Raw genomic sequence first — 144179 nt, forward strand, 5'->3', positions numbered from 1 at the left:
GTCTGTGTGAGTGTGTGGGTGGTTGTGGGTGTCTGTGTGAGTGAGTGGGTGGAGTGTGTGGGTGGTTGTGGGTTTCTGTGTGGGTGGAGTGAGTGTGTGGGTGTCTCTGTGTGTGTGGGTGGTTGTGGGTGTCTGTGTGAGTGGGTGGAGTGAATGTGTATGTGGTTGTGGGTGTCTGTGTGGGTGAGTGGGTGGAGTGAGTGTGTGAGTGGGTGGAGTGAGTGTGTGGGTGGTTGTGGGTGTCTGTGTGGGTGGAGTGAGTGTGTGGGTGGTTGTGGGTGTCTGTGTGAGTGGGTGGAGTGAATGTGTGGGTGGTTGTGGGCAGAGCCGGCCCTAGACCTTTGGGGACTCTAAGCAAAATTTGGTTGGAGGCCCCTTTGATGTATGATTTTTTTCACCCACTAGCTAGCAGTGCCTTTAAGGGGCCCTTTGCTGGCCACGGGGCCCTTTGCAATTGCAAGGGTCGCTTAGTGGCTGGGCCGGCTCTGGTTGTGGGTGTCTGTGTGGGTGAAGTGAGTGGGTGTCTGTGTGGGTGAGTGGGTGGAGTGAGTGTGTGGGTGGTTGTGGGTGTCTGTGTAGGTGGAGTGAGTGTGTGGCTGTCTCTGTGTGTGAGGGTGGAGTGAGTGTGTGGGTGGTTGTGGGTGTCTGTGTGAGTGTGTGGGTGGTTGTGGGTGTCTGTGTGAGTGAGTGGGTGGAGTGAGTGTGTGGGTGGTTGTGGGTTTCTGTGTGGGTGGAGTGAGTGTGTGAGTGGGTGGAGTGAGTGTGTGGGTGGTTGTGGGTGTCTGTGTGGGTGGAGTGAGTGTGTGGGTGGTTGTGGGTGTCTGTGTGAGTGGGTGGAGTGAATGTGTGGGTGGTTGTGGGCAGAGCCGGCCCTAGACCTTTGGGGGCTCTAAGCAAAATTTGGTTGGAGGCCCCTTTGATGTATGATTTTTTTCACCCACTAGCTAGCAGTGACTTTAGGGGGCCCTTTGCTGGCCACGGGGCCCTTTGCAATTGCAAGGGTCGCTTAGTGGCTGGGCCGGCTCTGGTTGTGGGTGTCTGTGTGGGTGAGTGGGTGGAGTGAGTGTGTGGGTGGTTGTGGGTGTCTGTGTAGGTGGAGTGAGTGTGTGGCTGTCTCTGTGTGTGTGGGTGGAGTGAGTGTGTGGGTGGTTGTGGGTGTCTGTGTGAGTGGGTGGAGTGAATGTGTGGGTGGTTGTCTGTGAGTGAGTGGGTGGTGTAAGTGGGCGTGGTGAAGGTGAAAGTGGGCGGAACGGAAAAGGGGCGGAGTGAAGTGGAAGATGGCCGCGTCGAGCAGTGGGGATGCGATCATCAAGTCTCTCTTCGAGTGCCCGTCCTGGTGAGGCGACTGCGCCATCGCGACCCCCCTCCCCGGGCCCCGCGGGCTGCACTCGGCCTCGGCCTCCGAGGAGCCGCGAGGCTCCCGCGGTCCCCGGCGCTTCTCGCCCGTTGGCTTCGCTTCGGGCACCCGCCACCTCGCCTAGATGAAGCCTCGGGGCGCGGGCCATGCATGCTCGAACACTTAAATGAGCGAGTATTCGTGGTTGTTTATAGAATGTGTACATTTATAGCTTTACTCAATTTGCGCAATGGACAGGAACGCGCTCAAGTGAGCGTGTGCCGTGCATTTTCAGAGTGGGCATCCTGAGGATGAACTGGGCCCTGTCATGGGAATGTAGAATTTCCTCCTCTGGCTCAGCGCTGCTGCATGGGAGGGGAGCGCGGCCACGCTCGCTTGAGCAGCAGGACGCTCCGACTCGACGAAGAGCCGTAGTGGTGTGCATGGTGCCACACGCGGCACGCAGGGCCGGTGCGGAGGAGTAGGCCAAGATACATTTCAATGGGCTCTAGTGGATAGCCTTCCGCCAGCAGTAGCTTGAGCAAGCAATTGCAGGGCTGCGCCGTATGTTGATTTGAAGCTTTCGTGGCTACAGGAATCCATCCTCTGGTTCTTTCGGTAAAGTCACGTAGGTAGACAATATAATAGATCACGACGTTTCGATCGCAACGCAAATGGCGTGATAAGAATGTGGAATTTGTCTCGCAAGGTTTGGACTCTGCAGCGCACTGATTAAATTCCACGTTCATATGGCGGAGACCAGCCTCCATAGGACGACTGTTGTAATCAAAGGTAGTACAGTGGTGTACTTGTTTTATCTACCATCGGGAAAGATTGAGCCATTGCCGACTGACCTTCGGGAACGTGTGATGTGTATAGCCCTATACTTAACGGCGTGGTAGGGGTGGTGTATGTATACAGTACATTGTGGGAGGTGGTGTATGTATACAGTACATTATGGGAGGTGGTGGAAATTGCCAGCCTGGAAGGTGTTGTCGTTAAAGTGCAGCAAGTGCTCAGCGTGAGGAATTCTTCCTGCATGAAAGATTCGCAAGGTGAACCATGTGCTCGTCTCAGTGCCTGCGTGTGTGTGCATTGCATTGCACACGTTACCGATGTTTCCTCATTAAAGCGGTCATTGGTGTTAAACAGTCAAATCTATCTGTAGTTTACGACTCGGCCCATCATCTTCTTTCGAGTCAATAAATTGGGCGCCACTTTTGTTGAAAGTTAATAGTGGGTAAGATTTACATTCACAACACGCCGCCCCATGCTTGTTTTTTTACCGAAAGAACCAAGAAGATGAATCCCTGCAGTCACGAAAGCTTTAAATCGAAAAAGTAGGGAGACTAGTTAAGATGCTAAAATACATTTGACCGCTGTATTTGTTGAAGTAATTGCCCTTATGTTGTGGTAAAATGTTGCGCATACACTCAACCTTGTGTCTTCCCCACAGGGCTGGAAAGCCGCCACCCGGGCTGCATCTCGATGTGATTAAAGGCGACAAAATGATTGAGGTGCGATGGTTGTCGTTGTGTTGCTGTTAACAGCTGCAAATCACGCGCTCTGTGAATGCATTCTGCTTCCTCCTGCCCTTTACCAAATTGAATTGTTCCCACACTAATTTTGACCATTGTAAATATTCTATAATTGACGTGACAAGGGGTTTCAAATTCTCAGTAATCTATTGCTTACACATGCACTGAAGAATGAATGACGATTGGATGTCAATGTTAAGGTGATTCTCTAGAATTTATAGGGGTGATATATTTTTTCACAGTATTTTCTCAGATTTAATTTGGCATATGAAGTTTTTAATGCTCACATTGTCATCAATAATTTAACCTGTACATTTCGATTTAAAGCTTTCGTGACTGCAGGGATTCATCTTATTGGTTCTTTCGGTAAAATCACGTAGAAGGGATGTAATAAAATACTAAAAATAAAACATAATAAAATAATTCTCACGACGTTTCGGCCACAACGCAAGCAGCCGTCCTCAGGTGAAGAATGAAACACCACCAAGCTTGGAGCGTATATTTAAGCTGGGTTGGAGGGGGGGAAGAAGAGCGCCTTGACAAAATAATTTGCATATCAAGAGGAATTTAGCATATGTATGGGAAATGCGTAGGAGGTGGGCCGGGGGTTTTCAAAGTCATATTATGCCCATGCATTATGCAGGATTAGCAGCATCAAAGGGAGGGGATGGGGGTAGCATTAATATACGCTCCAAGCTTGGTGGTGTTTCATTCTTCACCTGAGGATGGCTGCTTGCGTTGTAGCCGAAACGTCGTGAGAGTTATTTTATTATGTTTTATTTTTATTATTTTATTACTTCCCTTCTACGTGACTTACCGAAAGAACCAAGAAGATTAACCTGTACATTTTCTTTGTTTCCTTTCTTATCTATAGATGAATCTGTGTATGACTATTTTGTGATACAATTTGGATTTATATAGCATCTAAATGCTACCAAGTCGGAAGGCAGTGGACGGTCTTCAGCCTGTACTTGCACAGAAGTTAACAGAATAGATGGCATAGGGAAGGGAATTCGAGATTATGGAGAGTAAACTTTCCATGAAAGAAGGTTGATATTTGGCTTCAACAAAAGCTGGAATTGAGAGTTTGTGGGGGGAGATTAAAGTGAGATGATAGGCAATATTGAAGTGAATCTATGACTTATTTGGAGTTAATTGAGGGATCGGAGTAATATGGTAATGTTGCGTGGGGGTGTGGATCATATATCTGACATTTTGTATCATGGAATTTAGAGGTCAAACGATTTGGGGAGGCTGTCGAGGATAATATTTGAGTGTTAATATTGAATGTCGATCTTGTCATGTTTAGAAACTGATAATTGATGAGAAGAAATATTACCTGTTTGGACGGAATCAAGACCTGTGCGATTTCCCCATTGACCACCAATCATGCTCACGTGTCCATGCTGCCCTCGTCTACCACAAACACCTCAAGAGGGTTTTTATCATCGACCTCAATAGCAGTGAGTTGTTTGTTGCATGCTGTGATACACATGGAAATATAGTGAATTCCGTTATCCTGGGTACACTGTCGAGCTGATAACCGTCAGCGTATAATATGGAAATGATGTGATCAATTACGCATTGTCTGACAAAGTTCAAGTTTATTTGTGTAGAACCAGGTGAGATCGCAAGAGACCAGGATAGTCTTATTTTCAAGAATGACCTGTCACCAAAATTACCAAAGCAAACCAATATAGATTACACAAATGAAGCAAATAGAACTCATAGCAAACACCTGTCACGTGATAAAGAAAATATGGCATTAAATAATAAAATGCCTGTTGTGTAAGTCGGCTTTTACATGTTATTTTTAGATTGATTCTAGTACAATTTTATCTAAGAAACGTTAAACATATAGGGTGCCTATTGAACAGATAACGCTCGTGTACCTCGTCACTGTGGCAGCACATGGCTCGTTCCTGGGCCAGATCCGTCTAGAGCCTCACAAGCCACAGCAGGTTCCCGTGGACACCACTCTCACCTTCGGTGCCTCCACACGCACCTACACGCTGCGCGAGCGCCCTCAGACCTTGCCCGGTGGTGCCACGGGCAAGGGGGAGGAGAAGAATGAAGAGGAGGAGATGAAGGGTGGACTGCTTGGCCTCCCGGAGGAGGAGACAGAGCTAGATGTGAGTGAGGTTCCCACTTAACCCGTGTCATCATCAACATCAGCCATTTGTCACAAAATCACCATCCTTCACTGGTCCTGCTGTGTGACTAGCCAACTCCTGCTCATGAATTGACCTCACAACTCTACATCAAATGTGGTTGCCCTCTCGGGCGTCACTAATCTTGTCCATCAGCCGTCCTTGTTTCGAGCGATGTGTCCTGCCTACACCCAACAATTTCCCTTCATCTTAACTTACTGATCATATCTGATTTGCGTTTGTATGTTGGTTCATCTGCTCTTCTGTCTCTCAGTGCAATTTTGAGGAGGGTATCTCCATGTTCGTGCACTTTCCAACTTATGGTCTATTTTTGTTGTCGGTGTTCGTGTTTTTAATTAATGTCAGCAGGTCGCATACACCGATTACAAAAATAATTAAGCAAACTGGGATGCGAGATATATACAGGCAACTAAGAAGTCACGTACAAAAAGTTTACTAAAGTGGGAAATAGGCATTATGGGGAACTTGGGGGAGGGGTGTACGGTGGTGCTCGGTGGTTCTCGCTGGTGGACGTAGACTGGTGATTCAAGCTAATTGTGGTTGATGTCAAGAGCTTGAAGCAATAATTGTGGCTGCTGGTGTGCAAATACTGTAATTCTGAACTCTACAGTAGCAGGGTGTTGGGGATATTTTGCAAGGGGGGGGGGGGGTGCATTGCTTTTTGCATTATAGGAAGTGGACAGCTGTGCTGCTGAGGCTGGAGGGTAACAACATGGTATCAGATTCCAGCCTGCATTGTCAACCTTTTTGTGCATGCAGAGTTAATGTGCAACTAAGTAACGGTGACTTATACATTTGATATGTAATGTTTTAATGCTTGGCAACATAAGACTCATCTTTAATAGGCATGCAACAATCGACCACCATCTGTCATTTTACGTCACGATTGGGATCTTGATTCGGTTCAAGAATATTGATTTTCATCTTGATTGTACAATCATGTTTGTGGTGCTTATCATTTGTTCTGTCTCATACAGTGTCATTTATTATCTTAGCATCAATGTTAAAACATCAGAAATGTATATGCAACATAATGCATAAATAATAATAAAAAAATGCATGGTTACACGAACCAATCCATATATATTGAGCGTATGAAACAATTATAGTCGATCGATCTTTACACGGCTACTTAATGTCCAATGCAGGGGAGTACTGAGCTTTCATGATTCACTTCGTACGAGGTTTTGGAATTGTCTTTTGATTGGAAAATGTGTATGTTGTGTGCAATCAGAACCTTACGGACTTCAATACCGCGCATAATAAACGCATAGCAACGCTCACCATTGAGGAGGGGAACCTGGACCTGCCTAGGCCGAAGCGTAGGCGGAGGAGCTTCCACGTGAGCTTTAGCGAGGACGAGGAGGTCATCAATCCAGGTACGCGAGTCCACTCGCTCACGCCTGTGATCTGAGCTCTCCCTGCGGCTGCAGACGCAATCGTGTGAACGTGTCTAGCTACAAACGCGTGCGGTTTACAACGGTTAAAAAACACAATTTGAAAGGCAAACTCTTCAGTGATATGTCGGTTTGGAAATCTATATGTATTCGCATTACAGCCTCTCTGACTAAAATCACCCAGTTGACCACCGTGTGTGCAAAGGACAGGTATAATGTGAGCAGCAGAGGGCAGTGCACCAAAATCCATTGTTCTGATCTCCCCTCCACTTTCAACCCGCACTGACCAGTGTGGTAAAGTATGGTCAAACTTCACTAACGGCATGCAACACGAATGCGTATGCCCTCATCCAACGCTGGATTTGACATTTTGGTCAGGGGTAGATTAACCTTTCACGCCTCTGGAGTTGTTACAATTAATACCAATGCATTCCATGCATAGACCTACCCCTTAACTTCAATAGTGTGATGTGTTTTTTCTGAAGCATAATAACAGATATGTAAACTGAAGGCATTATTTGTTTTCCAAAGTTTTACTATATGAGTTTTGTTTGTGATTGTGAAAGGTGCTTTTTGATTTTTTTTCAGAGGACATTGACCCGTCCGTTGGCCGTTTCCGTAACATGATTCAGACGGCCGTTGTCCCACTGAAGGTGCTGTGTATCGCCTACATGACTTCCCACACTGAGATCAGCAAGACAAACACCATTTTCAAGTGGATTGCTTTTGCCGCCTACATAATATTAACCTTTTAATAATATCTATAACCATTATAGTTATTTATCCATTGGTCTTATTAAGTAGAATTTTTTGGATGTTCCTGCATTGGAATGAGTATCCAAATCCATATTTTGTATGTAGGAGAATAATGGAGTTGCCAGAGACAATCTAAGTATACAAGCAGTTGACACTACAACAACTTTACAGATTGGTGAGTGACCAATTTTCTATGCTGCTATCTAATGGCTGCCTCACAGCCCAACAAATTGAAAATCTTCATGATAGGCACTTTAAACCTCACCCCTGATTAGCACGGTTGACTACATATGGTGCGAAAGAAGTTCAACATACATTTAATAACCGGGATCAAAGAGTAGTCGAACACTGAAATAGATATATCAGTTTGTAAGGAGTGTGAAACAGTTTTTGACGGGATTTATAATGAGCCAACCAACTTTTAGCCCTAACCCCGAAGTAGCTAGTCAACCAGTCATTAGTTTTAGCCCTCCAACTGACCATAACCCAACTCCTAACCCCATCTCCAGTGCTTTGCTCATCATTTCACTTTGTCAGCTTTCCAGTGTGGGCATGAAGAGCACAGCCACCACGTGTGGCGTGCCCATGTGCCCTCGTGCACGGGTCGATAAGTCCCGTTCCCCTGTGTGTTTGGCTTGGGCAGAGGAAGCAGGATGGGCCCGGCACGCCGACCAGCCCCGGCGACAGCTCGTCCAAGCGGCTGCACGGCTTCCCGTTCTCCTCGGGGCTCTACTCGGGAATTCCAGGCGGGGAGTCGGGGATGCCCCCAACTTCGCCCAGTGCCCTGGGACCGGGTGCTGGGGCCACCGCGCTCATTGGGGGGTTGCCCCTGCCCTTACCCAATCCGGCACCCGACGTTGAGGTGTTTCCCGAGCAGGACCCTGCACCGAATCTTAATTCGGCTTCCGCGGCGGCCGCTGCGGCTGCGGCTGCTGCCGCTACCGCCGCAGCGGCGGCACCGGAACCCGGACCCACTCTGCCGCGCAAGAAGAAGTATGCCAAGGAGGCGTGGCCCGGCAAGAAGCCTACACCCTCCCTGCTCATCTGATGCCCACATTCCCACACGTGTTGATAAGAAAAACGCGGCCCTCTCGCTGGAACCCCCAATTTTACATACAAGCCATTTCCAGAGGCGTTTTAACTTCCATGTATCTGCTTTTGTTCACAGTTCAGTACGGTAGGCTTTCTGCAGAACTGTTGCTGGTTGGCTGTGACATTGTTACATTTAAAATGCCTATGTTGTAAGACTTGTCAGCTGGAGGATCATTGTTGGACTAATATTGATGCTCCTCTGGCAAGTTGTGATGGGTTGGTGTTAAGAGGAAATATATATTATGGAAGCAAAGACGTTCCGTGTGGGAGGTGTCAATCCCAGTTCTTCATGGTTATCACGATCAGTGGTTCCCAACCTTTCTGGATCTGCAGCTACTTCAACCCTCAACATTTTTCTGGACCTCCACGCACCAGTAAGATTTTTAAAATGTCAGCTACGAAATGATATCTCCCAACAATTCTGCTGAGCACTTCCCACGTCATTGTGACCATGGGTTGGGAACCACTGCTCTCGTGCATGCTGGCATTTGCAGGTGTGTGTAGTATTACATTGGAAATACGTGCAAAGCTGAAGCACTCAAGACCAAGAGGGATGCATATTTTAGAGTTCTCATACTTTAGGACTAGGCTTGAATGGTGGCACCTTCCACATGAAATGGGAAGACAACTTGATTGGTGTAATTACATCAGTTTGTACTTGATGCTGTGTATGGTTTTGGTCATAGCTATGAGTGGATATTGCGATTCATATTTTTGATGGTCATCCCAGCACGATGTTTAATAAATGTTAGGACAGAGGTTGCGTTGTCGCCCCGGTGTTCGGTTTACTGTCCTGTTTGAACAGATCAGAGTTGTACTTTTGTGTGTAATTGGCTGCAATGTAAACCTGTTGGCAGTGGTAGCTGTTAAACTTATTTAACAATAATTTTACATTAATTTTTTCCCAGTTTCTTTTGATGAATGTATATTGTGCCCTAAATGTGATGTGTACATTAGGTTGTAACCGAACGTCATCAGTACAGTGATGCCTGCTGGTAAAAATTGGCATCGTTTGTCATATCAGTGCTCAAGTCGGCAACAGACCATACACAAGTGAGGCCACTACTCTATTCTGTGTATTGTCCACGTAAAAGAAAATTTGCAGAGCGAGAATGGATTTGCCATGGCCTATTGTAGACAACAGTGGTATTGTCTGCAGCTTGTAGTTGACACCAAGTGTGGACGATGGTGGGCGTCAAGGTGCAGTTGAAGTGGCACTGCGAACGGGGGCATACCTGCTTCTGGAGTTGTCCAAGTAAGAGCTGTAACGAGCTGTACCAAAAAGGTGCCTATTTTGTATAAATGATGGTGGCACAGATTTTCTACCAAAATAAAAACAAAAAAGCATTTGGTCTGTGATGCATTTGTGTATACAGTCGTGAAAGCAATGATAACGAAAATATTGATGTTTGGCCTTTTTGCAATTTCATAGCTTGGGAGAAAAACCTAAAACTGGAAATCAATTTTGGCATTTAGCGGGAAACTAAATTTAAAACGAGCGGTACTTTTGAGACCTCCATCTGCACATCTGACCCTAACCTAGTTCTTTTTAAAACCCTCATGCCTTCACATCCCAGCTCCACTGCTGTGACCACATCACCACAAAACTCCATGCACTCTCTAATTTCCCTCAACTCCCCTTCGGCAACCAACGCCTTGAGTCAACCTTCGCTAATTGGGAGTTGCTCATTCTCTGCTACCCCTGGTCTGGGAACTCGTTCTCCCAACAATCTGTGCTGTGGAATCCCTGCACCTGTTCAAGTCCAGATTCGATATCTTTATATTTTCCTCCTGTGACTGCCTATATCTTGATAACATGACCACGGTTTTGTATCGTGGGCATATTGCCTGTGATTGTATATAGGTGCTATATAAATCCACATTGTATTATACTGTAATAAGTTTCACTGTTTTAAATTAACTCAATTGGTTAACCCTCAGTCACATTAATATGTGAGGATCCAGATTTAAAATGTGTTATAATAATACGTTGCAGCCCTTTGTAAATTCACTACTAGACGGATACCTCCCCATGCCTTGTTAGTCCATATTGACAAATTCACGCTGGTCAAGGAGGGTGCTCAGCAATAACCCAGCGGCATATTGGAGCTGGGTCTGCCCTGGTCCATAACACGAAAGCAGTTGTCCAGTAACTGCACGCGGCACACCACACCCAGCATCCCTCGCTCCGTGTGGCTGCTACTGTACAGGAGTCACGTGCCACCCACTGCACTCGACCAGCGACAGAAAATATTGAGTGAGAAACATGAACCCCGAGCTGCAGAGCCCTCCTCCTCGTGTTAGCCGAGGCTGGGAATTGAACCCCGCGGACCATAGCCCAGCGCGCTAACCACAGCGCCACCACTCCAATGTTTGTGTGGAGGGATAAAACATTTGGTGGGCGGCGATACCCTCATCGATATTGCGGTGGGGGCGAGCGATAGTGCGTGTCGGTGTTCCTGTGGTAAACACCGAATCAAGCACCCCCTCAACACTACCACTAACACCACGCCACCACTACCACCACCACAACGCCACTACCACCACCACCACAACGCATGCCGGACCCCTTCGCCGCCGCTTCGCGATGACGCGGCGCCCGACCTCTGGCTGCCATTTTGCAGTGACGAGAGACGAGGCCGCAGCAGCAGCAGCTCCACCACCACCACCATCACTACTATCACCATCACCACCACCGTCGTCGTATTCTCTCGCTCGTCAGAGACCTTGCTTTGCAGTTGCTTCCCCAGCGAGGAGACACAGAGACAACCAAAGCTACGATGTCAAGTCTCTGGATTGGCGACGTAGGTACCAGGGAATGTCTCGCAGACGCACGGGGATGGATTTGTCGATGCGGCGGTGGGACTTGTGGGGGTTGCGGGCGGTGATTTGAGTCGTCGCTGGCTCGCTGCAGGATGGCGATGGTGGTGGTTGTGGTTCGTCGCGGGCCCTGGGGGCGCGAGTCTGCGGCTGTAACCGAATTTGCAGCCGCCGCCGCGTGAAGCGCGCTGCACTGAAACATGTGCGGAGAGGCCGGGTCAGGCGATGGGGCAGGGAGACAAAGGCGGTTGCGGATGAGGAGGGGACGAGGTCCTCGCTACTCTGTGTACGCGTGGACTGGAGACCAGTGAGGACCTCGGGGTGGGCGACACGAGAGGCCGGGTCCCCCCGGGGAGCAGCAGCAGCGAGCAGCAGCAGCACATGGGCTGGGGGGGGGGGGCTCGGCCTTTGGCGACCCTTTGTGGGGTTCGATTCCGCCTCTTGCGGCAACGCGCTCAGCGCACCGGGTCCGATCCACATCGCAGGTTGGGGACCAGGTCCCGATGAGGCGTTTATCGATCCCGGGCAACCCTGTGAATCACGCACCCTTGCCGCACGATGCTGCCAGCAGCAGCAGCACGGGTTGGTGAGAACCACCAGGGCCCTCTCGGCGGCTCCAGCGGCCCCCCACCGCTCGGTTCACCACCGGCGCCCCCCGCGGGCTGCTGCTGCTGCTGCTCCCCATGCAGAGAAGCGTCTGGGCGACCCGCACTCATTGAAGGGAGATTTGGCTTGTGCCAGGACAGGGCTTGGTAATCGAGTTGGTGTAGAATCAAAGTGTCACGTCAGGTGAACGTGGACTCGCGCCGTCTCATTGACAGCTACGAGTCCATTGATGGAAATTCCACGTTCCTGTTGTGGGGCTGTATCCAAGGGATGGCTCCTGTTGGCTTGCCACAAAGTGGCACCAACGCGACTTGTTTATCTGAGGAACCCAGGGACTGTCCACATTGAAACAGCCCTCGCCCCCCACTATAACCGTGTGTGAAGTAAATGGTAATCCCTTCCTCGGGACTAGAAGTCTTACATTTACAACGATTATAGTTACATTATTACTAGAAAATATATAAAGCCAACATTTGGGCCCCAAAAAATGATAGCGTGGAGTTTAGGTTCACCCGGGTTCAGGGTTAGTCCACGGTTCTGCATCGCTCCAATTGGTGCTAAACGCCGTGCGGTGCGACAGACACGGACCATGTCCAACTTGTCAATGTAGCGATTGGAAACAGGAACGTTCTGCGGAAGCGAGACCAGCCCGTACAATGACGACTCGCGCAGCGCTCGTACGGATTTCTGAAATTTAAAACTCGACAGCCAATCAGCGAGAGCCACCGGGCCACGTGACCCGCTCGGCACATGTGGCTGGCGGCCATGTGAAGATGTTGAAGTGAGCCTCGTGGGGTCAGGAGATTTGGCCACCCCTGGTGGTATAAACTCTCGCTCGTCTTCTTGCGTACCTCTCTCGATACAATGCATATGTAGAGTACATGGGTGTAAGACAACCTACCACGCTCAAATCAGTGCGGTTTGTGTGAAGAAAGTTGTGTCATTTGGTTGGTAAAACACCTTCCTGAAGCATATCCATCTTAAAACCAAGTAAAATTTACAGTCGTGGGTTCATTAAACTGTCTGTTACCCACCGTTGATTTGCTACCTGTCATTCCTTTATACATTTTCTCCAGGCACTTTGGTTGCCTTCCACATGACACTAAACTATATTTAAGAATACAAAAATGATTGTCTTGATCGTAGATAATATAAGTAACAATAAATAACACTGTAACAAGTATTTGTTACCTATTTTCAATGAGAAAGCGGTTGAATTTGTGTCTTTTCGCTCACAAAGTCAGAAAACAACAACATATGAATCAAAATGAACAAGTATTTATACTAAAGTAATACACAAATGGAGAATATAAGTACCAACATAAATAGACGGTCTCCTACCTATATCTGTCCCTCTACATAAAGTATTTTCTACACTTGGTTCATAATTAAGTGGCCAAACATCCCAATGCAGTGATGTCCTCAGAGAGTGTGGAGATCACTCTGGTATTGGGAGATAAATGGTATTATACGACACATTTCTGCGGCTTGTAGTTGTAAGCCCAGTGATGCTGTATGCCAGACACATCAGCTTGGTGTGTGTGTACGATGGGATGTTTAACGGGGGATGTGTTCTTCATTGTTGGCTCTTCCAGGTCGCCTCCAAGAGTGATCGGATGTCTCCGAGTACGACATGTCCATGTACACTCGTGCCTTTTGTCTCCCGCATGCTGAGCCCAGCTGGACCCAGCCATGGACCAGAGTTTCGTGGCACGAGCATTCGCCTCTGTGGGCGAAAATGTTACGGGCGTCAAAATCATCCGGAACCGGCTGACCGGGTAGGAAAGGGCCCTTTGACCTCATTGCCCATGAACTGCAAACACCAAACGTGAAGAGTGTGCTGATGTAAATATATTCTTATGCCCACTATACAGTAAAACCTTGAATTGCGAGCATAATTCGTTCCGGAAACGTGTTCGTAATCCAAAGCACTCGTATATCAAAGCGAATTTCCCCATAAGAAATAATGGAAACTCAGATGATTCGTTCCACAACCCCAAAATACTGTATTCATATAAAGATGATTATACAAAAGACCTTTTTATATTTTTATTATTTAAATTAAATATAAAGTAATCAAATTAACTAATTAAATGTAATCGTGGCTGGTGTGAGGGAGACGAGAGAGGAGAGGAGGGTTATTGTGTAGGACGACTTTCACTTGCAGTACAGTTACTAAAGAACAGTCACTACACTTGGACACAAAATAAATGTTTTACGCACACACACACGTGGTCACAACACTATAGTAAACAGTATACGCTCGCACGGATGTTGACTATACGAGTGAGGCACGCCGACTGAGACCGAGCATGGGAAACGATTACCCACAATCCCGCAGCGAGAGAGAGAAGAACCATTCGCTCAGTTGTGATCACGTGACGCTCGGCAGAAAAAGCGTATACTGTACGTACTACAGTACTCGTATTGCAAGACCTCGCTCGTTTATCAAATTAATATTCATGTAAAAATTTTGCTCGTCTTGCAAAACACTCGCAGACCAAGTTACTCGCAATCTAAGGTTTTACTGTATATGTATTTAGTCACGTGTTGTTTTTTTATTCATGTAAGTTCTACTTGCCTTATATGATACTGTTACCCTAATGCTAATGGAATGTAACAGAATAGACGAGACAGTAACAAGACTAAACGTCTTGAATCATATTAATCTGAAATATAATATTTTATAGAATTGCATTATGGGTGAATCATTTATGTTGAATTCGACTATTTTGTCAGTTATTGTTCTAAGTGTCTGAGCCCTTGGAATTTCAACTGAATCATAAGAATTCTAAGGTAAGGATTAGGATAGGGTCAGGGTCGGGCAGGTATAAGAGACTGATTGGCTCGTTATGGCTTAGGGTTATACGGTGAGTAGGGAGAGTGCCTAATGTGGTTAAGGGACAGATGTTTGGTTAGGAACAAATCTCAATAGGCTCGTTCGGTAGAAAACTTGATTTGAAGCTTTCGTGACTGCAGGAATTACTCGTTGGTTCTTTCGGTAAAGTCACGTAGAAAGAAAATAATTTATTTTAAATAAAAATTAAAATTTCTACGTGACTATTTTCTTTCTACGTGAATTTACCGAAAGAACCGAAGAGTAGTTTGGTAGAGTTAAGACTAGTGCTTGGTTTGCAAGGTTTCTCTATCCGTTCAGAGTTGCCAATTAAGGCCTTTTGACTCAACTGTTGGTTTCATCCAATAAAAGTTGCACAATCAACTCTTCAGGGTCATGACCACTGTATATTCCAAATCATACTAAAGCTAACGTGTATTTTCCATGTTTAGTCAACGTATTCAGATGGTAGTGCCAACTGATTTAATTCATCAAGTCAGATTAAATTGTCTGCCTGCACAAAACGATTGGCCGCTCTTGAGTTACAAATTCCTATAATAGCGCTTCATAACATGCCCCCTAATAATACATAAAGATACACGGCTGCTTTATGATCAGAAATATTATTTAGACTCATCAGTTTAAAAATCTTGTTTTCAAAGTAAAACTCTGAACCAGTTTCATCAGCAGGGTGTAGATTGCTAATGAACTCATTCTGGTAATGAAACCAAAGATGTCAAAACCAGACTACGATTCTGACAAAATCAGAATTAGAAAGCCAAATCATTGCAGAGTTTGATTGCTGAAACAAAAGCTGATTGAAAACATTGATGTGGGTGTTTTTTGCTGATGGACCTAATTGTTAATTGTATTTATAAATCTATTATCCACAATTCACCAAATTAATATTACCCATTAATTGTTTGCTGCTGGAATGTCTAATAGTTTCTACCATAAAGTTTGAAAAGCTCATTCAATAACTGGTATAATATAAGCTTTTATTATTTTGTTATGTTTTGTCTCGGTTACATTACTGATTTGATATTTTAAACTAAAGTTCTCATATTTTATATATTCCAAGTGTTGGACATTTATATACACTTTTAGTTGTGATCTAGTACATATTTATTAATGTAATTTTTTGAAAATGTAAATTAAGATGATTATCATTATCACACTTTATAAAGGAAAGCTTAACTTTGTCTTAATTGACAAACAGACAATGTTTGCTTTATATATTTATCTCCACATGAAAATAACAGTGTTACTCATTAGGGACGAGAAGGAGGGGAGGGAAGAGGAAGAGAATGGGCAATGGAGAAGAAGTAAGCTTTGAGAGAGAAACGAAAGGAGGTTGAGGGAGACTGCTTAATGTACAGGGGAAGAACTTGTGCAACAATCATTGAATACGCTACCGCAGTTGCATGTCACAGATTACCACACTCAAGTTTTTGAGCAGCGCTGCGGTAGCATTGGATGAGGATCAATGGGCGTGCAAGACATCGCGAACGAGCCGGCGGAGGCGGTAGTTTACGCAGTGCGGGTGTTGGTGGCTGCACGACAGGCGCTAATTAACGGTGGTGTTTGTCGCAGAGCGCCGGCAGGGTACGGTTTCGTCGAGTTCCTGGATCAGTCCACGGCCGAGCGTTGCCTCCACAGTCTCAATGGACAGCCCATTCCCGGCGCGGCGCACGTGAGTTCCGGCTGCCCCCACCGCCACAGCACACGACCCCTCTACTACACAGATGCCCACTACACCTCGCAACTGCACCTTTCCACCACGTCATGCTTAGCCATCCAGTCTCCCTACGACGTTGAAGATGCCACGGCGGCGAGTTGTTAACTACCTCGCCTGGTGTACAGGAAGTCGTGGGTTCGGTCCCGACCCTGATGCATGTATATTTGGAGTTTGCATGTTCTCCCTGTGGTTGCATGGATTTTTCTTCGGGTCTTCCAGTTTTTCCCTCCACATTTAAACACGTGCGTTTAGAGTATTTGGCTGCTATGTATTTCCAGGTGATGACAAGCCACTTTGTTTAGCTACCATTTGTGGCCAGGTCGCTTCTGAAAAATAAACAAATAGCTCAGTGGGCCTTACCTACAAAAACTTAAAAAAGTTAAAACAGTATTTACCCACCCATCAACACTATGTCTAACATTCCTGGCTGCATGTGCAGGAGCACACCATGGTACTTGATGAGCAGTGCCACGAAGTACATCTTTGCAGTATCAACCACTGCTTATAAACACTACCCTAGGTGCTTGTGCCTGGATTAGTTGTTTCACTTGAATTACAAAAAACCTCTCGTGATACCCATTCAACAATTGTTCATTTGGCAATTGGAAGTGAATGATGTGGTAAGATTTTCAGTTGAGTCGATTACAATGTAATTTTACTTTTATTTGCCATGTTAAGACACTGGTAGGGAGCATTCAAGTTGGCCATCTAAGTAGTGATAGTTAATGTTTTGGACCAGGCCTCTTGAATGTTGCACCTTACTGTGTCCCAGTGGTCCAAGTTTAAAAAATTAGCTGGAACCTCCTGCAAAAGTCTTGAGACTTCAGTGAGGCTTTCCAAGGTAATGAAGCATAATAATATAAAACATTCTTAACAAATAACTAAAATATTAAGTCTCAGTTTTGGTATAATTTTATATTTTGCATCATTTCACCTATTTACGTGTTCAATCCTTAATTGTCTTTGCATTTTGGGATTTTTTTGCCTTTCATTTTCATCCTGAGAAGAGAATGCTCTTACACGGCTCTCACCTTGTAACAAATGAAGGATGTGATTGTGGTTACTCAGTCATTCTCACGCAGGCAGCTCACAACCAATGAGGTACAGATGTGCGAGCCCCTAGAGACAAAGGATAAACACCCACGACGAACGCTCAGTGTCCCCCGCACGAGATCTCTCTGGAACTCTATAAACCCAATGCCTGCGCCTTGAGTGGATTACTAATGCCACGAGGACTTTGTTATATACAAGGCGTGTGCAGATCAATGGTAGCCTGTGGCAGAGCCATATGCAAATTCATATGAATAACTTGACTCAGCTGACCTCACCCAGGGGTTTGTGGTTGAGCTCGGAGTTGTACCCGCAAGGCTACCACAACCTCGATGCTTGCGCGTGCTGTCCAGCCGATGACGTTTTAATTTCCTTGCTTTCCCCCAAGCATTGGTCACTCGTTTTATTGCCGCCATTACGAGTAGGCATGTGACACGTCGTCCTGCCACTCTTGAACATCGGTTCAATCTGATGTTGAAGAGTGGCAGGACATTTGGGGGCTTTGTTTGTCAGCACGATAGACGATGTGTAGATATACACCGTTCCGCTTTGTTGGTTCGCTCCTGATTTTACCTATTCCCTGTCTCTTGACGTCACCCTGCTACCCTCCTCCTATTTTACTTTTCACTTTGTTCTGTCTCCTATTTTACCTCTTGTTTCACCACTTTTGCATTTTCTCAATCTAGAACGCAGCATAGGAACGCTGCGGTATTATGCGTACTGCCAAGTGTCGGTTACTTGACAACTCTCGACTCTGGTACTCAGATTGTAAATGTTGCGGATTTGCTCTCCAACACAATGGTGTGCTGTACTAGTAACGAATTGGCACGTTCTGTTTACGTGACAAATCTTACTAATTTGCTGTGTCGGGTGGTGGCGGGCTTAACAACACATTTATATTTATGTGATTTCACCCAAAAAACCTATATTACGGACTCTGGTTCTGTTTTCCTCTGTACTCTTGTTAAAAACCACAAATAAAAGAAAGTTAAAAATAATTACGAAAAAAGCAAGAGACTCGTAGTATCCTATACCTTATTTAATTATTTATCACATAATTTTGCCATCTCATTTGTATTGTTTTTCATTGTATATATCCTGTTTCTCATTTGCTACATCAGAATAAATGTAAATTGAATGTAATTTCCATTGTGCATAATAATGATGAATAGTGAATTCTCATGAGTGTGATTCTATGCGTGTAGCCTGAGTGTCATCAATGAACTGATGTGTCATTGCATGCCTTGTAAATTGAGTTTTGGATGAATGGTGGCAGAACAAATGCGTGTTTTGACTTTGCAGCACAAACTCTTCAAGCTGAATTACGCGAACCACAACAGGACACCGGTGAACGACGGGGCTAGGTAAGTGCAGCCTCAGGCTCTTCACCTAACTCCCACAATCGTGATGTGAGCACTTTACATTCGAGGCAGCGAGGTGTTGGTGGATCGCACAGATATTGTGTAACTCTCTTCCCGTGGGTATCGGGGTGCCATCACTTGGCTTTCCACGAGAATGTGATTTAGCAAAGTGTGGACTTATGTCCATCTGTTCTAACTCCCTGTGGGTGTGGACGTGCCATACCCTAGCTTGCCAGGAGAAGGTGCTATAGCAAATGTGGATTCCACCTATTGTTTCTATTCTCGCGTATGGCAATACGTTCAGGAGCTAAATACCACTGCCGAGGTCTGATAACCACACGATGGTTCAGGAAAGAGTGTTTGTAGTTTTGATAAACCTAAGAGTAGTTTTGATATTCCTACATTGTAGAAGCACTAAATACAGTTATTTACTATATGGCTCGTAATTTGGTTTGCATGGCCACGATCACACTGTGGCTTGTCTTTAATTCACCATTAATGCACATTGGGCTGTTGATGTTCTGATGGAGTTGATGGTTAAACTGACGTCTTTGAGGAGGAATGTAAAAGCCAGGGAGTGTGGTAGTTGGGTTTGCAATAAGGTGTTTATTCTGGATGTTGGCATTGTTCCACTTTGTTCGCCAGAATTCTTTAGGATCTTGGTGAGATTCTAGGAAGGTGACAGCATGATCCCAGAAGGGAAAATGGGACTTTCAATGGCACCGAAAAAACCTAAGAATATACTTTCAACGGCAACTAGGTATATTTTTGAGATCTTGGTTAATGATGGGTAGGTTGTTGTCGTTGACAACAAAACTTACAAACTCCCTTGCAGTTTGCATGTCTCTGTGGATATTTGGTGGCAGAATGTTCAACAGAAGAGCAAGCCAAGGGGATTGTTATCGGTTCAAGTGTTCCAGTTATAATTCGTATTGCGTTATTTAACTGTGCAACTTGCACAGTTGTGTATGTTTTACGGGTCTCCCTTGATTTCTCTTTGCTTTATTGTTGTATCTTATTTTATTAATTGCTTTAGTCATTTTGTGACCCGGGTCACTCTTCCAAAGCAGACTCTCCTGATTTATTACTTTCTCACCTGGTTAAACAAAATCAACTTGGAATATTGTGTGTATATGTGTGTGTGTTGGCAGGAGTTACTGGGCACAGAGACCCACAACCATGGCTCCTCGGTCAGACGGATTTACGCCTCGCCCCCAAGGGTACGCTCGTTCACCACCTTTTTGTTTTATTTCAGGCTGGGATAATTGTAAGTATTGTAATAGTAATTCATGGGCAGTGACAGGGCCGAGTGTTAGCATATTCTCCGCTCGTTCAGAATCAGAATCTTTATTTCGACTGCAGGAGGAGGAATCCTATGAACGACGACACTCTGTCTCACAGATGTCCGGTGTGGGCGGTTCAGTGGGCGTGTGACACGTCGTGTGCAAAATTAGAGAAGCAGGTAAGCAAGTCACTAAATATCAATACATAAACAAGTCTTATTTATCAAGCTTTAGCAATGCAGCAAAAACAACAACAAACCAGTCCAAGACCACTCGAAGACAACGGCACGCAGCAGTAGTGCCTCAGTACAATGTTACATTAACATTGAACTATCGATACACAGGTAAGGATCAACTCTATCCAGCACTAATCTTCTGCTTCAGGATATTTTTTAAAGGAAGATTTACGATGTTAAGGGACGAAACAAGGTTTCAAGGGTTATTTGTGCAAACCCACCAGGTGGCGCTGGTTACACTGGTCTACAGACAAAATGCTTCAAAAATAAATGTCCAATTTTACTAATTCTGGGTCACTGAGAATGAAAATTATGCTTAAAATTGTTGATTGGCTCTAGTATTCAAGATATGCTCCTGGGTCAGTATATACGACCCTTGACTTGGGAATGGCGGAGGATAAGTGAGTTCTAAAGGGAAGGGATCTCAATTTAAACCAGAAATGACTAAAATACATCTTTGACTGGATCTATGAATACATCTATGACTGGGTTTGGACAGCACTTGCTTTTTGAGCAAAACAGTGAATGATGCAATCTGAACCTGGTATTGCATTATACATCATATGAATTGAATCATGTTATTCCTAGAAGTCATGGATGATGCAATCATAACTAGGCTTACATCCCTCTGCTGAACAAATTGCCCTACATCAGCTCTAGAAATCATACAGTGTTGTGCTCTCTTATTTGTCAGTGTTTGATTTTGCAAAGGGACACATTTCTGTTTAGCCAAAGTGAGCAGAGATGCCTCATACTTGTGTGAACAAAGCAGATAACATCTGCTATGTTTGTGGTGAAGTGACTTTGGCATCACACAAGCGCAGTATAACCACGATGGTTAAGAAAGCATATCACCTTTATTTTGACTGCAAAATTGGAGATCAGGACAAGATGTGGGCCCCACACATATGCTGCAACACTTGCAAAACTAATCTTCATCAGTGCTTGAACAAGAAAAGGAAATATATGCCTTTTGCAGTGCCAACGATTTGGAAAGAGCCAACAGATCATATCAGCAATTGTTACTTCTGCATGGCGCCTCCAGTTGAGAAAGTTGTGTCAAAGAAGAAAAAGTGGACTGCATTATCCAAACATTCCATCAGCTACACGCCCAGTACCCCATGGAGAAGGACTGCCGGTTCCTGATGCACCAGAATCACTTACTTGAGTCAGACGAGGAAGAGGATGAAACTTCTGGTCCTGAACAATCAAGGTCACATGACCCAGATTTTCTCCCATTCTCTTCCTCTGAACCATATCTCATAACACAAAGTGACCTGAAAGACCTTGTCAGGAATTTGGAACTCCCCAAGAGTAAGGCAGAGCTGATGGGCTCCAGACTGCAGCAGTGGAATTTCCTGGCAGGTGATGTTAGGGTTTTCATGTTCTGTGACCGTTAAAAGGATCTTGTCCCATTCTTCTTCAAGGAAGGTGTTCTTTTAGCCTGCAACGACATCGATGGTGTGATGGCAGCCCTCAACCTCGTTCATGATCCAGATGATTGGAGACTGTTCATTGATTCATCGAAGATGAGTCTTAAAGCTGTTTTATTGCATAATGGCAATGTTTTGCCATCAATTCCAGTTAGTCATGCAGACCATATGAAGGAAACCTTTGACAACATGAAACAACTTTTGAGGTGCATAAATTATGACCAACATCAGTGGCAGCTTTGTGGCGATTTGAAGGTTGTTGCTCTCTTGCTTGGTCTGCAGACTGGATACACAAAGTACTGCCTCAGCAGTTCTCCTGCTGTGTTTGTCTCACCTGACGATGATTGCTTATGTTGTGATCGAAACGTCGTGATCTATTAATTTTCTACCTACGTGACTTTATCGAAAGAACCAAAGAGTATGGATTCCTGCAGTCACGAAAGCTTCAAATCAAGAGATGCTCCATTTACTGAATACAAGAGACAAGCCAAGAAGCTTCCCTCCTGATGACGATCGCTTGTGCTGTGATCGAAACGTCATCGTTTTTTGTTATTTTCTTTGAACCATCTACGTGATTTTACCCGAAAGCCAAGAAGCGCCGAGTAGACACTGAATAAGGACTAAACTACGTACTTATATATACGTAATCGTTTTTTTGCCTTTTGTTTCATAATACATCTTATTTTTATAACTTTTTGCTGATACTTTAAGTGTCAAATGAACAGGAGAGATGACATGTAATCATGTAAAGCAACAATAAACGTAAATATCTTGGGAACAGTAGCCAATCAGTTGTTTGAATTCTCATATTTGAATTAAGCACATCAAAATCCATAACAAACAGCACATTTAATCTCTAAAGCATGCGACGTCTAAAAAATAATTTGCGCTGTCTCCTTCACAGTGGATCACGTGACGTAATTTTGAAAAGAAGAGGCCATTGTGGTCCAATTACAATAAAAACAGAATCTGGATTGACTTCGTCTCCAAATATGATCGTATCGCAAGACTACATGCACATCGTCTCTTTTCAAGCTTTTGGCAATATGTTCAGTCGCTAAATGCCAATGTCAAGGTCTGCTAGCCACGACGGCTTGAGGAGCGAGTGCGTGTAGTTTTTATCTTCTTCTTTTGAAGGAGCTCAGAGTACAGTGCTTCACTGTATGGTCCATAGTCTGAATTGCATCGGTGGGAGATGGTCGCCCCATCTCACGGTGGCGCCACTTGTTAAGTATTTTCGTGTCACCTTGAACAGAAATATTAACATAGTCTAGGCGAAATGGAGGTCATTAATTTGAATCCAAATACCATCAGTAGAGCGGAATGTACCTTGTGGGGCTTTGGAAAGGAGGTGAATGAGTGTGTAGCTGCTGTGAATTAGATTTCTCTGTCTGAGGGGCGTGTGTGTATGTGCGTGTATTCACCAGTTGCGGAGGGGTAGTGCATTGCTTAGCGCGCTGCGATACGAACTCGGCGATTTGGATTTGATTCCTGCTCACGGTTAACACCAGTGACAATTATCTGAACTGGTCCTGGGCCTCCCCTAGGTCAACTCAGCCTTAAACCAGTACCTGGTGCGGTGTGTAGTCATTGCGACTAGGTGCTGGCCACCCACCCTTTCGTCTACCGTGCCAGCCTTCATAGGTGCTCGCTATTAGCACTTTCCCCAACAGTATCTTAAGGCTATACGGGGGATCTTTGTCTTTGTTCACCAGGTCGGACTTCTCGCTCTACATTGGTGACCTGACGCACGACGTCGACGACTTCCAGCTCTACGACTTCTTTGTGCGGCGCTACCCTTCATGCCGCGCCGGCAAAGTGGTGGTGGACGACCTTGGGCACTCGCGGTGAGTGCTTACGCGAGTCGTCGCTTTTCCAGGCCAACCCTCGCGGTCAAAGCTTTGTCTATTGGGGTGGTGCTCATCCATAACGCAGTTGGTTTTTTTGCTTTGATATCTATTTGCTTCATTGCTGTACTTTCATATTCGATAAGATTTTTTAATCTTGTTGAACTAGGTCACTATTGCAAATTTTGGGCATTTTGAGTTCTCACTTGGTTCAACAGATAACCTTGAACTTGGAAATTCGACATGCTCATGGCGGAGGCAGGCTGTCCATGTATTGACTGCCGTCCTACTCATTTAATTGACTGCTGCCCTATACATTTAATTGACTGCTGTCCTACGCATTTAATTGACTGCTGTCCTACACATTTAATTGACTGCTGTCCTACGCATTTAATTGACTGCTGCCCTACACATTTAATTGACTGCCGCCCTACACATTTAATTGACTGCTTTCCTTCACATTTAATTGACTGCTGCCCTACACATTTAATTGATTGCTGTCCTACGCATTTAATTGACTGCTGTCCTACACATTTAATTGACTGCTGTCCTACGCATTTAATTGACTGCTGTCCTACACATTTAATTGACTGCTGCCCTACGCATTTAATTGACTGCTGTCCTACACATTTAATTGACTGCTGTCCTACGCATTTAATTGACTGCTGTCCTACGCATTTAATTGACTGCTGTCCTACGCATTTAATTGACTGCTGTCCTACGCATTTAATTGACTGCTGTCCTACGCATTTAATTGACTGCTGTCCTACGCATTTAATTGACTGCTGTCCTACGCATTTAATTAACTGCTGTCCTATGCATTTAATTGACTGCTGCCCTACGCATTTAATTGACTGCTGTCCTACGCATTTAATTGATTGCTGTCCTATGCATTTAATTGACAGCTGTCCTACGCATATAATTGACTGCTGTCCTACACATTTAATTGACTGCTGTCCTACGCATTTAATTGACTGCTGTCCTACTCATTTAATTGACTGTTGTCCTACGCATTTAATTGACTGCTGTCCTACACATTTAATTGACTGCTGTCCTACACATTTAATTGACTGCTGTCCTACGCATTTAATTGACTGCTGTCCTACGCATTTAATTGATTGCTGTCCTACTCATTTAATTGACTGCTGTCCTACACATTTAATTGACTGCTTTCCTTTACATTTAATTGACTGCTGTCCCACGCATTTAATTGACTGCTGTCCTACGCATTTAATTGACTGCTGTCCTACACATTTAATTGACAGCTGTCCTACGCATTTAATTGACTGCTGTCCTACACATTTAATTGACTGCTGTCCTACACATTTAATTGACTGCTGTCCTACACATTTAATTGACTGCTGTCCTACGCATTTAATTGACAGCTGTCCTACGCATTTAATTGACTGCTGTCCTACGCATTTAATTGACTGCTGTCCTACACATTTAATTGACTGCTGTCCTACACATTTAATTGACTGCTGTCCTACACATTTAATTGACTGCTGTCCTACACATTTAATTGACTGCTGTCCTACACATTTAATTGACAGCTGTCCTACACATTTAATTGACTGCTGTCCTACACATTTAATTGACTGCTGTCCTACACATTTAATTGACTGCTGTCCTACACATTTAATTGACTGCTGTCCTACACATTTCATTGACAGCTGTCCTACACATTTAATTGACTGCTGTCCTACACATTTAATTGACTGCTGTCCTACGCATTTAATTGACTGCTGTCCTACTCATTTAATTGACTGCTGTCCTACATATTTAATTGACCCTAGTGGGGTGAAGGCCGGAGTTCATGCCCCAGCTAGGCTCTCACTAAATCTCTTCAGATTGTGGCTCAGACATCTGTAAAAACAATGCCAGCTGCCTCGGTCATGATTATTATTATATTATTACTCTCATTTTTACACATTACCCAGAAAAGCCTCGCTGAGATACAACTGTTTTTCAGGAAGGTTCTACCATGTTTTTTGTAGTAGAGGGTGATTGCTATGTATATCACAGTGAAGTAATTGGCAAATATGTATTTAAATTTGGCAAATTTGGTCAAAAGTCAGTCTCTATTGCTCGAGCTTTCCGTGGGGTGGTGGTGAGCACAATGGACTTGCAATGCAAAGGACGCCGGTTTGATTTCCTGGCGCCTCTTTTTTATGTTACACAGTTGCTTAGCACAGTTCCAATGCCCACAACGTCTAGCGGTCAGCAACACACAGCATGGTCAAAGTTATAATAGATTAGGGTTAACATGTTTTTTTTTTATAATTGAGCAAAGTTAAACAAGCTTATAGAAAGAGACAATGGGAAATAATTCAAAAGTGGAGCAGTTGGAGGGGAAGAAGCAGAGCAGTGTTGTGACCTGCAGTGTCGTGGTTCATAATCAGAATATGTATTTATATTGGAGGAATCCAATGAGATGTCCAGTAGTTGCACACCGTGTGGATGAGATAAAACAGTTAAAACAATGAGGAAGCTTTCTCAGATGCCCCTAGCTTTTGTCCACCCAGCTGAATTAATAGGCATGCACCGGATAGTTGATCAGCAGATCACGTGTGGTGAGGTAAAGTGTGGGTATTCACACTTGGAATAGGCCTGGTCAACGTGAAAGAGTAAACCAAATACCTTCTTAGAGTTTGCTCAAGTGGCGGCCCTTCCACCAGCAGTCAGCGAGCATTGGCAGGTCTGCACCTTGACCATTTTACTGTCGTCGTGCGATACACGCCATACATAAGCATTTTCGCACACTCCGTGCGGCGCACTAAGGCGGTCTGTAAGTTATTCTTGTGTGGTTTGGAGGTAAACGCAGGAGTGGAGTCAGCACACTGGTTCACGTATATCCCATGGACAGCACGCACTAAGTACTTTGGATGTCGCCATTGCATTGTGTGCGGCTTTAAATCAGGTGACTTTGGGACCAGCTTTGCCCTGTTCCAAGTGCCTGTGCATTGTGGCACTAGCCAGAGCACAAGATGGAGCTGTTTCACCGTGCCCATCTTGTGGGGCCCTGCGGAGTGCAGTGAGTTTGTGCTGATGGGATGTGCTTCACTGCATGGCTTTCTTGAGCCCGCCTTGTCCTCCTCACCTCACATCTGTGCATGTGGGGAGTGGCGGTGCGTCGATTCACGCACTGTCACAAACCTGGCACTTTGCTTTCAATTCACAACCTTAAATTACTACTTGGTGTGGTGTGTAAACATGATAATAATGTTTGCATTTATTTATATGGTCTTGCTTAAATGCCTCAACATATCAAAGCATATTGCATAAAATATAATCTCAAACATTAGAAGGTAACCCCCAATGGGAGCTGTCCTTGTGTGGGACAAGGTGACTGTGCCAGCTTGCTAGTGCGCATGTCTGCCAGAAAGAGACGTTGATTGCTGCTATGTGTATACCTATTTGAGTAATTGTCGCAAAACTTTTCAAATGTGAACCATGTTACACTTTTAGAATGACGTCATGGGCTCTTTCACGTTCACTGTGAAGCAGACAGCACATATGTAAAGGTTAATACATCTGCAGTAATAACCAGGGTGGCCTGCCGGGTTTGAACCATTGACCTTTGCGATAAGTGGCAAATGTGCTACTGCTGGGTCAAACAAAAGCACACTAGAGACAATGGGAGGAGCCATTATAGTGCTGCTCACACCACCCCATCTTATGCCACGTGGGCTTTAATAGGTGCTTGCTAAGAGCATTTGTCTTGTGTACATTCACGGGGCTAAATGTGGGATATTATTTTATTCTGAGTTAAAATTTCTGTATCGACCGCCACAAGCAATCGCTAAGAGGTCAAGAGGCGGACTTTGCGTGTGTCTGAACCTGTGACGTTCGCCTGCGTGCAGGGGATTTGGGTTCGTGAGGTTCCGAGACGAGCGGGAGCAGAAGGCTGCCCTGGTGGAGATGCAGAGCGCCGTGGGGCTGGGCGGGAGGCCTCTGCGCATCAACCTCGCCAACCCCAAGCGGTGAGTGAGAAGGCCCTCCCCCCCATCACCCGCACGCACTTGCCCCTTTCCTCAGACGCCCCTTTTCTCCATTTATGTCAACTTGAGTCATAGTAAATTCCTGCCCAAAATGAGCATCAAGGCGGTGCTCAACTCCCGTTTGCAGCCCTGAACCAGTGGTGGGAATTCTCCATGCCTATGGCGAGGGCAAATCTATCCTTAGGACAACCACTGTTAGCTTCCCCACAAAGTGGGACTCGTTTCTTACAACACGGAGGGTCAGTGCGTTGAGTCGACCACTTCACCAGGATTTGAATTCACAATCTTCCGATTGCAAACCACTCGCTCTACCGATGAGCCACCTGGCCAGGTATTTATAGCTGTGCGCCTTTCACCCTTTCTTCCCTGTGCCTTGTCCCCACCTGTCAATCACTGAGAGATGTTATTTATTGCCCAACCCTGAAAGGTCAACATTTTCCCATGCTTTTTTCCGAGCACTGGGTGGAGCGTATCTCTTTTGGAGGTCCTGGCCCCAAGGTGGAAATTGGATATTCCTGTGGCAAGGCCCAGTCTTGCCATGATACAGGAACCACCACTGGCTTCCAATGCGGTGGGGCACGCTGTGGTTAATCACGAGGGTGAATGGACAGGTGTAATGTTGATAAAAACAAATAGAATATAGATACGTAACATTAAGTGTTTAATTTATATTATAAAATGCATCCCTCTTTGTGAATTAATTCATAGGAATAAAAGCATTTGTATTGCAGTTTCACTTTCAAAATCAGGTCCTGAGAGTCCATACATAGTTTAAAGTTGTGGCTAGAGATGTAGCTTCCAACAATGCACCTTCATAATATGCACCAGTTTGTATCACTGACACCAATTCTTTTAACGTTGCATTTTCTAAATAGTGCTGGTTTTATTCTTACAATTTTAGTTTTTTTTATTCAATGTGTATTGAGATCCATAATCTGTATGTATCCTGGAGAAATCTGATGAGCTATTAAGCTCTTTTTCACAGATGTCCAGAATTTAGAATGCATTGTGATGGCTTGTGAAAGCGCCCTGCAGGCGTGATTTATTCGTTTCTACTTTTTTCCACTAGGCCTGTAATTATTCACTCTGCGATTCATTGACTTGCCACGATCCGGGTCACAATTTAGGAAAATGTATTTTAATATTTGTTTCATTTGCATAATTTTGTTTGCATTGTGTGTACTGTCTTTCCTGTGTAGGATCAGTGGTGCTTGTATTGTATCGCCAGTCTTTATGTGCAACGTTTTTCTTTCTTCTGTCTTGTTTATTCCATTTGTTGTCACGGAAAATGTGCATCAGTTGTGCTTGAATGTTAAATAATCGATATTAATACATGATTTTGGCACGTGAAAAGTATAATAATCGGATTAAAGCAGTGAATATATGACTTGTACATGCCTCAACAGTTGACCCACACTTGTGTGTTTATTGTCAATCTCACTGCACTACAGCGACGACTAACTGCTCTCGTCTGTGTCTCCGTCAGAATCAACTGAAGCGCATAGTGAAGGTCAGTCCTCACCCCCACTCGGCTACACTCACTCGCACTCAGCTACACTCACACTCAGCTACACTCACACTCAGCTACACTCACACTCAGCTACACTCTCACTCAGCTACACTCACACTCAGCTACACTCACTCGCACTCAGCTACACTCACACTCAGCTACACTCACACTCAGCTACACTCACACTCAGTTACACTCACACTCACTCAGCTACACTCTCACTCAGCTACACTCACACTCAGCTACACTCTCACTCAGCTACACTCACACTCAGCTACACTCACACTCACTCAGCTACACTCTCACTCAGCTACACTCACACTCAGCTACACTCACTCAGCTACACTCTCACTCAGCTACACTCACACTCAGCTACACTCACACTCAGCTACACTCACACTCACTCAGCTACACTCACACTCACTCAGCTACACTCACACTCAGCTACACTCACACTCAGCTACACTCACACTCAGCTACACTCACACTTACTCAGTTACACTCACACTCACTCAGCTACACTCACACTCAGCTACACTCACACTCACTCAGCTACACTCACACTCAGCTACACTCACTCAGCTACACTCACTCACTCAGCTACACTCACACTCAGCTACACTCACTCACTCAGCTACACTCACACTCAGCTACACTCACACTCAGCTACACTCACTCAGCTACACACTCACTCAGCTACACTCTCACTCAGCTACACTCAGATACACTCACACTCAGCTACACTCACACTCAGTTACACTCACTCAGCTACACTCACACTCAGCTACACTCACTCAGATACACTCACACTCAGCTACACTCACACTCAGCTACACTCACACTCAGCTACACTCACTCAGCTACACTCACACTCAGCTACAATCACTCACACTCAGCTACACTCACTCAGCTACACTCACACTCAGCTACACTCACTCAGCTACACTCAGACTCAGCTACACTCACTCAGGCTCAGCTACACTCACTCAGACTCAGCTACACTTACTCAGCTACACTCACTCACACTCAGCTACACTAACTCAGACTCAGCTACAGTCACACTCAGCTACACTCACTCAGCTACACTCACACTCAGCTACACTCACTCAGCTACACTCACTCAGCTACACTCACTCACTCAGCTACACTCACTCACACTCAGCTACACTCATACTCAGCTACACTCACTCACACTCAGCTACACTCACTCACACTCAGCTACACTCACCCCCACTCAGCTACGCTCACTCACACTCAGCTACACTCACTCACACTCTGCTACACTCACTCAGCTACACTCACACTCAGCTACACTCACTCAGCTACACTCACACTCAGCTACACTCACACTCAGCTACACTCACTCAGCTACACTCACACTCAGCTACACTCACTCAGACTCAGCTACACTCACTCAGCTACACTCATTCACACTCAGCTACACTCACACTCAGCTACACTCACACTCAGCTACACTCACTCACACTCAGCCACACTCACACTCAGCTACACTCACCCCCACTCAGCTACACTCACTCACACTGAGCTACACTCACTCACACTCAGCTACACTCACTCACACTCTGCTACACTCACTCAGCTACACTCACTCACACTCAGCTACACTCACTCAGCTACACTCAGCTACACTCACTCAGCTACACTTACCTGCATTCACCTGCGTCTGTCCCGCACCTCCGCTTAGCACGGTTGGCTATGTAGAGGGCATCATACATCCCCTGTATGTGACTCCTTGTCTGCCGTCAAAACTTATCTGAAGCATTCTTGTGATTGGAGGATAATGGCCAATCCCGATTAAATGGCTGCTTCTACAGCTAGCAGACAGGAGGCGAAGCCTCTTATCAGGTTATACAATCAGTTCACAAGTTCGCTTGGTATTCCCTCTGTGATCATAGCGCAAGGCTATCATGGAGGCACTGTTTCACAGACACAGTCTGCAGTGGCTTCACTCATTATAAAGATGACGATGATGGTGATGATATCTATAGGACCATTTTTTGACGATATCAAGATGATGATGCATGTGTGACAATTACAAACTAGTGTGTTACTAACGCTAATAGAAATTAGGAAAAGCCCTCTGCAAAGTATTATAAAGCAGATTAGGATGATGGTTGTGTGGTGATGCTGATGATATTTCCTTCCACAGGGTGTGATGACGGTGGAGATGATTCACAGATGTGACAGAACGAGTGCTTTCCAAGCAAGAAAGCTCGTCAGCATTTGGAGGTCGGCGGACCATGCCAACCCATTAGTGATTTTTCTTACGACAAAAAACAACTTAAGGGACTGCATTGGCAGCAGAGTACAAGCATAGACCGCAAGCACCCATCACCTTCATCATTACCACTGCCTTATAACCAGAGATCACCTGATAACAGATTGCAGTCGTTAAAGTCTGGTGTCAGCCATTAAACGCTCGGATCTGCCTTGGTAACGGTGATTCGATTTTCACTCTCGATATTCCATCGGCAGCATCCGATTTAACAAAGAATGGCCATTGCCCAAACCATTGGCCCACTATCTATTTATCCATTGTAAGGTATATTTATCCGTTAAAAGGCATTCGTAATCATGATACTGATGAGGTTTTTCTTTTTTTCTTATCGTGTTTTCAAACTTATTTCCTTATTAACGTAAATTTACTGTACATGTTAGTGCCTCATTTTTATAATGCACTTATTTCGGCATGCTTCTGTGTGGTTGTAAAAATGAGAAGAGGCTTTGGAGGGTTGTGGAGAAGCATCAAAGCGTGATCTACAATGGTCCTGCGTCTTGACGTTACAAACATTTCTTGATTAACGCGGTGAATAGCGGTTTTCGTTCCTGAAGTGGTTTATAGGCATTGGATGATGCACAGATTTCATCGATTAAAATCGATTTTTACGCTCACGATGTACATCAAAGCATGGGTGCGAGGATCGATTCTTATTGATTCTTATATGTTGTATATGATTGATTCGTGTAAACCCTGCAGCCGCTAGAGGCGCTACACTCACCGCAATGGCATCACATGCATTTATCGTTGAATCCAATTCTGACTGAATTGCGACAATTTATCTGATTGCAAGGGGGGACAGATTGTTACACGCCTCGTGGTTTGAGTCACTGCAGTATTTCATGAAATTTTTAGGAAACTGCCCCTCAAGTCATGATGGGTATCTACTGTACTCTGTAAACGTTATGTGAAAGTGTTTTAAGTTTTGTGAACAGAAACATGATCTTTTGAGTATCTACAGTGGTCTAAATAAATTCCTGCTTTTAACATTTAAACATTTGGCCTTGTTTTGTTTTTCAACTGCAAAACTGACTGCACCTAAATAGTTGATTGTTTGTTTGCTCCTTGAACGTGTCAACTGGTTTATAAGTAAAAACAAATGTTTTTATTTCACTGCACCGTTAACTAGATTTGGTCCATTTGTGGTTCGTATATGTTGACAGTGAGGATTTAACAAGTACATTTAACTTGCACACAGAGAGGCCTTTGTAAATCTAAATGGGGTTTTTGTTTACGGTAAAGTTTTAGTAATGCCACATCGGAACCACTTGCAAAATGAGCATGCTATTAGCCTACTCTTGTGTGGATTTAAATGAACAATTTTTAGGAAATAAATCCTTAAGATTTGTGATGAAATGAAAACCAGAATGGAGTTTCCCTGGCCGGCCACGTAGCTCAGCAGTAGAGCGAGTGGCTCATAATCGGAAGGTTGCCGCGTTCACATCGTGGCCGGTGGTTGACTCAGCTCGTCGGTAAAATGAACACCACTTTGTGGGAAAGTGCACAGCGGCTGTCCTGTGGATAGGAGTGAGGAAGTGCCACGACTGGGTCAGGGCTGTAAACGGGAAATGTGCACACCAGTTATTACTCGTAAGCAGGAAATCTATTTCACATTTGTACTTGTTTCCCATTAAACAGCTGCCATATTCTCACATCCCTCATCCACCGCTCCTAAATCCCCAGTACTGCCGCAGCTGTGGGGAGCAGAGCGTGGCTAGAGGAGGTCAGGGTGGCTGTATCCGCCTGCCTCCCAGCTGAGGGCCAAGCCAGGGTGTGGCTGCGTGCGAGTGATGACTCCCACCCATGGCCGGTCCGACCACCTGGGCTCTTCACAGCCGGCGGTCGGCCACGCCCTGCGTGCGGCGTGTTTTTGTTCCAGTCGGGTAAGGGTTCGGCAACGTCCACACCTGCTCTGACCGCGGAGGAATGGGGGAGGTCGCAGGGCAAGTTGATGCCCCGCCCGGATCCCTTTGGCATTAGCCAGAGTATCAGTAGTAGTAGCAGCAGCAGCAGCAGTGCCGTCCGGCTGAATTTGAGTCCCGCGTAAAGCAGCAGCAGCAGCAGCAAGAGCAGCAGCAATGCAGACCGGATCCCACGACATCTCTGGCCTCAGCCACAAGCCATCGCTGCCGCTGGGCTCCCTGCTGTTCCGCCGGCTCGATGGGCTGCTCATTGTGGGAGAGCTGGTAAGTGATTGCGCTTTTTCATCGCTGGCTTGAAATTGCGTTCGACAGGTTTACTCTATATTTGTTAAAGTCGCTAAAACTGACTCGGTGCCCGACGGGACAATTTTCACTTCTCGCGCTCTGTTAACTGATTTCAAAGTTAACGGCATTCTATTATTATACAGAGTACACATTGGAGGGACTAATGCTGATCCCTAAAAGACTGCGAGAGATGGAGAGGGTGGATTGCCAAAGCATCGCTTGCGCCCCTATGCTGCCCATGCTTAAGTGACCCATGATGATGATTGCATCGCAGTATGCATCTATGGGGCTTTTGTATACAGCCAGGTGGCTCAGCAGGAGAGCGGGCGGCTTGCGATCAGAATGTTGTGAATTAAAATCTTGGTTGTGGGTTGACAGCCCATCATCACTCTGGGGTTGATAAAACAGGTACTGCTTTGTAGGGTAATCAACAGTTGTCATCGATAAACCCACCCTGCCATTTGAATGTGGAGTTTCTGCCACTGGCTCAGGGTTGTAAATAGGATATGATCACTGCCTATTTGATTTAAACACTTTGACATATTTTGTATATCGGGTTAAATATGTATCTATTTCACGTGACAAATCCTTTTGAACAATGCCCTTTGCTGTAGTGTGTTTTTGTATTGTATAAAACAGTTCCCTATTTTTATGCATTTAAGCTAAAGTGTGTGCATTAACCCAGTGCAGTGTGCTGACCATTAAACATTACGCCGCGGCCGGGCGGTGCGGTGTTGAGAGTCCTCTCTGCTGTGTGTACCAGGCGGTGCGGTGCTGAGAGTCCTCTCTGCTGTGTGTACCAGGCGGTGCGGTGTTGAGTCCTCTCTGCTGTGTGTACCAGGCGGTGTGGTGCTGAGAGTTCTCTCTGCTGTGTGTACCAGGCGGTGCGGTGCTGAGAGTCCTCTCTGCTGTGTGTACCAGGCGGTGCGGTGTTGAGTCCTCTCTGCTGTGTGTACCAGGCGGTGTGGTACGATCCGGTGCTGAGAGTCCTCTCTGCTGTGTGTACCAGGCGGTGTGGTGCTGAGAGTCCTCTCTGCTGTGTGTACCAGGCGGTGCGGTGCTGAGAGTCCTCTCTGCTGTGTGTACCAGGCGGTGCAATCCTGTGCTGAGAGTCCTCTCTGCTGTGTGTACCAGGCGGTGCGGTGTTGAGTCCTCTCTGCTGTGTGTACCAGGCGGTGTGGTGCGATCCGGTGCTGAGAGTCCTCTCTGCTGTGTGTACCAGGCGGTGCGGTGTTGAGTCCTCTCTGCTGTGTGTACCAGGCGGTGTGGTGCGATCCGGTGCTGAGAGTCCTCTCTGCTGTGTGTACCAGGCGGTGCGGTGCTGAGAGTCCTCTCTGCTGTGTGTACCAGGCGGTGTGGTGCTGAGAGTCCTCTCTGCTGTGTGTACCAGGCGGTGCGGTGCTGAGAGTCCTCTCTGCTGTGTGTACCAGGCGGTGTGGTGCTGAGAGTCCTCTCTGCTGTGTGTACCAGGCGGTGCTGAGAGTCCTCTCTGCTGTGTGTACCAGGCGGTGCGGTGCTGAGAGTCCTCTCTGCTGTGTGTACCAGGCGGTGCGGTGCTGAGAGTCCTCTCTGCTGTGTGTACCAGGCGGTGCGGTGCTGAGAGTCCTCTCTGCTGTCTGCTCTCCGCAGGTGTGTGGGGCCCTCGTGTGGTTCCTGGAGGCGGGCACCAACCTGCCGATTCCCACATACCAGGGCTGGGTGATGTTCGTGGCCGTGACATTCTTCATTCTCACCTTCATCCAGTTCGTCATTTACCTCTCCCACGTGCCCGAGCGCAACATCGACGCCTGGAAGATGGCCGTGAGATGCCAATTTATACTTTACGTATATGATACCTCGACTGGCTCCCAATTGTCTTACTCCCCTCTCTCTGGCTTCTCTTATCTCTCAACCCATGCACACCACTCCAGTGACAAAGGCGCGCTGGCAAACCCCCACAAGTAATATCTGATCTGCAGAGGTCACTTCTTCCCCTTTGCCACCCCCATTTCCTGGCACTCCCATTTGGCTCCGCACCATCACCTTTATCCCCCTCTTCTAGTCCAGACTCTTGCTTTCATCCTTCGCTGCTTCTCCAGTCAACCCCTCCCTCCAATGCCCAACCCTCTGCCCCATAGTCATCACTCTATCACCTTGCACGTCCCCCCCCTCTCCCCCCCCCCAGTGATGATACTCAGACGATTGATTATCCAGCGTTCCCTACCACGACGTTGTGTTTGTCAGTGAGACTAACTTATCGCAGCACTCGTGATTTCCGCAATCACTGCACTGGGTGGGCATTGGTCGAGAGGTAAGGGATGTTTCTCAGGGATTTGTTTCTGTGGGTTGCAAAACCGCAGTTGCAAGCCCCGACAGAAATCTGAGTGAGCACACACCCCCACATCATCTTTAATACTCATAAAGCTATAGCACACACACACTCACAATTCTAAAAGCTTACCTGTAAAGCAGTCAATTTGGATTAGACACACAGCGACATCGCCCCTACTGCCATACATTTTGCAGGACCCTCCTAAAAAAGAGTCCTGAGACTCAGTGAGGCTCTCCTGGGTAAATAAGCGAAATCACAATAAAGTAACACAAGTGCTGGGGACCACGTTTTGATGTTTTCATCATCCAGTGTAAATTCCTATGGGTCATAATTAAAATCACAGTTTTTGTCAATATCCAGTCTTTTAATTGCCTTCATATTGGATACAGTAATCAATTTGACGTATTTTTATTAATGAGTTGTATTTATTTATAATCAGGTGAGAGTCCTTCAAGGCAATGCTGTTGTGCAAGGGAGGCCTGGGTAAATTGATTTAGACTCTGTGCAGAACAAAAGCAGGGAAAAACTTAAAACATTGTCCAAATGTGAGCAAATGTACGTGTGCTGACTATCAGACTAGCCTGCTACAAAAACAGAAAGTGAACATCAACACAGCAATTGTATCTTGAAAAACGAACACCGAAGACATTACTGAAACAGTTGGTTGGGGATAACCAGTCGCCTGTAGTGTCTCGCGTGGTTATAGGGGAACGTGTGAACGCTACCGCACCATCTGCAAATGTCAGCTGCTTAAGGCAGAGTTGCCGCCACCGCCCAGGTCTATTTTAAATGTTGGGCGCAGCAACGTTCCAGTGGTGAGAGGCGATTTCAGCCGCTGGTGGCGGCGGCGCCGCAACTGCTGGCACGCGTGCAACATAGAGTGAGCAGCCAGCGCGCTCGTGTCAATCCCGGGAGCGTGAACCGTGGGAACCTGCGAGGCTCCCAAACGCGTTGGGCTGCGAGGCGGTATCACAGCCAGTGGGTTCGTCATCATTTATTTACCCAGAAAATACACATTGAGTCCTATGACTTCTTTTCAGGTGCATTGGAATGTTTGGCCAACACCAATTTAGTTTGTATGAGAACCTGGAGGAAACCGATGCATAACATGGGTTGAACATACAAGGTCTATACAGAAATGTGCCCAAGTCGGAAATCCAACCCAAGTGTTTCTTGCTGAGGCGAGACGATTACCACTCTGCCGACCTTGCCGTTTAAATGGAGGTGGTGTAGTGCTGCAAGTGGGATCAGGAATATCTCTGTGAGAACCTTCGAGTTGTATCTCCCCCAATATGCTCGGTGTTTCTCCAGATAACCTGGGCTCCTCCCATATGCAAAACAATTAGTAAAGATAATTAATTGACAAATATCCCCAATGTAGGTTCAAAAATGGTTTCCTGGATAAATAAAATATTTTTTTTTAATGTGAGATTGGTTCCCACTCAAATTCCTGTGGTGTGCTGCTCATCCAAATTACAACCCTGAGCCAGCGGTGTAAATATGGCAGGGGCGAGTCGATATAATATAACAGATGTTTTACCTCCCACTAAGCAGCACTCATTTCACCAACACTAGAATGGAGAGGGGATACATTCACCGCTCACCAGGATTTGAACTCGCAATTTTGTGATTGCGGAATTTGGTCACTAGACAGTACCGTATGGCCAGAAACCCAGCCCTGTACCACTTTATTTTAACTTGGATGTGTGTGGCAACGCCCACGTGTGCAATTTACTAGTTCTAATATAGCTGTATAGTAGCCAGTTTATGTTTTAGTGATAATTATAAACGAGTATTACATTGCACGTGATCATTAACAACTATGTCTACTACTAATTGGTAATCATAGTTATACCATTCACACAACCATTTATAAACCACTTGACAAGTCTCTTCTTCAAGGGAGACATGAGAATATTTAGGTAAAATTCGAGGTACACATTTGGTGCAATCAAATATTCGAAAATTGTGCAATTATTTTATGGAAATCACAAACGTTTTTAAAATCAACATTTTATTTAAGTTGAATATTTTAAAATTACATTTTAAAAGCAAAGGTTAAACTTTTGTCTAGAAACACAACTTAACATTTCACAAAATCAGTCTTCTCAATAGTAACAAGAGCATGCACTTATTCTCAAATGTGAAACTTGAATGGAAGCTGATATCATAGCATGACCTTTACAAGTCACAGCATTTCACTATTCTTGCGTTTGCGTTGAGGCATGCTTTGTGTGTTGTTGCTTTTAAAGCCTTTGTAACCATCGGGCTACTGCAATGATGCATGCCCTGGGTTCACTTTGCATCTACAGTAATACCCAATGGGAATTTGACTGCCTATCAGTTCATTCAAAAAATGAGTGCGCTGCCACTGTGGAATTACATTGACATGGTCAGTAATTAGTTTAATGCTCGACTGTTGTGTGCCTGGGCCATGGACCGTATCGGGCGTGGTGGTTGGTGTTGTAATGTTACCAGTCGCTGGTTAAGCCCAGGACACAACTGTTAATGAAGCCACTGAATTACAAAACGACAACTCGATACTCATGAAAAGTGAGCAGTCCTGACGGCCCCAGTAAAGTGATGGCGAGGCAGCCGCCGCTGTGCCGCTTACGGTGCCGCCACCTAGGAACGCAAACTGCTGCACCCGCGGAGCTGATCGACATTGCCCAAGGCGCATGACACGGTGCTGCTAAACTCGTTCCCCGACTTCCACTCCGCATGCTCTCCCCAGTGCACAGCTACAGTGTCGTTTATGTCAATATTGCGTCTACAATGAGGCCTCGTGCCCACACAAGCTCTGGGTAACGCTCATCCCCGCTGGCTGTCTCAAGCCACTGGTTGAAATGCCACATTGCTGTGGCCATCATTGGTTCTGTCAACGTGACAATCACTGGAAGTGTCCCACCTGGCGGTTGTCCTGCTGCAGCGACGGCTTGTGGCTGGAGTTCGAAGAGGCAGCTTACGCCAACTCGGATTGTCCACCCTCGCATGGCGCAGGCAGGTGGCTGAATCGATCATTGGAGCCGAAAGACAATAGGGGCTGGTGATGGTAGTGATCCATTTTTTTTGCATAGTTGCTGAGCACAGCCCCAGAGGTCCAAAACGTTAAGCGACCAGCAACAAATGGCACTATAAAGTTATAACAGATTAGTTACGTTTATTGAATTAATGTCCGAAGTGCTGGGAAAAGAGACGATGGGATGGAATTCCAAACTAGTCTAGCGTGAGGGAAGAAGAAAAAATACAAAAGATGCAAGTTGCAGTGTGGAGGTTGAGTGAGTGGGTGGGTGAATGGGTAGAGGAGTGAGTGGGTTAGTGAGTGTGTTGTTGTGACCTGTGTGGTGGTTGAGTGAGTGCGTGGGTGAATGGGTAGAGGGGTGAGTGGGTTAGTGAGTGTGTTTTTGTGACCTGCAGTGTGGAGGTTGAGTGAGTGGGTGGGTGAATGGGTAGAGGGGTGAGTGGGTTAGTGAGTGTATTTTTGTGACCTGCAGTGTGGAGGTTGAGTGAGTGGGTGGGTGAAGGGGTAGAGGGGTGAGTGGGTTAGTGAGTGTGTTGTTGTGACCTGCAGTGTGGTGGTTGAGTGAGTGGGTGAATGGGTAGAGGGGTGAGTGGGTTAGTGAGTGTATTTTTGTGACCTGCAGTGTGGAGGTTGAGTGAGTGGGTGGGTGAAGGGGTAGAGGGGAGAGTGGGTTAGTGAGTGTGTTGTTGTGACCTGCAGTGTGGTGTTATCTTCTTAGGTTTTTTCGGTAAAGTCACGTAGAAAGTAAAATAAAATAAAAACAAAAATCACGACGTTTCGGAGGCAACACAAGTCTCCGTCATCAGGTGGGACCGTCACAGCCAGATTAGCTGTATCAAGTGAGGCAATGATTCAAGATGTAATCCATTAAAAGCGAGTTGAGGGGGGAGGGAGAGGGAGGGGGGAGCTCATCAGACTATGGTAGCCAATGAAAGGAACGTATCGGGAGGGAGGGGGGGCGAGGCCAAAAGGGTGGGCGATGGACGTGGAAGCGCTTGTGCCCAAGCGGCCAGCCACTGCACCCGCCAACACAATGGGCAGAGAGGAGGAGGGGGAGGTCTAATACACATGATAGACAAAAGAACGAAAATGATGATGGGTACAAACTTCTTTTGTCTATCATGTGTATTAGACCTCCCCCTCCTCCTCTCTGCCCATTGTGTTGGCGGGTGCAGTGGCTGGCCGCTTGGGCACAAGCGCTTCCACGTCCATCGCCCACCCTTTTGGCCTCGCCCCCCCTCCCTCCCGATACGTTCCTTTCATTGGCTACCATAGTCTGATGAGCTCCCCCCTCCCTCTCCCTCCCCCCTCAACTCGCTTTTAAGGGATTACATCTTGAATCATTGCCTCACTTGATACAGCTAATCTGGCTGTGACGGTCCCACCTGATGACGGAGACTTGTGTTGCCTCCGAAACGTCGTGATTTTTGTTTTTATTTTATTTTACTTTCTACGTGACTTTACCGAAAAAACCTAAGAAGATGATTCCTTGCAGTCACGAAAGCTTCAAATCTAGAAAGAATGCAGTGTGGTGGTTGAGTGAGTGGGTGGGTGAATGGGTAGAGGGGTGAGTGGGTTAGTGAGTGTGTTGTTGTGACCTGCAGTATGGTGGTTGAGTGAGTGGGTGGGTGAATGGGTAGAGGGGTGAGTGGGTTAGTGAGTGTATTTTTGTGACCTGCAGTGTGGTGGTTGAGTGAGTGGGTGGGTGAATGGGTAGAGGGGTGAGTGGGTTAGTGAGTGTGTTGTTGTGACCTGCAGTGTGGAGGTTGAGTGAGTGGGTGGGTGAATGGGTAGAGGGGTGAGTGGGTTAGTGAGTGTGTTGTTGTGACCTGCAGTGTGGAGGTTGAGTGAGTGGGTGGGTGAATGGGTAGAGGGGTGAGTGGGTTAGTGAGTGTGTTGTTGTGACCTGCAGTGTGGTGGTTGAGTGAGTGGGTGGGTGAATGGGTAGAGGGGTGAGTGGGTTAGTGAGTGTGTTGTTGTGACCTGCAGTGTGGAGGTTGAGTGAGTGGGTGGGTGAAGGGGTAGAGGGGTGAGTGGGTTAGTGAGTGTGTTGTTGTGACCTGCAGTGTGGTGGTTGAGTGAGTGGGTGGGTGAATGGGTAGAGGGGTGAGTGGGTTAGTGAGTGTGTTGTTGTGATCTGCAGTGTGGTGGTTGAACACTGGATGACACGAAACGGTGTCCGGTTGACCGAGTCCTCATTACGAGTGAAGTTCACTGGAACGGTAACTGTGGTGTCAGCAAATAGAAGAGTGATAAGGAGGCAACCGACCACCAGTGAACGAGTAACTGGAGTAAAGTAGTGAGTGCTGCACCGTCAATCACCATGACTGGTTCCCATTGAATTATTTTATGATGCACAATCGTTGGACTCGAGTGAGCAGTGTTTTTAAGAATCTGCATGGACTGTACGTACGTATGTTGAACTTCTTTCGCACCGTACACAGCCAACCATACTCATCGGAGGTGCGGGAGAACGACAACAAATTAAACAAAAAAGCCGACTGCATGCCCCTGCTTGGATTCACGTAACTCAATTAATTCAGCTACACACGTCGCCGAGATTAAAACCAGAGGCAGATTCTGTGGCCTCCTCAACCTGGAGCCAGTGTGAGGTGGCTGGGAAGCTCAGTCGACTCGCGTTGTGTCAGAGTGCAGAGTTGGCACCGCTGAATATCTGGGTTAAAATCCAGGCAACTGCTCATGATTAAACCTGGTTCTCGGGTGTAACAATTAATCGGTCTCTAAATGGTCTCAGCTGCGTTAGCAAATAATGTATACTCAGTTTAGTTTTTGACTTAATATTGCTATATTCAAGATTGAATGAGAAACGTGTTAATGTAGCTTTGCTTACCGTGTATCTCTTGACGAGACGCCCTTAAAACGGATCGAGCCTCTTCTCATTCGCTTCATCGTCTGTGTTTAAACAATTACGATTTCAATCTTCTGAGAGATGGGTCATGAGCCTCGTCAACAACGCATTCTCTTCACGGGTTTTACAATCATAGTTTCAATTTACTACTGCTGCATCAAAACATATTGGAGGTAATTGTACGGTTGTTTTGAGAGATTTATAAATTATACATAGGAGGTGGTTCGGGCACCTGGTAAGGATGCCCCCTGGTAGACTCCCCCTAGAACTCTACCAGGCAGCACGTCCCACTGGGCGAAGATCCCGGGGCCGGCCCAGGACATGCTGCTGGCAGGACGATGTCGCTCAGCTGGCCTGGGAACGCCTGGGATTCTCAGACAGAAAGAGCTCGAGTCTGTCGCCAGGGAAAGGGAGGTCTGGACCACCCTACTTAACATGCTGCTGCCGCGACCCTCACCAGGACAAGCGGATTGAAAATCAAATGAACGAACATAGATGGTATAATTAGGGGAAAAAATTGGAACTGACAGTAAAAGTTATTTACAATCTATAATTCGCACAGTTTTTGTAAACTCTCAGAGAGAGAGAGAGCGAGCGAGAGAGTATAGAGAGAATGATCCAGAGATGTGGGATACCACTGATAAGTGGGAAGCAATCCAGAACCGGCACTCTGTGGTCCTATGTTGGGATGTTGGGACAAAATCTGCTTCCCAGCTGACTGCCTCTTTGTTGTGCATGTGCCCAGGATATCCTGTACAACTCAGTGGCGTTTGGCATGTACCTCAGCGCGTCCGTCTTGCTGGCAAACTTGCTGGCCACCTTCTCATTTCCAGGGAACTCTTTCTACGGTCTCAACGTGGCTGCTGTGGTGAGTCCTGCTGCAGTCCGAAGACGGCACCCACAGGCATGGCAACACAGGTTGCAGACGCTGCTGCCAGTGTCATGTCACGATACCAAGTGTCCGGTCGGAACTCGCACATCAGTAGCCGAGGCTGTTTGTTTTAATTAAACGTATAAGAGAACTCCTACTGACGCCTTTTCAGTGACATGCCACACTTTGCCACGTGTAATACACGAAACCAAACACTCGTTATTAGAATTGGAATAAAAAATATTACGGCGCCTTTGTTAAAACAGTTGATATTCGGTGAGGCTTCCCAAGGTGAAACACGTTCTTTTTATAATTTCAAAGTGCAAATACCGCATGAAGGCAACATCACCTTTTATGTGGTGTATTATAATTGTGTTCAATTATTTGTCAATCTAATATTGGATGAAACTTCACCACGATGGCTTTTTATTTAATTTTATCCTGGAATTGTTTGTATTGCACCCTGCTTTGAGTGTCTATCACTCCACTGTCACCTGCACGTCCTCCCTCCGTTGGGGATGTAGCCCTCTCCATCTCCAAGCACTTGCCACTGGCGGGCACTTCCACTCAAACGTCACGGAGCAAAACGCCTCACTCAGCGGAATCAAAGTTATACATTTCTTTCTCATTCTCATAAATGTGAATTTTGCATGGAAAACTAATTTTTACAGTTAATGAAATATGAGGTTGCTAATATTGCTCATGTTTTGCGTTACAATAAACCATCTACAGCACTCTCAGGTGCATTCATATTACAGGCACCACGGGGCATATTTCATGAACGACCTTAATTCTGACTGCTAAAGCACTGTGATGCCTCATTTAAATAAGTAGCCTTTTTCAAACATCATAACATTGATGGTCTCAGGCCAGTCACCAATACTCTTTGTTTTTTTCGGTAAAGTCACGTAGGTAAAAAATTAAAATAAATTAAATTACGACGTTTCGGAAGCAACACAAGCCTCCGTCATCAGGTGTAACCTACGTGACTTTGCCGAAAAAACCAAAGAGTATGAATCCTTGCAGTCACGAAAACTTAAAATCTAGAATCAGTCACCAATAAATGGACAAAAATAATTGCAATAAAACTTAGCTCTGCACTTAATTTGGCTTCAGTTCTAAGAATTCGAATATCGGTTTGATTGGCACGCGATGTACATCTCTGTCATGTGGTGCTGCCCTCTACTGTGTGTGGACCAGAGGACACTCGAAGAAGGGATCTCAGATGTAGCTTTGATATCTGCTGTCATCGGCTTTTCTCCATCACGAAAGGTTGCTCTGCTCTATGAGAGATCCAAAGAGCTTCTTCATCTAGTTCCGTGATGCTGAAAGCAAGATTGGGATAGCATTAGGGCAGGCGCGAAATATTAAAAGAACCATCACAAACAAATCAAACATTCTTATTGAGCTTCTCGAGTCCCAAATGCCGATTTTTCCAAACACGCCACTGCCGACAATGCCGCCTCTCTCAGCATCCATGCTGTCATGGTGTGACTATACTTGATCCTACCCGTGTAAAGCAGTGTATTGCCTCACATATACAACCAAGCGGAATGAATTGCTTGCTTACCATCCCGTTTCAAATATGGAGTGTCCTGCATTGGGGCAAATTCTTTTGGGTGTTTTTACTTGGGGAAGGAAACTGGAGAAACTGGAGTTTCCTGGAGAAAACTTACGCGTTTTAAGGGATAATACTCAAAGCTTTGCACAGTTGGATTCAGTTATACATTTGATGTACTGTATATAACTTGACCACCTTGCAACCTAATGGGTTTGAGAGGTTCACAAATCTCTGTAATTCACCAACCCTTGGCTCTCAATTACTGTGTTATAGGCGTGCACCTGTAATCCAGCAGTCTCGTCATCGAACAAGGATGGTCACTACATCGCGGGCTTTCAGATGTGCTTCTGCGGCTGTTGAACTCTTTCGCACCGTACTTAGCCAACAGTGCTAATCTTAGGTGATGAACGCTCTTCATTTCAATAATAGGAAGCCACTGGAGCTAAGCTCTTTTAATATAGACTGAAAACTCATTTCTTTAGAACTGCTTTTTGTGTTTAGTTTGTTGTCCTTCCCCCACACCTCCGATTAGCACGGTTGGCTACGTACGGTGCGAACGAAGTTCAATATGCAACATACATGCACCACCACACGTGCAGGCATTGAAGGCTGTGGAGCGAAGTGTAACTCTACATTGTGTATGTTCATTTCAACAGATATTTGCCTTCTTAACGACGTTGTTCTATGGAATGAGCATTGTCTTCGGCATCCGGAGAGGAAAGTTTGAATGAACAAGATCGATGTGGCACTGTGCACACCTAAGGATACGGTTGTTGTCGTGGTCTTTCCAAAGTTGTTTCAAACGTTTTAGTGTTTCACCAAAACCCCAAGTGTATATTTGTCTGCACTGGTTGAAGCAGGACACGTTTTAGCCTTAGCTCTAGAATTTGCAATTGTCTAAACTCGTTTATATGTTACCAGCCGCTTTAAATATGAATGCCGGAACCCACGAAACGTACAGTGGGAAGGCTCCTCGTGCGTCACGGATTACAGGGTCGTGGGGATGAGTCCATCAGCACAGCCACCCACACACATCGCTCTTGGTTATTGGATTCCCCAAATTCATGACATGGTGTAATAAAACAAGAATGGTAATAAAATGTGGATTTACTCGTCTTTAATAAATGTTTGTTCTTAAAGCATATAATTTTGTTTTTAACATACCTTCTTGATAAACTTGTGGAACATTTGCCAACACTGAACGCCGTTTCGCGAAGTGACCGTATTGTGTATGGCGAGGGCGCTTGATGTAAAACGTGACATCAGAGGGACGCCACATAAAGAAGTATTTTTACAACCCCTATTTTGACTCCTGCCCTTATGTTACCTCCTTAATTCATAAATCGCCAAAAACTTGTTTTTAAATGACATTAAAATCGTGTGAAAAAGTGGCCGAAAGAAGATCTTTAGCAGTCTTGAATAAAAAAAAGTGGCCGAATTATGGCCCATGGTGTGTCACGCACAGGGGCCAGTGACAGTACGTATTTTACAATCAATGAATCAATACATTGTCGATCGATTAATTGGCAAACATGAACGTAAATGTAAAACATTTGACATTATGGCCATGTTGAGGAGCTTAGCATTCTGTGTAGCAAAGGTCACATTTCTTCAGCATTCCAGTCATTGATATCTCTCATTGACCAATACATGTACGGTGTATATATATTTTACATTTATCGGCATTGCAAATCGATCAACAACAATCAGATGGGAATATTTACAATAAAATGTGAAATATGGCCATGTTGGTCTGATAAATACAAGGACCATTGTGTTGCGTTTGACTAGTGAATTGTTTATCATTGCTTAACAACGATCTCATCGATCATTGCAAATGGCCATAGTTCCTTAAATGGTTTCTAAACACCAGGCAAGTGTTCTAGTTATCAATATTAACACTGATTAATCGATATCTCCTGCCAGTAATCGATATCAACTCTGATTAATGGATATCCACGCGGATTAATCCATGGCCACTGATAAATCGATACCCACTGTTTAATCGATGGCCATTTTGAACAATTGATATCAATCTTCTTGGTTCTTTCGGTAAAGTCACGTAGAATGGAAATAATAAAATAATAAAAAAAAAACAATAAAATAATTCTCACGACGTTTCGGCCACAACGCAAGCAGCCGTCCTCAGGTGAAGAACAGGTCTGTCAGAAAGACAGCTTCTGAATGAACACCACCAGGCTTGGCAGCGTATATTTAAGCTGGGAGGGAGGAGGAAGAGCGCCTTAGCATATTTATGGGAAATGCAGATATGCGACTAGTACTACGCATTTCACAAATAGTATGCGACTAGTACTATTTGTGAAATGCGTAGTACTAGTCGCATATCTGCATTTCCCATAAATATGCTAAAATTCGTAGTTGTATGGTGAATATGCAGCAGTGTGGTGTGCAGTAGGGTGGGTAGAATAATACATAGTGTAATATTACATAAATATGCTAAAATTCCTCTTGATATGCAAATTCTTTTGTCAAGGCGCTCTTCCTCCTCCCACCTAGCTTAAATAGACGCTCCAAGCCCAGGACGCGTCACAGACTCGGTGGGCTCTCATGAAATTGTCTTTTCCGAGACCAAGGTTCTCTGCAAACCTCCTAGCTACCATCAAAGGTTTGTACACGAAGCCATACAAATATACAAACACAGACATAATTTCAACCGTGATGACGGTTACAAACTGAGTAATCATTGGAAAGATGTGATTAACCATGCAAAAAAGATTTAACTACACTTATTTGCCAATCTTATTTAACAGACAACTATTACAGTTTTACCATGTTTAGTGGTGTCTCCCTGTCACAGGTTGAGTCACAAGCCGTGCCTCTCCAAACAAAGGCTCAGTTTGTTATGCAGTCTATTCTTAGTCTTAAGCCTCACCTTACCATATTAATAAAAAGTATGCGGCCCTTGCCCCACCACCTTCTCCAACCATTATATTGTAGTGTTGTACAGACGGACTCTTCAACGTCTTTTGTAGCACACACTTTTATTCGTCTTATTAACACAGTCCCTAAGCACTGAGGGGTATATGGTCCCCTCACCCGTTACACTCAGAACGTACAAGCCCCCGTACCCTACAGGCTACTTAATATCCCGCTCTTTCAGTGTCCTCTGACTGGACCTAGGGAGATGTCTCCCGACCACTGGTTACTCTGAACCCTAGCCCTGATAAGGGCTGGAGGGCTTGGTCCAGGGTCCTAGGCTTCTTCCGCCGTCTTGGGTCTTCGTGTAGTCCAACTCCCCGAGAGCTCTCAGCGCTCTGGCTTTATACTTGTTCGTGGCCGGGTTGTCCAATCCCCGGCCACCTTGTGGAACCCTATGATTGGTCGTTCCCAATATGCTTTTCGATCCCAATTCACCCTATCTGACCCTGACCGTTTGGTCACGCGGGAAAACCTTGTTTACGGTCAGCTCTCACAGCTTGTGAGACCCTGACCGTTAGTTTGAGCGGGAAAACCTTGTTAACGATTTGCTCTCCGAGTTTGTGAATATCGAGTGGGTAACTCTACTACAATATAAACAGAGTGGTAGCTCCTGCAATCTCTCATTTACTTGATACAGCTTTCGTGGCTGTGACGGTACCACCTGAAGACGGAAGCTTGTGTTGCCTCCGAAACGCCGTGATTTTTATTTCATTTTATTTAACTTTTTAATGTTTTTTACCTACGTGACTTTACCGAAAAAACCTAAGAATATAGACTCTGTCTTATCGACAGACCTGTTCTTCATCTGAGGACGGCTGCTTGCGTTGTGGCCGAAACGTCGTGAGAATTATTTTATGATGTTTTATTTTTATTATTTTATTATTTCCATTCTACGTGACTTTACCGAAAGAACCAAGAAGATGAATCCCTGCAGTCACGAAAGCTTTAAATCGAAATGTATTTTATGATGTTTTATTTTTATTATTTTATTATTTCCATTCTACGTGACTTTACCGAAAGAACCAAGAAGATGAATCCCTGCAGTCACGAAAGCTTTAAATCGAAATGTATTTTATGATGTTTTATTTTTATTATTTTATTATTTCCATTCTACGTGACTTTACCGAAAGAACCAAGAAGATGAATCCCTGCAGTCACGAAAGAAGCTTTACATCGAAATCTTATTGATATCCACTTCTAATAATCGACATCCACTCTTGAATGGATATCTGCTGATTAATTGAAATCTACTCTGATTAATCAATATCCACTTTCAGTAATCGATATCCACTGTGATGAATCGACATCTCCTCTTCTTCATCGATGATCGATCACTGATTAATCGATATGCGTTTTGGGTAATCGATGAACGCTCTGATTAATCGCCGCGTGTAATCGCTGTCGCGGCTCCGCCCCCGTGACGTCACGTGAACCCACCTGACGCCGCGTGAACCCACGTGACGCTGCCCACACCCGGAGTCGCTGCTCAGAGTCCGGACGTCGCCGCCTGTGAATAGAAGCGGAGAAGGCGGCGAGGGGCGAGGCACGCGACAGACGACGTCCGTGTCCCCGCACGGCCCCCCACGACACCACCCCCCCCCCTGCCCGGTGGTTCAATACCCCAGGCGCTTCCATCGGCGTCTGTGGCTGTCTGACGCTGCGGCCTTGCTGGGCGGGTGAGTCCCCAGTCTTGCCTAGATATCCTGCCAGCCAAGGCAGAGCCGCCCCGGCAGGGCCGGGCCGGGCCCCCACGGGGAGTGTCGTCTTGTGTGGTGTGTGGTGGGGGGCGCTAGTGTAGCGGTTAACGGGCTGCGCTACGAATCTGGACACCCGGGTTTGATTCCCGCTCACGGCCAACACCAGTGACGATTGTATTATCTGAACCTGTCCTGGGCCGCTTCTAGATCGACTCGGCCCCAAACGAGTCCTTGGTGCGGTGTGTAAACATCGCCACGCGGGAGACAAAGGCGGCCGGGCATGGTGCTGTGCCGTCGCGGTCTTCAAAGGTGCTCGCTAACAGCAACTTGTTCAGTCTGTTTAGGATACACGGGGGGGCGGCGTGTGGATGAGAGAGACCAAGAGAGACGGGAACTGGCTGGTTAATCATCGACTCCCAGTGTGGTTCCGGCTTGTGTCGTGTGTCGTGCGTCTGATGAAAGTGTGGATCTCGACTTTCCCTTACCGCAGGATTTGGGGATTCCACCACTGGCTCGTGGTTGTAAACAAGAGATTAGCGCCATAGTAATGGTGGCACTGTAACAAAGACAATTGTCCCTGGGTAGTAAGTGTTATTTCCTAATTGCTTATGCCTCAACAGTACAGTAATTGGCTATTATTCCCCACAAACTTTGCTTTTGTGACCAGGACAGTGATATTTAGAAATGTACCTATTTTCAATGAGAAAACGTGGGGTGCATTTGTGGCTTTGATTCACATAAAGTCCTGGTCACAAAAGCAAAGTTTGTGTTTAATAATAGCCTTTTTCTATACTTTTTAGGCATAAGCAATAAAAAATAACACTTAGTACCCAGGAACAAAAATTGTTACATAGTGTGATCATTTGAGCATTAACTCGTTGAACAACGAATCGTGTTTGTGTTATGTTGTGTGTACAATGTACAATATGACTGTAGATGATTGTGTTTCGCATTGTGTATCGTAATGTGTGTACTGTACACAGTATTTGTGTATATTACAATACTCTGCTTAATCCTGGAAACTCTGAGTTGCTGGTTGGGCTCAGGCAACAACATTTGTGGGAGGATCAGGTGAGTCGGTGGCAGACTCCAGCATCCAGTGTCCGACTCCTCTACGGAGCCTCGGCACCAGACTCGACCAGAATGTCGTTTGGTCACTCCGTGTAAAATATAATCAGGCCCTGCAATGTTCATGTCGGAGTTCGACGAAACATTCATCGAGACGTGGCATAGCCAACACGGTGGCGTGTGGCATCGTGTCGACAAGGGTCGATATTGCAACTCACTCCTCTACGGGACGTCTGGCAAAAACATTAGTACGACACGTGCCACAATCTCTGTCACGTGACGAAATCTCTGTCACGTAACCGCAATCTCTGTCACGTGCCGCAATCTCTGTCACGTGCCGCAATCTCTGTCACGTGCCGCAATCTCTGTCACGTGCCGCAATCTCTGTCACGTGCCGCAATCTCTGTCACGTGCCGCATTCTCTGTCACGTGCCGCAATCTCTGTCACGTGCCGCATTCTCTGTCACGTGTCGCAATCTCTGTCACGTGCCGCAATCTCTGTCACGTGCCACAATCTCTGTCACGTGCCACATTCTCTGTCACGTGCCACATTCTCTGTCACGTGCCACAATCTCTGTCACGTGTCACAATCTCTGTCACGTGCCACAATCTCTGTCACGTGCCACAATCTCTGTCACGTGACACAATCTCTGTCACGGTGACGAAATCTGTCACGTGCCGCAATCTGTCACGTGCCGCAATCTCTGTCACGTGCCGCAATCTCTGTCACGTGCCGCAATCTCTGTCACGTGCCGCATTCTCTGTCACGTGCCACATTCTCTGTCACGTGCCACAATCTCTGTCACGTGCCACATTCTCTGTCACGTGCCGTGGCGGCTCCTGCAAGATCTCGCCATGTCTGTCCCGTGCTCGCCGAGCTGCATTGTGGTTTCCGGTTGCACAAAGTTGCTGCCCACAAGCGCGCGGCTGTCTTGCTGATCTCATCAAGTGGCATAAACCATCACGCGATCTCCGGTCATACTCGCAATGACTTTTGGCTCACCATCAAAGACGGTCACTGCATCGCGCATTTTCAGATGCGCTTCTGCGGCCGTCTGGATCCTCTTCCGACATTAGGAAGCTATGCACTTTTACATCTAGAGCAGGGGTCGGCAACCTACGGCTCCGGAGCCGCATGCGGCTCTTTACGGGCTGCTTCTTGACGATATGTACGTATGTACATAGATGCATTGCGGCTCTTGAAATACTGAATTTTGTACCGAATTGGAAAGAAATGGCTCTTCTTGTTGTTTTGGTTGCCGACCCCTGATCTAGAGTGACAACTCGTTTCTTTAAAACTGTTTTTTTTAGTTGTCCTTTCCCCACCGTTGGCTACGTACGGTGCGAAAGAAGTCCAACATAAATATGCGTGAATTGTGCACGTATAGTGTTGGATTGTCGTACTGTGTGTGTCGTTTAGCATGTGTAGTAATGTGTGTATAGTAAATTGCACGGTACTTGTTTTACGGTACGGTGTGTAGAGTAGTCTGTACGTAGAATAGGGCATTCAGTACACGTCTCGATGGAGGGACTTGGCTCATGGCCCATGGAAAGTCGCTTTTACCACGGCCTCAGCAGTCTCACCCGCGTGCAGTAGTGGCTCACGGAACGCCAGTCTGTCAATACACGATGGCAGCGTGCGCGTGTACACGGCCTGTACCGGTACAGTATGTTATTTTCCACTTCACGTAACGTAAGGGGCTATATTGGCGTTGGGCTGGAAACAAGATGAGACATTTGCCACCATCAACCTAAATAACACATGCACTGCTGAACAACTAGAACATAACGTAGAGTCTCAAGAGGCGAATGATTCGAAAAGCATCTGCAGTACAGTCCAATCGGTTACATCTCATGTAGTGGCCTTCCTCAGAATATCTGCAGCACTGGTTTATATGTGTTTTCAGTTATTTTGTATATTGCAGTTGTGTACGGATGCTCATGTTTACCACGTCCCATGATTGCGAGAGATGAAGAAATACAAAGCATAAAAAACGATTTCTACAGTCATTTAACGAAGTACTGTACACGCTGTTGGTACAATTACCCGCAATATACGACATGGCTAATCATTGCTTGTGTTTAATTCAATGACAAACGGTGAAAGGCTGCCACCTGGCGTCCGTGCTTGTGTTATACAGTACTGTAAAGCACTTTTGTTTAACACGGCATTCGGTTTGCCGCTGTTAAGAGTAAAAGTGCTTGCGTGTTAAGTTTCGTAAGTGCGCGTGAGCTGTCGTCATGGTTCGGAGTGGTGTGTATCCTGGTTGACACTCTCACGGCCCTCCTCCCAGCTCCTCATGCCCTCAGTGAAGTTGATGTCATCCCTCAACCCAGCTTGTTCACTGGTACATTACGGTACAGTACTCGACTTGTTTGAAGTAGCGGCGAGTTTTAGGCAAAGACAACATTCTCTGAAATGTTTCTACCACAACTCGCATTGCGCTGAGGACTTCATCCAGTGGTATAAGCAACATATAGTATATGATCTACAGTGTAACATTAGATACTATAAAGCCAATGTGAGGTGGCTATATGTGTATTCATAATAGAGGTTTTTGGGTTCGATCGCGAAAATATATAAATGTGTGGTTAAAAACCGCCACCACCCGACACAACCAACTAGTAAGGGTTGTGATGTCACGTAAACAGAACGTGGCCAATTCGTCACGAGGACAGCACTAACCGGTGTGTTGGAGAGCCAAGCCACAACATTGACAATCTGGCTCTCCAACACACCGGTTAGTGCTGTACTAGTGACGAATTGGCACGTTCTGATTACGTGACAACCCTTACTAGTTGGCTGTGTCGGGTGGTGGCGGGTTTTAACGACACATTTATATATTTACGCGATCTAACCCAAAAAGCTCTATTATTGATGATATTGGTCGCGAAAGCCTACGTATTAAATGTGTACGTTGAGCTTCTTTCGTACCGTACGGATGCTAGCTGATTTATGGTGAAAATTCTACCTCAGATCAGCACTGACGAGAATTTTGGTTTGACATGCAAAACAAACACTTGACTAGGCCTTTTGAAGCGATTGAAGAAGTATGGGGTGCTGAAAAGTGGTCTGCGCTCTAGCACAGTAATTTCTGAAAATGGGTTTATTGTGTCCAACCAAAACCTAACACGAGCTCACATATTGTGAAGCACACTTCTTCTGGCTGTGTTTCTTTACCACATGGGTTATTTCCAGTGTTGGTTCATTCAGGGTTTGATGGTTTCTTTCATTCTCTGCCCAGACTTTTTGATCACGGATTTCTTTGACCCATTTCTTTGGTGGTGTTCTGATACTACACGGTACCCTGATAGCTGCAAAAGGTCTGAATTTAATTGTTTGTATGATATGACTTTACTCGCTAATGATAAATATAGAGTACTTAGTAAAATAGTACAAATCTAAATTGTTCACTCTTTTTGGGAGCTGTGGTCTGAAGAAGGGGACGTGCTCAAATGGCGTGGCTGAAGTAAGTTGTTCTGCATGACAGTGCTACTTTTGACAGGACGACAGTTAACGCTGCCACCGACGCTCTCTCCCCCCAGCTCTCCATTCCCCAGCTATGTCAGGATTTCCAGGCAGCGATGGGGGTTACACCTCGTACCGTCAGGCCACCAATGGCGACCTGGATTTCAGCGGACTCGCCCAGATCATCAGCACCAACATCCAGAAGATCTCGCAGAACAGTGGGTGTCGCTGCACATTGTCTGCACATCTCACCACTCGGATATGTGACTGCTCCCTCCATAGACCCACTTTGACTTGTCTGTATTTGCCTCTCAGATTTTCATCTGGGTTTGGTTACAAAGATATATTAATTATAGGAGTTTCCAGCCTAAATAATCGGTTTTCTATCTCGGCTGTGTCCTCAGGTGTTCAGCTTGAGTTGGAGTCTTTTTACAAAGAGAAATAAGATGAACATGTCATGAAGGTTTGCCACCGTCTATGCTCCAGTGATGCCTTTGCAGTACAATTGCTGCACGTTTTAATCCAATATCATCTCATCATCGTGACATCACTATAGCAGGCTAAGGTGGCATACCTGCAATTCACTTTCAAATCCCTTTTTGTCGCTATTGAAAAATTAACCTAATCTCTAACACCGCGGGACACAGATTGGATACATTTACTTACAATGTTTGTTTCTTGGGCTGTGTTTTGTGTTAAATGTTTTGTTGTTGTTATTCTGCCTCTTCGTGTGTGACAGCTGCTCAGATCCAGAAGCTGGTCAGTCAGCTGGGGACCGCACAAGATACCACACATCTGTTAGAGCGTCTGTACGTACCTTTTTCTCTGGTCACAGTGATTGTGTATTGAATGTGGCCTACTCAATATGGTCACTATTATAACTACTGAACACATTGTGCAGATGTAGAGGAGACATAGCATAAAAAGGGTTGTCTGCTGCGATTTTAACCATCGTTTGTGAGAAGAGTATTTAAATTCATTGTCAAGCACATCATTTTAGATCTATAGTTATGTTATTCCCTCATTGGTGGTGACTTGGCTGAGTGGTAGCGCTCTTACCGCTAGTTTCAGATGTTCACAGTTCGAATCTGACAGGCTGCCCTGGTTAATACTGCAGGTGTATTATCCATTAAATGACGTTTGTTTAATGATAACTGGTAACCGTTTTGAGAATCGATTACTTGCTCTGAAAATCAGATGATTTTAACAACCCTACATAAAATATGCACCGCCTTCCTAGTGAAAATTAAAGATTCTGTGACATAATTCAAAGTACAGTTGGCCTTTGTGTGCCAACATGGTCCAAATTTGCCACATTTGAAAAAGTATTTGCAAGTTCATTAATCGAGAAACAACATTCGTCACCGCCTCTGTGAAAACATAGGACCTTCCAGAAAGAGTCTTTGTGACTCGGTCAGGCGTTCCTGTGTCAACAAATATAATAATTCACTTTGAATACGGCATCAATGCAGTGATGTTTCTAGAACACTTTGACATCACCCTCACTTAAAAGTCTTGTTCATCAACGCCTCACCCATGAACACAGCATCAGTACATGCCAAGAAGAGATGTCTGATTTGTTAGTACAGCTTTCCTTTAATTGCACGGTCATTGGTGAAACAATTGTACTTGCATAATATTAATCTCAGCTTTCATATTTTCACAAAGTTTTTTTACCTGAAACATGTTGGTGTCACAGATTTCTTTGAAGCATTCATTTCTCATATGTTCATCAGTGCAATAGAAATGTGAAACTACAGGTTAAAAACCTTGTTTTTTTTTGCAGGCAACAGCTGCAACAAAGCGCAAACCAACTTGCTAAAGAAACCAATAAATACTTAAAGGACCTGGGCTCATTGCCTACACCCTCGAGCCAGTCTGAGCAGGTAAGGTATCACTGCTCCTGTCGTAGATAACCGACTGAGCACTTGCACTATTTCAGTCAAGCAAACACTTTGTCCCTTATTCTTGCATGTGTTGATTCCAAAATAAGACCTAATAGTACACTTTAAAAAAAATCAAAGATGCACCCATGCAGTTGCATGCTGACACCACTGCTGGTGGAAGGGCTTCCGCGAGAGAGCTGTGTAGGGTTTTTGGTCAACTCTTCCATGCTAATTAGATATTTTGTAAGAAGTAGGAATACCCACATTTTACTCCACCACCTCACACAACCTGTCTGTCAACTTACTCGTTTACCTATTTATACTGCTTGATGGATGCACTGTATTTTTGCAATTATACGGATATGGATTATTGTGCTGGCATATTGCTGTGTATAGGACCAGATTTTTGCTGGGATTTATATTAAAGCAGGCGCTATGCCTTAGCTGCTTACTGGAATTATCGTTTAATAAGAAAATATTTAAAAAGACAATGAGGGTATGTTAATCGGAAATTAAGTGATGGAAAGTTGACACAGATGTCCATGATTACGGTGGTCATGTCATCCTCGCTCGGCACACAGCGGCACAGGAAGATCCAGCGGGATCGTTTGATGAACGAGTTCTCAACGGCGCTAAACAACTTCCAGACAACTCAGCGACGCGCTGCCGAGCGGGAGCGCGAGAGCGTGGCACGTGCCCGGGCCAACTCGCGGCAGTCCCAGGGGGTGAGACCATCAGCCACATGGCCCAACGCATGCCCATTTCATTGCCCCCACACACTCACTCCTGCAGTACAGATACAGTGCAATACATTGTTGAAAGAGTGGGACGTGCATCATAGTCACAAAAATGGAGGTATTTATATTTTGTAAGTAAGGTACGATTGAAATTATTTTATTAATAGGAAATGGTCAATGGCAGTGAAGAAGATGATAGTATTGAAACTGGACTTTAATTGGGGCAGGGAGTAGGCAGCATGAATTCCCATGGGTAGGGAATTTCAGACCATTGTGGTAGAAGCAGAGTAGGACTAGCTTCTCATTGAGCAGTGGGCATTTGAGGTTTTTGCCAGAAGGCATAGGTACTTGAGCAGTGAATGTGTGAAGGGCAGTGAATGTGTGAAGGGGTGGAATTCAGAAGAATTAAAAGGGAGAAGTTGGCTTGGGTAAATCTGTGAAGGGTCTTGAAAATGGTGAGAGTGAGTTTGTAGTTGGCTTAGGATTGGATTGGAAGCCAGTGGAGGAATTGGATTAGGGGCTCGGCAACAGATGAGCTTGGCCCTGATCTCGAGAATTAGACTGCTCCGCGCTGAACTGGATCATGTAGACAAGACACTCTTAAAATCACACTTAACATTGACAGAAAAAATGTCTACATCTCATTGGGAACATCTAGATAACATGACCGCTTCATCAGCCGCTACAATGTCAGCTAAATGTGAAGATAATCTGAAAGAAGAAACCAGATCTACACATTAAAAAGTTAGACGTTGACAAGGTTGTTATTAATCTGAGTAATAGCCCAATTTCTGATAGTCTAAAGTCGGTTTTGGCTAAAGGATTGAACTTCGCAGTCACCCCCAAACACATACCAGTGGATGACATTATTGCTCAGGTCGATGTAGCTCTTAAGGGTTTGGGACACATCGCTGCAGACGTCACAAGATCTGAAATCGCTGCAACCCTCACAAGTGCTAAAATACCAGTCGGCAACATCAGTAGTAAGGAGGGGCGCTTTGAGTTATTTCAATTAAAAAAGAGGGAGGATACCGTCATCCTCTCAGCCGACAAGGGCAATGCCACGGTCATCATGGACAAAAACACGTACAATAACAAAATTCTGGACCTACTTAATGATGGTAGCTACACAAAAATTAAGAGATCCCACCAACAGCCTCGTTACAAAAACTAACAGTATTATCACGGATTCAGCTTCATTAATTGAACAGACCAAACAGTTCTCCTTAAAACCTTCTGCTGCTATACCACCCAGATTAGATGGCTTACCAAAAATCCATAAAGAAGGTACCACCCCTTCGTCCCATCGTCTCCACCACTGGCTCACCCACCTACAAACTGGCCCGATATCTGTCTGAGAACTTGCAGCCATTCACTGGTAAGACCACCTCTTCTGTACTTAACTCAGCTCACCTGGTATCGTCAATTAAAGACATCTCTCTGTCCCCAGGTGATTTGCTCCTTAGTTTCAATGTAGTTTCTTTGTTCACCAAAGTTCCTGTACCCGATACCATTGCAATAATTGAAGATTTGGTCCAACAAGGACTGCATGCTGATGTACCAGCTCTGGTGAGACACTGCCTCACCAATACATACTTCACCTGGAATGGAACATTCGACAAACAAACATTTTCATGGAAAAATTTAAGACGGACGCCATCCAGGCTTCCACTCTATGCCCGTCCTTGTGGAAGAGATACGTGGATGACACGTTTGTCATCTGGCCACATGGCCGACCGGCTCTGAAATTCCATACACCCAGCAATCAAATTCACCATGGAGGAAGAAAAGGATGGCATGCTACCTTTCTTGGATGTCCTAATCAAAAAGATACCAGATGGCTCATTGAGCCACTCTGTCGACAGGAAAGTAACCCATACTGATGCCTACCTAAAACCTGATTCCCAACACCATCCATCCCAGAAGAATTCCCTCATCAAAACGCTACACCATCGAGCTCAATGTATCTCCGACCTTGAACACTTGACTAGTGAACTCAAACACGTACACCAGGCTCTCAAGGCGAATGGATAGTCTGACTACCGTACACAATCCGCAAAGCCATCACCCCAACTGAGGAAGGAGCCATCTGAAGATCCATTCAAAACCATCACCTTGGCTTACATAGCAGGGATTACCAAAAATATTTCCAAAATCTTGAATAAACACAAGATCCAGGTCCGATTTAACACGGTGCATGAAATTCGTGATCTGATCCCATCTGTGAAGGACAAGATTCCTGACATGCAATATCCTGGCGTCTACAAACTAAGCTGTATCTGTGGCAGCAGTTACATTGGGGCAACTAAACGACATGTCTCGGACCGTGTTCGTTAACATAAGGCAGATCTGAAACGCGGCAGGACCAATACTGCTGCCGTGGCTGATCATTACTTTAATGCGACTGGCTCACACGAAATGTATTTCTCTAAGACGAAGGTACTTTGCAAGCCAACTGGCTATCAACAAAGATTCGTTAACAAAGCCATCCATATATACAGACAAGGACACAATTTCAACCGAGACGACGGTTTTAAACGCGGCATCATTGGAAAGATGTCATCAATCACTTTGGGTTATGACTTGATTTGTGTTTTCTTGTCAACCTCTACCGTCCGTGTGGATGTGTGTAGCGAGGTGCAATGCCCCCCCCCCCATCTCTACCCCCCTCTCTTCCCCTATCTCTACCCTCCCCCTCTCTCTCCCCCCCTGTCTCTGCCCCCTCCCTCCCCTCATTGTCTAACACACTGCTTGTACCTCCCTCTATCTCCCGTATCTCTACCCTCTTCTTCCCCCCAATGACTAACACACTTGGACTGCGCCCTTGATTTCAGCTCCCCCTCCCTCTTTCCCCCTGTCTCTGCCCTCTCCCTCCCCCCATTGTCTCCTACATTTGCGCTTATAAGCAGTTGCATTTGCAGTCACCAGAGGTGGCACTTTCACCATAGTTGCAACAACAAAAAAACGTTGGTTCTGGAATCAAATCATGATCCTTGCAGATATGCCCTATACACACATGCGCAATATACACAACCGCACGCCTGCAATCTACATACCCCACACCCACATACAGGCATCCATGCTTTCCGAATGTTATTATTCTTAAAGGACGACATCTCAAAACACAAATTATATTTTGCAGATGTATCACTTCGCTCTGCATTCTGTCCTATCTAAGTCGTGCCCAAAGTTTGGTTCATGTGAAAAAATAATTAAAAGTTGGTCATGTCACTGACATTTCTCCCATGCAAGTTTGTCCGTGCAGTGGTGGCGCCACTAGAGGGCGCTGGTGGTGTTAGTGGCTAGAACTGGTTTCTTTTTTTCTCGCAAATTAAGCTTCAGACTGATTGCAATTGTCGGACAGTCTGGCACACTGTCGCTATTATTTGTTTGGGTTGCATTTTATGGAGACGCTTGTCCCTGCCACTGGAACATGGAATTTTTGCCACTGGCTTAGTGATGATAACAGGAGATGTCCACTGCGTCAATACTCAGTTGAGCAGCAAATCATTTTGACTTGACTCCTTTCAGGCTCCGTTTTAAAAATCATCTTTAGTCTACATTATGGTGTTCTGTAACAAAGCAGTGTTGACGGTGCTGAATGTTTTCTTGTGTGTACTTGTGCATCATGGGCAGCATAGAATTATATTTTAAGTCATTCACTTGAGCAAGTGATTTGATACAATTTTTATACGAAATCATAAGTCATGTGAAACAAGAAAAAGTAGTTTAACATTGAAAAAATACAAACTGACGAACTTAACGTCCTGCACAACATTTTAAATGAATAATTTTATATTCTTGTTATCAATTATATTATTTAAAACTGAATCTGTAGACTTTACATTGCTTACACTGTCTCTTCCTTAGATTCCCTCGTCAATAACACTGAGTGGTGACAATGCTTCTTTATCAGCTACTTGAAACCCGTTGCTGTGTTAAAGCAGTGTGTGCAAAGTCCCATGGTTAAAAGATGCCATTTTTGGAGCAGTGCAGTCCTTGCGGATGGAGCAGGGAGTCGGTGTTTATAGCGCCGCTCCGCACTCTGGCAATGCTACGGGCAAGTGAGAGAGTTCGCTTTAAGGGCAGCGGTTGGGATTCAAGGTCTCCGATTCGTCATGAGTAATGCCATCTTTGCCCCCTTCCTCCCGTGTGGCTCACTCAGGGAAACTATTTGGACGAAACTGCAACACGGGATGGACACCTGGTGAATGTCGGGGAAGGGTGAGTGCAGACCCGTCAGCAGAACATTACACCCATTGGGGAACTCTCTTTACAATTGCAAGCATATGCAGCCAGCTGCATTGTATGCCACTGCACGAGCATGCACATATTGCCATGGCAATTTACATTGCAATATAACGATTATACTGCTTCCTCGATAAACAGGCATGTGTGTGCATGGCCCAGCTGTGTCGGCTGCAGCAGCACACACCGTGCATCACAAGACCACTCTTGACATCGTGAAAGTGATGGGGCCCATAATGAACACAATGTCCGAAACTGTTTCAGTAATGCCGTTGATAACACGTGACCTATAAACACAAAAACTTGTATGTAAACCAAACTTTCATTCCTAGACCACACATTAAGGGAACATTAACGTAATGCACCCAACCGCACAGTGACGTGCTATGTACGTAAATATTTGTTCAGTATTTTTTTTCTGTCTTTGTTTGCTTTTTGTAAAAAAGGAATAATGGAGGCAGGGGTGCGCTACCACCCACCGCCTTGTGTGGAGTGCTCTGTGTCGATCGGCCTTCGTGTCTGGTTTTGGTTTTGCTAACGCCCTGCTCAGAATAATTCATAAACACAGCCATCTGGAAGGGCCGGCACTTTGAAGCCACCCGAGGTCTTTGAGCAGCGAGCACTGGGCTATCTCGTGCGTGAGCGAGCAGTTGGAATTATGTTGGGCGCTGCCTCTTCCAGCTCGCATCCATGGGTGTTTTTACATAAATGTAATGAAAAAGAATGAAACACATTCGTGGTAATGTTCCTTGGAACTTTGTGCTGAACAGTAAACCATGTTGTGTTGCTTTAGTGGTGATTTAAAACACAGACATAACTGGTTCTGTTTTGTGAAATCTGAAGTAGTGGGGACTTTTTTTTTTCAAGACGAAAACTTCAGACAATAACGTAACATTTTAGCTTCAAATGCTAGTGGATTTTTTAATAGTGGAGGAGAATTTATAAAGGATCAATATTGTTCCTAAGAAATTAAGTGTGTGGAGTAATGTTTGTGCTTGCTATATGCTAGATGTGTGGGTGGTACAGTGTAACATTACTTGTCGTTTCTTTGTGCAGATGTGTTTAGTAAAATCTCTGCCAGCCATGTAAAGTGTTGCTGTAGCTTGTACAATGTTTGGCAGCTTCACTGCAGGCCAGAACATAATTGGCAAACTCTTTTGTCGTCTCCCAATTGAACAGTTGAGTGTTATCTATTAGAGTAGCATTACATGACCTGCACAACATTCTATGAAGAATAAATTTTAAATCATGATAGATAACTTCTGTCGTTCACTTCCATTGTCTTCTCTTTTCGTTGTCTCTGATAATAAATACGATGGTTTGTGTTTCCGCACAGTACGATGTTGCAGATGCACAAACTTTCCGCTCAAGCCGGGCTTTACGCATGATCATATTTTCCCGCGGTTTAGGTGCGTTTTCCACAACTGTCTTTGAAGTGGTATGCAGTGTATTAAAGCAAACGCATGCAAAAGAAGCCTAACTCGACACACAAACAGATATTGTCTAATTCTGTTCAGCTCTCAGTGAGGATTCAAAGGTTGGCGTGTGGGGTGGGCACGGCTCCGCACTCCTTCCGCCACCTGGCTGGTCACGGCAGCAGCGCTCGCAGCCACACTGAGTGCTGTGTTTTGGAGCACGTGCACATGACAGCCGTAGTACAGTGGTTCCATCGATAAATGATCCTCCTCCCATAGGGTCCCATTGTTTCTATTAACGATAGATTTCGATTATCGATATGTTTACAATATCACGCGGCTGCCGATTTCGGCCAATCGGAGTGCTCCTAAGTGGACTCGGCAGACCTCAGCCAATCAGCGACGGCCTTTTTATGAATGTTTTGAGAGCAACTGGCTAGCTTTTAACGTTTGTACTGTTAACTCTAATCTGTTTGGTTAGTTAAACCAGATTGTGGAATAACTATGCAGATTTCTTGCTCGTGGTCTTTTCCCAAGTTATAACCTTACTTCATTCAAGACACATGCTGTTTGTCGCTGGCCATTTTACATTTTGGGCCTTTTAGGCCTGTGCTTGGCAACTGTAAACAAAACGTTTCATTATTATCCAATGGTATTATCCAATGGTATTATCAATGGTATTATCGATGGTATTATCAATGGTATTATCCAATGGTATTATCAGCTCGTCACTATTTAAGGGTTAGTAGCTTGGTGCCCATGTGACCGAAACATCAGCAAGTCAACCGATTGAAGAAATGATCAAAACAGAACAATACGTTCTCCGTCTACACCCCTTTTATACGTGGTTAAACAATAACTATGTTGCCCTGAATGAGCAAGAGTTCACTGTGAAACCGTAGTGCAAATACCGCTGCAGCAGAAGAAGTGCTAACGACAATGGTTCAAAAGGGGGTTTTGTTTGTCCATGTGTCTTTTGTCTGTTTTGTTACGTGGGTGGATGTATGTTCTTTTGCATGTCTGAATGCCGAAGTGTATGTGATTGTGTGGTTGTGCGTGTCTGCCCGCGTGTGTGCGTGTGATGGTATGGTTGCGTGTGGGTTCACGTGTGTGTGGTCATGTGGATGTGCAAGCTCGTGTGCTTGTGGACACTTATGTTTTGTGTGCTTGCATGTGGCATGCGATTCTTCTTGTTTATATGGTCGTGTGTACGTTGTGTGTGTGCGTCTTCATATATGCATATTCAAACAAAAAAAACTAAGAAACATTTAGATTTTACCAGGTGAGGCCCACGAGCTGTATATCTCTTCAGAAGCGGCCTGGCCACAAATGACAGCTCAATGATGAGGTGGCTTATCACATGGAAATGTATAGCAGCCAAATACTCCTTAAACGCACGATTGTAAATGTGGAGGGAAGAACCGGAGGACCCGGAGGAAAATTGAACCTATGACCTCCTGTTTACACGTGTGTATGTTTGCAGGTTTGAGGATCGCACGCTACAGTCACAGGCGCAGGATGAGGGTATCACAGAGGAGGACCTGGAGGAGATCAAAGAGAGGGAGGTGGCCATCCAAATGCTTGAGGTGCTTGATCGCTGGTCACTGATTCTTACATTACTTTTTTTGTAATAATTTCTCATGGTTTTTATCTTATAAAAATTAAATAAAATTTTCCGCCAACTTATTTCAATCATGCAGGAACTCCGTAACGGATGTTTCCTTTAACATATCATAGATATCATGCTTTAATTGCATACAATTAGCCAATTAACCCTGTGCTATTTACTGGAAATCGTAAACACGTGAATTTTGTCTTGTTTTTACGCAATAACAAACTAAACAAACTAAACATATCGTTATGGAAGATCTGAGGCCTTGCAGAGGAAAGTGGGCCAGCGGCAGCTGATGGTATTTCATGGGTTGCCAGGCTGACATCATGGACATCAACCAGATCTTCAAGGACCTGGGAACCATGATCCATGAGCAGGGGGACATGATTGGTGAGGATCCATATGTACACGGTGCACCATTGTTGACCCTGCCAGGCAGTTTAACCACCTTGCAGTGACCAGGCTGACTTGTTTTTGGGTGCTCTTTCTGTTCAGGCAATCGGTTCATAAGCCACAGGCATTTTCCTGCTGGTCTCGAGTTGTCATCTGTGGTTTTAAGATTTAAAAATAATTTAGATTACAAATAACATGGTTAATGTGATGGTACCATTGTAAGTGGACTGGTACATTATACCTTAGAAGAGCTTGTAGTTGGATGGCAGGATTAAAGCAGCAACATTCAAATTGGAGAGGTGTCCTACAAGAAGATTGCCTCTCACCAAAGCTGTCATCAACATTTTCCTTGATTGGAAAAATAAATAAACAAAAATATAGACTATGCATATATTTGCTGATGACCATCATAGCAATTGGTGAAAGTTATCCACAAAAATTATTGAAGAACTTAAAGAAGGCTGCAAAGTTTTGCTAAATATAAATAAGATGGAGGCATTCATCTAGCAGTAGATGATCAAGGCTGATGATGACACCACATTTAATTGCAATGAAACACCACTAAATTGGACCTCCCCAGTGTAAGCCAAGTCATTGGTATACTGTCAATTATTTCCGAGGAAAGGCTCTCATTCCCAAGACTTTCATGAGAGTCCTACATTCAGATTTTTGTCCAACATCTTTAATGAGTGGCTTGCACGTGGGAGGAAATCGGAGCACCTAGGTAGAATTCACACGAGGAGCGACAAGTTCATGGACATGCTTACTGTACTGCCATTTAGCCACGTTGCCACCCAACAGGTTTGGAAGTTTTGCAAACCTACGTGATGTACCAATCTTCTCCAAGTCACTGGATTGCAGGTGTGTGCAGCTTTGCCCGGCTGTAACCCTTACTGCGTTCCTCGTGCAGACAGCATCGAGGCGAACGTGGAGACTGCGGAGGTGCATGTGGAGCAGGCGAACCAGCAATTGCGCCGAGCAGCACAGTACCAGGTGTGGCAGGGGCTCTCTTTGTGTCAGCCTGTCATGTGGCAGTGGCTGCCCAGCAGCCCCCTCACTCCCCACTCTCTTGACTGGCTAATCCCTCGTCTCTGGGCGTCTCATGATTGCAATGTTTTCATGCACGTTGCAGACTTGCATGATCTTGTTATACCTCTGTGAATCTGACGCCCTACAATTAACAACATTCCTTTGCACAGCGTCTTGGCGTTTTGATCTTGTGTTGTAGGTTTTTTCCACTTGATGTAGATTTTTCAAATTCGTAAATATTAAATAAATGTAAAAAATAGGAATTTTCCTCAACATGAGTACCAGTGCTGCACGTGTCAGGCTACGGTGTTACCACAGGTCACCCCCTAACACGTAAGAAGTATAATATGTATGTATGTATGTTGAACTTCTTTCACACAGTATGTAGCCAAATGGAGGTGTGGGAATATGCGTATTGCTACTCTCATTAAATTCAGTTGAATTGGTTTCTTTTTACAATTTCTGTTTGGCGTTCCGATTCATTTGACCGCATTGTTTCCTGCACCCTTGCCTGTTAACTGGAAAGAAGTGTTTTGTGCCATATGCTGAGAAGTTTTTTCAATGGGGATGGAAATCAATTCTTTAAACAAACAATAAACGCATGAAATCTCTTTTGCAAAAGTCCACTTTTCTAATCTGCAAACTACATGCACATATTATGATAATGCCATGGCATTTTTTTAATGCCTGCCCTGACATGGCATTTAGAAATGGGTAATGTGATGATCAATATCATCCATGATACAGTGAGGGAAAAAAGTATTTGATCCCCTGCTGATTTTGTACATATGCCCGCTGAAAAAGAAATGATCAGTCTATAATTTTAATGGTAGGTTTATTTGAACAGTGAGAGACAGAATAACAACAACAAAATCCAGAAAAAACGCATGCCAAAAATGTTATAAATTGATTTGCATTTTAATGAGGGAAATAAGTATTTGACCCCCTCTCAATCCCTCATTAAAATGCAAATCAATTTATAACATTTTTGGCATGCGTTTTTCTGGATTTTGTTGTTGTTATTCTGTCTCTCACTGTTCAAATAAACCTACCATTAAAATTATAGACTGATCATTTCTTTGTCAGTGGGCAAACGTACAAAATCAGCAGGGGATCAAATACTTTTTTCCCTCACTGTAGAGGTTTGTTTTTGGTTAGAAGGGCTCGCATGCACATGCATAATGTACGTTGGCTCATTAATCCCCCCCCCCCCACTTTGCGCAAGAGCGCAGAAGTGTGGTCACCACATTTACGCCTCTATATAAGGAACGAAACAGGTGGACGTATCCACAAATCTGGCTGTCGCCTGATGAAGCTAGTTGTAATTACTGGCGAAACGTCGTACTCGGATTGTAAATGTTTTAGCTTGGCTCTCCAACACACCGGTGTGTTGTACTAGTGACGACGCTTGCTAGTTGGCTGTGTCGGGTGGTGGTGGGTTTTAACGACACGTATATTTACGCAATCTAACCCCCCAAAAAAACCTCTGGTTAATGTGATGGGTACAAAAATTAGTCGGACAAAATAGAACAATACACGGCACAAATTTAAAACATTCAATTATACTACAGACGAGATAGTACAAAAGTGAGGACAGTACAAGAAAGACAATACAACGTCTATGCACAAATACAGTACAAAATTGAAAGAATACAAAACATGTGAAAGATAAGACAATGGTACTAGTTTTCATCAGCTAGCAAGTCAACTTTGTGGGCCGGTGTGTGTGTAACTATAAGTTGAAATTCTGGCCCTTGATGTAAAGCAATGGCAATTGGAATGTGAATAAGACTTTGGTCTCCCCTAGATCATCTCAGCCAAAAATCAGTGTCGGTAGCAATGCGGAGATATATGCAGATGCATAGTAGTTGCTTAAATTACCCTGTTACGAGCCACACTGATCTTAATGCTGCTCACAAATTAAAATCACTGCCTCTTCCACTCATGGTAATGTCGTTTTATCACGCAATAAAGCCTTGCTGTATCTTCATCTGACAGTAGATTGCAGATATTACGGTGATTATGATAATATGATAATGCCCTCTTAGGAAAACTTCACATTTCCAGGAGGGTTCTGCATTGGAATGCTCAGCCATTCCATTCATCAGTATTCCTAAGAAAGGAAACAGCAATATACCTGGAGAATATATACAAGGCAGTGACTTCTCACACTACAGATGGATTCAATTGTTGTCTTTTCTCTCTGACCACCTCGCAACCCAAACCAATAACACCTGGATATTCTCTGGAGGTAAGGGTTGGGGAATGTGTCCAGGTGTGTGTTAAAGTTTGTGCGTGTGCATCCGCTCTTTGCACCCCCCCCCTCTTCCCCGGCAGACCGCATCGCGTAAGAAGATCTGCATCATTCTTGTCGTGCTGGCGGTTGTTGTGGCCATCGTGGGCATCATCATATGGCAGGCAACCAAGTAGCCGTTGGGATCGTGAACACTCGGCCTGGGCGATATGGAAGGAGGAGGGGGTAGGGAGGTGAAGATAATCTCTCACAATACGATGACGTTGGTGTGCATAGGGCTAGGCTTTTTTTCTCAGGGGGTAGAGGCAAAGTGATTGGGTTAAAATGAAATTTGCAATTTAAAATAAATGAATATATTTTGTAGATTGTGGCGTGTCCCAGGCAGTCTGTCGTGAATTTAAAGCTACATTATTGAGAAAATACACAACCCTTTCCCATTCCCATCATACGTGTACGTCATCGGAAAGGAATGCATTTCGAACGGAATCGGAAGTGAAAGGCCACACGGGAGGGCATGTGGCACAGTTTGGCGCCAGCTATCATTGAGTGCGGTCCTGTCGCTACAGTTCTCTGCGATGAGTATGGTACAATGTCTTTAAAAACAGCAGCGCTATGCCTCTAAATCAAATTTACTCTAACCGCTTACGCGTTCCGAGATTTGGCGGTGAACGAGACCCACCCTGCAACTTGCAGACCTCTCGGAATGGGAAAGGGTTAAAATGTACACTAGTAACATCACTCCCATACACTTATTTACAACACCAATGTGCCATTGGCACTAGATCTATAGTGGCATGCTTGACCATGACTTCAAAGCGTTTTGTGTATAACACTGCACGATTGCGTTGGATGACCTGGGACACACCGCTTTGGTGTGTATCCACAAAGTAAGAGCTGTTGGTTTATTTGGGTTGCGTCTACCTTTAATCTTAGCGACACAAGTGCGATCGTGAGTGTTTGCCAGCTCCGTGTGGGGATGGGGGAGGATGAAATGGGAACACGGGCTTGCCGCCAATCCACTGGCATTACGGCAATCCACTAGCATAACAGCTGCTTGTGTCATCTCCCTAGCACTTAACAATCACTCGACTCCAATGGCTGGCCATATGAATGAACCTGTACTGGAACTCCTACTCCTATGCTGAGCACAAACCCTGCACCTTGAACCACAACACTGCACCTAACCTTTCGCTTTGCCCCAATTGTGCACTTAGCCCAAATGCTAACCCTTCTTATAACTTCAACGCCCAAACTCACCATGTGTCTAACCTGAACCCCTATACCTGCACGTCACCTTTGGGACCTTGAGCCCTTATGAGAGTAGCTCGTGGAGTCTGAGACGGAGCATCTGTATTGCTGTGGAGGTCGATTTTAAGTCGGCTTCCGTTGGCTGTTAATAGCACATGTTGTTTAAAGGAGTCTGGCACATGATGGTGTTAGGTAAGCCTTTGTGTGATTACATATAGAAAATAGCCAAATGGCAAAAAGAATAACAAAGTAAATAGATTAATCTTAACCATACTCTTAGCGATTATCATATTGCAATGTATGTAGCTGTAGAGAATGGTGTAATTTAGTCTTAACACAGCCTTGTAACATTTGCCAAAGCAGGAATTCTGTTTAACACTGTTAACAGTTGTTTGCACATGCTTTGTTGCCATATGTTTTAACTTGACCACTCTGTCCTTTGCTGTAAAGGCCTCTTGCGCACCCACTCCAGTTACCATCCCGTTTTAAATTTGCTACGGTTGCTTAAGTGAATACAGTGTCCATGCACCAGTGCGTTTTCCAAAACCCACATTCAATCACATTCTCTTCATGAACTTCAGTGGCTTTGCTGCTGTGCTCATTGGCTTGTTTACATAGAAGCACACCTGTTTGGCAAACCTTATAGACAAAAACATCAATGTTTAATAAAAGCCTTTTTGTTCCATATTGAATAATGTTTTATATAAAACGCTCCGTATACATGCTGGTGGACACAGCTGGAAGTTGTGCACGTGTTTACACGTTTGTGTTTACACGTTTGTGTAAAGACGTATAAAACCAAGCCAGGCATGATATTGGCTGCGGGCGGAACTCCTGCCTCGGGCAGCACGGCGGCATGCCGGGCCCCTCTGTACTTTGCCTTGATATTGCACTGCGTGTTACACTGTCCTTAACTTAATTTCAGCTAAATCGCAACCACTCTTGCGTCTCGAGTCCATGGTTGTGAGCAGGTCTGATTGCACACTGAGTTGTCATGGTGGTCCATGAGAGCGTACCGTGTAGACCCCATTCATCGCAGGTATGAAGACCAGTGCACAGGACGCTGTTGACTCCACATTCGTACCTGCGAGGAGGCCGTTTGACGACGCATGCAACATTTTTTTTTGTCAGCAGAGTTGAGCTGTTTCCAAAAAGTTACGATGTCAATTACGCAGGATCACCGTCTTGCTCCTGTGGCAGTTGTCCTTTTAGGCAGTGTCAGTGGCTGCCCTCTTGTCTGATTTTTGTCAGTCTCAAAATTAGAGGCTTTTGTGCAAGCTTGGTAAAAAAAGATTTTGAGAAATAGTGACAGTGCTTCACGTAGTTTGGTCATTTTTTTGAGAAGTTTAACCAAACACTAGAACATGTTCAGAGTTTTGCAAATTGTGATCGCATGTGACTGCACATGAGGATGGTTTTGAGGGCAATTTTCATTCTGCCCTGCCAAAACGGTTAAAACTTGAATTTCGGCTGCCATAGTTTATTTATTATCAAAGCCAATTACCATGATGGTTTTAAGCAGTTTTGACTTGTGCTCGTATGTGTGTGAAGCCAGCGTACGAGCCAACCAGTATGATGGGCACAACGCCGTGTCAAGCACGATACATATTGGAGGGCACTTGGCGTGATTCCTTTCCCTCCGGGTTGCACCCTGTCCATTCATATATGAATAATTGTTTCGGAGTAGCGCACTGTGTGTGTTTATAAAATAAGAAAGAAATTGCATTCCACGCTGATCAAGGTTGTAATTCAAAGTGTAATAAATGTGGTCCAGATCATGTCATTAAGTTCCATGCATTCCTGTTTTCAACATACAGCTTTAAATTGATACATTTTAATCTTGATTTGAAGCTTTCCTGACTGCATGAATCCATACTCTTTGGTTTTTTCGGTAAAGTCGTGTAGGTAGAAATAAAATAATATAAAATAAAATACATTTTACCTTCTAAAAATGCAAGATGTCTCAGTGTTGGTGTTGCACTCAATATGTCACGAGTGTCTCAAAGCCATTTGGAGGAGAGCATAATTGTGTAATCCAGGGCTTTGTAGACAAAGGATGGATTACAGGTTTGTGATACTCCCACACTGACTGAGGCTGCAAGGTGGTGAGGATATTGCAATATATGCTTGTGAACCCATCTGCACACGTTTTAAGTCTCCCATGTGGATTCTCTTTGGGTACTTTAGTTTTCTCCCATATATAAAATGCTCCTTTCAATGTAATTGACCTTGCATATTAATGACGAACCCTCATGAAAAAGTGGAGATTCGTGGTTCGCTGGATAACTAAATAAATGTATGTATGTATGTTGAACTTCTTTCGTATCGTATGAAACCAAACGTGCTAATCGGAGGTGCTGATAAATGATAGGAAGAGACATTTCATTGGGAATGGGAGGAATGACAGCAATCATAACGAGCTGTGTTTACCCACAACGCAATCACTGGACCCAATACAGCGGCCTTGAGTCGAAATTACAAGTGTAGTGTTGTAAAGGACGGACTTATAAACTTCTTTATGGCACACACTGTTTATTGTATTAATACAGTCTATCACACAAATGGGTATATGGTCCCCTCACCCGTTACCCTGAGGAGGTGCAGCCTCCGGACCTTGCAGGCTATCTAATCTCCCTGCTATCCCAGCGTCCTCTGGCTGGACCTAGGGGATCTCTCCCCGACCACTGGTTACACTGAGCCCTAGCCCTGATAAGGGCTGGAGGGCTTGGTCCAGGGTCCTAGATGTCTTCGGCCGACTTGGGTCTTCGTGTAGCAGAACTGGTTAAGAGCTCTCAGCGCTCCGGCTTTTATACCTGTTCGTGGCCGGGTTGTCCAATCCCCGGCCACCTTGTGGAACCCTCCGATTGGTCCTTCCCAATCTGGCGTTTGGATCCTACCTCACCCCATTTGACCCTGACCGTTTGATTGAGCGGGAGAACCTTGTTTACGATCCGCTCTCACAGTCCACTACACAAGTACTCATCAGTAAATTCAGTTATCCAAAGTTCAGAATACGTTCATCACCGATAACAGCACTTTGTTGCATTGTTGGCATATTTGAAAATAATGCAATTCTGGATGCGACCGTGGGAAATTTGTGAAGTTAATGATCGTTCTTGTGGCTGCAGGGCGCATTGGTTGGGGCCCGTGACTGGAATGTGTGCAGTTGATGTAGTTCCCACGGATTCATGGCTTCGAGCTGCGCAAGCAGCAGCAGTAGTGAGGCAGATGTACTAGCCAGTGTGGATATTTCTTCTGCTGCTCTTACGATTCTAGACACTTGCCGTTGGCTCTGCTTTAATACGGGTTTATATGTCCTGGTGGTTCAGCGATTGAGCGAGCAGCTTACAATCACAATCAAATTATGTTTTGGGGTTGACTTGGCCCATCATCTCTGGGATAAAATTAGTACCACTTTGTGGGGAAGTCAACAGTGGTCCTTTGGATAAATTAGAATTTGCACGCAATGTGAATGTGGAATTTCTTTGCTGTAAATATGGCAATTGCCTCTGCTTATTTCAGCAGGAAATAACTGACTTGGGCTCCAGCATTTCCACTGCACCTTAAGGATTCTATTGTTGCTAATTTGAGGTATTAGCATTTCCGGTGAATATTAAAAACGCCACTATAAGGTAAGCACGATAATGTAATCAATAAAACATTAAGATAAATGTATACATACAACGGAATAAGAATGCATATGTTGCTTCCTCGAGTCGGATAGTAAAATGGTGAAGAAATGCGTTGTCTAGTACAGTATTGCAAAAGTGCATCCTTTCCATGGGTGAGGATTTGTATGTTCCCACAGTTGCTGTATTCAAAGCAGGTTAATTCCATAGTTTGAGGCCTTCTGTAGGTCCATATCGGAGCATTTTCGCTGAATCTTAAGGCTTCTAGGTGGAAGTTTGGAGCAGGCAGAGTGTGGCGACCCAAGTCCTTCAAACATAGCATGTGCAAGTGTAGTGGTGTACTGTATATTGAGCCACTGCGGCGTCTAGCGCCAGCCACTGAGGGAAGTGCGGAACTGTTGAGTCTCTCTGTCATGTCCTCTCTGGCCGTTACCAGTCTGGGTGAACCCGAGAGGGCACGTGACCAGGTGAGGGTATCAAGGGGGAGGCAAGAGGGACATGTGACATGTGGCCCAGAACCTTTTAGAAGGATCCAGACAGGGGTGGAGCCGGTTCACGCTCAGGGGCATATAAGGGAGGTCCCGAGAGCCGATCCGGGCTGTCTTCAGGAATCAACCAGCGGTGCTTCGTCTCCTCAGTCTTCGGTCATCACGTTTGGCATCGTGAGTCGGGCAGTACATTACTGACCTGACTCAGATGAGTAGTTATCCCGTTGGGGTCTGAGTTAACCGTGGTAGTTACCACCTATATCGTTATGTGTTATGTAGTACCCTTTTGGGGTGTAGTAATAAAAGTGTTGCCTCCAAGCGAAAGTGCGTGCCTCCGTGGAAACCACTACATCTGGAGTCAAGTGAAAAATAATAGCGAGGTGGTTGCCTTAGCGTAGGTAAAATGTTTATGAGATGAAGACAAATCACCAGGGCGTCTTCTGATGAGGAGGATGACGAAGGGGTGATTCAAATTGTAAATGTTGTGGTTTGGCTTTCCCAACACACCGGTGTGCTGTACTAGTGACGAATTGGCACGTTCTGTTTACGTGACAACCCTTACTAGTTGGCTGTGTCGGGTGGTGTCGGATTTTAACGACACATTTATATATTTACGCGATCTAACCCAAAAACCTTTTATGGATGATATTGGTCGCGAAAGCCTACGTGTTAAACAGGTGTTAAGATGTTCAAACACTACATAGATACCTTTTGCAAGGTATCAAGTCTGCATTAACCACACATACTTGTGGGCAAACATGCTCTGATAATATATGGCATTGTCTTTGAAACTGATTGGCCTACACCAGAGACAGCCTTCTTTATGGCCTTGTCTCACCAATGTGAGACCAGAGAATGCCAAAAGGCAAACAGTTCAAAGGCAATCGGAATATTGAGAATACCAAAATTCAAGTCGAGCAGTTATATCTATGGAACCTTTTTGCCAGTATCGTAATTTTTATACTGATATTATTATTATTATTTATATATATAAAAGTCAAAAATTGTGGCTTTGTGTGTGGTCGCTCGCTTGGCTCTCCAACCGTGGGGTTTACGTTAAAAAAATAGCCTGTTACCACGCCGTAAGCCCCGCGGTCAGCAAGCGCTATTCCTTTTTCACATCCGTCAACTTTTAATTAGTTACATTAGCGATTTAGTGCGATTTTTGTGTGTGTCACCATTCTTTATTTACTTATGACGCGTGCACGACCATACCAACTTACGCGCCTTTGGTTGTGGGGACGGCCCATGCCAAGTCGCACGACTTCGTGAGGGGAGTGAGGGGGACATTTTCTTTCGCGTTGAAAATGCTATGAAAATACACTAAACGCTCACGTAAATTCTTCACTGTGTGATGTCTCCCCCACCCCGATGCGTGCAGTTATTACTACTATACAGTAGCTAGATGTAGCAGGTACCATCACAGCCAGTATTCACTACTGTAATCATAGCAGGTACCACAGCCAGCATTCACTACTATAATCATAGCAGGCACCACAGACAGTATTTACTACTGTAATCACAGCAGGCACCACAGCCAGTATTCACTACTGTAATCATAGCAGGTACCACAGTCAGTATGCACTACTCTAATCATACCAGGTACCACAGTCAGTATGCACTACTGCTATCATAGCAGGCACCACAGTCAGTACTCACTACTGTAATCATAGCAGGCACCACAGTCAGTATGCACTGCTGTAATCATAGTAGGTACCACCGCACGGGACTAGGCCTCACCACGCCACTCTGTCAGGTGAGTACTTTGTGCTATAGAGTCGATAACTACTGCTAGAGAGTCAGCATGTACTACTGTAGTGATAGCAGGTACCACCTCAGTCGGTATGCACTGCTGTAATCATAGCAGGTCCCACCACAGTATACACTACTGTAATCATAGCAGGTAACCACCACAGTCGTTATGCACTGCTGTAATCATAGCAGGTACCACCTCAGTCGGTATGCACTGCTGTAATCATAGCAGGTACCACCTCAGTCGGTATGCACTGCTGTAATCATAGCAGGTCCCACCACAGTATACACTACTGTAATCATAGCAGGTACCACCTCAGTCGGTATGCACTGCTGTAATCATAGCAGGTACCACCTCAGTCGGTATGCACTGCTGTAATCATAGCAGGTACCACCACAGTCAGTACGCACTGCTGTTACATATTTACGAGTAGTTTTGAAATATTTTTAAGACCCGGGCGACGCCGGGTACTTCCTGCTAGTACTGATATAAATAATTTCTTCTATTAACGAGGCCTGCCCAAGCCCACTTTTATTCAGTCAATATGTTTCTGTCTTGCTGTGCTTTTAAATCCACGTGTCCCTCTTCTTGTCTCTCGGTAAATCTGCCCATGCTTTGTTTTATACCGTTCAGCTTTTGATACATTTTCCTTGTCTGTCTGTTTCTGGACAATATCTCATCGCAAATATACACCGATTAAACACTTTGATCCCGGTCCGCCTTTAATAAGTACCCTCAGTATAAACACCAACGTGTTTCCACAAGTTTGTGAAACAATTTGTATATCTAAGGGATACAACTGGAAAACACTGCTGGGAATGCAATTGTAGGTTTATGGTAATTCCTCGCTGAACGCGTGTTAACACAATGCGCGTGCGCTATAACGCGGTTCTTTCATTAGGGAACACTTCACAACACGGAACGCGCCCGTTATAACACGGTTTCTGAGCAGTCGACAAACTATTATACTGTACTCTTTGGTTCTTTCAGTAAAGTCACGTAGGTATAAAATAAAATAAATCACGACGTTTCGATCGCAACACAAACGGTCGTCCTCTGGCGGAAAAAACTATACCGTGTTGAGCTGCACGGCTGAGCGGTGCGATAAAAGTACGTGGAATGATAAAGTAATGTGGTGGTGAACCCTCAGTCATGTGTCCCGCCATCTTACTGTGTGTGTGTACATCGTATCTCGCCAAACGTTATCGTTACATTGTTTATGCGAAAATTGTTTTCACTTCACGCAGCACTTTTCAAGAACACATCTATCGCGTTAAACAAGGACTTGCTGTAATTTAAAGAAAGCTGTTTTACTCCTTGAAATAAAGGTATTGTGTGAATAAATGATAGTGTAGCTGTGTTGTCTTGCGTGTATTTTATAAGAATTCCAGATGTTTATTTCAATCAACCCGGTGATCGTGTGAATATGGGTTTACACGGAAGTGTAGGTGACTTTCAATGCTTCTTAATGGGAAATGTCTCATGCATCGGGCACCACTCTACCACCCACCCCCTCCACAAGTTCCCATCAAAGTTGGTGTCGTGATCAATATTTCTGCAGTGACAGACTGTGTTTTGTCCAGTGGTAGAATGCACGTTTGCTTCTGTTTACGCCGCGTGTACAGTATTGTGTGAGCACCAAGGGCTATAGATGGCCAAATGGCTCTCTCATCTTTGGTTGAAAAATAACAAAAAAAAGTATTTCTACATTTGCGGAGATTGTTCCCACAATTATTGCATTATGTAAGCAAGTGAATTACGAATACAATTTGTAAGTATATTAGGGACTGATTTTCATGAATTATCTTCTCATTAAGGTGCATATTTTCCTCCAATGCATTAACCACCTAGAAAATATTCAATATTCAGTGACAAAATATGGCTTAGAGTAAGGTGTGCTCACCACACCACTCTCCTGGAAATCCACTGCTCTCCTTCCAGCTCACGTACTTTATTCTGCACTCGCCTCTCTTCAACCCAACTAAATTTGCTGACAGCGAAAGCTGTGATGCGATTTACAGGCAGGGGTAAAAAAAACTGCACACACCGAAGCACAAACAAAGGCGGCTTTGAGCAGCGAGGTTTTTAATAATATGTCCCCGCCAGCCGGGGAGCTGCGCTCGCAGCGTTCGTGCCACTCGTGCAACCCCCGTGTCGTGCTGTGTGTGGTGCGGGGACTGTCGCTTCTACCTCGGCAGATTAACAAGTTCGGTACACAGGCACTTTTGGCCAAGACTGACAATATAATTGCGACATGGCACAGCTGTTGAAGGCGTGTACCGCATTCTAGAACATGGTATACAGAGGTGGACGAGAACAGGTTGGAGTTCTTCTGGAAAGTTTTACTTGATCATGTAAATGGTTCGCGATGCACTCCATTCAATGACTGACGCGAGCAAAACCAATCAATTGTCGTTTCGATTTGTGTTCTTCCAACAAATATTCTCTTTCAAAGTTATACTTTTGTATTATTTATATTGAGTCTAGCTTGTCTGTCTTATTTATTTTGTTCTTGAATAATTTCCGTGAGTTCATCTTCATTGCTTGTTATCATCACCGTCATCACAAAATCTGAGATGGTTCATATGTTATCCTTTTTTTGAATGCCTTTATTTCTGTAACTCAGTTTTCAGAAGACAACTAATATCGCAGTGAATGACTTCGTGAGAGTCGATGCATCCCTTCCTCTGATACGCAGTTCCGATTTTTGTTGTTCTAAATGTTTAACCAATATATTCCAACTGAGCTATGTGTTATGTTGTATGTATGTGGAACTTCTTTTGCAGCCTACGTAGCCAACCTGCTAATCGAAGGCGTCAATCTCGGTCTTTATGCATACGTTTATCGGTCCAATGTTAGTTTGTGTCCACTGTAAGTCGGTGGTTCATATGTATTATAAGATTATAGGTACCATGCTCGTTTATCGGACCTGAGTTACTTTATGGGTACAGAGTATACACGTGGCATTAAGGTTTCGTATATGGGTTATGCAAATGAATGAATGAACAAGTGAATGAGCAATCATAATAGTGGGAAAATAAAGTAACGAATCAATGTACTCATGCAAATACCTACTGGTGTGTGTATTGGGAGCCCACGATGTGGATACAAGGGGGGGTCCATGAATGACATTCATTGAGAGTGCACAGCAATTGGCGTTCCCCCATTCTAAAATGTGTGGGGCGGCAGCTGCCTTCTTCTGGCCCCTGTGTTGTCACACACACGGACCACGACTAGCAATACAACGAAGCTACAGCTCATTGCTGCTCGTTCTCTGCTTCCGCGATATAATCAATCAATCAATTCAAATGTGCATTCTGACGTGCTGCATTGCGTTTCACGCATGTGTTGATTGGTATCCATGGCCGGTGGGGGTAGAGGCTGAGAGGGTTGTGGGGTTGCCGAGTTCCAGAGTCGCTGAGATGGATCGGGAACATCACGCGGCTGCCACTCTTCTCGACGCGTCTCATGCGGGCAGTGGGCGCGCAAACCCCGAGCGCTTTGATCCTGCGAGCGGCTCCACGGTGAGGGGGGAGACGATGCTGTGTCTGCTTCCATTCGCGGCCCTCTAGGGGCTGCGTGTTCACCTTAATTAGAGCATGTCTCTCTGCATGGCTGAGTGGCCTCGGGTGGGCTCATAGCCATGCCAGAGCGTTGCTTTTATGAAGGCATTCGTGTGAAGTTTGGGTTTTTGTTTATTTTCTACAGCCAGTGCTGCCCTCAAGCCCCCCCCTCCCCCACCTTTATTGAGGCCCCAGTCATTGTTTCTTTACTTCTGGCTCTGCGTTTTATTTGTGTTTACCCCTCTAAATATCAAAAGCATTATAATTTCCTGAAGAAGTTCATTATGGTCCTGTTATGTTAGGTCACCATCAAAGTAAAAGTGACTGACTGACAGAAGTGATGCAGAGATAAACAAATGTAGACGGTTTTGTCAGCACAGGAGTCGCCAATGGCCACTGCTGCAAAGTCTACCTCTGTGTCTGGATATTTTATTTACGTGTATTTCTGTGTTCTCGTTGCTTATGCAGTTAGTCATCACTTAATGCGTCTTCAGGCAACGCGTTTTCGTCATAACGCGGTTCTTCCATGAAAGTAACACTTCACACAACGCGCCCATGTACCCCGGAACGCTCCCGTTATAACGCGGTTTCTAAGTGGTCGAAGACGAAACTACCTTGTGGAGCTAGTAGGCCGAATGTGGTCCTGGCCACCCACCCCCTCATGTACTGTACCGGCCTTTATATATGTTTGCTAACAGCACTTGCCCCAAAAATCTGTTAAGGCTATACGGGGGTCTTTGTCTTTTCTCTCTCTGTTTCTGCGTCTATATTTATATTGTATGCTTATCTATTCCGTGATGTATGTTCTCGACAAAGACGTTAATTGTTATTTGTATTATGTATTATATAATTTTGCGTTGAATTGGGATCGTATCTTAAAGAAAGGGTTCTTGTCTCGAACTCATGAATGTTGGTGAGCCTATTTATGTCAAACCGCACCTCCGATGTGAATTAAGTTCAACATACATCAAACTGGCCCACAGTTTGCTTGTACTGAATCAATGCTGCTAAAATGATGCACTTCCATAAATATGTTGGGCCGATGGGTTGTCTAAGAAGTTATTCATTTTTGTATGTCGAGAGACAGACATGTGAAGCTTCAAATCTAGAATTAATGTGAAGGAGACATTGTCTTTATATACTGGATAATGGCGATGGGTTCACTGCAATGATAGCCACGGTCTTGTAGTGCGGCTATGGGCAGACGACACTCCCTCCACGCCTTGGCCTGCCCGGCAGGACGCAGAATCTGATGGGATTCGGGACCATATCCCGCATCTGATTCGTGCACAACACCTGAGGGCTTTGATGTCATGGGCTGCGGGAGAGGCCACAGGGCACTGCAGAATGTGGTGAGAGCGCAGAGCGCTGTCTACGTCTGCAAGACTTCAGTCTTTATTCTGAAGCCTGTGCCTCGTGGAAGAGTGCTGCTGTGTTGGAGACCGGGATATTATGACTTGAGTTGAGTCTTAATGAATGCCCACCATCACAGTGCATGCATTTCTGGCGTATCGGTGCTTGGATATGGCAGCAAACGGTCAGTGGACGAATCTTCTGCACGGTAGGTCCTGGTGTCTGGTGTCAAGGAAATGGCCCCCACATTCGCCGTTCCGTCACTAGTCCAGTCGAAGTTCTTGCTCGGATCCGGCATGCATCCATGATCTGTGGATGTACCGATGCCGGAACAGCGAGTTGGTGACAGTAGCAGCCTCCTACCGTTATTGAGATGACCTGGTCCATGTGTTTCAATCACTCCTGCCCAAGTGCTACTGTCATGACCTACTCGGACATTAGAATCAGCAAATGAGATGACTCCTGAGGGGCCACTTTAGCCATCTTCTGGACGAGGTCATAGAAGACATTTGCTGGCCAACCTTGCCCGCGTCCATAGATCCACATTTTTCGGTGTGAGTGCAGACTCTCGCACATATAAACAGGCATATGCAGTACACAAGTAGACATACATATTGTACTTAAAACACACACCAACCCAGGCACACACACACACTGGACACAAAGACATACACGGAGACATACCCACCCAGAGATACGTATGCGCACACAGGCAAACACATACAGACACATGGAGCAGTCATGGACTCACACACGTGCAGGCGCTATAGGCGGGCTCTGTTTATCTTCGACTGGAGTATTCACAGGGAATGTTCTCTAGCAAGAGCAGTGAACTTGCACACACGTCTTCCACTCCTCCTCACGCTTGGAAACCGATTTACATTTCTCTGCCGGGTCCTTGTTCGAAAAGCCGGGCAACAATTTTACGTAATGCTGTTTTCCGATGATCGGGGAGAAGAAAAGAATGTCCTTAAAAGAATGGAATGAGAGCGGGTAGGGGGAAGGGAGCAGGGAGGCCTGTCGTGTGAGTATTGTCTGGCAGGGTTGGCTGGGCTGCTGTGGAGGCATGGGGGGTGGGTGCAAGGGAGGGCACGGCGCAGTTGGCTGGGGGTAGGAGTGGAAGGGGCTTGTTGGGTTCGGGGTAGGAAAGGGGGAGAGCGGGAGACCTGGCGTGCCTCTATGGATCACTTGCCCATGACTCCGTCTGTCGCAGCCACGCTCTGTCGGGACACGCTCAAGGCGGGATGGTAGTTCGTGCTGCGAGACTTTAGAAGCATCAGTGCCAGTGCAACGATCCATACATTCGGGTAGCAAAGCCTTGCCGCGCAAAGCACGACGCAGTAGGAAGAGCCAGAGAGACAAAGGCGGGCAGCCATGCAGATCGGCAAGGGGGTCGCAGGGGAGCGCAGGCAACGCGGGCGGGGAGAGGCGCTGCCCCGGGCACCCCGGGGTCTGGTGGAGCAGTGAGTGGAGAGAGACAGAGAGTGAAGAGAGGGTGAGTGGAGAGAGGGTGAGTGGAGAGAGGGTGAGTGGAGAGAGGGCGAGTGGAGAGAGGGCGAGTGGAGAGAGGGCGAGTGGAGAGAGGGCGAGTGGAGAGAGGGCGAGTGGAGAGAGGGCGAGTGGAGAGAGGGCGAGTGGAGAGAGGGCGAGTGGAGAGAGGGCGAGTGGAGAGAGAGCGAGTGGAGAGAGAGCGAGTGGAGAGAGAGAGGGCGAGTGGAGAGAGAGAGGGCGAGTGGAGAGAGAGAGGGCGAGTGGAGAGAGAGAGGGCGAGTGGAGAGAGAGAGGGCGAGTGGAGAGAGAGAGGGCGAGTGGAGAGAGAGAGGGCGAGTGGAGAGAGAGAGGGCGAGTGGAGAGAGAGAGGGCGAGAGTGGAGAGAGAGAGGGCGAGTGTGGGGAGAGGCAGCACGGGAAGTTGGCGCTGCTGCTGCTACTCGGTGCCCGAGTCCTTGCATCGAGAAGAGAACGCGTGGAGGTCGCGATCGATCACTACGCGTGTATTGTAGATGTGTGACCGTGTGTGATTGGGTACGTGCGTATGTAACTATGTATTTGTGTGTATTTATTTAACGTCGTGTGTATGACGATGTGTATAAGTGTCTGTGTATGCGTGTAACTGTGCAAAGTGTATAACTGTGTGTGTGCAGAGCTGTGCTTTCGCCTGGAACCGCGCACGTGCGTGCTGTGTGTTGTACACACGACGTGCACAGACTGCAGGCAGGAGTCGCGTTTAGCACCTTGAGTTAATAGACAGAACTCAAATCGAACACCGACTCGAGACTCAGAACTCGGAACGCTTTGAAACCCTGCAGGGCTGAGAGCGCCTCGGAACGATGCCCTGGTGGACGACGCGCGCGGTGGAGGCGCTGCTCTGCCTCTGCCTCGCCGCCGGCCTCGGCTCCCCGAGCTCCCGCGACGCGCGGAGTTGGGAGCGCAGCGCGGAGCTGGACGAGGTGGGCCGCGTGCGGCTGAGCTGGAGCGCGACCAGAGCGGGGTCCGGGGGGGATGCGGCGGGGGAGACGATCGCCTTCCGGGTGGAGGCGCGCACCACGGGATGGGTCGGACTCGGGTTTTCTCCCGCGGGATCTATGGCCGGGGCAGACCTGGTGATAGGCGGTGTCAGGACAAACGGGAAAGCCTACTTACAGGTGAGCCGCGTGTGAAGGTTCTTGGCCAACAACAATGAGGATTATCTTCACCGTTCCTGGGCCTCCCCTAGATTGACTCGGTCTTACATAAGTACCTAGCACGGCGTGTACACATCGCCTCTGGGGAGACAAAGGCGGTTGGGCGTGGCGCTGGGCACCCGTGCTGGCCTTATTAGGTGCTCGCTAACAGCATTTGCGCCAACAGTCTGTTCAGGATATACGAGGCACCTTTGTCTTTGATACTCACAGGTGAACCATAAGTAAACGTGAGCCATCTATACAGGTGAGCGATGCTAACAGGTGTATCATACAGATGAGGAATATTGCATGAGCGCCATGTGTACTGGTGAGTCATGCCGAGGGGTGCGCTGTGTTCGCAAGCGAGCCGTGGCTTTTGGTGAGTTATTGTACAGATGAGATCTGCGCAATACTTAACCATACCTGGATGTGTGAGTCCTTAACAAATAAACCCGACCCTGCAAGTGAGACATTCTTGTAAATTGTGCATTGCTTCCCATACAAATAAGGCAAACATACTCGCAGGTGCTGATTTAAATACACGTCACCTTTAATTCTCACGAGATCTGTAGCTCAAGTTCAAACATGTCTCGAGCTAAGGCGCATCAATTCTATATTTCAATGAATCCTACTCACAAGATGCTTCACACTCCAAACTCACAGTTGGATCCCCTCTCAAGCACACTGATCAGATATGTTTTAGTTTACGCGTTGAATCCCATGAGGATTTCTAGCATTATTATTACCATTGTGGAATCTTGTGCTGTTAGGACCCGACAAAAAGCATTACTTGACAATGAATGCCTCATTGTCCTTCATGTAACCGTGCAAGAGCTACAGGAGATTTAAAACTATTTAGATTTGTTATTAAAGTTACTTAAGGGTAACCTGTCTGAGAGACGGGGTTCATGCAATAGTATTCTAACACCGGACTCCCACTTAACACTCGCCAGGCACTCACCGTACATTCACCACCTACCGAACCTTCAATAGTCACCACTCATCATTTGAGAGGGACTCACCACTCACATATTACCATCCACAGCTGAGGTCACCCTGAGCAGGAACGCATCTGTCTAGCACAGGGGTCGGCAACCAAAATAACAAGAAGAGCCATTTCTTTCCAATTCGGTACAAAATTCAGTATTTCAAGAGCCGCAATGCATCTGAGTACATACTGTACATACGTACATATCGTCAAGAAGCAGCCCGTAAAGAGCCGCATGCGGCTCCGGAGCCGTAGGTTGCCGACCCCTGGTCTAGCATGTGGCACAACCACTGCGCTTAGCGGGCGATCACTGGTGAGTTTTTTATTACATAGGTCAAAGGTCAAATGCCATAAATGGGTCAAATGCAATACCATAGGTCAATGATACCGAATGGTCATAAGCCGTTATTACTGGACCCTTTTGACGAAAATTACTCAAATGATGTGACAAGTGGAGAGACAGATAGACTAACCGACCGATAGACTAACCGACCGATAGACTAACCGACCGATAGACAAATGACATTGCTTTCAAGCGATTATTATTGAAATGGCCTGACTGCCGTCTGCCAACAGTCACACCAAATGCTGTCTGTGGGTGTGAGAGGCTGTGGGTGTTGGGCTTTTAAGGGTCACTTCAGGACAGGGCTGACAATTTTGTAAGAGTGTTTGAGCAGACGTATGTGTCTGGGCTGAGTCTGCACGTGGTATTATTATTAGGCTATGAATTATTTTTCATATCAAATTTTAATGCACACAATTTGAATTTCCTTATATTTTTTAAAGGTTTGATTTCATTATTGTTCTTAATCGTGTTTTAATATTTTTCAAATAATATTTTTCTGTATTTTTGTTTTGTTTTACACATTTGAAATTGGCTGATTTTGCTCCACCAACTATTAACCTAGATCTGCATTGCAAAAGAGACTTCAAGGCGAAATATAAGTTCTGTACTGGTTATAAATACATGCCCAATGATGTCCTTCGTGTGAGTGATTGCACAGTGGTTACATCCATACTGACTAGCATGGTGAAGTATGGTCAAGTAAGTCTAATGACAAACACGGCATGGCGAGGCCTTCATCTGGCAGTGGAATGACAAAGGGCTGACAAGTATTACTGTACTATAAACATACTCTAAGAGGGGAGCCATATTCAGTCATGACCTTCATGAGAGTCCTGAATTAAAATGTTTGGCCAATTTAATTTCAGGGTCGTGTGTATTGTACATGGCAGGGAACTGGTGTAGCTGGAGAAAACTCGTACAAATGAGTGGATAATGCGCAATGCTCGGCACAGATGGATTCAAGAATACGTTGCTGTCCTGCCATATCTTGGCCACCTTGCAGCCCAATGTATCTGAGTGTTTCACAAATGCATTTAAACTGCTGTGGATACGTAGAGCTACAAAGTCCAAATGTCACTCCCCACATGTACCTCCTCTTGGCAGGATTACTTTGCTGAACGGAATGAGCGTCCACTGCTGGATGAGAGGCAGGACTACCGCCTGGAGAGCGCATCCCAGAACTCCACGCACACCGAGCTGATTTTCTCTCGGGCGCTCGACACGTGTGACCCCCGTGACAAGATCATCACGGTGAGTGGTAGGTAGGTGGTGAACCAGGAACCGGTCTACCTGATTACCTGTCTGCCTGTTTACGACCTACCTACCTACCTGCAGCCTACCTAGGCACATACCTTCCCGCATCCCAGCCAACCTACCAGCTGTTCTGTCTGCCTGCATATCTACTTACCTACTCGCCCAACTATACCCACCGACGTGAAACTTACTTGTCTGGCGAGTCCATGTCTGCATACGTACCTACTAAGCTCCCTACCTACCTATTGCACCACCCATCCACCCATCTATCTTCGCTCTCATCCATGCATCTTACAACAAACCTACTGCCTGTCTACCTACCTACCCACCCGTCTACCCAAAAAAGCACCCACACACATATCTGACTCCCTGGCTAGGCAGTGGTAGCCTGCGTGTGTGGGTTGCTCTCGCACTGCTATAGGGACCACGGATAGCTATGGGCTGCTTCTTCTGAGCTTCACGGGAAGGGGGGGGGGGGTGGAATGCAGTACAGCTGGGTTCAGGAGGCCAGAGCAGAAGACAAAAACAGCGGAGAGCTCTGCAATTGATAAGAAATCAGCTGTTGGCACGGGGATAAGCGATTTAAAAGTAGCCAGTACGGTCTTGCCACCCAGGAGGTTTTCTCCCGTCCAGTTCGAGGGTTTGTGCCTCTACCACCACAGCTGATACAAGTTCTACCCCCTCGTGCAAACCCTGAAAGTGCCCATCTAATTCAATCTCAGAGGCTAAGAAAAATTACCCCTGGTTAGCAATTGAATGGGAGACTGTCTGGGAGTGCCAAGTGTGGCTGCTTTGGGTGGTAAGGTGGCCAGGCGATGACCATTCAGGGGTGGATTCTTGAATCTAAACTTGCAGAGCTTTATTATTTTACACCCTCATATGTTTGGTGTTTCCTCTTGATTTTCCAGTTTCCTCCCATATGCCACTCAAGATTGAAATTGGACAAACGCCCCAATACAGGACTCATTTATATCGCATTGACTGCATTGTATAATAACAAAAGCAAAGAAGGCTTTTTTGGGTGCTGTGGTTAAAATTTACCATTGTCCACTTAAATGCTTACTCTTCTTTCTATCTGACCCTCTATGGTCCAGGCACGTGTTCATCTTCCAGAGTCAAATATTTCAGAACAGATCAGCAGCTTGTTGTCGAGTGCTGAATAAACGTGAAATGTCACACTCCGTTATGATGTTTTCACACAGCAAACGGGATTCAGGCCCTGCTGTACGATATTTTGGCTGGGTTTTTGTGAAATGTGTCCCATAGGGTGGATCACTTTATTTCCTAGTGCCTTATTGCTGCTTGGCACATTGCCGTTACAAATGCAAGCGCAGTCAGTAACTATCAACGTGGCTTCCGTGCAGCAGCAACACACCCACACGGCATCCTGTGGTCATCACCGGTCACTTCCGCTAATGCACATTTGATCATTTTCTAAATTAGTAATTGCCGGTTATTGAGGTGTGTGTGCGTCTTTGCTGTCTGACATTGGTGTGCGGTCAGTATACACAATGGTTTTGTTTTTACGGTTAAAGGAAATTACACTAAATCCACCTCTCGACTAGCTTCAGAGTGTTTCATAGTTCATCTCCCAGTAGTGTTGGTTTAAGCAACGTAGCTATGGACTAGTTTTTATTTCACTAAGTCTCATCAGCAGGGTGTCATCATAAGTCCATGATGGTCCAAGAAGTAAGTCACAATTAGCAAAATGTGGAGCCAGAATCCAAAATGTGTAGCCAGGTCTCTGATTCATAGTTCTTGGTTACCATTCACCACTGCACAGTGTGCAATTATAGTTAAAGAGTCAGCAGATTCCTCCTCAAACGAGCATTGAGCAGTACTAATTTCTAAGTCAGAGTGTAAATTCTGCATTATTCTGGTGTTGGTGAATTATTTCATGGGACAATCATTACTGGCTTTGCATACATTTATTCTAATGTTATTTACCCTGCAGTAGAGATGTGTTGAGTCCATCTCTGACCAGGATTTGAGCTTGTAACCTCCTGATTGGGAGTCCTACACTCTGACCACCGTGCCGCCTGTCCAGGCTGTACGTAAATACAGCTCTCTTTTTACTTTGACAGGTGAGTGCTTGTCAAGATAAAACATGGTATTAGTGTTTGAAGTGTCTAAAGGGCATCATCCTGACAAATGGAGATCACATTTCTCCGTGTTTTTCTTGCTGATGACGGGGGCTACATATGTCCACTCGTCTTGGCATGGAGGCAGCAACCAGGAACTCCAGGGAGGGGCACTCAACGCACATCCCCCGAGGGTGCTCAAGGACTTCAGGGCAATTGCTGATGTCCATTGTTACCACGCAATTAAATGCAAATCATTTTGTAAGTATGCAGTCTAAAAACCTGCACATCCCATTCGTCGAGCTGTTGTGTGCCGAGGGTGCGATTCATTTACAAGTTACCCCCCCCCTTCTCTCTCCCCCCCTAATGCCGAGGCCTACTATACACTACACTATACACTACACTATACACTACTATACACTACACTATACACTACTATACACTACACTATACACTACACTATACACTACACTACACACTACACTATACACTACACTATACACTACTATATAACCTCGTGCCACGGCAGATTTCTCGCCTACTTCAGCAGTTTTTTCTTGCCGTGGTTGTACCACCTGATGACGATTGCTTGTGTTGCGATCGAAACGTCGTGATCTATTATTTTTTCTACCTACGTGACTTTACTGAAAGAACCAAAGAGTATGGATTCCTGCAGTCACGAAAGCTTCAAATAAAGAAAGTGACCTGAGGTCAGAATATTGTGTAATTGTGCCAGGCGAGATAAACACCTGGCCAAGTGGCACAGTAGTTAGAGTGTGCGACTCACCCTCGGAACATAATGAGGTAAAATTCCATGTTCGGGGTTGGTTTTTATTTTTCATTCTCTGGGGTCGATAAATTAGCAATTTCCACATCTGGCTGAATATTGTAAACAGCAAAAGAGCGCCTTATGGTGTGTTCATTTGTGTGGGAAATATTGCTTTAGTATGCAATTAATATTTGACATTGTATAGTGTGCATATTAGGACTGCTGAGCCTAGAAGAGACCATTTACTGTCCTAAAAATGTGTACATTTTGGGTGAAATTTCTGCGAAAATATAACTTGTTAAGTTGTGGTCATGTAAAGCTTTGAGAATGCATTTAGAGACTATTTTCTGTGAAGCTCTTGGAAGATGGAGGGTCATTTTCCTTTTGACATCGTGAAAGTCTTGTCGCAATAGAATCTCATAGTAGCAGGTGCCAGAGAAGCATCTTGGAACGATATTAAATTGCAGTGTTGTCCAGTTTCCATTATTAAGGCTTAGAGTAACAATTACTATTCTGTCTTGGAGAGTGTTCTATCACGGCCATTCCTTGCGAAGCACTTTTCGTGAAATGAAATGTAGAAAGATCCAATCAAAGATGTGCACGCACCTACATGGGGCAAGGCAGCACAGCTGGCTGGCATTGCCTTGGTTTGTGAGTGCGACTCAAATGTGGAAGCGTGTACGTTCAAATTTCAGCGGGGGATCTCATTTCTTTACTTCTCAACAAAATAAATACCACTAAATGGAAAGTCAACATTCCTTAGGTGTCATTGTCGTCTGCAATAAGAATGTGGAATCTATACTACTGGCTCTGAACTGTAAATAGGAGATTAGCACTGCATGCGTGTTTGAAAAGGAAACCACTTAAGAATAGAAGTTGTAGCAATGCCTTTTATCCAAAAGAGCCTCACTGAGTCTCAATGATATTGATTTCAAGTGTCCTGCAATGGGTGTTTCGCCACTTCCGTTTTATTGAGCATTAAACATTTTTTGACAAAACAGCATCATGCATTTGTCCAAGTTATTATTACGTTTCTCAAGGACATTGTTTGTATCTAAGTGTGGACGTTGTCTGTGGGTTGATGGGATGTGCAGGAACTGTTGGACCCTGTGATACTCGTGGTGTTGTGGTGCATTTTCCATCTCGTGAGAGACTTGGCGTTGACGGGTAGGGGGTGTGGGGAGCCTCGGGGGTCTTGGCTTGTTGCAGAGACAGAGCTGTGCACACGAGAGGAGAGCTGTCAGCTTGACGGGCTGTGCTTCATGTGCCGTAATTGGCTTGTCGAGTCTTGTTTGCAAAATGGTATCAATAGATTCGGTATACTTTTTTGGAAATGTTTATATTGTCAAAACATGAAATATAGCAGCGGTTCCCAACCTTTTTGGCACCAGGGGCTGGTTTTGTGGAAGACAATTTTTTCACGGACAGGGGGGGGGGTCATCATTGGGTTTGTTTTTTACTCATTTTGGCGAGGGTTAGCGTGTGGGCTCACCAAAACTGTGACTGAGAAAAGTGCGCAGTGCGGGAAAGAGGCGCGGACGGAAGTGGTAAATAAAATAATGGGTGGGCCACGCACGGACTAAAATAAGTGTCGGATTCTGACTTCTGATAAGGAGCGCGCAACCCAGATCCCTCGCATGCGTAGTTGACAGTCGTGTTCGCGATCCTATAAGAACCCAATGCCGCCGCTGATCTGACAGGAGGTGGAGCTCAGACGGCAATGCGAGCGATGGGGAGCGGCTGTCAATACAGATGATGAAGCTTCGCTCGCTCGCCCATCGCTCACCTCCTGCTGCGCGGCCCGGTTCCTAACAGGCCACGAACCGGTACCGGTCCGCGGCCCGGGGGTTGGGGACCCCCCTGCCATATTGGGCAATACATTATTATTGTTCTCTTTTTTTTATATTCTGATGATTTTTTTGTTTAAATCGTTTGCCCAATTGTTCCGACTCGGACAACAATTTCTGCATGAGCTCTGAAACTACGTTTACAGTACATTTGTGGAATGTATTGACCGTTGATATTTTGCGCATATCTCACAAAACCAAATCTAACTCAGCACTATAGTTTTTGACAATTTCCAGTCCATGCAAGTCCCATTTCAAAGTAAATGTATTTCGGTTGCTTTTGGTGACTTTCCTTCGCTTCGGATGCTGCTAATGCCGGAGCTGAAAGTGACACGCATCACCCCGGGAATGGTTCGGTGATGGCCATGCAATTGAAAGAATGTCTTTTTTTTTTATTTAGAAATAAATATCTCTCTGTGTGACACCATCGTCTTCCTGGGTGGTTCAACACACTCGTGGCCCCTGTCGCCCATCAGAGCGGCACAGTGCGCGTCCTCTGGGCCCTGCACGAGGAGGATGTGGAGGATTCTCCGGGGGATCCCTTGGGGGACCCCTCTGGGGCAAGGGCCCAGTACCATGGGGCGGCGCGGGGCGTCCGCAGCCTCAACCTGCTGAACCCGGCAAGCGAAGTGCCGGGGAACCTGGGTCTCACCGACGCCGTGGACCTATGCAACCGTAACGTGAGCTGCCGCATCACACGGCCACGTGGAGACCGTGCCGGTTGCTCGTCTGTGATCCTCACTTAAGTAGCCAGAATGTTACGTCTTCATCTATTCCAAATTCTATTGTGGTATGACTTGAGACAATCGGAATGCTTGTTCAGCAGCCCATCATGCCATGTTGGATTTCAAATTGCAAGCGTTAAGTTTATTTTGTTTAACCAGGTGAAAACTCAAGAGACCTGGAAGAGTGACCTTGGTCACCTAAATGACAAAACAATAAAACACAAAACAAAGTACAGGGCAAAAAATCTTACAGAAATCGATGCAAAAAACAACTGCATAACAGAATAAATTATAAATATAATCAAGTATTGATTAAAATACCTTTCCTACAAAGAAAGTTGGCTCGGATATATTACTTTTTGAAATTGTTCACAGTAAAATTAAGTTACAGAAGTGTTCAAGAAGATGTAGGGTGCTGATTGCACCAGCACACGAGTGAACAGACTGCGGAAGGCAATATCATCACAGAACTACTTCTGAGATACTTTCCTGATGACCTCTTATCAACACTCGGGGTGCTGCACTGTCCCGTGTGCCCTGCTGTAGAGAAGATTGTCACATAGCGATACAACTGATATTTATTTTAGAGCCGAACATTTTGTTACATTAAGTGAAAGATATATAATGATTGATTTTTGCAGTCATTTGTAACCAGGATAAGACTCTACTTACAACAATTCAGAACCTGCTTTAATATGGCTCTTTCATTTTTAATTAGCAGTTTTATGTGTGGGAGAAAATCAGAGTATATGGAGAAAATCTATCCTGCATACACCTACGTGTAGACATGTATTTATAGATGTGTATACCGACATCTCTGTTTTATTGGTTAAGGCCTTTGAGACCACCAATAGGCCAGGGCTCTGGGATATTGTTCATGCTTTTGGGTTCCCTGACCCTCTGCTCACAATCCACCTGAAGACGGCCGCTTGTGTTGAGTTTGAAACGTCGTGGGTTTTTTGCTTTTCATTTAGATTTTTGTTTTCTATCTACATGACTTTACTGAAGAACCAATAATATCAATTCCTGCAGTCACGAAAGTTTTAAGTCTAAACTTAATCATTAAGGACCTTCATGATGGTGGGCAGGCCCAGATAAAGCTGCATGGCAGGGAATCAGCCATTCCCTATTCAACTTGGGGTGTGACAGGGACGTCCCTTGGCTCATTATTGAACAGATTTTTTTTGACCACATGGTTTGAGAAGCTTTCCATGGCTGAACTAGAGGAATTTCCATCTGGTACAGATACAATGAAAAGCTGATCGTTGCCTGGGTGTGGTCAAGGGATAGCTCCCTATTGATCAACCTTGTTATGTACCTGGCGCGGTGTGTAAACATTGCCACTAGGGAGACGAAGGCGGCCGGGCGTGGTGTTGGCCACCCACCCCCTTGTGTGCTGTGCCAGCTTTTATAGGTGCTCGCTAACAGCATTTGCCCCTACAGTATGTTAAGGCTATACAGGGGATCTTTGTCTTCTTTTTGTTTCACAGGTGGAGGTGCCATCAAGTGACACGACCTACTGGTGCCAGATCTTCCGGCTGCCCGAGTTGCACACCAAGCACCATGTGATCCGGGTCAGTCTCTCCTGTAACAGCATCTGCCCCAACGAGCACAGAGTGAACATAGAGTGAACATAGAGTGAACATAGAGTGAACATAGAGTGAACATAGAGTGAACACACAGAGTGAACATAGAGTGAACACACAGAGTGAACATAGAGTGAACACACAGAGTGAACACAGAGTGAACACATAGAGTGAGCACAGAGTGAACACACAGAGTGAGCACAGAGTGAGCACACAGAGTGAACACAGAGTGAACATAGAGTGAACACACAGAGTGAACACACAGAGTGAACACAGTGACAACACAGAGTGAACACACAGAGTGAGCACACAGAGTGAACACAGAGTGAACACAGAGTGAACACAGAGTGAACACACAGAGTGAACACACAGAGTGAACACACAGAGTGAACACAGTGACAACACAGAGTGAACACACAGAGTGAGCACAGGGTGGGCACAGAGCTCAGCATTCCTTCCGGCTGTCTGCTGCACTGAGCAGCTTTACTTTATTGAATAGTTGCAGAGCACAGGCCCAAAGGTCCAAAACCCCAAGTGACCAGGAAAAATAGCACTTTCAAAGTTCTAACATGTGAGTACACAGATCTTTTGAATTGAGCAAGGTTTAGAATAGAGCGTGGGACAAGAGACAATGGGAGATCATTTCAAAGTCGGGCAGTGCGAGGGAAGAAGCAGATAGAGGAGCACTGTGACCTGCAGTAGGTTGAACACTGTGTAGATCAGATGACACAGTATGGTCAACAGTCCTCAAGACCGGAGGATAAGTACATGATCGAATTTCGATTTAAAGCTTTCGTCACTGCAGGGATTCATCTTCTTGGTTCTTTCGGTAAAGTCACGTAGAAGGGAAGTAATAAAATAATAAAAATAAAACATAATAAAATAAAATAATTCTCACGACGTTTCGGCTACAACGCAAGCAGCCGTCTTCAGGTGAAGAATGAGACACTACCAAGCTAGGAGCTTATATATAAACTGGGTTGGAGGTGGAAGAGCGCCTTAACAAAAAGAATGTGCATATGAAGAGGAATTTAGCATATTCATGGAAAATGCGTAGGAGGTGGACGGGGGGGTTTCAAAGTCATATTATGCCCATGCATTATGCAGGATCAGCAGCACCAAGGGGGGGTGCAGGGAGTAGCATTAACAAAGAAAAGGAATGTTAATGATATGTAGCTGCAGTTACTAAACAACCACGTAGAAAACTAAAGTATAAACTACATAAAAAACTAAAGTATAAACTGCATAGCACCATCAGTATACTTACTATACTCTACAATAAGCTGAGTTACTAACAGCAAGTAATACATTACAATTCTACGTCGTAAAAATTATATAATATGCTTCCATCTAAACTTTATTCTCTTACATCAGACGAGCATATACCGTACTATATACTGCCATAGATAAACCCAACATTAAATTATATACTGTATTGCTATAAACCACCCTATACCTTATACATTTCAACATAACACTATGTATTATTCTACCCACCCTAATGTGTATCGAAATGGTTTATTACGTCCTTCCAATGATTGCTAAGCCAGAATCCATCCTCTCGGTTAAAATTGTCTCTGTGTTTGTATATGTGGATCGCCTCATGAACGAATCTCTCATGATAGCCAGATGGCTTGCAGAGAACCTCTGTCTTGGAGAAGTCAATGTCATGTGAGCCCACTGAGTTGTAACAATGATCTGCCACGGCTGAGGTGTTTGTCCTACCGTGTTTCAGGTCAGCTTTATGTTCACGGATGCGGTCCGAGACATGTCGTTTGGTTTCCCCAATGTAACAACAACAGTAACTAGAATAGTAATACTAGAAGAGTGATAAGGAGACTACTCACCACCTGTGAATGAGTGAATGGAGTGAATCAGTAAATGCTTAAATAAATAACTTTTGCTAACCTCCGATTAGCACGGTTGGCTATGTGCATATACATACATGTGATATCAGTCGTTGTGTCTCCACTCTTAACAAGCAATTGCGTGGCATTCATCTCAATTGCCGGCCATATTCTAGGCAGAACTGATTCTTCGGCCGTTGCCGATCATTGCTACAACTCGGCAGGCTCTCATGAAATTGTCTTTTCCGAGACCAAGGTTCTCTGCAAACCTCCGGGCTACCATCAAAGGTTTGTACACGAAGCCATACAAATATACAAACACAGACATAATTTCAACCGTGATGATGGGTACAAACTCAGTAATCACTGGAAAGATGTTATTAACCACGCAAAAAAGACTTAATTACACTTTTTGGACCATCTTATCTGACAGGCACTATTTTAATTTACTTCACCGAGTGTTAACATCCCCAGTGTTTAACAGTAATCTCTTCATTGTTCTTTGATCACCGCTCGCCACGTTTCCATTCATTGTGTTGAGCACTACGTGATGTCTTTGATCACCGCTCGCCCTCCGTCCCGGCGCGTCTCCATTCATTGTGTTGAGCACTGCGTGCAGTCTTTGATCGCCGCTCGCCCTCCGTCCCGACACGTCTCCATTCATTGTGTTGAGCACTACGTGCAGTCTTTGATCACCGCTCCTCCTCCCTTCCGATACGTTTCCATTCATTGGCTACCACAGCCTGATAAGCTCTCCACCCCCCCCTCTCCACCTCCCTTCAACTTGCTTATAAGGGATTACATCTTGAATCATTGCTTCACTTGATGCAGCTAATTCGGCTGTGACGGTCCCACCTGATGACGGAGACTTGTGTTGCCTCCGAAACGTCGTGAATTTTATTTTTTTGTTCTGTTTTATTTTACTTTCATTAATTTTAATGTTTTACCTACGTGACTTTACCGAAAAAACCTAAGAATATGAATCATTGCAGTCACGAAAGCTTCAAATCTAGAAACATATTCTAGTGGTTACAATTCCACAGTCCCATAGTGGCAGTCAGATCATCATTCCATAGGACATCTGCTGTGATTTGACGAATTTTCATGACTCGGGGTCACAGTTCGATTAAAGAATAGGTTATTTTCCATCTCGTTTATATTGTCTGTCACGATTGTACTGTCTGCTGATTCTGTCTTTCTCATTTGTATTTTATTTTTTTTCTGCCTAATTAACCTTATTCATATTAAGGTTACATTTGCATAAACTTTGCATACAAGGTACACTCTACAAAATAAAATACGAATGATAAAATTGTTAAATAGCTAGATAATTGAGTTTTCTGTGGCCAGGTAAGAGGCCATTGAATGCAGCAGTCTCATTCTCAAGGGAGACCTGGAATGATGGGTTGCATCAACCCCCAAATAGGTTTTAATGCTTAGCCATCTGATGCCAAGACCAACATTCTTCAGATAGTGTTGCCTGACCGGATATTGTTTGCATTTGTTTATTGTTCACTATCTCTGCTCTTTCTTTGGAAACGGGCTGGGTCGCGAAACATAATCATGGGGAGGATGTTTGTTTCACTTTTGTGCTGTTGGTCTCGCTTCCCTTCTTCAATAGTTAACAGTGAAAGAGCCTTGGTTGCCCATATTTTCCGTGTTCTGAAATGTTTGAAAAGAGGCCAGGGTGCGGCTTTTTCTTTTCCCATGATGTGAGAGCACAGCAAGAGGAAGCCAATTTTTGAAACATCGCCTTAATTTTAGAATGATGGCTGATCTTTTGTATGTTGAACTTCTCTCACAACATACATAGTCTCAACCCTGGTTATCGGAGGTTTGATGATTACTGCAGAATGGCAGTGGGGAAGATTAATCTAACCGAGCCTTAGTTTGCAAATAAAATCATCTTTCAGAAGTTTTGTTTAAAAAAAATGTGATGCATATTAAAATAAGACACAACCTAAAATCAATTAACTGGCTTGCTCTGATGTACCCTGAAATAAGTGTTTGTCGTATGCTTACAGAACTGATTTTTTAATTCTCAGAGCTAGAACATCTTCAGTTAAGTTTGAAACTAAATTCATTATGATATTAGATTATGTATTGGTGGTTCAGGCTCAAGACCGTCAACTCCTTACACTGAAGAACCCAGTTTAATTCTCAGGTCCTGAAACTCGAATTCAAACCCAGGATCTTAGTGTTGCCGGCTCGGTGTACAGCAGCATCGCCCCTGGAGGCCCCTAGCCACCCCCATTCGTGGATTTGATTTAATTAATTATTCCTTTTGGCAGAGGTTGTTGATGTGGGAGATCTCCTGGAGGAAACCACTTGGGGCATCCCACTTATTTAATTACATTGTAACCTCGTGTTACCTCGCCCTTTCAAATGTCCATGGCTGCGAAAATATTACCATCTGCACGCACTGTGTGTTTTGTATAAATGTATGTGTAGTCTTCTTAGGTTTTTTCGGTAAAGTCACGTAGAAAGTAAAATAAAATATTTTTTATTTTTTTTATTTTATTTTACTTTCTACGTGACTTTACCGAAAAAACCTAAGAAGATGATTCCTTGCAGTCACGAAAGCTTCAAATCTAGAATGTATGTGTAGTGTTGTACTCACATGGACACTCTTAACTTTCCACCTGTGTCACTTTATTACCTTGCATCCAGTGTGGATGCTCCTCACTTCACGTTAACACACACACACCCTTTGTTCCGAACTCCCCGACTCTCCCTATTCACCTTCGCGCACCCCGTGAGCGGTAACCACTCTGTCTCCCCCACGGTACTCTATTATCCCCTCTCACTGTCCTAACTCCCCTCGCCTGTCCTGCTTCCCTCACACCTCAGCCCTCGTTCCTGCCCCAGCAGGGGATCAGCCAACACTGCTGACGAGGCCGAGTTGAAGAGGGCGAGGTCCCAGGTGTCTTCTCCCCGACTCTTGTGTTCTTCATCCCTGGATAACCAACCCCGTGCTGCTCCGCACACTCCCTTATATATCACTCCTCACTTACCCCCCATTAAGCTACCGCCTCCACGGCATCTCCGGCATGCGCTATCCTCCAATTATCGCCTCCATCTCCCGCCTTTCTGGCGCCTACCCCGTGCCCCAATGCTCACACCTGCTCGTTCCCAAATGCACACACTCAATCTATCCTTCGCCCCCTAATTGGTGCCACGCCACACCAGTGTCACCTCACATCACCCCTCACTAACCCCGCGCGTCACACCACTACATTAACCCCCCCCCCCCGTGATGTAAAACCCAGCCATCCCAGCTGACCTCACATACAACTTTTAGTAACGTGCGAACCCATGACACAGGTAACAACAAAAACCATGAATAAAAACCACAACAGTAGAACAATAAAAACTATTTGTGGGGGTGTAAGAGTGCAGTCTGTTCTGCCGAGGATAGCACGGCGCAACGATCCATGGCTCCGTCGATTCCACATTCCTCAGCAGAACGTAACTCTCCGGGAGCAGGTTCCTGCGGCCGTCCTGTCCCCACGAACCGGGTCCAGCACGGCCGGAGGAGGAGAAGGGCCAAACCTGGACGAGGAGCGATGTCCCTTCCATGACAAACTGTGTGCCGATGGCGGGTCACGTGGCGGTTGTGTACCTTGCACCCACTCGTTGACCACCTGCCGCTGGGCCAAGTTATTTATGGTGGCCTCTCGAGCCTCTCTCAGCCAGTCGAGGGTCACCTGCATGGGAACCGGCACGGTGGATCCCTTGCCCGGTAGACGCACGCCCAATTGTACCTGCATGGGGGGTTCGGGTTCCCTACCATACGTTAAATAAAAGGGCGAAAACCCCGTCGAGGCATGGGGGGCCAGCCTATAGGCGGCAAGGACACCCGGGATGTGCCAATCGGACTGAGCCGCGTTTATCTGCTGACACAACATGGTCGTCAAGGTCCGGTGCAATCGCTCAACAACTCCATCTGTTTGTGGGTGGTAGGGGGAAGTCCGAATCTTTTTAGTGCCCAGGGAGTCACACACCTCCTTCAGTAGCTTGGAGGAAAATGTTTTACCCTGGTCAGTGAGCAGATTTTCTGGGGCACCCTTATCAAACACATACCCCTGCAGAAAGGCCTCAGTTATGACACAGCCAACTGATCAGATAAAAGCCATGCCAACTGATCAGACAAAGGCCACACCATTGGCCATCGGATAAGATACTCAACTTCAACCAGCAAATATTTGTGACCCCTCTGGGTAATGGGAAACGGCCCCTAAATGTCCAATGCCACCAATTCGTTCACGCGAGACCGTTATGGACTGCAGCGGCACCCTGTGTGGTTGTGCAGGTGACTCCCGATGCGCCCACTCTGAACAAGCTTTAATGAACAGATACACATCATTGTCCATCCCTGGCCAATAGAAATGCATCTTTAAGGTTGAGAGCGTTTTCTTGACACCCAAATGTATACGTTTTTCATGCAACGAGTGCGTAAGTCTGCCTCGTAGGCTCGTGGGCACCACTAAACAAAAAGTTGGAGCTCTACATCCCATCGTAAGAGGAGCCCCTCACTGAGCTGCAGAAAAGGTTACCCCGCTGCACTCGGTTGTCGGCAGGCACGGCGTCGCAATTTCAGCAGGGAGGCATCCTCAACCTGGAGCCGTCCCCACTCGCTGTGGTTCAGGCCTAATATGCGGTCGGCCGGCGCTTGTGCATGGCTGGCCGGGACCGAGTCAACTGCGGCGACCATCTCAGGCGATTTCTGCAGCGGCGGTCTGCATTGATTCGATCCCCTCACGCACCTGCATGAGCCGGGCGGCGGCAGCCGGGACAGCGCATCCGCATTCACATGGCGCGCCCCCTTCCTATACAGTACAGTAAAGGAGAATCCCTGGAGGATTTCAATCCAACGGACCATTTGACCGGAGGGTTGGTCCACACGCATGGAGTATTGGAGTGCTGCGTGGTCGGTATGAACAAGGAAGTCCCTGCCGTACAAGTATGGGCGGTACAACTGCATAAAATGGACCATGGCAAGCAGCTCCCTGCGTGTGATGCAATACCGCTGCTCAGCGGGAGACAAAACGTGGCTGCCGTATGCCACAACCCTCTCTACCCCATCGACGACCTGGAACAGGACAGCACCTATGCCCGTATTACTGGCGTCAGTGTCCAGGATAAGGGCTTGGCGAAATCTGGATAAATGAGCGGTGGTGCACTGGCCAGAGCGTCACGATGCGCTACAAAGGAATCATTCTCCGCCTTGTCCCAACGAAATCTCTGTCCCTTGGCTGTTAGAGCATGGAGCGGTTTGGCAATTGTCGCAAAATTATTTGCAAACCTGCGATAGTATGAGGCAAACACCATAAAGCTGTGGACCTCTGCCACCGATTTGGGGGTTGACCACGTGCGCACGCAGGCCGTATTATCCAGGTCGGTAGCGACCCCTGACGTGCTGACGACATGGCCCAATGCTTCACCGAAGCTTGCAACAAATGACATTTTTGCGGCTTAAATTTCAAGTTTGCATCACGCACTTGAGAGAAAACAGAGCGCATCCGCTGCAAGTGCTCGTCAAAAGTGCGACTGAAGACAATGATGCCATCTAGATAAATAAGGCACAATTCCCATTGCAAACCAGATAAAACCAATTTCATGATGCGCTAAAAGGTAGCCGGCGCAAAGTGAAGCCCCATCGGGAGACAATTGAAATGAAACAATCCCTGTGGTGTTCGAAACACCGTTTTAGGTCTAGATTCTGCATCCAAGGGCAGTTGCCAAAATCCTGACAGCAAATCTAGGGTTGAGAAGAACAGTGCACCAAGGATTCGTCCATGCGAGGAAGCGGGTATGCGTCTGCTACAGAAATTTTGTTGAGCTTAGGAAAGTCAACGCAAAATCGCAAAGAGCCGTCACATTTTTTGACCAATACAATGGGCGCCCCTCAAGGGCTGGTGGAGGGAGAGACAATGTCTGCAGCCAACATCTCATCCACAGCCTGACGAACACATTCCTTTTCATGAGGGCTCATTCTGTGAGAATTTAATCGAATGGGAGGCGAGTTCCCCGTATGAATATGGTGCTGCAAGAGGGTGGTCCAGCCTATGTCGTATTTACCATTGCTAAAAACGTCCCGGAATTTGTGCAAAAGTCGCCGAAGGCGCGCTCGCTGCTTTGTCGATAAATCCCTGTTTTTCTGATATAACCTCTGCATCCACGCAGATTTGATGTCGCGAGCAGGCGAGACATTCTCGACAACACCTGACATGCACACCATTTGCTCCGTGCATTGAGCTGCCGTCGCATGTGCCAACACGGTGCCTGCCTGGATAACTACCGGTGTATAGCCTGCATTAACCACTTGGAGGAAGGGATCGCAGTTTGCCGGCACGACAGCCAGTGCCCCCACTAAGGAGGGTGTTCACGATATCGCGTTAGAGGGGGTCAAGAGGATCCCCTCCTCCAGATTTAGCAGGGCCAAGCTCTTACGCAACCGCAGTGGTACAAGCATCTGTGTGACTGGTGGAACGCACACCGTCTGGCTAACTGCAGCCAGCACAAACACATTAACCAATGTATATGTTGTGGGGGATTTCAAAAAATGCAGGCACTGCCCCGACGGCATCTCGATACATCCCTGAGGGGCATCCTGCACGAAAAAATATGTGCCCAACAAACAGGACACTGCCAGCGTGTGGTCACCACATCTACGCCTCTATATAAGGAACAAAACAGTTTGACTTCTCCACAAATCTGGCTATTGCCTGATGAAGCTAGTTATAATTACTGGCGAAATGTCGTTCTCAAAATTGTAAATGTTGTGGCTTGGCTCTCCAAGTGACGAATTGGCACGTTCTGTTTACGTGACAACCCTTCCTAGTTGGCTGTGTCAGGTGGTGGCGGGTTTTAACGACACATTTATATATTTACGCGATCTAACCCAAAAAACCTCTTATGGATGATAATGGTCGCGAAAGCCTACGTGTTAAACCAAGTCCACTCAGCTCCAGATCCTCCTGTATTCCATCAGCGCATCTCTTCTTTAGCCCTTACTGAACCCGTTTAGCTCCCTGTATTAATTACATTGAACTTCTTTCATACCGTATGTAGCCAACCGTACTAATTGGCCAAACAGAAACTTCTTGGACATGCGGTGGTTGGACATGTGGGCTACATAACCCATCCAACGCAGCCTTGCCAGCCGGAGAAGCTCACCGGTGGGACTGTGCCCCAGATCTTTCACAATCCAGTCAGCAACAAATTGGTCAAACTAATTATAGACCTGCATGCTCACAATTAGCCAGGTTCAGTACCTTGCCATGTTGCTCATCGGCAGTGCCAGTTGATTTCAGAGCAGAGTCTCGGTCTTCCCTAGGTTAACTTAGCCTAAAATAATCCGTACTGCTGCAAAGTGATCACCATCGGCAACAAGGCCACAAAGGTGGCCAAATGTGTGTGGTTCTGCCTTTGTGGCCATAAATTAGTCAAGGAATCCATCTTCCTGTGGTTGACGCAAGTTCGCACAACCACTTTATTTTACAAACAGTCTGGTAAGGCTTGATAGTCAAACCTTGTCTATGTTTCTTGCTGCTGGCGCTGACAGTGTTAGCGATGCTGATAATGCCGATTTTGTGGTCGCTCGGAGAACAGGTGGAACCTCTGGTGGAGCCTGGCCACGAGGGCATGGTGCACCACATCCTGCTGTACCAATGCGCCCTGGGCCTACGTGAGGCCATTCTACAGTCGGGCCACCGCTGTTACCAGGCAAACATGCCAGAGGAGTTCCGCTCCTGCGAGAGCATCCTCTTCGCCTGGGCCATCGGCGGCGGAGTGCGAGCGTACACTCACCCACACCGCTCTCCACTCACTCAGCCATCTCACCTCTTGAACACCCACCCACAAACCTACCCACCTGCTCACACTCCCATACAAAGACAAAGATCCTCCTATAGCCTTAATAGGCTTTTGGGGCAAGTGCTATTGGCGAGCATATATGAAGGCTGGCACGGCATATGAGGGGGTGGGTGGCAAGCACCGTGCCCTACTCGAGCTAGGGAGGCTCAGGACAGGTATCACACTCGGGTCGCCTGATTTGTTGCGCAACGTGCTAATCGCTGCACTACTGCTCCCCACACACTTCCATAGTTTCACGCATCCACATGCACCTTGGCTCATCTGCTTACCCTGACATCGGTCAAATCTCCCAACAGAGCACCTGCATGCCTCAGTGCCTGAACAGCCACTATGCGCACACCAACATACCCACACGCTCAGTCATCCGTGAACCCACCTGCCCATCCACCCTCTCATCTGCTCAGCCGGACACACGCCCACGCACCCGCTCACCATTGCACCCGCTTATCCACTATCTATTACATAAAAATGAGAGCGACTTCCATAGTTTTTCATTTATGACAATGTTTTGGAAAGGCTGCAGCTTTTGCATATTATAAATCTATGCTTATAACCTGAACTTTTTACAAAGTTTTACCTCCAAATTTTGCTTGGTTTCAGAAAAAAATTTTTACTTAGTCTTGCGCTAAATACTTTTAAAAGATATGGTCCCCATCACAAATGTACCAAGTAATTCGATCATATGGAGTGTGGTGTTAAAGCCAAAATAAAGTGGGCGAAGCCTGTTACTGGTCGTCACTGTGCCCTAACACCGATACCCCTTAGTTCATTCAGTGATTACCTGCCCGAATGAACATTAAGTTGGTGCTCATCTCATAGTCCTAGGCCAGAGGTAGACACTCCATATTCCTATGGCGGGGGTGAGTCTCTCCATTGGACAATGACTGTTGACTTCCCCACACAGTGGTACCAATTTTATGAACCCTGTAGGAATTATTGACTGATTCAACCGCAAACCAGAATTGGAACTCGCAACTTCCGTTTGCGAGCCGCTCACTGATGTGTTACGTGCTCCCCTCCACGCTCTCTTTCTCAGGCCTTTCTTTACCCACCGCATGTGGGACTGTCTCTGGGTGAGCCAGGGGACCCAGTGTTTGTGCTCATGGAGACGCACTATGACAATCCGCTCCAATTGTCTGGTAAGGAACAATTGCATAATTTACATTTTGTTATTGTTTTCCTGATTTCATTTCAAATATGCGTTTGCATTTTTTAACGAGACGTCCATTCAGAACTCCCACAAGGCAGTGTCAGGGAACCGCCAACAGAAGCAGACATCATAGAAAATATCTCCGTTTGTATGAACACAATAGGGGGCACCATCTGTAGAGTCACATGTGACCAAGTGATTATCAGCAGCAAGTCTGTGTTCACAAACCCAGCATTATAGTAACATTCATCTTCCACCAATGTATTATATGGGTCTTTCGGTAAAGCCATGTAGAGAGATTCACCTGACGACGATTGATTGTGTTGCGATCGAAACGTCGTGATATTTTTATTATTTTTATATCTACATGGTTTTACCGAAAGACCCATAGAATATGTATTCCTGCAGTCACGAAAGCTTTAAATCAAGATTCCACCAATGTGTTGCTCCTCACAAATTTGGTGGCATATATAACGCCACTCCTCTGTGTGTGGGACTGAATCCTTGGCAGAGCAAAGGCTGAATTGTTTCTGATAGTTTGTGTTGGCAAAGTATGTGGCCATTTGTTTTCTCTAGACCAGATATGTATGATATTGTACATTACCAAATATTTACTTTCCCTTGCTGTAAGTCCCACAGTAGTATGTAGTCTGTAGTAGGGTCAGTTATAACAACTTGAACATTAATGTGTGCATTGTGAAGTCAATGATCATTTTACCAGTGAGTAAACAATGGGTATATCTATTGGCTTTAAGTCATGTATCACTGTTGTGAATGTATTTTATAAGAAGTGCAGCTGTCGAGTAAACCTGCTTTGTAGCACATAGATTGCACAACGTGGTTCTTAATTGTAGCTGTATGACAGGAGTTGAAGTCAAGGGGTCTTCCAGATGACAAAGATTTACTTTAAATGAATGTGGGCAGGGATCCATATTTGGCCCTCCTTACCTCAACATACAAAACGAATAGGAAACCATTCAACTGTTCTTTACAAGTGAAACTGATAGAACAAAGCTGGAATTGTGATTTATTAACAAGGAAAGAGATAATCCTATTGATCACCTCATAGTTGTCCAGGCACCATTTGTCAACCAGTCACCCCAGAAAATTACTCATCATGCTCGCAACTTTGCCTGTTTATATTATACCATGTTTAAGAAGCTACGAACCTCTATCTTCTCCTTTTCTTCACCATTATCTGATGCCATAATCTGTTCCAATAAACTTAACTTCAACGTTAAACACGTGATTGATAGATTTGCACCAGTTTAACGCTTAACCAACTGGTTCACCTCTCGCGACAACCGGTGGCCCTCGGCAGCAGCTGTTATATCAAAGTGCAGTGGATGCCGACTGGAAACCCATTTACGCTCCGGACTTGAAGCTGACTGCATTACATATCATCTTGCCTGAAAATCCACCAACAAGCTCATCATGGCCCCACGCACTTCATACACAAACAATTGTGTTAACACTCTAGCTTACTACCTGCATCAACTCTGGTCCACACTTGATGCCATTTTCCATCTCAACCCTGAGTTGATTTGGTGCAATCACCTGGCCGACTCATCATTCATCCTTCAAGAGTCAAGATCACCAGCGTCTTCTCCACCATCAGGAACTCTCTGTCGGCCCGTCATCATCAACCCCCGGCCATTCCTTTTCTTGACCCTCATTCTATCCTCTCCTCCCACCTGTGACACCCCGAGAGGTTCTCAGTCCAATTCCTTAATCTCATAACAGCCAGCGGCTTCAAGCATTGTGCTGATGAATGTGTAAATGAGTTCCAAACAGGTCATACCTCATCATGGGATCTCCTTTGCCAGTACCAAAATATGAGGATAGGTTTTTTCCCCTTTTATCTGTCAACAGAGTGGTTTTTTTTTCATTTTGATCACAAGTATTGTGGTTAATGCAGACATGATTCCTTGTAAAAGGTTTCAGTTTGGTGTTTTTTTTGTTGCCAGATTAAAGGGGAAAAACCTATTCTCAGGTCATACCTCCTTTTGTTCTCTTCATCATGCTTTTCCAAACCTTCCATGACTCTCCATCAATCCCATTAATTTCCCATAATGGTTTCCCAAACCGACCCCTAATTTCCATTTAGTTTTCTATGACGACCAATCTTATTTGAATGTTCTCCACCTTCAAATATGATTTGTACTCCTATGTGAGCTCCCTCTCTGATAGCTTCTCGCCAATGAGAGTCGAGTATGCTATCCAAACTTACGAGCCGTTAGACATGGTGAGTGTATATTTATTTGTTTCCGAATAGGGTTTGCCTCTTGACATCCCTTACAAATGTACAGTGATACTTTCTCATGTTGCTCACACCTCCTTTTAGTCCAGTATTTTCACTCCGTCACTTAAATTGGGCCAATTGAACCTCTACTAAAGAAATCTAGCTCTGACCCTGAAACTGAAAACTACTGCCCTATCACAAACTTATTAACCATCTCCAAATTCCTTCTAGAGCACCTCGCCCTTGTTAGAATCAAAGATCACATCACTTCATCCCCTAACTTCTGCTCCCCTAAGTCTGCCTACCGCCCAGCTCACTCTACAGAGACTGCATTAATGAAGATCATTGATGACATCCAGGCCTCTATCGATTCTCGTTCCATCATTGCTCTTGTTGGCCATGACATTTTTGCCATCTTTGACACTTTAATCAATAATATTTTGATTGAACGCTTAGCATCCGATTTCATCAGCAGCATAGCTCTGCTGTGGTTCGCGTGGTAGTTCTTTAGTTTATAGTTTATGGCTCTCTGACTGAAGCTCCTATATGAAGGATTAAAAGTTCTCGACTTCCGGTCATGCATTGCAGGTGTCCCTCAGGGAATCCTCTTGGGTCCTTTACTTTTCTCACTCTCTATCTATATACTATATATATGTACTCACTCTCTATCTATATACTATATCTAGGTTCGTTTCAACACAGTACACTAAATCCGTGATTTAATCCCATCTGTAAAGGATGTGATTCCTGACATGCAATACCCTGGTGTCTACAAACTGAGTTGTGGTTGCGGCAGCAGTTACATTGGGAAAACTAAGCGACATGTCTCGGACTGTGTTCGTGAACACAAGGCAGATCTGAAACACGGTTGGACCAATACCTCTGCCATTGCTGATCATTGTTTTAACGCCGTGGGCTCACACGAAATAGATTTTTCCAAGACGGAGTTACTCTGCAAACCTACCGGCTACCTTCTTCAGAGATTTGTACATGAAACCATCCAGATATATAAACACAGACACAACTTCAACCGAAAGGATGGGTACAAACTGAGCAATCATTGGAAGGACGTTATTAACCAGGTAAAGTCTTAACTGACAGTGATTTTTCCATCCTACCTGCCTATGTCAGCTGTTATTTCCCACTCTCATTGTCTCTCTCTCTCTATGCCTATACTATACATATAGAATATATCTATATACATTTCTCAGTCTGCATCTCACCAACTGGTCGCCGCATCGACAGTCATAGCATAAACTATCGCACCTATGCAAATGGAACTTAATTATACTCCATTATAACCTCCGATCAGGGTCCACTGAACATTGCCAATTGTACTTCTACCATACAGCACTAGTTTTGGGAAAATCACCTCCAAATAAACTTTGAAAAATCCGTGGCTCTTTTTCTAGGTACCAGGCAGCAGCTCAGAATGGCGTGGCTCCCTCCACCTACTCATCTCTGACTCCACCATCAGTCTCTCAAATCATGTGAATTTCTCAGTATCAACTTGGCCTCTACATTCTCACTCAACAGCCACCGTTCTCAACACAATACAAGTGTAGAGGTGTAATTGTGTATGGGCGCGGATGGCTAACAAACACAAGGGGCGTGGTTAGGGCCATACACAGAGGAGGTGCTCACACCGACGTCCGCACCTGCATCCCCCACGGGCCCTTCCCGGGGGCCGAGTACTATAAAAAGTGGTGAGCCGGAGGGCTCGAGGTCGAGTATCAGCTTAAACCAGCGAAGACTGAAGACCAGCTAGAATAGGCCCCGAGAGCCCAGACTGACGTTCTTATAAGAGCCGGTCTGGAGACTCAGGGTGCCGGGATCCCAGCTTGACCAGGGCTGGGATAGGTAGCCTCCCCTAGCTCCGTAGTGGAGGACTTGGGCTTAGGTTAGCGGGGTTAGATGTTGTGTCTCCCTGTTAGCCGAGTAAAGGGGACGATAACCCCTTAAGTACTGTGTGTACCCGTTACTGTACACAAGTTGGTGTTAATAAATAAGTGTGCCTCCGACCCCGTCGTCAAAGCCTCCTGAATACTTACTACACAAGCATGCAATCACCATTGCAGGAGCTTATGGTTTAGCCGCTACAATATTGACTACAGCCACTGCAAACATTCTAGCTTGCAGTATTGTCGACACTTGCCTGGATTATTGCAACAACATCCTTATTCACACATCATAAAAGCACCTCAATATTGTGTCCTATTTGTGAAATATGTGCACATTATAAATTGCACCTCAGCCGTGGCAGATCAACTGTTACAATTCAGTGGGTTCACATGACATTGACTTCTCCAAGACAGAGGTTCTCTGCAAGCCATTTGGCTACCATGAGAGATTCGTTCATGAGGCGATCCACATATACAAACACAGAGACAATTTCAACCGAGAAGATAGATTCTGGCTCAGCAATCATTGGAAGGACGTAATAAACCATTTCGGATCTTAACTGATTGTGTTCACGTTTACGGTGACTCTCAGACCGCAGTCCACTCACTGGCATGACTATATATATTGTATTCTCCGCAAGGAATGGATTCTTTGCTCCGCTGCAAGTCTCATACTACCACTCTCCCATTGACATATTTCGTTGCTTCCTCTTAGTATCTTTCACTCGACGGTCAATGGTATAGTGTATAGCAGATTGTATAATAATAAACCATTAACATTCCTTCCCTTTATTAATACTACCCCTATCCCCTCCCTTTGATGCTGCTAATCCTGCATAATGCACGGGCATAATATGACTTTGAAACCCCCCGCCCATCTCCTACGCATTTCACAAGTAGTACTAATCACATACCTGCATTTCCCATAAATATGCAAAATTCCTCCTGATATGCAAATTATTTTGTCAAGGCGCACTTCCCCCCCTTCCAACCCAGCTTAAATAGACGCTCCAAGCGTGGTGGTGTTTCATTAAGACGCTGTCTCCCCGACAGACCTGGTCTTCATAATCAACGATTTTTGGGTTTAGATCGCGTTATTTATAAATGTGTCGTAACCCTCCACCACCCGACACGGCCAATCAGTAAAAAAAAAGTGTCACGTTGACAAAAGACAAATAGTTCACTGCTTTAGCCCACCGGTGTGTTGAAGCGTGAAACCACAACATTTACAATTTGAGTACGACGTTTCGCTGGTAATTGCATCCAGCATCATCGGGCAATTCGCCAGAATGGTGAGGCTCTGCTGTGTCTCCCGTTCTTATATAGAGCAGCAGCAGGGTGACGTCATCATTAACTCATTAACTCATCAGGTGCAAAGATTTGAGGGGGGGGGTTATTGTAATTATATACTTGATTAGTAATAAGGCTATTGTTACGATGCGAGTTGTAGATTAGTAATCATTTGGAATGTGTTCTATTGTGATTATGCTACATTAATAATCAGTTAGTGCTTGTTTCCCTTATAAGGAATTGTAATGCATCTTATTTAATAATACGCTTCCAGGCCGCACTAAGCCTGTAGCTGTCTGAGCGATTAAAGTTATTTCTGTTTCTCTCAATCTCAATGGATTCTCTAATTAGTCTTTGCCAGTAGTAACTAGTTTTACACAACACTTCAACGTTGTCAAAATCAATTGAGTGTCCCTGTTGACAAGCATGTTCTGCCACTGCCGACAGTTGTGTTTGCGATAGTTTAATATTTCTCTGGTGTTCTTTTAGTCTTACACTAACGTTACGTGAAGTGTTGTGTAAAACTAGTTACTACTGGCAAAGACTAATTAGAGAATCCATTGAGATTGAGAGAAACAGAAATAACTTTAATCGCTCAGACAGCTACAGGCTTAGTGCGGCCTGGAAGCGTATTATTAAATAAGATGCATTACAATTCCTTATAAGGGAAACAAGCACTAACTGATTATTAATGTAGCATAATCACAATAGAACACATTCCAAATGATTACTAATCTACAACTCGCATCGTAACAATAGCCTTATTACTAATCAAGTATATAATTACAATAACCCCCCCCCTCAAATCTTTGCACCTGATGAGTTAATGAGTTAATGATGACGTCACCCTGCTGCTGCTCTATATAAGAACGGGAGACACAGCAGAGCCTCACCATTCTGGCGAATTGCCCGATGATGCTGGATGCAATTACCAGCGAAACGTCGTACTCAAATTGTAAATGTTGTGGTTTCACGCTTCAACACACCGGTGGGCTAAAGCAGTGAACTATTTGTCTTTTGTCAACGTGACACTTTTTTTACTGATTGGCCGTGTCGGGTGGTGGAGGGTTACGACACATTTATAAATAACGCGATCTAAACCCAAAAATCGTTGATTATGAACAATATTGGTCGCGAAAGCCTACGTGTTAAACAGACCTGGTCTTCACCTGAGGACGGCTGCCTGCGTTGTAGCCGAAACGTTGTGAGAATTATTTTATGTTTGATTTTTATTATTTCCCTTCTACGTGACTTTACCGAAAGAACCAAGAAGATGTGTTTATTATTTTAGTTATTATCCAAATGACCAAGCCAGACCCATTTTTCTGATTCTGCACTATTACTATGTGGTGCACTTCTGCATATATGCACATGTGTAAGAGTGTGCACGTCTGTGTACAGATAGTTGCGCATGAGTTTGCATGTTTGTGCACATGCACATGGCTGTAACACATGCGAACAAGCGTGTGTATCTCTGGTTTTGTGTCTGCATGATGCCCAGGTATACGGGACAATTCAGGGCTGCGTCTCCACTACACGGCACAGCTGCGTGCCTATGATGCGGGTGTCATGGAGACGGGTGTCTGGGTCAGCTTGTATCACATGGTGCCGCCCCACGCCCCTCACTGGGTCTCCCAGGGCCACTGCACACGCGAGTGCCTCAACGAGGTGAGATTCACCGGCCCGAAAGTCAGATATGATTCCAGTGGTATTTTTTGTAATTTAAGCACAGATTGGCACAGGTGACCGTTAAAACTGCACTGTAGAAGGCCTAAGAGTGGACTGGTGCGTGGATGAGTTGATGCACGGGCGAGTTGGTGCGTGGATGAGCTAGTACCTGTGTAATAAACGACTGGACCACGATGTCTGGCTCAGTGTCCTTTATTCGGTTCGTGCTGTACACCCACACGGCTGTCTTTACTCTGTAGCTTCTCCACGGTGCTGACTCCAATGTCGGCCCGATCCACAACAGCAGCTCCGCTGCTGTTTCTCTCACACAGCCCCCCTTGGCTGTACTCGCTGCAACTCCTCTCCCTCCGCAGCTCTGACAGCCTCTTGCTGTCTCTCTCTCTCTCCGCAGCTCCTCCTGGCAGCCACACCGCTGCCTCTAACATGCAGCCCTCTCTCTCTCTCTCTCCGCAGCTCCTCCTGGCAGCCACACCGCTGCCTCTAACACGCAGCCCTTCTGGCTGTCTCCTCTGCAGCTGCACACCACTCCGCAGCTTCCTCTTATCTTCGGGGTTGGCTCCCGATGGCCGTCGGCGCCCCCCCCTCTCCACACTCGCCCGCGTGGCCTCACTCTTTTCCGCTCACACCCCGACTGACTTCTCCTTCCGGTTTACGCGCTTAAGGACCCCCTACCTTTCACCCACGTCACCTGGCTCCGCCTCCCCGTGACGTCACATCCGGAAGGTCGCTTTCGCCCGCATTACACCACCCTCCCCCATAGAAAAAACCCAGCCGACCTCGGCTGAACAACACCAAAGCGTAATGCGGTGAACCGACCTTCCCCCTTAAAGGACACTAAGCATGCAATATAACAACAAGAACAACACACAAGTAACATCGACGAACGTACGGAAGCATGCGATAAATACGACGGCAAGAACAAGAACAATAACAACATACAATCAACGAAACGTAAGCGATTTGGAACGAGTGCGGGTCGCCGGCCCGTCCCGGACGGTCGGCGGCCCGCTTGTAGAACGGGGACGCGATGGAACACGAGAAATGACAGGGGGTAATTCCCCTGCTGCGATTGGAAGTCCACCGACATCTCGTGTCCCTGACGAATCAGTCTTGGTCATATTCCGCGAATGCGCCTGCAGCGGGGTCGGAAGGGTCGCCGGGCTAGAAGGTCCCGCAGCCTTGGCAGGCGCCCTCCGAACAGGCCCACTCCTCCCCCGCGGTGTCACGGTCGGCCTGTCTGGAACAGGTACGACAGGCGCTCCAGCAAGATCAATGGACGCAGGCGGGGAAGAGTCAGAGTCAGCAGCAACAGACCCCGGCAAGGCAACATTGGGAGATGACGCATCACGTAGGGGAGCAACATATGGTTTCAACCGCGACGTATGAACAAACCAACGGCGAGAACCAAACAGAACGCGCGCCGACTGTGGATTGGGAACCTCAATGAGGCGCACAGGACCATGCCAAGGTTTGTGCAATTTAGGAGAGGTCCCCGGCCGCACCTGCGGGCAATGGAGCCAGGCCAGGTCTCCCACCTTCCAGGGGCATTCCCCCTCAGACCGCCGAGCATACCGCTCGTTCCTGGCCTGGGCTTTGGCCGTAGCCACGCGGGCGTTTTCCCGCGCCTCCGTAACCCGGCGAACCGTGTCCTGAATGTATTCAGGGAGTGGTTTACGAGGTCCCTTCACCCCAGTACCCAATTGCACATCCACCGGAGGCACGTTTTCCCGACCATACATAAGGTAAAACGGCGAATACCCTGTAGCCGCATGGGGCGTCATCCTGTACGCCGAAAGCACTCCGGGGATGTGCAGATCCCAATCCGATTGCTGTTCACTCACGGTATGGCAAAGCATGGCAGACAATGTCCTGTTCAGCCGCTCAACCATACCATCCGTCTGCGGATGGTATGGAGATGTCCGTATCTTCTTAGTCCCAAGGCCTGCGCACACTTCAGCCAATAATTTAGAAGAGAAATTTCGGCCCTGGTCCGTGAGGAGTCTCTCCGGCGCCCCCTTATCCATAATGTACCCAAACAAAAAGGCGTCGGTGATGGCCGCGGCCGACTGATCGGGCAACGGCCAGGCCATCGGCCAACGGGAGAGATACTCAACCCCTACCAGCAAATATTTATTTCCCCTCGCCGATGGTGGGAAGGGTCCCAATATGTCCAGTGCCACCAATTCATTGACTCGAGACACCTGAATCGACTGGAGAGGCGGCACGTAAGGATGTTTAGGCGGCTTACGCCGGGCGCATTCAGGGCACGCGCGCACGTGCCCTACGACATCTGTCGCCATGCCGTGCCAAAAATAATGACGTTGTAACGTCAACAAGGTCTTCTGCACCCCTAAATGTAAGAGAGTGTCACAATGGAGGGTTCTAATCAACTCGAATCGCAAGGACGTTGGTACCACCAGGCGCCAACGTTCCTGGAACCCCTCCCGCCACATAAGCAGACCATCTCGGAGAGCGGTTTGCGGCCCCACAGCCGTACTCGGACTCCCATTGTCCTTAGCAGACCGCTTCCGCAAGGACACCAATGACTCATCCATCATCTGTTCCCGGATCCAGACAGACCGCGGCAGATTCAAAACCCCGTCAGCCGGTCCCGGTTCCATCGGAGTGTCCGACTTCTCGACGGCCAACGTAAGCGGCTGAGGGGGGTTTGGAATCGGCGAACACCTATGCATCCCCGACTCACATTTACAAGGGGCGCGCCGCGGTAATCTGGAAAGTGCGTCAGCGTTCGCATGGCGCACTCCCTTCCGATGTTGAATTTGGAAGGAAAATTCCTGTAGCGTGTCCAACCAACGTGCCAACTGTCCGGATGGCTGGTCAATTTTAAGGGCATATTGCAAGGCCGCATGATCCGTACGCACAATAAAAGAACGACCGTAGAGGTATGGTCGAAATTGCCGTAGGAAAAAAACAACCGCCAATAGTTCTCTGCGAGTGACACAGTAGCGGGTTTCCGCAGGAGACAAGACTCGGCTACCATACGCCACGACACGCTCTACACCCCCTTTAGACTGTGATAACACCGCCCCAATACCTGTGTCACTCGCGTCCGTATCAAGAATGAATGGGTGATCGAAATCGGGATAATCCAATGTTGGGGCCGTGGCCAATAGATCACGCAGACTCCGAAAGGCCGCCTCCTCCGGCTGTCCCCAAACAAACTTCCGTCCTTTACCCGTAAGGAGATGCAAAGGCCTCGCAATCGTCGCAAAACCCGGCACAAATCTTCGGTAATACGAGGCAAATCCCAAAAACCGCCGAACATCCCCCACGGTGGCCGGAGTCGGCCAATCCCGGACGCACGCCGTCTTTTCCGGATCCGTGGACACTCCCTCAGCGCTCACAATGTGCCCCAAATAGCGGACGGACCGTTGCAGTAGGTGACATTTCTTTGGTTTGAATTTCAATTTGGCAGAACGCATCCTCGTGAACACTGTCTCCAGCCGCGTCAAATGTTCATCGAATGTGCGGCTGAAGACAATGATATCGTCCAAATATATAAGACATGTCTCCCACTGCAACCCCGTCAAAACGAGCTCCATCAATCTTTGAAATGTAGCAGGGGCCGCATTCAATCCCATCGGGAGACAGTTGAATTGAAATAACCCCTGCGGCGTACGGAATGCGGTTTTCTCCCGTGAGGACTCGTCAAGGGGAAGCTGCCAAAATCCCGAAGAGAGGTCCAGTGTGGAAAAGAACTTAGCCCCCGACAATGCGTCGAGGGAGTCATCCATACGCGGCAGAGGGTACGCATCTGCCACCGATATCTTATTCAATTTGCGGAAATCAACACAAAATCGCAATTTGCCATCCTTCTTCTTAACCAAGACGACTGGAGCGCCCCATGGGCTGTTAGATGGCGATATAATGTCCGCAGCCAACATGTCTTCCACTGCCCCCCGTACGTGTTCTCGCTCCGCAGGACTCATCCGATGCGAATTTAATCGAATAGGGGCAGCATCGCCCGTCTCAATGTGATGGTAAAGCAACGAAGTGCGGCCCAAATCCAAATCATCGGAGCTGAACACATCGGAATATGTCAACAACAATTTACGCAGCTCACCACGTTGCTCCATGGACAGGGAAGAATTTTCGTCACATAAATGAGCAACCCAACGATCATCCGAACTCCTTGGCTCGGAAACCCCAGCAACAACTCCCCGGCTATGTGGACAATCATGGGTCGCAAACGCCGTAGTGGCATGTGCCACAACCGTACCGGCCGGGACACGGACGTTTTCTCCCCCCGCATTAAGCACCTGTAAAAACGGTAATTGATCCGGCCGGACGATGGTCTGTGCCCCCACTAACGCCAACCCGGTTGTTATCGCGGCGGACGGTGACAACAAGACCCCTACTGCTCCTAGCCGATCAGGCAGGGGCTTCCGATACCGCAAGGGTATAAGCATCTGTGTACCAGGTGGGATGTCCACAGATGCGACGGACAGCGCCTGCACTTGTACGGCCGAAGCAGGTCGCCCCCAGGGCGACGGCAGAAACGAGATTTGACGGCCCCCCGGCAGTTCAATACAATTCTCATTGATTTTGATCAAAATGGGCATCTTAGCCAAAAAATCGGTGCCTAACAAACAAGGAACCGCCAAAGATCTCGATATCAACACAACACCCGAGGCCGACACATCCCCAATAGATATCTTAGCATCCACCTGACCCACGATACCCATGCTACCCCCGTTGGCAGCGACGCACGACCCATAAACCGGACGCACAGCCCCCGGCGGGATGCCCAACAGATGAAAAATGACATCCGAAATAATAGTCGCAGACGCGCCGGAGTCGACCAAAATGCGTACGTCCACCCCTTGTATAGACCCCGGTACAGTGGACGAGCCCGTAGCGGCCGCGACGACTCTCCGTGCCAACTTGCGCCATTGCGTGACCGAGCGACAAGGCCCCGTCGAAGGGCATGCTTTAACCACAACGTTAGGATGGCGCAACGACGGTGATGGGTGAGGTGTAAAGCCTTGCCGAGTGTCTGGTGCGTGCCGACATGCCTGTTTCGGAGGATCTTTAGCCGACTTGACCGGTGCCGAGGCCTCCTGCTGCGGCGGAGCCGGGAAGCGGGCCCAGCAGTCTCTGGCGTAGTGGCCCCTACGCCCGCAGCGGAAACATTCGGCCTCGTTGCGCCGAAGCGCAGGCCTCGCCTCCTGACGGCCCCGTTCTGGTAGCGCCGCGCGCGGTCTCGGCCCGCCGCGTCCCGTCCATGGAGCGGAGGCGGCCGTCAGTTGTTGAGGGCCCCGGTCATCCGGAACATAGACAGCCTGCGCAGGGTTCCACCCCAGCGCATCCCCTTCTTTGACGGGCCCCCCCGTCCACGCCGTCGCTTGTTTCCAGCGACGGAGGTTGAATTGCGCATCGAGACACTTAGCAGCCGTCCGGGAAGTTAGCTTCTCATGCCCACACACAGGCATGGGGATCCCTAGATCCCGAGACAGCTCCAACATTTTCCCTAATATGAGAGGCTCGAGCAGGTCCTGTGGCGTCTCAGGATAAGCTGCCATGGCCAGCTCCAGCACCGCACCCCTGAACGCCACGGGCGACTCCTCTGGTGCTCGTTGTCGTTGAGCGAATCGCCGATGCGCATCATCTGGTGGCTCATAAGCATCGGCCATTTCTTGAAAAACACCACGTAAAGTTGCCTTCTTATCGGTCGTTATGGAACGGAAGAATCGGACAGATTCGTCGTCCAGGAGAGTCGGCAACACCTCCAAAGCCTCCGCATCGGTCCATCTTGCTGTGCGTACCGCCGCCAAGAAGCGGCAGGCGAACGCGCTCCAGTCCCCACCGACGGAAAATTCTTTAACCGTTGTAAGGTGGCGACTCCGACTCCTCTTCCCGCCGTCATCCAATGGTGGTGGTTGTGATGGCAAATTCAAAATGGCGTCGGCCCGCGGCGTGGCCAAGATGGCGGTTTGGCGCCACGGAGCGCGCAAAATGGCGGCCTCTTGCCGCGTGGGCAATGGCGGCGGCAGGACAGGCAACGTGGCGGCCCGCGGAGCACCACTTGCATCATCCATCGTCCCTGGCGCGACGAGATGGCATAGATGTGCCAGGACGTCCTTAAGTGCCTCCAGTTGTACCGCCATCACTTGCCATCGTTGATCCGCGTCTGATGATGTCGACGGACCCGCCACCGCGCCAACATCCTCCACTCCCGTTCCCGTGGTCGCCTCAGCCGGGCTCTCCTCCACCACCCCAACAGGATCCGTGGTTGGAGGGAGTTCGTCGTCGTCGGACGAAGAAGCCGATGCAGGCGCCGGATTAACTTTCTTCCTCACTTGTTTCGACATGCCGTTGCACTTCCGACACCAGTGTAATAAACGACTGGACCACGATGTCTGGCTCAGTGTCCTTTATTCGGTTCGTGCTGTACACCCACACGGCTGTCTTTACTCTGTAGCTTCTCCACGGTGCTGACTCCAATGTCGGCCCGATCCACAACAGCAGCTCCGCTGCTGTTTCTCTCACACAGCCCCCCTTGGCTGTACTCGCTGCAACTCCTCTCCCTCCGCAGCTCTGACAGCCTCTTGCTGTCTCTCTCTCTCTCCGCAGCTCCTCCTGGCAGCCACACCGCTGCCTCTAACATGCAGCCCTCTCTCTCTCTCTCTCCGCAGCTCCTCCTGGCAGCCACACCGCTGCCTCTAACACGCAGCCCTTCTGGCTGTCTCCTCTGCAGCTGCACACCACTCCGCAGCTTCCTCTTATCTTCGGGGTTGGCTCCCGATGGCCGTCGGCGCCCCCCCCTCTCCACACTCGCCCGCGTGGCCTCACTCTTTTCCGCTCACACCCCGACTGACTTCTCCTTCCGGTTTACGCGCTTAAGGACCCCCTACCTTTCACCCACGTCACCTGGCTCCGCCTCCCCGTGACGTCACATCCGGAAGGTCGCTTTCGCCCGCATTACACCTGGTTGACCTGGTGACCTGATGCCTGGGTGAGCTGTTGCAAGCATGAGCCGGTATGTGGGCGAGCTGGTGCCTGGATAAGCTGGTGCATGGGCGAGCTAGTGCCTAGGAGAGCTGGTGCCTGGGCGAGCTGGTGCCTGGGTGAGTTAGTGCGTGGGCAGCTGGTGCGAGCGCAAGCTGGTGCATGAGTAGCTGGTGTGCGGGAGAGCTGGTGCATGGGTAAGCTGGTGCCTGAACGAGCTGGTGCGCGGGCGAGCTGGTAAGTAAGTGGGTGAGCTGGTAAGTAAGTGGGTGAGCTGGTAAGTAAGTGGGTGAGCTGGTAAGTAAGTGGGTGAGCTGGTAAGTAAGTGGACGAGCTGGTAAGTAAGTGGACATGCTGGTAAGTAAGTGGGCGAGCTGGCAAGTAAGTGGACGAGCTGGCAAGTAAGTGGGTGAACTGGTAAGTAAGTGGGTGAGCTGGTAAGTAAGTGGGTGAGCTGGTAAGTAAGTGGGTGAGCTGGTAAGTAAGTGGGTGAGCTGGTAAGTAAGTGGGTGAGCTGGTAAGTAAGTGGACGAGCTGGTAAATAAGTGGGCAAGCTGGCAAGTAAGTGGACGAGCTGGCAAAGTAAGTGGGCGAGCTGGTAAGTAATTGGGTGAGCTGGTAAGTAAGTGGGTGAGCTGGTAAGTAAGTGGGTGAGCTGGTAAGTAAGTGCGTGAGCTGGTAAGTAAGTGGGCGAGCTATTAAGTAAGTGGGTGAGCTGGTAATTAAGTGGGTGAGCTGGTAAGTAAGTGGGCGAGCTATTAAGTAAGTGGGCGAGCTGGCAAGTAAGTGGACGAGCTGGCAAGTAAGTGGACGAGCTGGCAAGTAAGTGGGTGAGCTGGCAAGTAAGTGGGTGAGCTGGTAAGTAAGTGGGTGAGCTGGTAAGTAAGTGGGTAAGCTGGTAAGTAAGTGGGTGAGCTGGTAAGTAAGTGGGTGAGCTGGTAAGTAAGTGGGTGAGCTGGTAAGTAAGTGGGCAAGCTATTAAGTAAGTGGGTGAGCTGGTAAGTAAGTGGGTGAGCTGGTAAGTAAGTGGGTGAGCTGGTAAGTAAGTGGTTGAGCTGGTAAGTAAGTGGGTGAGCTGGTAAGTAAGTGGGTGAGCTGGTAAGTAAGTGGGCGAGCTATTAAGTGGGCGAGCAGGCAAGTAAGTGGGTGAGCTGGTAAGTAAGTAGGTGAGCTGGTAAGTAATTCGGTGAGCTGGTAAGTAAGTGGGTGAGCTGGTAAGTAAGTGGGCGAGCTGGAAATAAGTGGGTGAGCTGGTAAGTAAGCGGGTGAGCTGGTAAGTAAGTGGGCGAGCTGGTAAGTAAGTGGGTGAGCTGGTAAGTAAGTGGGTGAGCTGGTAAGTAAGTAGTTGAGCTGGTAAGTAAGTGGGCGAGCTAGTAAGTAAGTGGGCGAACTATTAAGTGGGCGAGCTGGCAAGTAAGTGGGTGAGCTTGGTAAGTAATTGGGTGAGCTGGTAAGTAAGTGGGTGAGCTGGTAAGTAAGTGGGCGAACTGGCAAGTAAGTGGGTAAGCTGGTAAGTAAGCGGGCGAGCTGGCAAGTAAGTTTGTGAGCTGGTAAGTAAGTGGGTGAGCTGGTAAGTAAGTGGGTAAGCTGGTAAGTAAGTGGGTGAGCTGGTAAGTAAGTGGGTGAGCTGGTAAGTGAGTGGGTGAGCTGGTAAGTAAGGGGGTAAGCTGGTAAGTAAGTGGGCGAGCTGGTAAGTAAGTGGGTGAGCTATTAAGTAAGTTGGTCGAGCTAGCAAGTAAATGGGTGAGCTGGCAAGTAAGTGGTTGAGCTGGTAAGTAAGTGGGTGAGCTGGTAAGTAAGTGTGTGAGCTGGTAAGTAAGTGGGTGAGCTGGTAAGTAAGTGGGCGAACTATTAAGTAAGTGGGTGAGCTGGTAAGTAAGTGAGCGAGCTGGTAAGTAAGTGGGTGAGCTGGTAAGTAAGTGGGCAAGCTATTAAGTAAGTGGGTGAGCTGGTAAGTAAGTGGGTGAGCTGGTAAGTAAGTGGGTGAGCTAGTAAGTAAGTGGTTGAGCTGGTAAGTAAGTGGGTGAGCTGGTAAGTAAGTGGGTGAGCTGGTAAGTAAGTGGGCGAGCTATTAAGTGGGCGAGCTGGCAAGTAAGTGGGCGAGCTGGTAAGTAAGTAGGTGAGCTGGTATGTAATTCGGTGAGCTGGTAAGTAAGTGGGTAAGCTGGTAAGTAAGTGGGCGAGCTGGCAAGTAAGTGGGTGAGCTGGTAAGTAAGCGGGTAAGCTGGTAAGTAAGTGGGCGAGCTGGTAAGTAAGTGGGTGAGCTGGTAAGTGAGTGGGTGAGCTGGTAAGTAAGTGGGTAAGCTGGTAAGTAAGTGGGCGAGCTGGTAAGTAAGTGGGTGAGCTATTAAGTAAGTTGGTCGAGCTGGCAAGTAAATGGGTGAGCTGGCAAGTAAGTGGTTGAGCTGGTAAGTAAGTGGGTGAGCTGGTAAGTAAGTGGGTGAGCTGGTAAGTAAGTGGGTGAGCTGGTAAGTAAGTGGGCGAACTATTAAGTAAGTGGGTGAGCTGGTAAGTAAGTGAGCGAGCTGGTAAGTAAGTGGGTGAGCTGGTAAGTAAGTGGGCAAGCTATTAAGTAAGTGGGTGAGCTGGTAAGTAAGTGGGTGAGCTGGTAAGTAAGTGGGTGAGCTAGTAAGTAAGTGGTTGAGCTGGTAAGTAAGTGGGTGAGCTGTTAAGTAAGTGGGTGAGCTGGTAAGTAAGTGGGCGAGCTATTAAGTGGGCGAGCTGGCAAGTAAGTGGGCGAGCTGGTAAGTAAGTAGGTGAGCTGGTAAGTAATTCGGTGAGCTGGTAAGTAAGTGGGTGAGCTGGTAAGTAAGTGGGCGAGCTGGCAAGTAAGTGGGTGAGCTGGTAAGTAAGCGGGTAAGCTGGTAAGTAAGTAGACGAGCTGGTAAGTAAGTGGGTGAGCTGGTAAGTAAGTGGGTGAGCTGGTAAGTAAGTAGGTGAGCTGGTAAGTAAGTGGGCGAGCTAGTAAGTAAGTGGGCAAACTATTAAGTGGGCAAGTTGGCAAGTAAGTGGGTGAGCTTGGTAAGTAATTGGGTGAGCTGGTAAGTAAGTGGGTGAGCTGGTAAGTAAGTGGGCGAACTGGCAAGTAAGTGGGTAAGCTGGTAAGTAAGCGGGCGAGCTGGCAAGTAAGTTGGTGCGCTGGTAAGTAAGTGGGTGAGCTGGTAAGTAAGTGGGTAAGCTGGTAAGTAAGTGGGTGAGCTGGTAAGTAAGTGGGTGAGCTGGTAAGTGGGTTAGTTGGTAAGTAAGTGGGGGAGCTGGCAAGTAAGTTGGTGAGCTGGTAAGTGAGTGGGTGAGCTGGTAAGTAAGTGGGTAAGCTGGTAAGTAAGTGGGCGAGCTGGTAAGTAAGTGGGTGAGCTATTAAGTAAGTTGGTCGAGCTGGCAAGTAAATGGGCGAGCTGGCAAGTAAGTGGTTGAGCTGGTAAGTAAGTGGGTGAGCTGGTAAGTAAGTGGGTGAGCTGGTAAGTGGGTGAGCTGGTAAGTAAGTGGGCGAACTATTAAGTAAGTGGGTGAGCTGGTAAGTAAGTGAGCGAGCTGGTAAGTAAGTGGGCGAGCTATTAAGTAAGTGGGCGAGCTGGCAAGTAAGTGGGCGAGATGGCAAGTAAGTGGGCGAGCTGGCAAGTAAGTGGGTGAGCTGGCAAGTAAGTGGGTGAGCTGGTAAGTAAGTGGGCGAACTGGCAAGTAAGTGGGTAAGCTGGTAAGTAAGCGGGCGAGCTGGCAAGTAAGTTGGTGAGCTGGTAAGTAAGTGGGTGAGCTGGTAAGTAAGTGGGTAAGCTGGTAAGTAAGTGGGTGAGCTGGTAAGTAAGTGGGTGAGCTGGTAAGTGGGTTAGTTGGTAAGTAAGTGGGGGAGCTGGCAAGTAAGTTGGTGAGCTGGTAAGTAAGTGGGTGAACTGGTAAGTAAGTGGGTAAGCTGGTAAGTAAGTGGGCGAGCTGGTAAGTAAGTGGGTGAGCTATTAAGTAAGTTGGTCGAGCTGGCAAGTAAATGGGCGAGCTGGCAAGTAAGTGGTTGAGCTGGTAAGTAAGTGGGTGAGCTGGTAAGTAAGTGGGTGAGCTGGTAAGTAAGTGGGTGAGCTGGTAAGTAAGTGGGCGAACTATTAAGTAAGTGGGTGAGCTGGTAAGTAAGTGAGCGAGCTGGTAAGTAAGTGGGCGAGCTATTAAATAAGTGGGCGAGCTGGCAAGTAAGTGGGCGAGATGGCAAGTAAGTGGGCGAGCTGGCAAGTAAGTGGGTGAGCTGGCAAGTAAGTGGGTGAGCTGGTAAGTAAGTGGGCGAGCGGGTAAGTAAGTGGGTGAGCTGGCAAGTAAGTGGGTGAGCTGGCAAGTAAGTGGCTGAGCTGGTAAGTAAGTGGACGAGCTGGTAAGTAAGTGGGTGAGCTGGTAAGTAAGTGGATGAGCTGGTAAGTAAGTGGACGAGCTGGTAAGTAAGTGGGTGAGCTGGTAATTAAGTGGATGAGCTGGTAAGTAAGTGGACGAGCTGGTAAGTAAGTGGACGAGCTGGCAAGTAAGTGGACGAGCTGGCAAGTAAGTGGACGAGCTGGCAAGTAAGTGGACGAGCTGGCAAGTAAGTGGACGAGCTGGCAAGTAAGTGGACGAGCTGGCAAGTAAGTGGACGAGCTGGCAAGTAAGTGGACGAGCTGGCAATTAAGTGGACGAGCTGGCAAGTAAGTGGACGAGCTGGCAAGTAAGTGGACGAGCTGGCAAGTAAGTGGACGAGCTGGCAAGTAAGTGGACGAGCTGGTAAGTAAGTGGACGAGCTGGTAAGTAAGTGGACGAGCTGGCAAGTAAGTGGACGAGCTGGCAAGTAAGTGGACGAGCTGGCAAGTAAGTGGACGAGCTGGCAAGTAAGTGGACGAGCTGGCAAGTAAGTGGACGAGCTGGCAAGTAAGTGGGCGAGCTGGCAATTAAGTGGGCGAGCTGGCAAGTAAGTGGACGAGCTGGCAAGTAAGTGGACGAGCTGGCAAGTAAGTGGACGAGCTGGCAAGTAAGTGGACGAGCTGGCAAGTAAGTGGGCGAGCTGGCAAGTAAGTGGGCGAGCTGGCAAGCAAGTGGGCGAGCTGGCAAGCAAGTGGGCGAGCTGGCAAGTAAGTGGGCGAGCTGGCAAGTAAGTGGGCGAGCTGGCAAGTAAGTGGGCGAGCTGGCAAGTAAGTGGGCGAGCTGGCAAGTAAGTGGGCGAGCTGGCAAGTAAGTGGGCGAGCTGGCAAGTAAGTGGGCGAGCTGGCAAGTAAGTGGGTGAGCTGGTAAGTAAGTGGGCGAGCGGGTAAGTAAGTGGGTGAGCTGGCAAGTAAGTGGGTGAGCTGGCAAGTAAGTGGCTGAGCTGGTAAGTAAGTGGATGAGCTGGTAAGTAAGTGGACGAGCTGGTAAGTAAGTGGGTGAGCTGGTAATTAAGTGGATGAGCTGGTAAGTAAGTGGACGAGCTGGTAAGTAAGTGGACGAGCTGGTAAGTAAGTGGACGAGCTGGCAAGTAAGTGGACGAGCTGGCAAGTAAGTGGACGAGCTGGCAAGTAAGTGGACGAGCTGGCAAGTAAGTGGGCGAGCTGGCAATTAAGTGGACGAGCTGGCAAGTAAGTGGACGAGCTGGCAAGTAAGTGGACGAGCTGGCAAGTAAGTGGACGAGCTGGCAAGTAAGTGGACGAGCTGGTAAGTAAGTGGACGAGCTGGTAAGTAAGTGGACGAGCTGGCAAGTAAGTGGACGAGCTGGCAAGTAAGTGGACGAGCTGGCAAGTAAGTGGACGAGCTGGCAAGTAAGTGGACGAGCTGGCAAGTAAGTGGGCGAGCTGGCAATTAAGTGGGCGAGCTGGCAAGTAAGTGGACGAGCTGGCAAGTAAGTGGACGAGCTGGCAAGTAAGTGGACGAGCTGGCAAGTAAGTGGACGAGCTGGCAAGTAAGTGGACGAGCTGGCAAGTAAGTGGGCGAGCTGGCAAGTAAGTGGGCGAGCTGGCAAGCAAGTGGGCGAGCTGGCAAGCAAGTGGGCGAGCTGGCAAGTAAGTGGGGGAGCTGGCAAGTAAGTGGGCGAGCTGGCAAGTAAGTGGGCGAGCTGGCAAGTAAGTGGGCGAGCTGGCAAGTAAGTGGGCGAGCTGGCAAGTAAGTGGGCGAGCTGGCAAGTAAGTGGGCGAGCTGGCAAGTAAGTGGGCGAGCTGGCAAGTAAGTGGGCGAGCTGGCAAGTAAGTGGGCGAGCTGGCAAGTAAGTGGGCGAGCTGGCAAGTAAGTGGGCGAGCTGGCAAGTAAGTGGGCGAGCTGGCAAGTAAGTGGGCGAGCTGGCAAGTAAGTGGGCGAGCTGGCAAGTAAGTGGGCGAGCTGGCAAGTAAGTGGGCGAGCTGGCAAGTAAGTGGGCGAGCTGGCAAGTAAGTGGGCGAGCTGGCAAGTAAGTGGGCGAGCTGGCAAGTAAGTGGGCGAGCTGGCAAGTAAGTGGGCGAGCTGGCAAGTAAGTGGGCGAGCTGGCAAGTAAGTGGGCGAGCTGGCAAGTAAGTGGGCGAGCTGGCAAGTAAGTGGGCGAGCTGGCAAGTAAGTGGGCGAGCTGGCAAGTAAGTGGGCGAGCTGGCAAGTAAGTGGGCGAGCTGGCAAGTAAGTGGGCGAGCTGGCAAGTAAGTGGGCGAGCTGGCAAGTAAGTGGGCGAGCTGGCAAGTAAGTGGGCGAGCTGACAAGTAAGTGGGCGAGCTGGCAAGTAAGTGGGCGAGCTGGCAAGTAAGTGGGCGAGCTGGCAAGTAAGTGGGCGAGCTGGCAAGTAAGTGGGCGAGCTGGCAAGTAAGTGGGCGAGCTGGCAAGTAAGTGGGCGAGCTGGCAAGTAAGTGGGCGAGCTGGCAAGTGGATAAGCTGGTGCGTGTGTCCTTGGATGTATGATGCGACGTCAAAATTCCCAAATTAGAATAAGGTACACTCTTCTACTACATTGACTATTTCCTGTTATCTATGCTGGGCTCGCCTACTATATTGTAGGATGCAACATTTCTCCTCCTTTCTTACTGTCTAGCCTTGGACATTGGAACTGCCAGCCATTCTCTTTCCCGAAGTTTCTCAAGTACAACATGCACATCAAGTGAAACAACTACCTATAGAGTACCAGACTAAGCTAAAGCACCTTTATGATTCTTATGGATAAATTTAATTCCTGAATAGCAGCAGTTATCAAGAGATGCTGCTTTAGCAATAAAATAATGCTGTTGAGAACACACCAGCAATGGATTTGACCCAATTAACAAGTAATGTTTTCACATTTTGTGAAAGCACTGTTACTTTAATCCCCATGTGAACAGATATACCAGTGGGATTTTAAAACATAGGCGATGGTTTTGGATATCACTTGAGCGAATATTTCTCTGTGCAGCTTTAAGAGCGGGCAATGTTGTTAGAGATTTGTTTACGCGAGGTCACCGTTGCAATGATGTTTAATGTGTCTCCATGGGTTCATTTAATATTCTGGTTAAATAGAGGAGACTGACCCACAATCTGAAAGCTGCGAGTCCATATCCTAGCCAGGTGTTGACAGCCTATCATTCCTCTAGAGATAATAAAAATATGTCCCACTTTGCAGAGTGTCAGCAGCGCTTATCCCATGGATATGTAGTGTTGTAAATAACAGATGAATAAACTCCTTAAGGCACACACTGGTTTATTGTATTTCTTTCGACACAGTCCCTATACACACGGAGGGATATACGGTTCCCTCACCCGTAGCCTAGGGAGGTACAGCCTCCTAACTGGCGGGAGCTATTCCCAGTCTACCCGCTACCCTAGCGTCCTCCGGCTGGGACCTAGGGGAGGATTGCTTGACCCACCGCTGGCTCAGTGGGTCCCCTGACCACTGGTCGCGCAGAGCCTTAGCTCTTAGAAGAGCTGGAAGGCTTGGTCCAGGGTCCTAGCGTCTTCAGCCGGGCTTCTATCTTCGTGTGAGGAGAACTGGCGCGTGCTCCCCGCACTCACCCTTTTATACCCGTTTGTAACGGTCTTTATCCAATCCCACGCTCCCTCGTGGAACCCTCTGATTGGTTCTTCACAATCCGTCGTTTCGATCCTCTTTTACCTCATCTGACCCCTGGCCGTTGGTCTGGCGGGAATCTGTGTTTACGATCCGCTCTCACCTCTCCCTGACCCCGGCCGTTGGTCCCAGAGTCGTAACTCTGCATTGCCCCTCTGATACATAGTGGCCCCGTAGGTTACCGAATAGAGTGTGTCTAGCACCTCTACAGATATACTGGCGACTGTCATGCCACTCGAATTTTCACCACTAGTTTAGGGCTTTAGATGGAGTTAGGATCACCTCATGGATTGAGCAGTGAGGCACATTAATTTTGTTGAAACATCTCGGTGGCGAGGTATTATCTCCCTCACTTGGTATGAAGGAGGTTGTGGGTTCGATTCCAACCTTGATGCCTGCTGTACATTTGGAGTTTCGAATGTTTTTCTTTCTGCATTTAGAAATATGCGTTATATTATTTGCCTGCTATACATTTCCACGTAATAAGCCACTTTGTTGAGTTATAATTTGTCACCAGGTCGATTCTGAAAAATAGCTAGTGGGCCTTACCTAGTGAAACTAAACTAGTAATCATCTAAATAGAGGAGGTAAGTGTTGCCTTGTCAGGGTTGTTTGTCACTTGTGTTCCCCACACCACGTCTCCGCATGTTCCTGCAGGCGCTGGGCACGGAGCGCCCGCAGGGTGTGTCAGTGTTCGCTGTGCTGCTGCATGCGCACTTAGCGGGGCGCGAGCTGCTCGTGCGACACTGGCGCGGTGACCGTGAGCTATCGCTGTTGGCGCGAGACTCGGAGTATGACTTCAACTTCCAGGAGCTGCATATGCTGCCCAGCGAGAGGCTCCTCTTGCCGGTACCCAGACCCCCGACACACCACGTGGTCCCCAGGCTGAGGGCATGGCTGCGGAATCACGCAGGAAGATTTTAACGATATATCCAGGAAAGCTCCGCTGAGTCTCAAGGTTCTTCTTCAAGAATAACTCTATAATTGGAAAGATAGCCACTCTTCAGAAATATAGAGTTCTTCCCTTCTCATTTCATTGTTACCAAGTATGGCCCAATTTATATCTGTCAATTCTCTCTCAAATTTAACAAGGTTTAATTCACGAGACTGAGTCCATGTGTTGTGCGTAGTTGTAGTCAAATCTAGAAGGTGTCCTGTTCGTACCCAGTGATTCTTTGCACCCCCTGCTCCATCACCTATCCAGCTGATATCCTACATTGGAAAATTTGGGCAATTTCATTCACATGTGTTTTGTGGGTGGAAGGATACCAGTGTACTCAATGAAAACGCACACACATGAGGGGGTAGTAATAAAAGCTGCATATTTCGATTCAAGACTCTATTTTCTGTAATTGGTATTTCTGTCATCTTGCAGCAACAGTTGCTTTGGGAGTGTTGTCTATTTTCCTCTCCATGGCACCTAACCAACTAATATAGTCGTGAACTTACTGAGGATGGTCTCATAACAAATATAACTCCATAACCCGAATCTTTAGTGCAACCGCGAGTGTAAAAACACAAGCTCAACAAAATCTGTTTAAAGTAGCATGTGTCTCCCTGTTTTCCTCCACACCCTTCAACACTCGATGCAACACTTGACACGAAATTTAAACCCTCTTTTACATTACGCATCATGACACGTAGCAGCGGACGTTTTCCACAAGAGTGACGCAAAAAAGTCTTAACCCATTTAAGCTTTTGTGGATAAATATAAATGTAATCAATAGCCATGATAATTAACAGCTCTGCCAAAGCTCTCCTGCTGGGTGAAGGACTACCCATGCTGAGTTGATCACTAGGGTTTTTTGACAATTCTTGTGAGCTAACATTTCACCTGCACCCCTCTCCTGCTATGTTTCCCAGGGAGATCACCTGACCACGGAGTGCGTGTACAATACGGAGGGGCGAGTGAACATGACGTGGGTAAGATGGCCGCACCTCACCACTGCCTTACAGGAGGACGTCGCAAACGGCCAGCACAACAATATACACTCTTAGGGGCTTCGACTGCACAGGATGTGCACAGGGAACACAAGCACATGCGTGTTTGGTGCTTGTGATTGACACCCAAGCTAGGCATACAATGATTATGCAATGTAATTGCTATGTTTACAATAAATTCATCAAATAGATTATTTAGCATTCAAAATAATGTATTTGCATGTGATTAATTATTGTAATACCAGTAGCTACCAGAGGCACCACATTCACCACAACTCAAATTGTGACAATTAATTGGTGGGTCAGCCGTAAAGCAAGCAGCTCGAATTTGGAAGGTTGGGAACTCAAACCCTCGTTGGAGGTTGTATCAGCCCATCACCCCCCTATGTCAATAAAATTTCTACCATTTGGTGGGGATGTCAACAGTGGTCGTCCTATGGATAACGTTCCTCTAACATAGGAATGTGTAATTTCAACCACTGACTTAGGGCTGTAAACAGGAATTGTGCACTACTAGGAATTGTGCACTACTTCAATGCTCATTTGTAACACACATGCTCGTGTTATCATTATTATGAGTGAATTCCACTGGTACACATAATGTTACATAAAAAAAATCTATGTTGAAAGTACTTCATTGCCATTTTCCCTCCAGAATATACAGATGAGAGCATTGACATTGCTCAGCTGTATGATAGATTCGATAGCAGATGGTTTAATATTTAGGAGTTTGTAGTATACATTAACAAACCAAGTGAAATGTTGTGAAACAAGTGATGCCTACGTAGATAAATAAATAACTCGTATTTGTTATTGTTAATAAAAGGTAATTCTATGATAACAAGGTTACATTAATAACATATTAATGTACTATTTGCTTGCTAAGTAACTCAGTAGTAGAGTGAGCAGCTCACAATTGGGAGGTTGCAAGTTCAAATTCTGGTCGGGGTTAACTCCCATCATCCCTCCAGGTCAGTAACTTAGCTACCACATTTTAGTGGAAGTGAACAGTGGTTGTCCTGTGAATCGACCCGTCCCTCTTTATAGCAGTGTAGAAATGGGTAATTTCATCATTATATGTGAATATGGCCAAACAAGTGAGGTTTGTCAGATTTCTTGAATGAATGTGGTTACGCGATATTGGGATGTTTTAAAATTCCATTCCTCCATGGTGTGTGTGTGTGAATGTGTTCTTGTGCGTCGCAGGGTGGTCAAAGCACGCATAACGAGATGTGCCTCGCATATGTGCTCTACTACCCACGCGTCAACCTATCCCGCTGCCAGAGCCTGCCCGAAATCAATGGGCAGCTGGCATTCATTGGCGTCACTGATATCTACAAGCCAGTCACGTGAGTGTCTTCTCTGCACTGTGTATATTCCCCCATGTCTATCAACCCTCTCTGATAATAACACCAGTGAAAAAGCTGCCCCCCTTCTAAAGGGCTATTTCCAATGTCATTATCATCATCATTCTCAGAAGACAAAAACAAATCTTACAGGACTGGTGAAGTATAACTATGGAGCCATAATAACAAACCATGTTTAACTTTGCCATCATGTCACATCTATTCTAGAAATGCCTCCCTCAGTCCATGCACCTTTTTAAATCAGCATTGACCTCAAGAAAATAAGTTTTCTGAAATCATGAAAACATTATTAAAACATTCCATCCTTGAACTTATTTTGTGCCATACATAGCCAACCTTGATAATCGGAGGTTCGGGGAAGGACAACAACTTAAACACTTTGGAGGTAGCTGCACGATTATTGTATGCATGACTTATTAATTAAACTGCCAGAGAGTTTCCAAAGAGTGCAGAATCATGTGGCCCCTTATGCAGATATCCAAAGCACCAAGTACTATGTACGTAGTCGAGCAACCAGCCTATAGACTAATGGAATTGTGTGATACAAGTAGTGACGTTGCTGTTCTCTGTCATGCCACCACTTGGGGATCTCACATAGGAAAGGCAAGGTAGTGACTGCTTTGTCTGCACTCTCTAAATGGTTTGCTCTTGGCTACCATTGTACCAAACACAATGCACTGTGGGCACCTGTTCTGCTGCCCACAATTCAGGACATGGCCGTTCCTCATCAAGGATCCCATGCAGTACCGCAATTTGACATTCACGGAGGCCATGGACCGCTTCCGCTGGGGCCGCCGCCAGCGCCGCCACTTCAACCAGCTCGTGCTGAGACTGCCCGTTAACATCCGATGCTCCAAATATGAGCTGGAGGAGTGGTCGGTGAGTAGCTCTCTCTGCCTCACTGAGGCCCACGTCCGCCCAGTCCTGTCCACCCAAACTCCTTGTCTGTCCAGCCAATCCCTTGTCTGCCCAAACCCCGTGTCTGTCTGCCCAAACCCCGTGTCTGTCTGACCAATCCCGTGTCTGTCTGACCAATCCCGTGTCTGTCTGACCAATCCCGTGTCTGCCCAAACCCGTGTCTGCCCAAACCCCGTGTCTGTCTGACCAATCTCGTGTCCACCCGAACGTTCTGTCTGTCCGCCCGAATGTCGTTTCTGTCCAGTCAGTCCCGTGTCCGCCTGAACCCCATAATCACGCAACCCTTGCATCCACCCAATTCTTATGCCAAACCAAATTTTGTGTCGGGTTCTCAAGAGGAGCTAGTTGGTGACCAATAACTGCACAAAACATTACATTTGGTTTATTAATTCAGCATATTCCAGCTCTGAGATATAATATTTCGGTTTTACATAAAATGCATAAATAATTTTGTGATGTCATCTTCAGGGATGTTTCTTTAACATAATGCAGTCCACTGCAATCTATGTGTAAGCAAATGTTAATGGAATCTACTGGAATCCGCAAACTCACTATCACTCATCTCCATATGTTCCTCCTGTACAGGTGCAAGGCATGGTCACAAACCCTGAGGTGCAGGTGCCCTGGACTTCGCTGAACACCAGCATCGTGTGCCCCACAGGCGTTCCTGTCTCGGGTCACCACAGGGGTCCCAGGGTGCAGGGGGAGGGTCTGGCTCAGGGGGCACAAAGGAAAGCATCCACGGCCATCGTGGTCATTGCACTTCTCGTACTTATTGGTTCGCTAAGTACATAGAAGCGATCGCTGGAATCACATCTTCCATTGCCACCACTCTGCTTTTTCATACTCTGCAGATTCACGACACGCTACTGTAATCACAGTCATTGACATCAATGGAAGATGCAGTAAATCGAGTTCTTATCTTGTACATATTAACTTTCGTTACGTGTTCAAAGCTGTGTGACATGAGTTTGCAGGCACGCCACTTTAATGTTAAAGCGATGTCTTAATTCGTGAGAAGAAAGACCTGAAAGCGATGTTAGATACCCCGCAATATTGCTATCTGGTAATGGATTGGATGTTACAGCCAAACTGCAGTGACATGCCGGAAAGTCATTTTCTTACTCTTAGTTCTTTCGGTAAAGTCACGTAGGTAAAAAATGAAATTAAAATTAATAAAAATAAAACAATAAAAATCACGACGTTTCGGAGGCAACACAAGTCTCCGTCATCAGGTGGGACCGTCACAGCCAGATTTGCTGCATCAAGTGAGGGAGGGATTCAAGATGTAAGCTCTTAAGTACCAGTTAAGGGGGAGGGAGGGGAGGGGCTTATCAGAAAGTGGTAGCCAATGAATGGAACGTATCGGGAGGGGGGGGGGCGGGGCTAACAGAGGGACGGGGTACTCGTGGTCGTGGTCAACGACGTGTTTGTGCGCAAGTCACTGTGGATGTACATAATAGAAAAGGAACGAAAATGGTTACGTTTATACCAGTGTTGGATGACAATAAAGAGAGTACTGTTAAACGTTAGGGATGTAAACACTCGGTAAAGTAAAATAGTGCCTGTCAGATAAGATGGTCCAAAAATGTGTAATTAAATCTTTTTTGCATGGTTGATAACATCTTTCCAATGATTACTAAGTTTGTACCCATCATCACGGTTGAAATTATGTCTGTGTTTGTATATCTGAATGGCTTCGTGTACAAACCTTTGATGGTAGCCAGAGGGTTTGCTGAGCACCTTAGTCTCGGAGAAAACAATCTCATGAGAGCCCACCGCGTTGTAGCAATGATCGGCAACGGCGGAAGACTCAATTTTGCCGTGTTTCAAATCTGACTTGTGCTCGCGGACACGATCAGAGACATGACGTTTCGGTTCCCCAATGTAACAGTCACCACAGCTGCAACTCAGTTTATAGACTCCAGGGTATTGCAAGACAGGGATGACATCCTTCACAGATGGAATTAGATCACGGATTTTATGTACTGTACTGAATCAGACTTGGATCTTATGTTTGTTTAGAATTTTGGAGATCTTTTTGGTCACGCCTGCTATGTATGGTAATGTGACAGTTTTGATCGGCGTTTCAAGTGGCTGTTTCTGTATGGTGGGAGAAACAGCTTGGTGGATGTTGCGTTCAGAGTATCCGTTCATCCTGAGGGCCCGATGTGCATGTCTCTATTCACTGGCCAGGTGGTGTTGGTCAGAAATGCCATGAGCTCTGTGGTATAGCGTTTTGATGAGATAATTATTTTGAGATGGGTGGTGGGAATCCGGTTTCAAGTAGGAATCTGTGTGGGTGGATTACCTGTAGACAGAATGTCCCAAGGATCCGTCAGGTCTCCTCTCAAACAGAATATCTAAGAATGGTAGTTTGCCATCTTTCTCCACTTCCATGGTGAATCTGATGGATGGATGTCTGGAATTGATGTGGTCCAAGAAGTGGTTCAATGCTGGGAGGCCATGTGGCCAAATGACGAAAGTGTCATCCACATACCTCTTCCACAGGGAAGGACGCAGGGTGGATGTCTGGATGGCGTCTGATTCAAACTTTTCCATGAACATGTTGGCTATCACTGGTGACAAGGGGGAGCCCATAGGGGTACCCTCATTCTGTTTGTAGAAGGTGCCATTCCAGGTAAAATAAGTGTTGGTGAGGCAATGCCTAACCAGTGCAGGTACATCCGAATTCAATCCATGTTGGACCAAGTCCTCAATTATTGTTCGGGTGTCAGGCACTGGAACTTTGATAAACAGAGATACTACATCAAAACTGACGAGGATATCATCAGGAGATAGTACCATGTCCTTGACCAAAAAGACTAGTTGGGTTGAGTTGAGTACTGCCGAAGAGGTCTTGCCTGTGAATGGAAGTAGAGTATCTGATAGAAAACAGGCTAGTTTGTAGGTAGGGGAGTTAATCGTTGACACGATGGGTTGTAGCGGGGTGCCTTTATGGATCATGGGAAGACCATAGAGTCTTGGAGGTCTAGCAGCCGAGGGTTTTAGAGAGGGACGTTTAGTTGGTTTGATTAGGGAAGTCGAACTAGTGATGATCCTGTTGGTTTTTGTCGTTAGGCTGTTAGTAGGATCGCTTTTAATTTTGGAGTAACTACCATCATTAAGTAGGTCCAGGATTTTGTTGTTGTATGATTCTTTATCCATGATGACCGTGGCATTGCCCTTGTCTGCCGAGAGGATGACTATATCATCTCTCTTTTTTAAGTTCGCGAGTTCAGAGCGTTCGTTTTTGCTAATGTTACTAGTGGGTTTCTTAGCATTCTTAAGAATCATGGCTATTTCAGCTCTTGCTACATCCGCATGGATGTATCCTATGCCTCTGAGGGCAACATCAACCTGAGAAATGACATCCTCTACTGGTATATATTTAGGGGTGACAGCGAAATTTAGTCCTTTGGCCAGTACCGTTTTCAGATTGTCAGAAATTGGTATGTTACTCTGATTAATAACAGTCTTGTTGACATCCAGCTTTGTGATTTGTGGCTCTGATTTCTTCTTAGATAGGAGGTTGAATTTAGAAATCAGGTTGGCTTTGCATTTGGTTGACAGTGAGTCAGCATAAGCAGAAGTCATGTTGTCAACGTGGTTCCAATCAGAAGGGGACATTTTTTGTGTCAACATTAAATGTGTTTGTAAGAGAGTCTTGTCTAAATTATCGAGTTCAACTCGGAGTAACCTTATTTTCTCCGAGATTAGTGATAGGCTAGCTTTAAGTAAAATCTGTTTAGAGTTCGGTGAGGACACAGCAGCAGATGTGAGTGTGAAAGCGATGGGTATTACCTTGTTATCGCGGCATCTCTTGAGGAAGGCCAGCGTCTTGAGAAGCTGTGACTTCTTGTCTCGTCTGTTAAAAATTCTAACAGACAGGTGAAATTCCTCCCCGTAGAGGGTATTAATTCTAGATTTGAAGCTTTCTTGACTGCAAGGATTCATACTCTCAGTTCTTTCGGTAAAATCACGTAGGTAAAAAATTAAATTAAAATTAATAAAAATAAAACCATAAAAATCACGACGTTTCGGAGGCAACACAAGTCTCCGTCATCAGGTGGGACCGTCACAGCCAGATTTGCTGCATCAAGTGAGGGAGGGATTCAAGGTGTAAGCTCTTAAGTACCAGTTAAGGGGGGAGGGAGGGGAGGGGCTTATCAGAAAGTGGTAGCTAATGAATGGAACGTATCGGGAGGGGGGGAGGCGGGGCTAACAGAGGGACGGGGTACTCGTGGTCAACGACGTGTTGGTGCGCAAGTCACTGTGGATGTACATAATATAAAAGGAACGAAAATGGCTATGTTTATACCAGTGTTGGCTGACAATAAAGAGAGTACTGTTAAACGTTAGGGATGTAAATACTCGGTAAAGTAAAATAGTGCCTGTCAGATAAGATGGTCCAAAAATGTGTAATTAAATCTTTTTTGCATGGTTGATAACATCTTTCCAATGATTACTAAGTTTGTACCCATCATCACGGTTGAAATTATGTCTGTGTTTGTATATCTGAATGGCTTCGTGTACAAACCTTTGATGGTAGCCAGAGGGTTTACCGAGTGTTAACATCCCCAGCGTTTAACAGTACTCTTCTTTTTCGTATTTAATTAATTTACCCACCCAGCAGCATAACAAAAGGCGGCTTAATCGTATTTAATTAATTTACCCATCCAGCAGCATAACAAAAGGCGGCTTAATCCTAGCTGGCTTATCTACATATGCCATCTATATTACAAAGGCGTAGTTCCAGCAGCAGTATATAAGGTCGTACCTCTTGTGACTTCTCTTCACTTGATACAGATGTTTTGCTGTGACAGTTTCACCTGAAAACGGAAGCTTGTGTTGCCTCCGAAACGTCGTGATTTTATTGTTTTTATTTTTTTAAAATTTTAATTTCATTTTTTACCTACGTGACTTTACCGAAAGAACTAAGAGTGAATCCTTGCAGTCACGAAAGCTTCAAATCTAGAACCTTCACGGCTTCATTGCATCCAACCGCGCTTGGGACTAACGCCAGGACGCCGCAGCAGCAGCGACTCACAACTACGGGGAATGTGCGGGGTGACGCCTGACAGCGGCAACTGCTGGCGTACTGTGTTGGCCTACACTGCACATGTCCACCACATAGCAGACGTAACCACGAATTGAATGCTTGTGGTACTGCACTTGTCCACCAGAGGGCACACGTAACACGTCAAGCGCCGGTAAAATTAACCCGTAAAAACAAAGTTTTTCACTATAAATCCTTTATATGCGTGGCATCGGTTTTATTTTATTATTCATTTCTGTTTTTCTTGAGTAAGAGTTTCATTTTTATCACATTGGTATTTTAAATTAAATGTGAATTTTTTTTTTCCTAAAAAGTGTAAAATTTTGGGGAAAAAAATTCACAAAAAGAAATTGTCACGCACAACGAGTCTGTGTGCAAAATATCAGCTCGATTGGATCACGGGAAGTGGGTTAAAAACGACCGAAAGATTTGCACGGTCGTAAGCGCGCAAGCAAGCAAACAAGTTAACTTAATATAAAGGATTTTAAAAAATTAACCCGTAAAAACAAAGTTTTTCACTATAAATCCTTTATATGCGTGTTCAATGGGCCACAACCCAGCCCACATTGGTCTTTGAAACGGGCGGCTAGAGTCCTCTCGTCCTCTGGCTTGAGATGGCTGCCACCTATGGGTCAGATGATTGCCTGCCACCATTAAGCAATTGGTAATTAAATATAAAAAACATTTACCTAAAAAGTGTAACATTTTGGAATTTTTTTTCACGAAAAGAAATTGCACAACGAGTCTGTGTGCAAAATTTCAGCTCGATTGGATCACGGGAAGTGGGTTAAAAAAACGACCAAAAGATTTGCACGGTCGTAAGCGCGCAAGCAAGCAAGTGAACTTAATATAAAGGATTTAAAAAAAAACGAATCTCGACGGCCGATTTGCACCGCAATTCTTCATTTATTCACGGATTTTCAAGTAACAAACTACTGCATTGACATCCCAAGCTGTCTCAAACGTTTACACCATTGAATATTTGGTGAACATCGGTGCTGAAATAGTGAAACGCACTGCATTCCCAAACAGTGCTCTTCAAATCGGCAACAATCACACCCATCATTGACTTCAATGCAAAATGCCGCCCCGGTTCCACAAGTCACACAAGCAAGTGGTGGATGCCCTTCGACTCTACTCGACAGAGTCGAGCCATATACGATTCAACTCATCTCGCTGAGACGCGTTTAAAGGCATATGGATTAGCGTTAGGGATTAGAGTTAGGGGTTCGGGTTAGGGGTTAGAATTAGGGGTTAGGGTTTGGGTTAGGATTAGGGGTTAGGGATACGGGTTAGGGGTTAGTGTCAGGGTTCTGGGTCATGGTTAAGGGTTAGGGTTGGGGTAGTTGGGGTTAGGACTCCTATGCCGTTTTTAGCCAAAATAAGCCCAACTTTCACTGCTTTATAATGGAAAAAAGTTAATTCCTCTATTGTATTTGGCCGCATTGTGATATGTATTAGATTAAAAGTCTAAAATTTCACGATGAAATTTTCACGTCCCACAAAAAGAAAATCGCCATACTCACCTATGCCGTTTTGGCCAACATTGGCCAAATTTTTACAGTTTTATTTTTCAATAAAAGTGCAATCCTCGGGTGTGTTAAGCCTTAGTCTCCTATATATTACATCAATAAGTGGGCAATTTCATCCATTAAATTTTCGATAATAAAATGTAAATCAGCATACTGTGCCGTTTTATAGACAAAATAAACCCAACTTTCATAGCTTTATTTTTCGACAAAAGTTCATTCCTCTATTGTATTTAGCCTTAGTATGCTATGTATTAGATTAAAAGTGGAAATTTCACCATGAAATGTTCACGTTGCAAACAGTAAATCGGCATACTAACCTATGCCGTTTTTTGCAAAAATTCAACACATTTTTACGGCTGTATTTTAAAACAAAAAGTGCATTCATCGGTTGTGTTTAACCTAAATATCCTATATATTACATTACATGTGGGACATTTTACCACGAAAATTTAAGTAAAAAAAAGCAAATCGGCATACTAACCTATGCCATTTTTTGGCAAAATTTTTGTGCTTAGTTTGTTGTCCTTTCCCCGCACCTCCAATGAGCATGGTTGGCTCTGTATGGTGTGAAAGAAGTTCAACATACACACCAATATGGACACTCGCTGAATAACCTAACCAACATGGAAACTCGCTAAATAACCTAACCCAACATGGACATTCGCTAAATAACTAAACCATCATGGACACTTGTGGTGCCACAGCAACGGAGCAACTCTGCTGGCGCCGCCATCTCCTTGCACTCCTCCACACGAGCACACTCACACCCCCACTAAACACACACAAGCACACCCCCACTGAACACACACACTCACACCCCCACTAAACACACACAAGCACACCCCCACTAAACACACACACGCACATGTCCACCACATAGCAGACGTAACCACGAATTGAATGCTTGTGGTACTGCACTTGTCCACCAGAGGGCACACGTAACACGTCAAGCGCCGGTAAAAAAAAACTAATCTCTACGGCCGATTTGCACCGCAATTCTTCATTTATTCTCGGATTTTCAAGTAACAAACTACTACATTGACATCCCAAGCTGTCCCATACGTTTACATTATTGACTATTTGGTGAACTTCGGTGCTGAAATAGTGAAACGCACTGCATTCCCAAACAGTGCTCTTCAAATCGGCAACAATCACACCCATCATTGACTTCAATGCAAAATGCCGCCCCGGTTCCACAAGTCACACAAGCAAGTGGTGGATGCCCTTCGACTCTACTCGACAGAGTCGAGCCATATACGATTCAACTCATCTCGCTGAGACGCGTTTAAAGGCATATGGATTAGCGTTAGGGATTAGAGTTAGGGGTTCGGGTTAGGGGTTAGAATTAGGGGTTAGGGTTTGGGTTTGGGTTAGGATTAGGGGTTAGGGATACGGGTTAGGGGTTAGTGTCAGAGTTCTGGGTCATGGTTAAGGGTTAGGGTTGGGGTAGTTGGGGTTAGGACTCCTATGCCGTTTTTAGCCAAAATAAGCCCAACTTTCACTGCTTTATAATGGAAAAAAGTGAATTCCTCTATTGTATTTGGCAGCATTGTGATATGTATTAGATTAAAAGTCTAAAATTTCACGATGAAATTTTCACGTCCCACAAAAAGAAAATCGCCATACTCACCTATGCCGTTTTGGCCAACATTGGCCAAATTTTTACAGTTTTATTTTTCAATAAAAGTGCAGTCCTCGGGTGTGTTTAGCCTTAGTCTCCTATATATTACATCAAAAAGTGGGCAATTTCATCCATTAAATTTTCGAGAATAAAATGTAAATCAGCATACTGTGCCGTTTTATAGACAAAATAAACCCAACTTTCACAGCTTTATTTTTCGACAAAAGTTCATTCCTCCATTGTATTTAGCCTTAGTATGCTATGTATTAGATTAAAAGTGGAAAATTTCACCATGAAATGTTCACGTTGCAAACAGTGAATCGGCATACTAACCTATGTCGTTTTTTGAAACAATTCAACACATTTTTACGGCTGTATTTTAAAACAAAAAGGGCATTCATCGGTTGTGTTTAGCCTAAATATCCTATATATTACATTAAAAGTGGGAAATTTTACCACGAAAATTTAAGTAAAAAAAAGCAAATCGGCATACTAACCTATGCCATTTTTTGGAAAAAATGTTGTGCTTAGTTTGTTGTCATTTCCCCGCACCTCCAATGAGCATGGTTGGCTCTGTATGGTGTGAAAGAAGTTCAACATACACACCAATATGGACACTCGCTAAATAACCTAACCAACATGGAAACTCGCTAAATAACCTAACCCAACATGGACATTCGCTAAATAACTGAACCATCATGGACACTTGTGGTGCCACAGCAACGGAGCAACTCTGCTGGCGCCGCCATCTCCTTGCACTCCTCCACACGAGCACACTCACACCCCCACTAAAACACACACACACCCCCACTGAACACACACACTCACACCCCCACTAAACACACACACTCACACCCCCACTAAACACACACACACACACCCCCACTAAACACACACACTCACACCCCCACTAAACACACACACACACACCCCCACTAAACACACACACTCACACCCCCACTAAACACACACAAGCACACCCCCACTAAACACACACACGCACATGTCCACCACATAGCAGACGTAACCACGAATTGAATGCTTGTGGTACTGCACTTGTCCACCAGAGGGCACACGTAACACGTCAAGCGCCGGTAAAAAAAACCATATCTCTACGGCCGATTTGCACCGAAATTCTTCATTTATTCTCGGATTTTCAAGTAACAAACTACTACATTGACATCCCAAGCTGTCCCATACGTTTACATTATTGACTATTTGGTGAACTTCGGTGCTGAAATAGTGAAACGCACTGCATTCCCAAACAGTGCTCTTCAAATCGGCAACAATCACACCCATCATTGACTTCAATGCAAAATGCCGCCCCGGTTCCACAAGTCACACAAGCAAGTGGTGGATGCCCTTCGACTCTACTCGACAGAGTCGAGCCATATACGATTCAACTCATCTCGCTGAGACGCGTTTAAAGGCATATGGATTAGCGTTAGGGATTAGAGTTAGGGGTTCGTTAGGGATTAGAGTTAAAAGGGTAAAAACCTACCATTATATTTTGCCACTGGTAAAAGAGATCTCATAGTGTAAATGTTTACCCCGAACTCTCAATACTCTGATATTGCACTGTTTTTGAGTTGTACGCCTTCTGGTGTCATCTGGCCCTACACCAATGGGGACTAGGCTCTAAAGAAAGCCGTCTCGGGTGTGGGCCAATCAACTTCAAGGACAGTGCATATTATTATCCTTATCAGAGTTTCTTCTTTTTGTTTGCTTTATTGACTACTTGTGTTGTGGTCATTGCAAACATGATGCCTTGAATAAAGGTGTCAGTTTTGTACCAGTTAAAAGGGTAAAAACCTACCATTATATTTTGCCACTGGTAAAAGAGATCTCATAGTGTAAACTATTTGTCTTTTGTCAACGTGACACTTTTTTTACTGATTGGCCGTGTCGGGTGGTGGAGGGTTACGACACATTTATAAATAACGCGATCTAAACCCAAAAATCGTTGATTATGGTGCTGTAGCGCCACCGTGTGGTCACGTGGTACCACTGCAGCGCCTGGCGCGGTGACAGCAGCAGTGGCACTGTGCGGCGTCTTCACGGCTTCATTGCAGCCAACCCGCTTGGGACTAACGCCAGGACGCAGCAGCAGCAGCGACTCACAACTGCGGGAACGCGCGGGGTGACGCCTGACAGCGGCAACTGCTGGCGAACTGTGTTGGCCTGTACTGCACATGTCCACCAAGATGGCAGACGTAACCACGAATTAAATACCAGCCAAGTTTGGTGGCGATTGCTTTCACGGTGTGGATTTGTATTTGGAACATACTTTCATTTTCATACATGGAAGTGTCGGAGATTGAATAACAAAAATACACGTTACATGGAGTTACTATTTTTTTAATATGAAGAACACAGGTGCTGAGAGAAATTAGAAAGGGGAAGAGATAATTAAGGAAGTGGCACTGTCGATGTAATGAACGAGGGCGCAGCGAGCAGTAGAGGCCAGGTGGTGAACGAGAGTCGTGACAGGCGGCTAGAGGATGATTGATGGGAAGGCGCGTGCGGAGCGAGGCGTCACGTGGGGGGAGGTTGAGGGCGGGGCGGGGATTCCCCACGCAGGGCGCCATCTCGGCTGGGCACCGCGTGGAGGACGCGTGGTTCTTGTGGCGTCGTTGAATTCGTCTTCAACTACCGATCACAGCTGCTCCATGTGGCTTAGCAGCTCCTCAAGGTGGATCACCAGCTCGACCATATGGCTTACCAGCTCGTCAAGGTGGATTCCCAGCTCCTCAAGGTGAGTTGCCAGCTCATTCAGTGGAATTTTTTTGTCAAACACAGTTACGAGGCCTGTCTTGTGTTTAGAGTTAGTAATAGCCTAGATTCGTAGACCGTCGCTTTTTTAAGTGTAACATTTAAGCTATTTAAGTGCAAAATCCTCTCATTGTTTTTCATTGTAATGAGGCGAGGAGGAGACTGTAACACGTTCCCAAGAGGGATGAAGTTTTAAATCGTGCGTCAACACGTGTTTAGATTGCGGCCTGCGTGGTGATTATCGGCAGCCTGTATGTAATTCAGGCGAGTCCGTGCTCTGAATATTGAGTTTTTGCGAGGTTTTTTCAAATATACTTCCCTACGATCGATTTCGTTTATTTTGTGTAATCTGACAGTGATTGTCAACTCCCCCCCCCCCCCCCGCAATCATTTCCCGAAATATATTTCAGAACAAACGTTAAGGTGCAAAGTTGACAATTTGTCAATACAAAAGAGGGTTGGGTTTGGGTTTGTTTAGGGTTAGCGGTTAAGGGTTAGGGTCAGGGGGGTTAGGGTTTAGGGATAGGGTTAGTATGATATATGTAGATTAAAAGTCAGACATTTCACGATGAAATGTTCAAGTAAATATTAAAATTGGTATACTAACTCATGCCGTTTTTAGCCAAAATTAGCAAAATTTTTACATCTTTATTTTTCAACAAAAGTTCATTCCTCTTTTGTATTTAGCCGTAGTATGCTATATATTACATTAAAAGTGACAAATTTAACGATTGCATTTTCACATCTCTAAAATATATCAGCATACTAACCTATGCAGTTTATTTGCTAAAATGAGCCAAATTTTCACATCTTAATTTTCCAAGAAAAAGTTAATTCCTCCTTTATGTTTAGCATTAGTATGCTATATATTACATTAAAAGTGAGACATTTCACGATTACATTTTCACGTCTCAAAAAGAAAATCAGCATACTATCTTATACAGTTTTTTTGCCAAAATGAGCCAAATTTCCATAGCTTTATTTTTTTACAAAAAGTGCATTCCTCCATTGTGTTTGCTGTAGTATGCTACGTATTACGTACAAAATTGAAAATTTCACGATAAAATTTTCACCTCAGGTATGCCAAGAACATCATCATACCTTCTTTGGCCATAAAGCAAATTGGCATACTAACCTATGCCGTTTATGGACAAAATTGTGTAAGGGTTTGGGTGAGGGTTAGGATTAGGGGTTAGGGTTAGTGGTTAGGGGTTAGGGCTAGGAGTTAGTGGTTGGGGGTTAGGGTTAAGGTAGTTAGGGTCCAGGTCGATGTTAAGGGTTAGGGTCATGGTTGGATTAGGGTTAGAGTTCAGGGTTAGGGTTAGGCATTAGGGTTAGGGTCAAGTTCAGGGGGTTAGGGTTAAGGGTTAGTATGACAACTGCAGTGCCTCGGCACGATAACAGCAGCAGTGGCACTGTGTGGTGTCTTCACGGCTTCATTGCAGCCAACCGTACTTCGGACAAACGCCAGGACGCCACATCACCAGCGACTCACAACTACGAATTGATTGCTTGTGATACTGCACTTGTCCACCAGAGGGGACACGTAACACGTCAAGCGCGGTAAAAATAATATTTAAAACAACTTTTTTTTAAACACGCTTTTATGAAATGTACGAGTAATGACAAAACTGCACGACTCCAGGAAGTGGCCCTGAAGCTTTCCAAAATGTAAGGGACCGTGGCCAATTACAGCCAATGTCAGTTGACCGTGGACAATTAGACCCAAGCCAAAACATAACATATAAAAAATATTGTTTAAAAATAAATAAAAAATTATGATAGAATATAGTATTTGTCATTAGTTTGACATAAGTATACCAAGTTTGCAGTCGATACCACATTGGGAAGTGGGTTAAAATTGAGTTACAAGATTTGAGGATACGACAACGACGACAACAACAACAGACAGAGTGAGTTAAAAGAAAGCGTGTAAAAACGAAACTATCCGGCCGATTTGCACTGAAATGCTTTATTTCTTTACGGATTTTCAAATAACAAACTACTGCATTGACATCCCAAGCTGTCCCATACATTTAGACCATTGAATATTTGGTGAACATCGGTGCTGAAATAGTGAAACGCACTGCATTCTCAAACAGTGCGCTTCAAATCGGCAACAATCACACCCATCATCGACTTCAATGCAAAATGCCGCCCCGGTTGCACAAGTCACACAAGCAAGTGGTGTGTGCCCTTCGACTCTACTCGACAGACGCGCCATATACGATTCAACTCATCTCGCTGAGATGCGTTTAAAGGCATATTTGAGGCATCTCACTTGCAACCCTAAGAAGTCCTAAATCCAAAGCAGGAGTCTCAATTCCAAATCTCGGAGTTCCGATTCTTCATGCGGGAATGTGAATACCAAGGAAGTGGTTGTGGGGCTCCCGGAAATGGAATAGGGACTCCCAAAATAATCCATATACAGTACCCTGTTAGCCTAGTTAGGGTTATGGTAAACGGTTAGGGGTCAATGAGAAGTGAATTCCTCCATTGAATTGTCTTACAATGCTGTATATACAATAAAAACTGGGCAATTTAACATGTATATTTTTTGGGTGAAAAAATCGACATAGCAGTCAAATACACTAAATGCACGTGGAGGGAAGAACATGCAAACTATGAACATACAGCAGTTGTTAGGGACGGGGTTCAACTTACGACTTCCTGTATACCAGGCAAGGTAGTTACATTCTTGCCACTCTGAATTCCTCCATTGACGTTAGTCTCACTACGTGATGGATGAAGCAAAAACTGTAAAATTAAAGGTACTACGTGTTTTTTTGCAAAAAATAGCCACATTTATAAATAACGCGATCTAAACCCAGAAACGTTGATTATGAATAACATTGGTCGCGAAAGCCTACGTGTTAAACCAAATTTTTGACTTGCAATTTTTTAATTAGAAGCTCATTCCTCCAATGCCTTTAGTCATACTATGCTATATATGAAATGAAATTTGGTGATTATACAAATACAGTGATACCTCGGTTCACGAAGTTAATTCGTGAACTGACTCTGGTCGCGAACCGAATTGGTCGTGAACCGAGGCACATTTTCCCATAGGGTTCAATGTAAATCCGATTAATCCGTTCTGACCTTTTTTGTTTGTTTTTGAAGCACATAAATATGAAACAAATTACAATACACATTAGTACTGTACAGTATAGTAATGTATAAAGAGAGAACACTAACCTTGCTTGAGATGACTTTTGGCATTGAGGAAGGCAGGTGGGAGGCGGGTGGGAGGCGGTTATTGTTTGGAGGGAGAGTCCCCCTCCATAAGGACATCAGGGGGATCTCCTTCAGGGGTTTCCTCTCTCCTTTGTCTCCTAGCTGCAGGCTCAGTTTTGCTGAAAAATCTGTCCAATGTCAATGTCTCTTCCTGCGCTGCATAACCCTCCAGGAAATGAGAGACCACATTATCATTCATGAGATTTAACACTCTGTTCGTGACAGTTATGTTGGGGTGGTGCTTTTCAAAAAAGTCATGGCACTCATTACATTTTTGCATAATGGATTTCATGGCATCACTGCTAACCTCCTCCCTTTCTTCCTCTGTTGACTTTGCCATCTTGTACTCTAAGGCCAGATCAGTCACACGAATACCACTGTCATGCTTTTCTACAATTTCCTTCTTCAGCTCAATGGTTATTTTCTTCACAACCTTGCTGTCACCTTTACTACTGCTCTGCACTTTATTTTTGCCACCATGCTTGCGCTGCACATTCTTGTCACCTGCATTTCCACTTTGCACATTGTCACTTGCATTTCCACTTGGCACATTGTCACTTGCATTTCCACTTGGCACATTGTCACTTGCATTTCCACTTTGCACATTGTCACCTGCATTGCTGTTCTTGTCACCTTCATTGCTGCTCCGCACTTTCTTCTTTCCACCATGCTTCTTGGGAGCCATATTGGGAGTCCAGTACAGTAAGCACTCAACGGGTGAACTGTACAATACAGTACAGTAAGTACAGTATTGTACAGTACAGTAGTACAGTACAGTACTGTATGTGCTAAAAAGCACACCAAAAAGCAAAAAGTCACTGAAAGTGTCTTCACAGTACTCACAGTACTTCTTTCTGTGTCTCTTCTTCTCTCCACGATCTTCCTACAGGAAGTCACGACCATGTGACAGCCTGGAAATAGCATTAAAATGGCCGCGGCTCCTGTTCGTGAACCGAAGCGGAGTTCGTGAACCGGAGCATATTTCTATGAACTTTTCTGTTCGTGAACCAAGTTGTTCGTGAACAGAAGCGTTCACTGTATATTTTTTCTCGAGAAAAAAATCGACAATTTATTTAGGGATAGGTTTAGCTTTTGGGGTTATGAAGGTGCAAAGTTGACCATTGTTCAATGCAATTTCCCATTGGAAAAAGTCTTAATTGTTGCAAAACATTTCTAAAAAGCCCTTATTTTGCTTGTCAATAGCAAAGCACTGCAACCAAAAGACACAGAGAGCCAGTTGTTATATTTCCTGATTGCAGAATATGTAGGCGACAAATTGTCCAGAGGTTTGACAAAAAACATTTCCAAAGCATTTGCAATTTCTGCGCCCCAGAATTGTACGAAAAACATACTTAAACATGCGTTGTGTCGACTGAGGCACGCACACACCCCGTTGTAGGAGGAATTGCGTTTATGAAACAATTCAATGTACACCGGCTTCTGTTGCTAAGTGTGGCTAACTTGTTCTAGGCTTTCATCTTCTTGGTTCTTTCGGTAAAGTCACGTAGAAGGGAAGTAATAAAATAATAAAAATAAAACATAATAAAATAATTCTCACGACGTTTCGGCCACAACGCAAGCAGCCGTCCTCAGGTGAAGACTAGGTCTG

General features: G+C 46.0%; 5 protein-coding genes across 12 annotated transcripts; all 5 read left to right on the forward strand.

Moving 5' to 3' along the window:
• The first annotated feature begins 1227 nt into the window (after positions 1–1227).
• Positions 1228–9649, forward strand: PPP1R8 (protein phosphatase 1 regulatory subunit 8). Of its 3 annotated transcripts, XM_078875970.1 has the most exons (7): positions 1228–1336; positions 2793–2853; positions 4184–4337; positions 4783–5006; positions 6280–6424; positions 7031–7095; positions 7842–9647. In XM_078875970.1, exons 1-7 carry the CDS (start codon positions 1278–1280, stop codon positions 8244–8246), a joined length of 1113 nt encoding a protein of 370 aa, XP_078732096.1. In that variant the 5' UTR covers positions 1228–1277; the 3' UTR covers positions 8247–9647. The 3 variants fall into 3 exon arrangements, with proteins under 3 accessions (XP_078732096.1, XP_078732102.1, XP_078732097.1); XM_078875976.1 differs by lacking the exons at positions 1228–1336; positions 2793–2853 and having other exon boundaries at positions 4202–4337; positions 4905–5006; positions 7842–9649; XM_078875971.1 differs by lacking the exons at positions 1228–1336; positions 2793–2853 and having other exon boundaries at positions 4210–4337; positions 4752–5006; positions 7842–9649.
• Positions 9650–10884: 1235 nt separating this feature from the next.
• Positions 10885–32305, forward strand: LOC144946915 (tRNA selenocysteine 1-associated protein 1-like). 2 transcript variants are annotated; one of them, XM_078875991.1, is made up of 9 exons: positions 10885–11094; positions 13397–13494; positions 16146–16245; positions 18643–18704; positions 19853–19921; positions 23369–23500; positions 27364–27483; positions 28988–29011; positions 31182–32305. In XM_078875991.1, exons 1-8 carry the CDS (start codon positions 11071–11073, stop codon positions 28995–28997), a joined length of 615 nt encoding a protein of 204 aa, XP_078732117.1. In that variant the 5' UTR covers positions 10885–11070; the 3' UTR covers positions 28998–29011; positions 31182–32305. The 2 variants fall into 2 exon arrangements, with proteins under 2 accessions (XP_078732117.1, XP_078732112.1); XM_078875986.1 differs by having other exon boundaries at positions 10886–11094; positions 28953–29011.
• A 951-nt stretch (positions 32306–33256) lies between these two features.
• On the forward strand, positions 33257–45208 carry LOC144938604 (myelin and lymphocyte protein-like). The gene is made up of 4 exons (XM_078866591.1): positions 33257–33496; positions 35147–35317; positions 42465–42587; positions 44808–45208. The coding sequence occupies exons 1-4, from the start codon at positions 33389–33391 to the stop codon at positions 44880–44882; spliced, it is 477 nt and encodes a 158-aa protein (XP_078722717.1). The 5' UTR covers positions 33257–33388; the 3' UTR covers positions 44883–45208.
• A 3324-nt stretch (positions 45209–48532) lies between these two features.
• Positions 48533–69930, forward strand: LOC144946931 (syntaxin-12-like). The gene is made up of 10 exons (XM_078876001.1): positions 48533–48767; positions 53403–53543; positions 54065–54134; positions 55112–55211; positions 55793–55936; positions 60114–60172; positions 63095–63197; positions 63541–63613; positions 64527–64609; positions 66983–69930. The coding sequence occupies exons 2-10, from the start codon at positions 53420–53422 to the stop codon at positions 67073–67075; spliced, it is 849 nt and encodes a 282-aa protein (XP_078732127.1). The 5' UTR covers positions 48533–48767; positions 53403–53419; the 3' UTR covers positions 67076–69930.
• A 10168-nt stretch (positions 69931–80098) lies between these two features.
• On the forward strand, positions 80099–129657 carry MOXD1 (monooxygenase DBH like 1). 5 transcript variants are annotated; one of them, XM_078876015.1, is made up of 13 exons: positions 80099–80443; positions 81242–81577; positions 84034–84180; positions 89357–89560; positions 91096–91179; positions 100653–100832; positions 101953–102055; positions 109001–109167; positions 124781–124972; positions 125987–126046; positions 127271–127413; positions 128142–128310; positions 128935–129657. In XM_078876015.1, the coding sequence occupies exons 2-13, from the start codon at positions 81263–81265 to the stop codon at positions 129142–129144; spliced, it is 1974 nt and encodes a 657-aa protein (XP_078732141.1). In that variant the 5' UTR covers positions 80099–80443; positions 81242–81262; the 3' UTR covers positions 129145–129657. The 5 variants fall into 5 exon arrangements, with proteins under 5 accessions (XP_078732141.1, XP_078732152.1, XP_078732137.1 ...); XM_078876026.1 differs by having other exon boundaries at positions 80099–80240; XM_078876011.1 differs by having other exon boundaries at positions 80099–80428; positions 128935–129656.
• Positions 129658–144179: the final 14522 nt, after the last annotated feature.

The sequence above is a fragment of the Lampetra fluviatilis genome, chromosome 2, assembly GCF_964198595.1.
Source record: "Lampetra fluviatilis chromosome 2, kcLamFluv1.1, whole genome shotgun sequence".
NCBI classification, from domain to species: domain Eukaryota; kingdom Metazoa; phylum Chordata; class Hyperoartia; order Petromyzontiformes; family Petromyzontidae; genus Lampetra; species Lampetra fluviatilis.

Excerpts from the sequence above, each read along its gene's own strand:
- PPP1R8 (XM_078875970.1), top strand. The coding sequence starts at position 1,278 with ATGGCCGCGTCGAGCAGTGGGGATGCGATCATCAAGTCTCTCTTCGAG. Across the intron at positions 5,007-6,279 it reads AGGAGGAGACAGAGCTAGAT|AACCTTACGGACTTCAATAC; the intron begins GTGAGTGAGGTT and ends GTGTGCAATCAG. Across the intron at positions 6,425-7,030 it reads CGAGGAGGTCATCAATCCAG|AGGACATTGACCCGTCCGTT; the intron begins GTACGCGAGTCC and ends ATTTTTTTTCAG.
- LOC144946931 (XM_078876001.1), top strand. The coding sequence starts at position 53,420 with ATGTCAGGATTTCCAGGCAGCGATGGGGGTTACACCTCGTACCGTCAG. Across the intron at positions 54,135-55,111 it reads ACACATCTGTTAGAGCGTCT|GCAACAGCTGCAACAAAGCG; the intron begins GTACGTACCTTT and ends TTTTTTTTGCAG. Across the intron at positions 63,198-63,540 it reads TGGCCATCCAAATGCTTGAG|GCTGACATCATGGACATCAA; the intron begins GTGCTTGATCGC and ends ATGGGTTGCCAG.
- LOC144946915 (XM_078875991.1), top strand. The coding sequence starts at position 11,071 with ATGTCAAGTCTCTGGATTGGCGAC. Across the intron at positions 11,095-13,396 it reads CAAGTCTCTGGATTGGCGAC|CTGGACCCAGCCATGGACCA; the intron begins GTAGGTACCAGG and ends TGCTGAGCCCAG. Across the intron at positions 16,246-18,642 it reads CCATTCCCGGCGCGGCGCAC|CACAAACTCTTCAAGCTGAA; the intron begins GTGAGTTCCGGC and ends TTGACTTTGCAG.
- MOXD1 (XM_078876015.1), top strand. The coding sequence starts at position 81,263 with ATGCCCTGGTGGACGACGCGCGCGGTGGAGGCGCTGCTCTGCCTCTGC. Across the intron at positions 84,181-89,356 it reads CCCGTGACAAGATCATCACG|AGCGGCACAGTGCGCGTCCT; the intron begins GTGAGTGGTAGG and ends GTCGCCCATCAG. Across the intron at positions 89,561-91,095 it reads TGGACCTATGCAACCGTAAC|GTGGAGGTGCCATCAAGTGA; the intron begins GTGAGCTGCCGC and ends TTTGTTTCACAG.
- LOC144938604 (XM_078866591.1), top strand. The coding sequence starts at position 33,389 with ATGCAGACCGGATCCCACGACATCTCTGGCCTCAGCCACAAGCCATCG. Across the intron at positions 33,497-35,146 it reads TGCTCATTGTGGGAGAGCTG|GTGTGTGGGGCCCTCGTGTG; the intron begins GTAAGTGATTGC and ends TGCTCTCCGCAG. Across the intron at positions 35,318-42,464 it reads TCGACGCCTGGAAGATGGCC|GATATCCTGTACAACTCAGT; the intron begins GTGAGATGCCAA and ends GCATGTGCCCAG.